A 144,179-nucleotide genomic window follows, 5' to 3' on the forward strand; every position below is an offset into this window, starting at 1 on the left:
TGTCTGCTTCCCAGCAGCCCTGGTCCTCTTCGACGCCCTCCAGCTCTGGGCCCACACTCAGGCGGCTTCTCCTGGAGGAGACAGCGAAGAGGAGACCATCGCCCCATCAGCAGCCGCGGCGATGCTGCCTTCATGGGAAGACCTCAGGGGGATCGAGGCTACCATTAGGCCCGACCCCAGCCACATCGCTGGGAAGTCGGATAGGGACGGATCCTGCCCCGTCTCTCCATTTGCTGGCCCCCTCCGTGGGGCTAGCGCCCACTTACTCTCAAAAGAGAGTTTCCTCTCTCTCTGGGTTATCACAGCCGCTCCCACCCTCTGCACGACGGTGAACGGCAAACTCGACGTTGCGTCATGGCGAAGCGCAATGTCGAGTATAAACACCAGCCCTCAGCACTCTCAGTCAGTTGAGCTGCGCAGTCGCCAGGCAGGAAAAACAGCAGAGCCGATCTCCTCCCCGGGGGACCTCCCCCGGCAAGGAATCCGTACTGCTAGCCATCGAACCACCCCCCGGGGGGACGATGAAAAAGATCGTACCTTCAGTCCCCGTCTCATTTCTAGGAGCCTGTCCGGCTTCCCAGGGTGTCAGGCTGGCTAGGGAAGACGATCCGTCTCGGCTACGCGATCCAGTCGCCTCACGCCCGCCAAGTTTCAGGGCATCCGATATACCTCAGTCAGAGGCTAGGATGTTCCCGTACTTCGGGCGGAGGTCGCCACCCTTCTGGTGAAGGGAGTGATCGAGCCCGTCTCACCAGCCGAGATGTTCAACGGAACAAGAGTTGTTGGTTGTGCTACTTGCATTGAGGAGGCTACTACCTCTCGTGCAGGGCAAGCACGTGCTGGTCCGGTCGGACAGCACAGCTGCTGTGACGTATATCATTGGCATTCGCTCACGGCAGCTAACATGACTCGCCCGGCGCCTCCTCCTTTGTAGTCAGCAGGTGATCAGTTCCCTGCGAGCCACACACATCCCAGGCATCCTGAACCAGACAGCCGATGCGCTCTCTCGTCAGTCGACGCCTTGCGAGGAGTGGCAACTCCATCCCCGCGCAGCCAGCTCATTTGGGAGAGGTTCGGCCAGGCACAGGTGGTCCTGTTGCCTCCTCGGACTCCACCCATTGTCCGCTTTGGTTGTCCCTGTCCGAGGCAACCCTTGGCACAGATGCCCTTGCGCACAGCTGGCCGCGGGACAAGCGGAAGTACGCTTCCCCCCAGTGAGCCTCAGTGCACAGGTCCTGTGCAAGGCCAGGGAAGAGGAGCATCAAGTGGTACTAGTTACGCCCCTTTTGGCCTAACCAGGACTTGGTTCTCGGAGATATGGCTCTGACAACATGTCCCCCGTGGCCGCTCCCCCTGGCGAACTGCTTCCCCAGGGGAAGGGGCACGTTACGGCATCCCATGCAAAACTTGGTCTCCATGTCTGGACGGGACGAGGAGATCCTGAGTGACCCACCCCCGGTCTGGTTGGGACGTCACTCAGGCTAGGGCTTCGGCCACTGGGCAGCTATACGCCCATAGGTGGCGCCTCTTCTCGTCCTGGTGCTCTTCTCGGCGAGAAGACCCGCGGAGTTGCTCGGTCGGGTACGAGCTGTCCCTTCCTCAAGAGAGACTGGGGAGTAACCTCTCCCCCTCCACACTGTGAATGTATTTAGCCGCTACGGCCGCTCATCATGACGCAAGTGCTGGGTAGCCTCTGGGACAGCACGACCTGGTCATTAGGTTCCTAAAGGGTGCGAGATGGTGACCACCTTATCCGCGCTCCGTACCCTCTTGCGACCTAGGTGGCGGGCCTCAAGAGGCCCCGCCCCCTTCGAGCCTCTCGGGGTTGCCGCTCTTTCTCAGTCTTGATAAAGACGGCTTTCTGCATGGCGTTCACTTCCAAGAGGGTAGGGGATCTGCAAGCACCCTCCGTGTCCACAGATTGCCTAGAACTCGGGGCCGGGATTCTCACGTTATCTTGAGACCCCGCCCCGGCTACGTGCCCAAAGTTCCCTCCACTCTTTCGAGAGACCAGGTGGTGAACTTGCAGGCGCTCCCCACCAGGGAGGAAGACCCAACCTTTCCGTGTTGTGTCCAGTACGCGCACTGCGCCTCTACTTGGACCGCACGCAGAGCCCAGAAGCTCTGAGCAGCTCTTTGTCTGTTTCGGAGGTCAGCAGAAGGGAGGGCTGTCTCCAAACAGAGGCTGGCGCACTGGATCGTGGATGCCCTCGTTAGGGCATACCGATCTCATTTTGCCCTGCCCGTTGGGAGTGAGGCACACCCCTCATGGGCACTGGCTCAGGGCGCCTTTCTGGCAGACATCTGCAGAGCTGCGGGTTGGGCTATGCCCAACAACTCCGTGAGGATCTAATACCTACGCGCGGAACCGGTGTCAGCCCGCATCCTGGCAAGGTGTGGGACCGGCAGCTGGTAGGGCGTACGCCTGCGAAAGCCCTTCCCCCTTCCTTAGGGGGATCAGCGGCTATTACGCCTCCCCTCTTTCCCCCACTTGGTAAAGAACAGGCATTCCATCCATCACTAAGCACCTTTCCAGGGGACAGGCTAGGCAGAGCAGCCCTGCCCCCTTAGGCCGGGGAACAGTTGAGTTATCTCCCAGATGGCTCTAACCGGACCTAGTGCTCCAGACGTAGTAACCCCCCCCCTCCATGGGCTGTTCCGTCTGATGCATCCTCATGAATGGGTCCCACCTTGGCAACCCATGACCTCCCCAGGTGGACTCCCACCTTGCGGTTAACTCCTGCAATCCACACATTCTTCCCATGAGTTCTCCCCTGATGGTGAGACCATGTGGTGTCTCCACTAATTCCTCCCTACGGTAGATAGTGGCCTCTGCAGCGTTTTTCCCCCAGGGGGAATAATGCTTACCCAGTGGCCCGTACGGTGCTGGGCAGCTTCTCGCCATTTAGAGAACTAGGCCTCCGCCCGTGACGGCCGGTGACAGGGGCTTCCCAACTTTGTGTAAAGCTCTGGGTCCCCCTTCCTCTCCACTGGAGGGTCATAATTTCGCGTTAGCGTGTTCGTCTGACTCGCCCAGACCAGTCAACGTCGCTCCGCAGAGATTGTGACGCGGCTCAGTGCTGTGGCGTTTTCCATAGGAACCCCATTCTGTCGGTTCGACACAACGCAGAGAGACCGACAGAAAGGGAACGTCTTGGTTACGGATGTAACCTCGGTTCCCTGATGGAGGGAACGAGACATTGTGTCCCTCATGCCACAACTCTGGCCGCCCACCCCAGCGGTCGGGGGAGGATGCTTTAGGCTCCTCAGACCAAAGGTGAATGAATGAGCACGCCGGCTTCCCTCTTATACCCGGACATCCGGGGAGGAGCCCGGCATGCAAATTTCATTCGCCAATTTTCATTGGCCTTTTCTAGAGAAGTCGGAAGCGATTGGTTCTCAAGGACGAACCCCATCTGTCGGTTCGACACAACGCAGAGAGACCGACAGAAAGGGAACGTCTTGGTTACGGATGTAACCTCGGTTCCCTGATGGAGGGAACGAGACATTGTGTCCCTCATGCCACAACTCTGGCCGCCCACCCCAGCGGTCGGGGGAGGATGCTTTAGGCTCCTCAGACCAAAGGTGAATGAATGAGCACGCCGGCTTCCCTCTTATACCCGGACATCCGGGGAGGAGCCCGGCATGCAAATTTCATTCGCCAATTTTCATTGGCCTTTTCTAAATATACTGTGGCTAGTGGTTTTCCAAAAACTTTAGAATTTTAAAGTTTTAATTAATATTGCATATAGGAATTTATAGTCTGTTATATTTGACCTGTGCTTCTCTCTCCTTTATCTAAAATGTGTGCTCTCACTGTGCGTGAGTGCGCGTCCATGTGTGTGTGTGTCTATGTCTATGTGTGTTAGTACGTGTGCATATTGTGTGTGTGGAGTGTTTTGTATGTGGGTATGTCTGTCTTCTGTGTTTTCACCTTTTTCTTATTTTTACAGGTACAACTACAATTGTTTTGCTTATAGTCAATATGTCTCATGTACAGCTGCTTTGTAACAATGAAAATTGTAAAAAGTGCTATATAAATAAAGTTGAGTTGAGTTGAGACTGAAACTGGTCTCGAAGCAGCGCCTGTCCGGAATGGGAGACGAGCGCTTTTACAAGGAAGCTAAGCGTCTGTCACTACAGCAACTCTTGTACAGCAAGTCAGGGAGTCTGGTTTACTTGCACAGCTCTGTCTCGCTGGTCTCTGTTACACTAGCCACCCAGCATTTTCACTGTCAACTATTTTGTTTTTTGGGAAATGAGCTGATTACATCATTAGCTAGCGATGTTGCGTCTGTCGCCTGATTGATAAATGTTAAGCTCCTTTACATGATCAAAACGGCTAAAATCTACCAAAGAGGACGAAGGTGCAGCTCAGTACTGATATAGGGTCTTCCTATAGAATAGTGCAACTGATTAATTGATGCCTAACTTGTCATTTGGAGGTTGCAAGCAAAACTGACTGGTCAAAAATCTGAGGGGGCATTTTTGCATTCTCTTTGAATGGGCATGACGCCCATAAAATAAAAAGAGAAATTTTATTATTAAATGAATTTGCTGATACATCCCTAGTGATCTTCTGCAAGAAAAATGGACCTGACATGTCTAAGATTAAATTCCATAATTAGACCAAGCTAGATCTAATAATAATTTTTGTCCTGGGGGAATATGAAGTAATGCAGACATTGAGGGGTATACAGAGAGGTGGCATAAATGCAATGCAATGCAAACCCTTTGTTGCAATATGAAAACACTGTGATTATTAATGCTATATTGGATTTAAGTTGAACTTGATTGAACAGGTAGTCATAATAACATGTATTGTAATGGAGTTCAACTAGTTGTTGTTTAGATTCTTCAAGATTTTTAATGAATTAGTTTTGCTGACGACTTAAGACTAACTTTATATCCATTGGATACTTGCATTCTCTCAAATTATCTTAAAAGACCCATTGTATGAACGTCAAATCTTTTCTTTGTTGTCATGACAGAACCACGGGAGACCCAAGTGCGGGCGGAAAAAACAGAGTCTTTATTTACACTGACGAAGACAGGGAGAAATGTAACAACAAAACAGGTTGCAAGCGTTTCCCTCCGGAGGAGCCAAAAGTCAGCGAGGAGAGTCGAGGATAGGCTGCCGGTGCTGAGAGTTGGGCGGTAGCGCCTGGTGACCTCACTCGACTCGGAGTCCGCGTAGACCGAGAGGGGAAAAGTTGCGCCTGAAGGAGTAGCTGGAGAGTCCACCCACGGGAAGACCTCTCGTTGAGATGACCACTGACCGGAGCGCCGATGCAAGCTGCTGAAGGGAACAGAGCAGAAGACAGAGCGAGGAGAGCAAGGAAGGTAAGTGCTTTTAAACTGAGACAAGACAAGACTTGGCTAAGGTAGGTAAACTTGACAAGAGGTTTTTAGTTTAAGGCTTCTACAGGCAAGCCGCAGCTATACCTGGGGCAGTCTGAGCTGAAATACATACAACGAACAGACACCGGACAAGAAACACTGAGGGAGTTATAAAGAGAACGTAACGAGGAGATCATAACCAGGTGTGGGGTAATTAAGGAAACGATAATGTCAGCCGAAAGCTCGATGACAGCCACGTGCTCGACGTAATTAAGGAAACGATAATGTCTAATGAGTGAAGCGCCAACAGGCGTGTGAACACAGAGTGGAAAAACACCAGTGCAGGAGAAGTCATACAGACAACACGAGGGTGGGGCGAATGACGCAGACACAAGCACGAGGTCAGCCGAAAGCTCGGTGACAGCCACGTGCTTGACAAAATCAAAACAATCCCTGTGCCAGATGATGTCCCGACCAGACCGTAACAGTACCCTCCCCCCACCAGCGTCCCTAGGCACTTAAGGGGGGGCTCACCTCATCTCCGGTGGAAGTCCACGATCAGCGACCGGTCCAGCACATCCCGCGAGGGAATCCACGACCTTTCTTCTGCGCCATAGCCCTCCCAGTCCACCAAATACTGAACGCCCCGGCCGCGACGGCGGATGTCCAGGAGTCTTCTTACCGTATAGACCTGGACACCGTCCACCAGCCGCGGGGGGGGGAGGGGTGGCCCGAGAACTGGCTGGGTTGAGAGGGGAGGTGACTGCCGGCTTGACCCTGGATACATGGATTACAGGGTGGACTCGACCAAGGTTGGGGGGAAGCTTGAGACGTACGGCCACTGGGTTAACCACCTTGGTGATCCGGAATGGCCCAATGAACCTGGGTGCCAGCTTACGAGAAGGCACCCGGAGAGGCAGGTCCTTGGTGGAGAGCCATACCCGTTGACCACACACTTAGGTGGGAGGAGAGATCCGGTGGCGGTCTGCCGCTGCCTTGGTTCTCAGCGTGGTTCTGGCCAAAACCTCTCTGGCCTTCGTCCAGATCCGGTGGCATCGTCGGACAAAGGCCAGAGCTGAGGGAACCACAGCGTCGAGTTCCTTGGAAGGAAACAGAGGAGGTTGGTATCCGAGAGAACACTCAAACGGGGACATACCTGTGGCTGAGACGGGGAGGGAGTTGTGAGCGTATTCCACCCAAGAGAGCTGTTGGCTCCAGGAACCGGGATTACTAGATGTCAGACAGCGGAGCCTTCGTCCCAGCTCCTGGTTGGCTCGCTCGCATTGCCCATTGGTCTGAGGGTGATAACCTGACGACAGACTCGCTGAGGCCCAGATCTGACGACAGAATTCTTTCCAAAACCGAGAGATGAACTGAGGACCCCTATCGGACACGACGTCAACCGGAAGGCCATGTAGGCGGAAGCCATGGTCCACCATCAGTTGAGACATCTCTCGGGTGGACGGAAGCTTGGGAAGAGGGATGAAATGGGCCGCATTGGAGAGCGGTCCACCACTGTGAGAATTACAGTGTGTCCGCTCGACAGGGGAAGACCAGTCACAAAATCCAGGGCGATGTGAGACCAAGGCCGGGAGGGGGTGGGAAGGGGATGGAGCAGACCTGCGGGAGGGTGGCGGGCGGTCTTGTTTTGCGCACAGACAGGGCAAGCCAACACAAACTGTCTGACATCGTTGGAGACCAATGGCCACCAAAACCGCTGATTCACGGAAGCCAGGGTTCCCTTGATTCATGAATGGCCGACCAACCTGGACGAATGACACCACTGGAGGACCTCCGGACGCAGCAAAACGGGAACAAAAAGATGACCCGCCAGACACTTTCCTGGCATTTGCACCCTGCGACCGGTCACCTCTACCCGCCTCTTGATCTCCCAGACCAGGGATCCGATGACCCTCCCCTCGGGGAGGATAGGATCGAAAGATCTCACCCGGTCCGAGTCCTCGAACAGGTGGGAGAGGGCGTCTGGCTTAATATTAGACCCAGGCCGGTATGACAGGGTGAAATTTAACCGGCCAAAGAACAGTGCCCAGCGGGCCTGCCGTGCGTTCAACCGCTTGGCTGAACGGACATACTCGAGGTTCTTGTGGTCCGTCCAGACCAAGAAGGGCTGCGTCGTTCCTTCCAGCCAATGGCGCCATTCCCCCAATGCCAGACGTACCACCAGCAGCTCTCTGTTACCGATATCATAGTTCCGTTCAGCAGGGCTGTGGCGATGGGAGAAGAAGGCGCAGGGATGCACCTTCCCATCATGCTCGGCACGCTGGGACAAGACTGCTCCTACTCCGACATCGGACGCCTCGACCTCGACAATAAACTGCCGATTGGGATCTGGAAGACAGAGCACAGGTGCAGAGACAAATCGGGACTTAAGTTTATCAAAGGCTACCTGTGCAAGGGAGTTCCAGGAGAACGGGCTCTTGGTGGCGGTCAACGCAGTGAGCGGTGCGGCCACTTGGCCAAAGCCCCGGATGAATCGCCTGTAAAAGTTGGCGAATCCCAGGAACCGCTGCAGTGCTTTACGAGAGTCGGGAGGGTCCCACATGGTGACAGCCTTGATCTTAGCATTGTCCGGTTCAATGCCTCGGGGCGAGATCACGTGACCCAGGAACGAAACCGTATCGGAGTGGAATTCGCACTTCTCCGCCTTGACGAACAGTTGATTCTCTAATAACCGTTGGAGAACTCCTCTGACGTGTTGGGTGTGTTCCTGGAGAGACTGGGAAAAAATCAGAATGTCATCCAGGTACACGAAGACAAAGCGATTGATCATGTCGCCTAGCATGTCGTTAACGAGGCCCTGGAAGACGGCGGGAGTGTTGGTCAGCCCAAAGGGAAGAACCAAGTACTCGTAATGTCCCGATGGTGTGTTGAATGCCGTCTTCCACTCATCCCATTCGCAAATGCGCACTAGGTAGTAGGCTTTGCGGAGGTCTAGCTTAGTAAAGACCCGAGCTCCCTGTAACAATTCAAAAGCAGATGACATTAAAGGTAAGGGGTACTTATTCTTTACCGTAATTTCGTTCAAACCTCGATAGTCGATACAGGGACGCAGGGAGCCGTCCTTCTTCTGTACGAAGAAGAAACACGCACCGGCCGGCGAGGAGGAAGGGCGGATGAGTCCGGAGTTCAATGACTCACGAATGTACATTTCCATGGCCTCTCTTTCAGGACCTGAAAGGGAAAATAACCGACCCCTAGGCGGAGAAGTGCCCTGGAGGAGATCAATGGCGCAGTCGTAGGGTCGATGCGGAGGTAGAGACGTGGCGCGGGACCTGCTGAACACGGCATGCAGATCGTGGTATTCCTCGGGGACTCCGGTCAGGTCGGCGACATCCACCTGAAACACAGGAGACAAAGACACAGGCGAAGGAGCGGGACCTAGACAAGACACATGACAAGCAGGGCTCCAGAACAAAATAGATGTGCTAACCCAATCAATGTGAGGATTATGTTGTGACAACCACGGATGCCCTAAAACCAGAGGGGAGGTGGGGGAATCGAGGATGTACAACTTAATCTTCTCACAGTGATTACCCGAAAGAAATAGGCTTACGTGAGGAGTGGTGTGGGTGACAGTAGAAAGCAGCAGCCCCGTCAGCGTCACAGCGGAGAGGTGTGAAGGCAAGGGGATGATAGGAATTCCCCACGCTCGGGCTGTGGATCTGTCCAGAAAGTTCCCCTCTGCCCCGGAATCGATGAGGGCTTTTCCGGCATGGTTACGTCCCTCGAAAGTGAGGCAAAACGGCAGTGAGGTACGTAGAGTCGAAGAGGTTCTTGTGATGGCGCCCACCCGGACTCTCTGTTCTACGGGTGAGCGCTGGCTTTTACCGGACACAGAGCCACCAGATGACCTGCCTTCCCACAATAAAAACAGAGTCCTTCGGAGAGACGTTGCTGCTTCTGAGCGGAAGTCAGATGTGAGCGTCCGATCTGCATTGGCTAGGGTTCCGGCGGTGATTGGAGTGCAGCAGTTGCGCTCCGGTCAGACTCAAGCCCACTCTCCCGATTGAGCTCCCGACGACGCCAGGCAGGCGGGGAGGTGTTGCGCCGACGACGGGCATTGATACGACTCTCAATCCGCAAGCACAGGTTAATGAGTTCCTCCAGATCCCGGGGCGGATCGAGTGCAGCGATCTAGTCTGCAATAGCCGGACTGAGACCGTCAAGGAACTGTGCCTGCAGCGCCCCTGCGTTCCAGTCACACGCGGCGGCCAGGGTCTTGAACCGGATGGCGAAGTCAGTGATGGAGCCCCGTCCTTGAGTAATCCGAGAGAGCTGAGCGGCTGCCTCGTCGCCCCGTGCCGACCTGTCGAAGAGGCTGGTCATCTCCATGCGAAACTGCCGAAAAGATCAGCAACAAGGGCCTTGAGCCTCCCAGACAGCGATACCCCACTGATGGGCCCGTCCTGTGAGAAGGGTTAAGATGTAGGCAATCCGAGTCTCTTCGGTGGCATACCTGTGTGGTTGGAGAGCGAAAACCAAGGAACACTGTGACAGAAACGCCCGACAGGAGTTGGGATCCCCATTATACAGTGGGGGGCTGTTGGCGTGTGGTTCAGGCTCGTGAATGACTCCGTGAGGTGGGGATTGATGGGGGTTCCCCGCCTGGCCAGCGCCTCGAACGAATTCAGTGAGCTGATGCTGCAAAGCGGCCACCTGTGCCTGCAAGACGTCAACTCCCTGGGTGGTGGCGGACAGACGGGTTGCTTGCTGTCCCAGCAGGACGCCCTGTTGTTGCAGCGCGACCCGCATAGGATCCTGTCCCGCTGGGTCGTGTGAGTGGTCTGTTCGTTCTGTCATGACACAACCACGGGAGACCCAAGTGCGGGGGGTGTCTTTATTTACACTGACGAAGACAGGGAGAAATGTAACAACAAAACAGGTTGCAAGCGTTTCCCTCCGGAGGAGCCAAAAGTCAGTGCGGAGAGTCGAGGATAGGCTGCCGGTGCTGAGAGTTGGGCGGTAGCGCCTGGTGACCTCACTCAACTCGGAGTCCGCGTAGACCGAGAGGGGAAAAGCTGCGCCTGGAGGAGTAGCTGGAGAGTCCACCCACGAGAAGACCTCTCGTTGAGATGACCACTGACCGGAGCGCCGATGCAAGCTGCTGAAGGGAACAGAGCAGAAGACAGAGCGAGGAGAGCAAGGAAGGTAAGTGCTTTTAAACTGAGACAAGACAAAACTTGGCTAAGGTAGGCAAAATTGACAAGAGGTTTTTAGTTTAAGGCTTCTACAGGCAAGCCGCAGCTATGCCTGGGGCAGTCTGAGCTGAAATACATACAACGAACAGACACCGGACAAGAAACACTGAGGGAGTTATAAAGAGAACGTAACGAGGAGATCATAACCAGGTGTGGGGTAATTAAGGAAACGATAATGTCAGCCGAAAGCTCGATGACAGCCACGTGCTCGACAAAAACAAAACAATCCCTGTGCCAGATGATGTCCCGACCAGACCGTAACATGTGTATGATACGTGATCCGTACGGATCGTGCTCTCCGGTGCGGGAATGCATGTGACCCGCGGATTAACTGAAAGTTTATTCATCATTGAGTAAAAGAGTAAAACGCTCTCTCGCTCGCTCTCCAGATTCAGCTCCAGTGCGCTCTCGCTCTCTCTCTCCAGTATCTGGACGAGTACAATATTAAAGCGGTTCCAGATAAACAATGACGCTCAAAACTTCTCCGTCACACAGCTAAAATTACACAACAACATATCTTGGTTTGTTAGTATGTTACTCACGTACTGATCCGAATCAACGCATCCTCGGGGGTGATTTTTAGATGATCTTTCTCTCCAACGTCTCTCTGCTGGAAAGTATCTCCATAGATATCTGTGAGTACATATCTGCTAAAAGCCTCAGTACCACGGGTCTTAACGCATCTCTGCTGGAAAGTCTTTATAATATTAAAACAGGTCCTAGATTCTGCCTGACTTTTATCCTTCTTTTTAAACTTAAAATCCACAAACCTTTTATTTTATGTAATACATAAGTCATAGGTCTTTCTACAGTCTTTCTAATGCCCGCAAAATCTCTTCCCTGCGTCAACATGAGAACGACATCTTTTTGTACTGTGGTGGCCACCGTCGTGTTTGGACTCAGCAATTCGTGGCAAATCTATAATACAACGCTAGTGGCCGCTGTTAATTAAGAACTGCACCTTTAATGAGACAAAACTGCCAATGTAAGTAACATTTATCAACAGTCTGAATTGACGTACATGTACAGTATATATAGGAGGATAACGTTAGCATACGATAGCGAAGGGAGCTAAATCAGTCACAGGCTAAATTGAACATTCAAAGCCAGTGTTAAACTTACTCTAAATTTATGTTATTTGGCAAATGGGCACTTGGAGTCTAGATGTATGTATTTTAATACATTATGTGCGTTAATATGTTCAGCTGCGGCAAGCTGTTTGTTTTGCTAATGAACAGGGGCGAACACTGCGGTTAGTTTCATTTTAAACGTCTCAAATCATTCTTCCTTAGGCTGAAAAATCTGTCAAAGCATACTAGTTCCCTTTCTGTCGGTCTCTCGACGTTGTGTCGAACCGACAGAATGGGGTTTGTCTTGAGAACCTATCATCTTCTGAGTATTTAGAAAAGGCCAATGAAAATTGGCGAATGAAATTTGCATGCCGGGCTCCTCCCCGGATGTCCGGGTATAAGAGGGAAGCCGGCGTGCTCATTCATTCACCTTTNGAGCCATAGCGTGGAGAGAGGAAGCAGCTTGGTCCGCTGCAATGTAAGCTCTCGACACCAGAGATGCCGAGACCCCACATGCTTTAGACCGGAGTCTAGGTCGAGCCCCCCCCAGGTGTCCACCTGGGGGACATCAAGGTATCCTCTAGCTGTCTCAACCTCGAGGGAAGAGAGGGTGACGGAACTTTGTTTGACGTTTAATGTGCCGGAAAGGGGCGTTCCAGGTCTTACTAAGTTCCTCATGCACTTCCGGTAAACACGGCACTGGGGCGGGCGCGGCTTGGAGCCACGCTCAAACCCGAGGCGCCATGTAGCCAGCCCGCGAGCGCCGGGAGAGGCAGTGCGGGCACTGCAACCCAACACTCACGGCGGCCCGGGAAAGCATGGCTAACATTTCGACGTCTGCTTCTTCCTGGGCTCGACCCCCCGAGGGAGGGAGCCCGAGGAATCGTCGGAGTCGGATGGCAGTACGACATATCATCACGCATCATGTCCGAATACGTGATTGAGGAATAAGATGGCGGACCGTTTCCTGGGGAACGGTCAGACGAGCGAGACGAGGTGTGAACGGTCCGTGAGCCCGTGGCTGGCGGATTATCGCTCACAGTAATCCTCATATCACCCTCGCTGCTTGCCGTAGCGGACGGCAGGGCCGTAGTCCTGCCGCCATGGAGCAAACGAGGTGGTGGCTGAGTCCCGTGGGAACACAGCCACCTGTGAAGCAACGTCTGAATCGTCACCGCCCGCAGTGCGGGCAGGATGTATCCACAACGTCTGCCCCAGCGTACTGGAAGCAGGCATTGTGTCTGTCCCCCTCCTCGATGAGTGTGTTGCACCCATGAGAACAGCGGGACAAGCCACGCTGGAGAAATTTGCTCTTTTAGAAAAGGAAATTTGCTCGAACACCTCCGGAACTGCCGAGACACCCAGGGGAGAGTCACTGCAGGAAGGGACCGTCCGCTGTCCACGTCGTAGATTCCAGCAGAAAGAATGATCACCAAGATTGTAGAGAAGCTCATCAGATGCGTAGGCTCTGAAGAACAACGAGCTTAACCTGCTCTGCCCCGTCATAGCACTGAAGGTTTACATCGAGCGTTCCGCCCCCTTCAGGCGCTCGGAACAGCTCTTTGTTTGCTTCGGTGACCGCACCAAAGGGTCTCCGGTCACGAAGCAGAGACTTTCTAAATGGATAGTTGAGGCTATCGCGCTAGCATATTCTTCCTTGGGCCTTCAAAGCCCCACGTGAGTTGAGCCCACTCTGCTAGAGGTGTCGCCTCTACTTGGGCTTGGTCTAGCGGTGTGTCTATAGCGGAGATTTGTGCGGCGGCCTGCTTCCCTTGAGGGGGGGCATCTAGGGGCTACGTCGACGTGCCCCAGTTGGAGCATGCAGTCGCGGTGTTTTATGCCCGTAGACGGCGGCCACCTGGGGAGGTCGACTCTGCCTCCCCCCCAAGGCAGGTTAGCTTTCGGCATCTCTGGTGTCGAGGGCTTACACTGCCGCTGGCCAAGCTGCCTCTGCTCTGCACGCCATGGCCATCCTGCAGGCCGAGGTGTTGAAGAGCTCCTCGAGGGTAAAACCGACCCGAGGGCTTGTGCAGGAACTTCGCGCCGCCACCGACCTCACCCTACGGGCGATCAAGGTGGATCAGACGATGTCCACACTAGTGGTCCAGGAGAGACACCTCTGGCTGAAGAGGACGCAACCTCTCGTGCAGGACAAGCACGTGCTGGTCCGGTCGGACAGCATAACTACCGTGGCGTATATTAACCATCGGGGTGGCATTCGCTCACGACAGTTACCACAACTCGCCTGACACCTCCTCCGGTGGAGTCAACAGGTGACGAAGTCCCTGCCAGCCACACCTGAACCAGACAGCCTACGCGCTCTCTCGTCAGTCGACGCCTCGCGGAGAGCGGCGACTCCACCACCCGCGCAGTCCAGCTCATTGGGTGCAGTTCGGGCAGGCACAGGTATACCTGTTCACCTCCCTGGACATCACCCATTGCCCGCTATCGTACTCCCTGCCCGAGGCCCCCCTCGGCATGGATGCCCTAGCACACAGCTGGCCACGGGGCAAGCAGAAGAACGCCTTCCCCCCCAGTGAGCCTCATTGCACAGCTCCTGGTCAAGGTCAGGTTAGAGGAGCATCAAGTGCTACGAGTTGCGCCTTACTGGCCCAACCGTACTTGGTTCTCGGAGCTAATGCTCCTGATGACAGCTCCCCCTGGCCGATTTCCCTGAAGAACGACCTTCTTTTGCAGGGGAAGGGCACGTTGTGGCATCCGAGCCAGACCTCTGGTCCATGTCTGGCTCCTGGATGGAACGAGGAGAACCTGAGTGGCCTACCGGGGGGGTGGTGGTTGAGATCATCACTCAGGCTAGCCACTAGGTGGCTATACGTCTTTAAGTTGCACCTCTTCTCGTCCTGGTGCTCTTCTCGACGCCAAGACCCGCGGAGTTGCTCGATCGGGAATGGGTTGTCCTTCCTACAAGAGAGACTCGAGAGTAATCTCTCCCCTTCCACACTGAAGTGTATGTAGTCGCCAATGCCGCTCATCATGAACCAGTTGCTGGGAAGTCTTTGGGGCTCCGTACCCTCTTGGGACCTCGAATGGTCCTGGCGGCCTCCAGAGGCCCCCCTTCGAGCCCCTGGGAGATGCCGCTCTTTCTCTTATGATGAAGACGGCTCCCCTGGTGCCGCTTGCCTCCGTCAAGAGGGCAGGGGATCTACAAGCATTCTCCATGTCCACTGATTGCCTAGAGTTTGGGCCTGGAGACTCTCACGTTACCCTGAGATCCCAGCCTGGCTACGTGCCCAAAGTGCCCACCACTCCCTTTCAGGACCAGGTGGTGAACTTGCAGGCGCTCCCCACTGGGGAGGAAGACTGAACCCCATCCGTGTTGTGTCCAGCAAGCGTGCTGCACCTCTACTTGGACTGCACGCAGAGCTTTAGGAGCTCTGGGCAGTTCTTTGTCTGTTTTGGAGATCAGCAATAGGTGAGAGCTGTCTCCAAACAGAGATTGGCGCACTGGATCGCTTCGCTACGGCATACCGATCCCAGGCCGCCCGTGCCCGCTGGCAGTGAGGGCATACTCCACCCGCTGTGGGCACTGGCGCAGGGCAACCTCTCTATACATATGCATACACATGCAGAGCTGCGGGTTGGGCTACGCCCAATACCTTCGCGAGGTTCTACAGCCTCCGCGTGGAACCGGTGTCAGCCTGAGTCTTGCCAACAGTTGAGGCTGGTAGGGCGTACACCTGCGAAAGCGCCTTCCCCCTCCTAGGTGGGTCAATGTGCTATTTCCGCCTCCCTTCTTCCCCCACCGGGCGAAGAATAGGCATTCCATCCATCACCGGACCTAGTGTCCCACACGAAGTAACCTCCCCAGCAGGGCGGTTCCGTCTGATGTATCCTCATGATCTGGTTCCCAAATCACTCACTTATAAACACTCTCAAGTGCCATTTCATCGTTCATTTCCAGCTCCAGCTCATCAGTCACCATGATCTCGAGTGATTTGGATGTGAGAAACCTCTCCGACCAAAAAGTCTAGTTTTAAAAGAACCACTCCTTGCTGCAGTCCATTTCAAAGATTTCTCATGGGATTTGAAATTTCATAAGTGCCACGGACAAGTTTGTGTCAGGTGCTGCTCATCACAGTCACCGGTCCATTTTTAAAACACACTCCTCGCTGCATGCAGTCAGTTTCAAATACCTCTCTTCTCTTAAAATAGTTTTTTTCTGTTTTCCGCATTCGAGTCATTACAAAGTTTTCCACATATATTCCAATCATGAGAGCCGCAAACACCGATTGTACTCAAATTCAGTCCAGTTTTAAAACAGCATGCTCCTCACTACAGTCAGATTCAAATATCTCTCTTCTCCTCTTAAATTTGTGTTTATCTATTTTCCACGTATATCCCAGTCATGGGAACCACAAACTCATACTCAAACTCATGTGAAACATCAGCGCCATTTTGCTTCTTCAAAAACAAAGTGAACAATGCATTGCGTAAAACAGTAAAAACTGTAATGCATAAATACTGCAGATTACTGTTGAAAATGGCTTGTAAAATAACAGCAGTTGCTAACACAAAATATTGCCCAGAATGCATTGCTTTCTGCAGTACATTACCGTTTTAACAGAAAACATTACGTTTTTTAACAGCAATTTTTTACATTATATAGTGGGAAAAATTACAATGGTAGTCAAAAGTGCCCCAGAACTGTTTTTTCTACATTCTTCAAAATATCTTATTTTGTGTTCAACTGAACAAAGAAATTTATAAAGCCTTTTTCCTACTATGGTAGTCAATGGTGGCAAGGGTTTGTTACAAGCATTCTTCCAAAAATCTATCTCTGTGTTCATCTCAACAAAAAATATATACAGATTTGGAACAACTTGAGTGTGAGTAAATGAAGACATAATTTTCATTTTTGGGTGAACTGTTCCTTTAACCAGCTAGCGTCAGGGTGAATTTTAGTGAATGTATGATTTCAGTTCCTGTCAGGTTAACACAGGTACCCTCGCAAAGTAACCAAAGTATATAGTTTATGTAGTCAAATTACTTGTGAATATCTACTAACAAAAGTATTTTCTGTCTTGCTTTTTATTCACAATAAATGGCACTTTGTTTTATATGTTTTTATCAAAAAAAATTTTAAAGCCACATGTATATAGTTTCAGTGTGTCTTGAATGTTCAAATACTTTTGAAGCCACTTTACTGTAAATACTGACATTATAATGTCCACCTTGCTTGTAAGTTTTTGGTATTACCACTGCACTGACTGACATTGCAGAATGTATAAAGAGGACAAAGACACAACCAGCTTTCTGCAATTCATTTTAAAAATCCATATAATGTTCACCCATATCAGGGCATCTCTTAAGGAATATATCAATAAGCTCATTTTCATGGCATCTCAACAGTATAGTATTTAGCATCATTGTTTCTTTTTTATATAATATCTGATTATCTCTACTGTTGTATATAAAAACTAATGTGGTTTTATCACTGTGATCAACCATGTTTACCCTTCTCTCTCTTTTCGTTTTCACAGTCTCTTATTTTTGATGAAGTGGATCTGTCAGATGCCAGTGTTGCAGAATCAAGCACAAAGAATGTCAACAACAGTTTCACGGTAAGCAACCACAATTGTGACTGCTAATTTTTAAAACTAATGTCTTGTTTAGAAATGTCCACAAAGTACTAAATAATATATTTAATAGAATGAAGAATGAAATGACAAGCTATATGGGGGCGTCCATGAAAATAGAGTGTTGGTGTGGTGAGGTCTGTGTTTGCTACAGAGTCACTGAGCTTGATTACATGATTGAGATATAAATATCCAAGCCTGTTTATTATTTTTAGAGATCGTTACCAATGAAAATGTATTAAATTGCATAAAATTGCATTTGCGTTATACTTGAATATTATGCATATAGTTATGCATGTAATTTATAACTTTTATATAACATATGTTACCACACGTTATGTTGCACACTGTTGTCCATCAAAACATTTTTGACATTACAACATTAATATTTGTTACAACAAAGATGCCACCCTGGAACAAAACTGCTCTAAATGTGTAAACCATTATAAAGTTTTTAATAATAATAGTTCTGTCATGTTTAAATATGAAAGAAAGCATCTGCGTTTGTGAGAGCATGTAAACAAGCAGGGGACGTCAGCCGAGATCAAACCTGCTGAAGAGTAGTGACTGCGGTCACATCTAAAAACAGCCGACTGGCTCCCTGGGCACAGCTATAAATAGAAACAGCAGTGGAGAAAGCTCTGATGAGAACAAGGAGTTATTCTTAGCAGAGGAGACCTTGCATACTCCGCTGAGTGAGGTTTGCAAGATTTGATCGCTGACACGTTGTTTAGCATCGAGTTAGTTGAGCAAACCCATTTTTTATGCACATGCTTAACATCATGTCTTGTTTTTTCCTCTAAAAGAAATCACCCGCTGCCTGGGAAAACAGCAGATGCTCATTATTCTTATAAATTATTGAAAGGGTTGTGTTAAGGCTTTCTTTTAAGAAATGGTGTTCTTTTTCTGCAGTTTGTTTTAATTGGATGGCCACAAATCAAAAGCTGAAGAGTTACATGCTGTGGCTCTGGTGCTATCACAGTGTTATTTCCTTGGGGTTGCTTTTTGGTCAGGAATGTTCTTGAGATGTCAGCTCTGTTTCCTTTGAGTATACTATGAATGCGTTCTTGTAAAACAAAAATTGAACACAAAGCTGAGACATTGTTGTGATCTTTTCTCCATGTCACTTTAAAGAAATAATCAAGATTAAATTAGATTTACGAGATCTCCGATGAAATTGTTATTTCTTGTGGGAAAAGCCCCTTGTTTTACGGTAATGCAAAGCTACTTAGGGCTCCATTTTTACCGCATTTTCTCAGTGTAGAAACCAGCCGCTTTGCAGTCAGGCTGCGTTTTTTCCCCCTCTGCTTCTAAAAATAGCACGCAGCGCTGTGTGTATCTGAGGGAGAGAAGTGATCTATCTGCGGAACAAAAGGAAATCCTCGGAGTGATGTCACTCAGCAAATGCCTCCCGGTGAAGGGCGGATGGGAGGGTCAGGGCTTGGTTGGATAGTGAGAGATACAGGAGAAGTGAGGCGGATTGAGTGATGGGTTGATGGGTAGAGGTTAGCTCCAGCTTCTGCTTGACTTGCTCTATTGTCCGGGAAGATTTGTAATGGGCACCCAGCTCAGGGATAAACAAACATCTGGGCAAAAACACAGAGCTTCTTTAAGATTTGGTATGCAGAAATTATTCTTATTTGCATATAACGATGTTTGCTTGTGTGATTTGTGCATGCGTTTTGCCATGTGGAAATGCTCAATGTGGCATTGCATGTGACACTGCATCTGGTGGGCTGTTCCTTGAGCAGTGGAGGGTTCTGTACCAGTTGGGGAGGGTTAAGAAGGACCCAGAGAAATCAGGCTCGACACACACATACACACACAGGCATGCAGGAGACATTAGCTCGTGTTCACAGAGGCAATGGTGCAGTTGAGAGAGGATAGCTGGTAAGTACACTACACACACACACGCACACGCACGCGCACACACACGCACGCACGCACGCACGCACGCACGCACACACACACACACACACACAGATTACAGGAAAGCCAGAGCATGAATTTAACATCTGGTGAACGTGTGTACATGTTTATGTCCGACTGTGTCGCTTTATATCCCGGTTCTGCATGCGATAGAAATGGAAACTTGCCTTTAGATTATGGGTGACTTCTTTGTTAGACTTATTTCCTTAGTGCTCACAAATTCTGCCGGGGTTTTTGTTGAAGAGGAAAGGCAGAGTGCTGCACCTTATAGTACATGTGAGGGAGGCAAATCATAATTCCTGCACCTGGTGTTTTCTGTAGCCAGTGTTCAAGAGCAAGATTCCATTATACTTGTCTGGCATCAGCTAGAGCTTTTAGGGGTCTGGAAAGAAAAAGATTTGTCAGTTTGTTTATATGCCAGTTTTGATGGCGAAGGCTGATGCATCTGCTACGGTATTGCAAAAGGAATTTAGAAGTCCGTCAATGAAATATTAAATTCTGAGACTATGTATGAAAATTTATTTTGGGCTAAATTTTAAATCTGTTTGTTTCTGATAATAAATTACCAATTATAAATTGTATTAACAACATGACAGTTATTACCTTTTCTTTTAGTTTCTTAGTATGTGGCATGTAATGGCTGGGATAGAAACCACAAGTTGGTGCAAAACCTGATGATCTGTTGTATCACAGCAGGACTTGAGAATATTCCAAAGAACATCTTGTGATTCAATTGAAGTAAATCTGAAAGTTATCTGAAGTTAACATGGTCAATGTTACAAAATAAGCTTTGATTAGGAACTTAGAAATAGTTCAGAATCTTTAACATCATAATGTTTCTTAGCCTCAGAATGTTCTTTTTTATTGTGCATGGTTTATTGTTGCATGTTAAAGAAATTCACTTTTCAAACCAACCAGGCTCTGTTTTGATATATCACACCCAGTTCCCTTTCTGTCGGTCTCTCGACGTTGTGTCGAACCGACAGAATGGGGTTTGTCTTGAGAACCTATCATCGTCTGAGTATTTAGAAAAGGCCAATGAAAATTGGCGAATGAAATTTGCATGCCGGGCTCCTCCCCGGATGTCCGGGTATAAGAGGGAAGCCGGCGTGCTCATTCATTCACCTTTTGTTCTTCAGAGCCTACGCATCTGATGAGCTTCTCTACAATCTTGGTGATCATTCTTTCTGCTGGAATCTATGACGTGGACAGCGGATGGTCCCTTCCTGCAGTGACTCTCCCCTGGGTGTCTCGGCAGTTCCGGAGGTGTTCGAGCAAATTTCCTTTTCTAAAAGAGCAAATTTCTCCAGCGTGGCTTGTCCCGCTGTTCTCATGGGTGCAACACACTCATCGAGGAGGGGGACAGACACAATGCCTGCTTCCAGTACGCTGGGGCAGACGTTGTGGATACGTCCTGCCCGCACTGCGGGCGGTGACGATTCAGACGTTGCTTCACAGGTGGCTGTGTTCCCACGGGACTCAGCCACCACCTCGTTTGCTCCATGGCGGCAGGACTACGGCCCTGCCGTCCGCTACGGCAAGCAGCGAGGGTGATATGAGGATTACTGTGAGCGATAATCCGCCAGCCACGGGCTCACGGACCGTTCACACCTCGTCTCGCTCGTCTGACCGTTCCCCAGGAAACGGTCCGCCATCTTATTCCTCAATCACGTATTCGGACATGATGCGTGATGATATGTCGTACTGCCATCCGACTCCGACGATTCCTCGGGCTCCCTCCCTCGGGGGGTCGAGCCCAGGAAGAAGCAGACGTCGAAATGTTAGCCATGCTTTCCCGGGCCGCCGTGAGTGTTGGGTTGCAGTGCCCGCACTGCCTCTCCCGGCGCTCGCGGGCTGGCTACATGGCGCCTCGGGTTTGAGCGTGGCTCCAAGCCGCGCCCGCCCCAGTGCCGTGTTTACCGGAAGTGCATGAGGAACTTAGTAAGACCTGGAACGCCCCTTTCCGGCACATTAAACGTCAAACAAAGTTCCGTCACCCTCTCTTCCCTCGAGGTTGAGACAGCTAGAGGATACCTTGATGTCCCCCAGGTGGACACCTGGGGGGGGCTCGACCTAGACTCCGGTCTAAAGCATGTGGGGTCTCGGCATCTCTGGTGTCGAGAGCTTACATTGCAGCGGACCAAGCTGCTTCCTCTCTCCACGCTATGGCTCCTGCCAGGCCAGGGCATTGAGAATGCTCCACGAGGGTAAGACCGACCCAGCGCTTATGCAGGAACGCTCTACAGGCGACAAAGGTGACCACACGGGCGCAGATGAGTAACGCAGAGAAGGTCCGCTTTCTCGATGCACCCGTCTCGCAAAGTGGGGCTGGTTGGTGTTACTGTCGAGCCACTACTGCCCCGCTCACCCCCTGCCCGTCGGGGGGGCGCGAGACCCGCGCGCGGCCTCCCCCGGAGGGTTCTCGACAGTAAAGAAGCAGTCCTCCGTGCCGCGACTCGGCCAACGAGTCCCGTGCACTGTCTGCTTCCCAGCAGCCCTGGTCCTCTTCCACGCCCTCCAGCTCTGGCGCCCCCCACTCAGGCGGCCCCCCCTGGAGGAGACAGCGAAGAGGAGACCATCGCCCCATCAGCAGCCGCGGAGAAGCGGCCCTCATGGGAAGACCTCAGGGGGATCGATGCTACCATTGGGCCCGACCCCAGCCACATCGCTGGGAAGTCGGATAGGGACGGATCCTGCCCCGTCTCTCTATCTGCTGGCCCCCTCCGGGCAAAGCGCAATGTCAAGTATAAACACCAACCCTCAGCACTCTCAGTCAGACAGTGCGTTGAGCTGCGCAGTCGCCAGGCAGGAAAAACAGCAGAGCCGATCTCCTCCCCGGGGGACGTCCCCCGGCAAGGAATCCGTACTGCTAGCCATCGAACCACCCCCCAGGGGGACGATGAAAAAGATCGTACCTTTAGTCCCCGTCTCATTTCTGGGAGCCTGTCCGGCTTCCCAGGCTGTCAGGCTGGCTAGGGAAGACGATCCGTCTCGGCTACGCGATCCAGTTGCCTCCCGCCCACCAAGTTCAGCATCCGATATACCTCAGTCAGAGGCTAGGATGTCCCCGTACTTCGGGCCGAGGCCACCACCCTTCTGGTGAAAGGAGTGATCGAGCCCATCTCACCAGCCGAGATGTTCAGCGGGTTTTACAGCCTGTACTTCATTGTCCCCAAGAAAGGCGGGGGGTTGCGCCCTATCTTGGGTCTGTGTGTTCTGAACAGGCACCTACACAGTAGGTCAGGACTGGTTTATGGCAATCGACCTGAAGGACGCGTACTTCATGTCTCGATCCTCCCTCGACATCGGCCGTTCCGACGGTTCGTGTTCGAGGGACGGGCATATCAGTACAGGGTCCTCCCCTTCGGTCTGTCCCTGTCTCCACGAGTCTTTATGAAGGTCGTGGAAGCCGCCCTCCTTCCCCTTAGGGAAGGAGGTGTGCGGGTACTAAACTATCTCGACGACTGGCTCAGTTTGGCGCACTCTTGAGATCGGTTGTGTACACACAGGGACCTGGTGCTCCGGCACCTAGATCGGTGGGGCTGCAGGTCAACTGAGAAGAGCAAGCTCTCCCCGGTGCAGAGCGTCCTCTTTCTCGGTAGGGAACTCGACTCTGTCCTCATGAGCGGCCCTGCTCACCCCCCGCGGGGGGCGGGAGACCCACGATGAGGAAGCCCGCACCCACGCGGCCTCCCAGAGGCAGTGCGACTGACTACAGAGCGCACTCGATCAGTGTTGAACTGCCTGAAGCTTTCAGACAGTCAGCGGTCCCCCTGAAACAATTTCAGAGGCTCCTGGGATACATGGCATCCTCGGCGGGGGTGGTCCCCCTCGGGTCGATGCACATACGACCGCTCCAACACTGGCTACAGAGTCAAGTTCCTTGGAGAGCGTGGCACACCGGCAGCAGGCGTATGGTCACACGCTTTCTGCCGACACACCCTAACCCCCTGGTCTCCATGACCTTCTTGGGGTTGGGGTGCCGTGTGCAAACGCGCAAGCAGTGTTGGGGCGGTGGACGGGCCCCCGCCTGCGTTGGCATTTCAACTGCCTAGAGTTGTTGGTTGTGCTACCTGCATTGAGGAGGCTACTACCTCTCGTGCAGGGCAGGCACGTGCTGGTCCGGTCGGACAGCACAGCTGCTGTGGCGTATATCATTGGATTCGCTCATGACAGCTAAACATGACTCGCCCGGCGCCTCCTCCTCTGGAGTCAGCAGGTGATCAGTTCCCTGCGAGCCACACACTTCCCAGGCGTCCTGAACCAGACAACCGATGCGCTCTCTCGTCAGTCGACGCCTCGCGGGGAGTGGCAACTCCATCCCCGCGCAGCCAGCTCATTTGGGAGAGGTTCGGCCAGGCACAGGTGGTCCTGTTGCCTCCCCTGACTCCACCCATTGTCCGCTTTGGTACTCCCTGTCCGAGGCAACCCTTGGCACGGACGCCCTTGCGCACAGCTGGCCACGGAAGTACGATTCCCCCCAGTGAGCCTCATTGCACAATGTCCTGTGCAAGGCCAGGGAAGAGGAGCATCAAGTGGTACTAGTTACGCCCCTTGGCCTAACTAGGACTTGGTTCTCGGAGCTAAGGCTCTGACAACGACTCCCCCCTGGCCGCCCCTGGCGAACTGCTTCCCCAGGGGAAGGGGCACGTTATGGCATTCCAGGCAGAACCTGGTCTCCATGTCTGGACGGGACGAGGAGATCCTGAGTGACCCACCCCCGGTCTGGTTGGGACGTTACTCAGGCTAGGGCTTCGGCCACTGGGTGGCTATACGCGCATAGGTGGCGCCTCTTCTTGTCCTGGTGCTCTTCTCGGCGAGAAGACCTGTGGAGTTGCTCGGTCGGGTATGAGCTGTCCCGTCCTCAAGAGAGCGGGGGAGTAACCTCTCCCCCTCCACACTGGGAATGTATGTAGCCGCTACGGCCGCTCATCATGACCCAAGTGCTGGGTAGCCTCTGGGACAGCACGGCCTGGTCATTAGGTTCCTAAGGGGCGCGAGAGGGTGACCACCTTCCGCGCTCCGTACCCTCTTGCGACCTAGGTGGCGGGCCTAAAGAGGCCCCGCCCCCTTCGAGCCTCTCGGGGTTGCCGCTCTTTCTCAGTCCTGAAAAAGACGGCTTTCTGCATGGTGCTCACCTCCAAGAGGGTAGGGGATCTGCAAGCACCCTCCGTGTCCACAGATTGCCTAGAACTCGGGGCCGGGATTCTCACGTTATCTTGAGACCCCGCCCCAGCTACGTGCCCAAGGTTCCCACCACTCTCCCGAGAGACCAGGTGGTGAACCTGCAGGCGCTCCCCACCGGGGAGGAAGACCCAACCTATCCGTGTTGTGTCCAGTACGTGCACGGCGCCTCTACTTGGACCGCACGCAGAGCCCAGAAGCTCTGAGCAGCTCTTTGTCTGTTTCGGAGGTCAGCAGAAGGGAGTGCTGTCTCCAGACAGAGGCTGGCGCACTGAATCGTGGATGCCCTCATTAGGGCATACCGATCTCTATTCGCCCCTGCCCGTTGGGAGTGAGGCACACCCCTCATGGGCACTGGCTCAGGGCGCCTCTCTGGCAGACATCTGCAGAGCTGCGGGTTGGGCTATGCCCAACAACTCCGTGACATTCTAATACCTACGCGCGGAACCGGTGTCAGCCCGCATCCTGGCAAGGTGTGGGACCGGCAGCCGGTAGGGCGTATGCCTGCGGAAGCCCTTCCCCCTCCGGGGGGAGCAGTGGCGATCCCACCTCTCTTCTTTCCCCTCGGGTAAAGAACAGGCATTCCATCCATCACTAAGCACCCTTCCAGGGGACAGGCTGGGCAGAGCAGCCCTGCCCCCTTAGGCCGGGGAACAGTTGAGTTATCTCCCACATAGCTCTAACCGGACCTAGTGCCCCCCCCTCCGTGGGCTGTTCCGTCTGATGTATCCTCATGAATGGTTCCCACCTTGGCAACCCATGACCTCCCCAGGTGGACTCCCACCTTGCGGTTAACTCCTGCACTCCGCACATTCCTCCCATGAGTTCTCCCCTGATGGTGAGACCATGTGGTGTCTCCACTATTCCTCCCTACGGTAGGTAGTGGCCTCTGCAGCGTTTTTCCCCCAAGGGGGAATAATGCTTACCCAGTGTACCGTACGGTGCCTGGCGGCTTCTCGCCATTTAGAGAACTAGGCCTCCGCCCGTGACGGCCGGTGACAGGGGCTTCCCAACTTTGTGTAAAGCTCTGGGTCCCCCTTCCACTCCACTGGAGGGTCATAATTTCGCGTTAGCGTGTTCGTCTGACTCACCCAGGCCAGTCAACGTCGCTCCGCAGAGATTGTGATGCGGCTCAGTGCTGTGGCGTTTTCCATAGGAACCCCATTCTGTCGGTTCGACACAACGTCAAGAGACAGACAGAAAGGGAACGTCTTGGTTACGGATGTAACCTCGGTTCCCTGATGGAGGGAACGAGACGTTGTGTCCCTCATGCCACAACACTGGCCGCCCACCCCAGCGGTCGGGGGAGGATGCTTTAGGCTCCTCAGACCAAAGGTGAATGAATGAGCACGCCGGCTTCCCTCTTATACCCGGACATCCGTCTGCCCCAGCGTACTGGAAGCAGGTATTGTGTCTGTCCCCCTCCTCGATGAGTGTGTTGCACCCATGAGAACAGCGGGACAAGCCACGCTGGAGAAATTTGCTCTTTTAGAAAAGGAAATTTGCTCGAACACCTCCGGAACTGCCGAGACACCCAAGGGAGAGTCACTGCAGGAAGGGACCGTCCGCTGTCCACGTCATAGATTCCAGCAGAAAGAATGATCACCAAGATTGTAGAGAAGCTCATCAGATGCGTAGGCTCTGAAGAACAAAAGGTGAATGAATGAGCACGCGGCTTCCCTCTTATACCCAGACATCCGGGGAGGAGCCCAGCATGCAAATTTCATTCGCCAATTTTCATTGGCCTTTTCTAAATACTCAGAAGATGATAGGTTCTCAAGACAAACCCCATTCTGTCGGTTCGAAACAACGTCTCGTTCCCTCCATCAGGGAACCGAGGTTACATACGTAACCAAGACGTTATTCTCTCACGTTGTGTGTGTAACGTTATAACTAAAATCCACATAATTCCGCTGGTCTCCGGACAAATGATTTGAGACGTTTAAAACTAAACTAACCGCAGAGGAGATCAGGAAACATAATTTAGCTAAACCGTTGCCATGGCAGTATGGACGGAAGGGGGGTGGGGTGCGCTGTAACTCATTATCATTTAAAGAGACATGCACCAAAACGTGTTGCTGTAAGCATAGCTGTTTTTGACTATGCATAAAGGGTTTTGTTTACACAGCCATTGAGTGTTTTTAAGCAAAATATGTTCCAGACATTTCATGAAGACCCTAATAAATCATACCTACTTGTTGAAAGTGCTCATTTTATGAGTCCTTTAAACGCACTCTGTAGAGCAGTTTGTCAGTTTAGGTCTACTTTAGAAACAACCATGCAAATTCCATGCAAGGGGACCCACAGTGCTTGTAGATAGAAATAGCTCATGCTAATGTTATAAAAACATGGCGCTTCATTATGTAAGGTCTTTAAACACCTCTGGACCTTTAATGTATTTATATGAAACAGCCATATTCAACAATATTTTGACTTTACAGAAACAAAAACATTATAAAAGTTGATTTAAATTACCACATGAAGCCCAACAAAATTTATATTGTCTAATTCCTTCATTTAGGATTTTTGGGTTTCTGGTTTTTTTAGTACTTAGAATATTGCTAATAATAAAAAAAATGATGTGATATTTTGGCCTGAGAAGCATTTCCTATTGTTTCTATCAAAGCTTTCTCTAAGACTTCAATCAAGGTTTAATCTATTGATGTAGACACTAGAACGTTCTGTATCTTATTGGTTGCATTGATTAGGTCACACTCAGTCCTGAGTTAAATAAAAGCACCATTTGTTTCACATGGATGATCTCTTAGAACTCGCTCTGTCACTGCTGTGATGGCTGCCCTTTCATGAGTATTGAACTGGAATGGTACAGACAACAATCATGCCCCTCAACCAAAGTTGGTTGAATAAAACTTATGAATAAAACCTCTCTGCTGCATTTTAACCCCCCCGCCAGCTTCTGGGATAGGGATTGGACATAATAATAGTTGAGTAATTGCCTAATTTCCTGAAAGGTTTTCTTAGCCATTGTAATGTAATCATGAACCACAGTGACAATGAACAAGAGACATCACTCAGTGAAGTTTCCCTGTCTTGTGGAAAAAGCTTTTAAAATAAGTGGTGGTCAAGGATGCGCTGGGAGTAGCCCATGTTTCATTGTGTAAGTGAGGAAGATGAACGCTAATGCGATAACTGCATCATGGCCGGGCATGGAAATTGATAGTTATGTTTTTTGGCAGAAAAAATCAACCAGATAGCTTCAGAAGTACTGAAATAATATGCCTGGAAACCTCTTACATCACCTTCCACAGTTTATGCGTTTGACAGCACAGCCTGGACAATGTGACTGTGATATTTGTTTTTGTGGAGACTACAGTCTAACTCAGTATCTTACACCTGTGGTTTAGATCTGCGGTATCTATGGTGAATATAAATAAACATGAAGCTGTGCATTAGTACGCTGACTGAACTGCCCTTCGTAGCACTGGGCTGAACGAATGAACATGCCTTGCTGCACCACTTGTCATTTACTGTACATGGCAGTAAAGGACAACTGGTGCCTTACATAGCAGCTGCTCTGTATACTGGCACTGGATGGTACTTACGAATGACGCTTGCAAGATTCCATCATGATGTTTTAGAAGAGGCCCAATATGAGGTGCCTATGACTGGACAGCTGCCAGAGACTCTTCATGGGTAAAGTGACCTTCTCTGGTTAAACACAAGAGTCACCTTAAAGGAGTTTATTTCATGGAGACCTAACAGTTAATAGAAATAAAAAAAAACATTAAACTCGAAATTTTGACATCTTGTTTTTACTTGTATTTGAGCAATTATGTCATTTGTGTCACAGCCAACTTTTGGTAAATCTTCTCAAATCTTTTTTAATTAAAAGAGATGTTCTGGATTTAATATAACTTTATTGACAGCATTTGTTGAAGCTGATGCCGATAATTGTCAACAATTTATATGTCAATAATATTGCCCAGTATTTCGCCCCTTAATTTTTTAATCCTACAAACATTGTTTACGATGATGCCCAGTTCACACCACCAGCGACTGGCAGGGCAGAGCAACATGATCATTTCAATAGTAGACGTGGGCTTGTCTAGCAATGCGATAAAGTTGAGAATTGCTCAACTTTATGCAAATGTTGAGCGACTTTCGGGAGTGACTACCAATAGGAGTACAGCAGCAGAGCTCATGTCATTTGTCTCTCGTCAGTTACTGCAAGGTTTATTTATAACCGTTACTAGAGCAACCAAAGCTAGGAAGGCCTTCTAACAACCTTGTAGCAAGAGACTAGCGACACACAACGACGGTCGCTGACGACCGTCTTAATTTATCAAGATTAATTCTTAATGCTTAATTTATTATCGTTTATTTTGGATAAAATTGTTTTGCTTACTTTTTCCATGGAATACAAAAGGAAAATTATGAAGAATAACAACAATGCACTATATTTGAAAACATAAATGTAGTTCACGTTTTAACAGAATAATAAAAGCAAAGTCCTAATTATTATATGCGGTCATCAATATATTATGACAGAAACATTGTTGTTAGATCTTAAGTCGTATTGAACATCCCTGTAAGTAATACAGTGCTAAGATTCAATGTTTATTTCTACAATGCTTTTCACAAATAGGGATGGGCATTTAAAAAAAAAATCATACTTGAATATTTGAGCTCATAAAAACGAATATTTTCTAATTTAAATTAGGTTAATAAATTTTGTTCATCATCAAAAATAATTTTGACGTTTTTATTTAATTACAATTTTGTATCAAGTTTAATTAAATAAAATTAGCGAATTTTAAAGAAATAAAATAAGTATATGAATCCGCTTCGTGCGATCCAGTGTCTCGCGCAGCTTTGCCACGCAGATTTAACCCTGGAGAGCTAGAAAGATGCGGATGCGAACTACATTAATATTTGTGATATAAAGATTTATATGAAATGCGTAAGGTTGCACAGAAGAAAGTCCAGTCTAGGACCTGCCCTGTACGGTTTGTGGACGGTTGTTTAATGAGAGCAATGAAGCATACTTTAAGAATCCCCACTGTACAGCAGCGGAGGACTATTTATTCGGACCGAGGGACAACCGAAGAAGTCGCTTGCTGATCTTTGGTTGTCCAATCAATGGAAGGGGGCGTTTCATACCGCCCACGTGTGGAAATCGATTTTTCAAGCTGTGTATTTGTTTTTTACCCCTTAAGTTAAAAACGAAAAACCAAGCCAAATTCTCGTTATTCCGTTTTCTGGATGAACTAAAAACGAAGATGGTGCCTGTAGCGAGGAAGGCGGGGCCGGTGGCGTGAGTGATAATGAGTATCAGCTGTACGCGCACTGGTCCCGCATGCCTCACGGGGAGCTAGGGAGCATAAGAGGACGAGCGACGGGACTGCCGACGAGAGAGGACGGGGCCCGGAAATGTGTTCGCCGGTTCCCCCCTCCTTCCTTCCCTACATTGAACTTTGTTACATTGGTGCCGAAACCCGGGAGGAAGGAGGGACATGCTGTCGAAGAGCCCTCGCCACGGAGCGGCCTCTCAGTGCTGAGGAGTTCGGGCAGCGCGGACGAGGGACGTCCGCCAGCGGCTGCCCGAGGCAGTGGTGCTGGAGCGAGAGGAATCAGTGGGAACAGAGAGCTCGCGGCCGTGCTCCTGGGACGAGGTGGGATGGCGGCCATAGAGGGAGCGGAGGAGTTGCCGCCGTTGGCCGTGAGCCGGAATCCTGTTACCAACAGCCATGATGGTGAGGAACAGGAAACGGGGAACTTTTTTGCCGGCTGCCCTCAGCCAGAAGCCATCGCCAGCCGCCAGGAGGCGGAGGAGGATCGGGCCGCCCACCGAATGTCCAGCACCACAGCATAGCACCGCGAGGAAGAGCCTCTCGGCTGGCTGAGGACCGAGCGACGGCGTGTCGGGGAACCAGACTATTTTTTTTCCTCTCTCCCCTCTCTTGTCCCTGTCACTCGGGTGCTCCCGGCTCCGTTCTCTCGTCTCGTCGGTGTGTACCCCCAGGCGCTGGGGCTCTCAAGGGGAGGCCCCCCAGGGGGGGGGGGAGTAAGCACAGGCGCGGTGGTACCCCTGGCCTGTGAGGGGCGATGGGGGTATGTAGCGAGGAAGGCGGGACGAGAGCCGTGGGGCAGGAAGGCGGGGCCGGTGGCATGAGTGATAATGAGTATCAGCTGTATGCGCACCGGTCCCGCATGCCTCACGGGGAGCTAGGGAGCATAAGAGGACGAGCGACTGGACTGCCGACGAGAGAGGACCGGGCCCGGAAATGTTAAGTTTTAAATGTTCGCCGGTTCCCGCCTCCTTCCTTCCCTACATTGAACTTTGTTTTTTGCGCCGTTTTCTCACTCCCGTTTGTTCAAGTTCAAACTAAAAAACAAATGGCCAAAAGATACACGGACCGTGTATGCAGTCCGAGTGATGAGGGAAGTGCCCTCTAGTGAATTTGAGAGGGCACTGCTGCTGGTGACTGTGACAAATATGATCTGTTTTTTGTACATTGGGGGTGGCGGTCTGTACAGATCACAGATCAACTACAGTTGGATCATTTACACAACTAATAATTGTTACAAAACATTTGTCGCATAATAATTGGCTCATTTCAAAAGTGCGGCAGAATCGATATGGAGGCAGTTGTATCGATACGTGCATTGTCAGGAGCTTATGACGATGTAACACCGTATCGATATTTGAACACAGCCCTAGTTTCTACAGTATCTCTAAATGGACAAGCTGCTCTACAGAGCGTGTTTCGTAAATACGTTATCTCCTTCAGCAAAAAGCGAAAACGTGTCAACATCTTACTGCTGTGTCAGCCACCGTAGTGCTTCGAAAGGGAGGGGCGAGCGGTGGAGTGAGCTGTTGGTTGGAATTTGAAACCTCACCACTAGATGCCGCTAAATTTCATACACTCGACCTTTAAGAGACACATTTGAGGCAATTAGGTTGATACTTAATGAAACCTAACTGAGAACTCAGTTATGGTGAAAGAGTAAACTTTTGAACAGTAAAGTTTCACGGCCACAAAATTTTTATATTCTACACTAATTTTATGAAAACCATTCATAAAATTGAGTGCTGTAAATCTACCAAATATACTTAAACTGACACATCATTAAACCGCAGGTTAAAGTCAACAATAACAGGTTTGTGTGGCAAACAGTTGGAATTTTCTCAGCAGTGTTGTTTGGATACAGGTAGTGAGCTATATTTCCCTGAGGACTGCATTACCTGCTTCACTGCCCGTGCTGCGATGTAAACAGTTGTCCGGTTGCTGCGCATCCACGGCAGCTCTAGCAGCGTGTGGAGATGTTATGGATGCAGCTGTACATATACTGTATAAATCTAAAGGAGTATTAAATGCAGAGGGGTAGACTTGAGGTAGAGCTGAGACTGCCCCTGTTACGAATTTTCCATAGCACTCTGTCTGTCAGCTTAGATAGCATTCACACTTCCCAAACAAGATGAGCGGAGAAGACTCGAGGGGTGGAGGTCGTGGTTGAGAAGGAGAACAGGAGGAGGGGGTGATTGTCCTGAGCTTCGTCTTAAAGAGCAGGAGGCGAGGGGGGAAAAGTCAGTTACATTCAGTCAGGCAGGAGGGTGAAACACTTCGTTCTCATCAGCTCGGATCGCTGTCTCCCTGTAGGTAATTACACCGTTCCGAAGGCTCATCCTGTGCGCCGAGAACAGGAAAGAAATGGAGGATTGGATCAGCTCACTGAAATCGGTTCAGTCCAGAGAGCATTACGAGGTAAGAGCACAGTTTTGATTGTCGCCCGTTGAGTTGAGTTGCAAGTCTAATGCTGCTTTAAGGGATAGTTCACCCAAAAATTAAAATTCAGGGTTATCAGGGTGAGTAAATGATGACAACATTTTCAGTTTTGGGTGAACTATCACTTTAAATCAATGTGCTTTGTTTGTTCTGCATGTTCGTTCCACTTTTTCTTCTGACTTCTTAGTATATAAATCTGCATGACACATTAACTGTTTTTAACTGTCAGGTCTTGTACAGTTTTTTACCTTCTAAAATTATATTTTATGAATATGTGAACTGTTGTTAGTTTCATGTGATTTATTTTAACTAAAATTAATATAAATTCCATTAAAAAGGGAATTTTACTGTTTGCCTTTGTGCAATGTAATTATATGTTAATTATATGTTATTTATACACAAATGTGCTTGCATGTGGCAGCTTTTAACACCTGAAACAGTGTATATTTAAACGGTAGTAAGTGAAACTGCAGTGCTGCTTGACTGTGTCTTGACTGTATGCTTACTTTGATATGAGAGGAAGATAGTTATATAAGACTCTCAGCCCCCGCGTTCTGCAATACCCCACCCAGAACTCCAGCGCTTCAGCAGCACCCCTAAGCGAAGGGCTTAAACCTTCCTATTCAGTCTCTTTGACATTCAAACTACATCTGTCCCACATTTAGCTTCTTAAAACACATCCTGTTTAGTCAAGGTCCTGCAGGTAGATGCCCATCCCAGTGGGGGCATGATCACTGGCAGTGCCGCTGTTTTAGACAGAAACTGATTTCTGGAAAGCAGTGTTCAAGGCAAGCATGGTGTTGTCTTGCGTGCAGAGGGTTTGTGTATTCCACATAAAATATGGGGGCCAGTCCATGGGTTGCATGTGGTGGCTGGCAAAGTGTTGGGGCTGGGAATCGAGATTCATATACACTTCTTATACAGACAAAATAAAAGAGTGAAACCAAGTGATCTCTATGCTGTTCGGTTTCATTTACGGTTCTAAAGTTGGTCTTCTACCACCATTTTGCTGTTATTATTATTTTATTATTATTTGTTTAATTGGTGTAACAAAGTACTTGCTCAAAGAATTAGTCCTTGAAGGGGTCACGAAACTTTCACTTTAAACCATTTCTAATACTTGTTTTTTTGGAGGAGTATGCCCACAATTTAGAGATGCAGGGTTGTGTGCGTGCAGGGACAGAACAACACCAGAAGATTTTTTAGCATCTTTCTCGCACGTCACGGCTGCATAACTCTTGACATTTATGACCCTCGTTATTTAGAGCAGATATCCTAATTTACATATAAACATGTTAAGGGACATATAGAGGACAATTATGACATCATGAATGAGGCCATTTCAAATAGAAGGGAGGAAAACAAATTCATTTTTAAGGACATTTTATATTATAAAAACAGTATTACATTGATATTATTTCTGATTTGTTGTTAACGGTCCAATGTGTAATTTTTTGGAGGCTCTATTGACAGAAATGCAATATAATATACATAACTATGTATATTATGTTTGCAACCTCTCTGCTAGATTCCGCTTAATATTATACACTGGACCTTTTTGTGACAGTATGTACAGTATTTAAACATGCATCTGGGCTATAGGTTAGTTGTAAAAAAGACATTCAATTAAAATATGATGGAGGAACATTCCATTAAAATGTGTTGGAGGATTGTTAATGATCAATCATTAAAGACAAAAATAAGAATCGGGACCAAAATAGCTATATTTTTTTCGATTCCCTTCCCTACCAATGTCCGTGTGTGTTCGCTGAAAGCCATTACCTAGCACCTCTATTGAAGTGGCTCTTTTTAGGGGCTCCGAAAAAGTCTTATCCTGGTGCTGCCAATCTGTCTTAACTTCTCCTTTGCTAGACGGCACAGTTTAATGTGGAACATTTCTCAGGGATGCACAACTGGTATGCCTGCTCCCATGCTCGTCCTACCTTCTGTAACGTCTGTCGGGACAGCCTTTCAGGGGTCACATCTCATGGACTCTCCTGTGAAGGTAGGTGCCCTTCTTTCATTTTTTTGTCTTTTTCTCTCTCTGTGTTGTGTTATATCAGATGATCCCTCTTTTAATTATGAAACTGCTGCACTCGGCCCCCAAATGTGTGATATTGTTTTATCAGAGATGATCATGGGTGGCCAGGGTCTACATTAGAGTTGGTCAGAGTGTCAGAGCTACTTCACAACTATGCAAAAACATAGTTATTTGAGAAATCTATATGGGAAAACATTGCAAATTTGTTTTGGGTGAATAATTAATCAATATACTGAAGCCAAGTGTCTGCTTTTTAATTGTTGTCATTTTATATTAGAAAGGAATCCATATATACAGATATTAGGTATAAAGATCTGATGGGTGCCTTATTTCAAGTCGTTGGTTTTTATAGGGTCCAAATTGCACTTGTAGCTACACCTTCAATAGCAGATAAATTGAGACAAATTATCAACCATATTTGTTTTTCCCAAATGCTTGGGATGAACATCACTGTGTTACAGCATCACAGATGAGCCATACTTAGTCTTTAACTGAAACTGCACCTGCCACAAAAACATTTCATGACAGCCATTTCACAAAGACTTCACTGTATTCTTTGTTTTTTATTTGGTTGACTTTATTCAGTAAATATTACTGTATAAAGTCAGTTACTTAAATGAACTTAGGGACACTAGACTCTAGACTTGATGTTAAATGGCAAAGGTATAATAGAATAAGAATATATGTGTAATATGCTACTGACAGTGCAATTTTAAAAGTCTATTTTACCAACATTTTTACATCAGCCGAAAAGTAATTTTTCATTACAAATGATAATTTATTAGGATTATATGCACCGTTGAACCAGGCACAAAGAGAAATAAATTATATTATAATAATTACATTTATTTGGAACTTTTTAAAATAAATAATCATTTTGATCACACATTCAAAAAGAAAATATGAACGTGATTAAACATGCTAGAAAACAATCTATATTCTTTAATAATATTTATATTTATATACAATTATAAAAAATAGCATTCAAGAGTTTTTTCTTCGTTATTGTTTTTTTTCTTTATTTTTTTGCTGTCACACCACAGTACACATGTATGGTGTATTTGTTAACTACCCATATACACTTTACTTTATGCATTGATATACAGTATATGTTAACCTAAAATCTCGTTATGACGTTATGAAAAACGTATAAAAAACGTTATGTTGTTTGCTCAACCACCCACTGAAAAAAAGCTTCTCAAAGAATCTTTTGACAGGTTAAAACACTCTGAATAAAAATAGCATCTCCAGGATTATGCATTATGCATGCTAATGGTGTGACTTCATGTGAAAGAAAGTGCTAATTACTTTCAGATATATACAGATGGTGCTCATTAAACTCTGCTGACTGTCATGAGCTCTCAGTTAGCAGGAAGGAAAAATAGTAAGCCTCTCGTTCATGCCTCGGTTTTAAAGTGCAGTGCTCATTAATTGATATAAAACTCCATTGTGAATAAAAACATCATCATCCTATTTTTTAATGTTTCCACCAAGACATGTCAACACGCCATTAAGAATGAGAGTCTTATGGCGTAATGTTGCATTAGTAGAAAGCGGATTTGTGTGGTGGTGTGTGTGGTCGCAGTGGTCTTGAGAACAATAATTATGGGGCACTTTCCAAGTGCTGTTGTTACAGCTCCTTCATTTCCAGCAACCCAACTCACTCCCGAGTATTAATTACTGTATGTGTTACTGTGGAAAGATGATCTAATTTCTTTCAACAAACCACTCATTAGCTTCTTCAAGACTGAAAGCCAATTGTGTTCACATGGAAATTGTTTGTTCTTCAGAGCGAGTTCTTTTGTACTGCGTTTTGGCTGTCAACAGTCAATGCCATTAAAGTGGAGTATTCATTGCGGGACAAAATTAGATTATGAACTGGAAAGTTTCAGTCTGCCTTTTATACAACACTAAAAACTTTAAAAAGTGTAAATGTCAATTTGTAGATACTTTTCCTTTTTTTGCCAGAACATTTGTTTGCAATACAAATATTGCTATAATAACCCTAACATAACCTTAACCCTAAAGTGACATACTGTACAGTAGTGGCCAACAGTGATAATTCATGTCTTCGCCCTTTATTCAAACACATTATTAAAGATGTATTAAAAAATGTGTTTGCATGTTCAATGTGAGTTGAGTGTTTTCTCCATTTTGTAACATAAAGTACACCTCATATTTTAAAGGTTTAATCAAACCTGAGGAGTCATTTAAAGTCTTCCAAACATCACTTTTGACACCTACCACATATAGTGTTTCTTCTCAAGTCTAGTTGTTCTCATATGATGATTTTTTAGATCTCTACAGAACTGTCTAGTTCTTGGTTTTAAATAAAATGGACTGGGTATAGCACTGGCCGTTACCTGTGAATCAGGTTTACAAAGTCCATAGGGCAAAGAAGTTGATAGACTTAAAGTTTAAAACAATCATCGCTGCTTATATTTCACTTCGATTTGCTGCACCAGCCAATCAATAAGGATTGATGTAAGACATGGGCCCCAACAAAAGAGGAAAATTCGATATTTCTCACTCTCTAATTTGACAGAGACATCCTGTCCATTAGCAGTGCATCATAAACAGTCTTGCGTTCTCTCGGCATTACTGAATTGTCTGTAAATTGTTTGCTAACAGCCCTGAAAATGACATTAGAGTGATTGATTGGAGATTTGTTTCCAGAGTCATGTAAAATGGTCTGAGAGCAGAGCAGCTCTCATTACAAGGTGAGTGCAGAGCCAAAGAAATCAGAAGCAACCTCGGTTTAGTTCTTTGAATCTCTCAGGAGAATGTGGACACTTATATGGCATCTTATTGAGCAAGTACATAAAATCACTGTTTGAAATGTTATCCTTACCTTACCCCGTTCACAGTTTTTAGTTTATGGTTCATAATTTGAGATTTTATGAAAACTCTTTTGACTTGAAACTCATAAAAGTACAGCAAGTAACCAGCAATTAGATGCCGATATAGAGGCAAAAATAGCAGATTGGAGTTTTAGTTGGTGTCTCTCCACATATGTTATCAAATAAAAGACCTGGAAATTCACAGCGTCCAACAACCCAGGAGTTTTCAGCTTCCTTTCTTGTAGCCATCAGGGGAAAATTAATTGCTCAGGGGTTGCTCTTTCATGTCTTAGGAGATTTGATTAAGTTCTCAGTTGTGCATTATTTAACTATCAACTCAGACTGAAATATTACTTCTAAAATAAAAATAGAAACGTTTTGAAAAGTGTACATTAGAAGCATAGGGTTGGTATGGTTGGGTAAAATTGGCATGGACCGTACAGGTAAAATAAATTATTTCATACTGAAATCTTTAAAAAAAAATTGTTTGGCAAATTTGAGCTCAGTTCGAGTCTGTTTCTCAGGAGAAATATCTGAGACACAGGAGACTGAAGCCTGGCTCAGATTACAGGATTCTTGGCCAGATTTTACCCCGATTTCCCCTCCCGAGAATCTTTGAAAAAATCGGGTCCAGAACCTCGATTGGGTCCGAGGTTCGGCCCAGATTATCACTTAATGTGAGGCGTTCACAGATCGAATCTTACACCTCCCGATCTGCTCCGAGAGAAATCGGGCCGCCCCGATCATATCAAACATGTTTGATATTTAGGATTTTAAATCGGGGTGATGACGTTGGTACTTTCGCAACAGCCAATGAGAGGCACATCTGCAAGGTGACGGAGGTGACTGACAGACCTTTAAAAATGTCGACCGCGAAAGCTCCTGCAAGGGAATGTTGGACAGCGGAGATGGAGGAACAACTTGTGGCAACAACATGATTGTCTATATAATGTATCCTACAAAACATACCACAACCGCACAGATAAGGAAAAGAGCTGGGGAGAAGTCGCGTCGGTTTTAAAAGTACCGGGTAAATTAACTGCTAACACGAAGCTTGTAGTTTCGTTCAACAGATTGTTATTTGGCTATAGGCATACATATAACATGCGTTTATGTGTTTGTTTTTATGCTGTGTCTTATAATCACATTGGCATTCATCTTTATTCTCGGCAGCGAGAAAGCAATTTTTTTTCTTCCGTTATTTATTAACATTAAACTTAAGCGGCTTGCCCAAAGCACAGTCATAACTTCAGCCCTATAGCAAAAAGCATTATAGCACCCCCTGCTCAAAATACGTTCCCGCGGCTTTGGACAGACAGACAGAGAATCATTCAGAGAGCGACAAAGACGTTACACAACCGTTGCCAGGTGAGATCACGTGAAATTAACTTTGCGATGTCCCTTTGTTTACTTCTGTTTCCCGGTGAGATGACGTAAGAGGCGTCCTCTGGTATGATAATCTTAATATTATCCTGTAGTTTGGGTGTTTTAGAATGTCTTTTGATGTGCAATTATGAAATAAAAAAACTTCCAATCAAACTTTCTAAATTTTTATTTTTGCACTTGCTACCTTTAGTCTTATTTATAAACACAACTTTACCCCCCAACGTTTTCTTATCTGGACATTTCACATTCATAAATGCAAGTTTACAAAAGACAAACCTATTTTTATAGTGCTTGAAAAAGAGATTCAAATGTAGATGTGATGTCAACATCTAAAATTAGTAAACCCATTAAAACGGTTACTATTAGCTCCTTTTACAAAACTGCATATCCTATGGATATGTAAAATATGTGTAATTTAGTTGTACACTGATGAGTGTGAGCTTGTTTAAGAATTTAAATAAAATAATCTGTCAAGATTCTTTTTATGTGTGTGCTGCAACCAGATTTTTAATCTTTCCGGATTTTAAAATTCCTGTAGTCTGAGCCAGGTTTAAGATTTTAAATAAGAGAATCTGTAAAGATTCTCCTTATGTGTGTGCTGCAACCAGAATTTAAAATCTGTCAGGATTTTAAAACTCCTGTAGTCTGAGCCAGGCTTTAAGTTTTCATTTGTTCTCGGTTTAATATAATTGATTGTATGAAATCTCATCTGGGATTTTTCTTTTTTATGGGCAGTTTGGGGTGACCTTATAAGGTGACCTTATTCACTATTTGGGCGTAATTTGTAAACAAACATTTTTTACACATTTTGGAGACATACAAATGTAAACAAAACCTCTGACAAATTTTTGGAAATGACTGTGATGTTTGTGAGCCAAGATCAATACGAATATTCCACGACTGGACTAAGCGTATTCTGTGTATTATACGTGTTTATCACATGTTTTACATTGTAACTGTGAGCTATAGTTCACTTTCTAATCTGCATAACTGTAATAGAATTTTTTTTTAAAGCTAGGGCAGAGCAGAACATTATTGAGTGTATTGGGTGGAAATGGAGTGTTTTGATGAATGAGGAAACATTCAATCTGGTGACTCTGTGGCGTCCCGACTGTCTGGGGGCTGGACTGAATGTGTTTCAGTGCTAGCATGATTGGCCGTGTCACCACAAATCTGTTTAATCCTGCAGAACATTAGACGCCCGGCAGTCTCCGCTAGACTGAAGGAATAATTTGTTGAGACAGGGATATGGGCTGATTTAACCAGATTTGAGGCTTCTGAGGTTCTGAAGCTTAGAATAAGGGCGCCAGTCAGCCCCATTCACCCGCACTCGACAACCCAACCCAGAATGTACAAGAGGTTCTGTGGTTCTGTTCGTTTTGCAGAGACATCTGCATTGATTGCGGGGTCTGTGCTGGGAAATGGCTGAGGTTCGTAGGAATGGAGGTGGCCATGATAATGTGCTGAGATGTACATTATAGAGGAGGAAGCTAGCCAGCCAAACAATCAGCCACTTAATTCTCCTTCTGGAAACGACCAGATGAACATTGCTAATCTCATTAAACTTGCAATGCAATTTAATAGAGGAAATCGGCAAAGAACTGTCAGCCATTATCTTATCGGTCTTCACCTACACTGCTGGTGTGGACAGTGGAGCATCTGTGTGGATCCAGGAGAACATGTTTTACTGAAATTAGTTTCAGGTGCTTGGATCTTTCTTTTGTCACAAACAAGTTAGAGTGATGACATTATTCAGAACATGATCAGTAGAGTTCTGATCTGACTTCCAGATGACATGATTTGGGTTGTTTTTTCCTACATAGTCCCTGCAGTCTGTAATTTTATCACTTAAAGCTAATCTTAAGCATCAAAATAGCATCACTGCTGAAACCTTGTACCTTCATATTTTGTGATTTTTATTTTTTTATAAATACTTTTTATTAGTCACCCTTTATCTTTGTCACTGGGATTTGGAAATATCTAACCCATAAAAAGTCAACTTTGACAACACAGCATTTAATAAAAAAAGTACAGTGTTTTTTCCTGAAAAACAGCAAATTTGGACTTCCGATGTTTTAGAAGGACAGTGACAATATGTAATTTTCTGTAATAATATTTTATTCGTACACATCAGACTACACTCTGATTTTGAAGCACAAAGGTGCTTCAAAAGGTTCTTGGTTCATAAAGAACCTTTAACATCTGAAGAACCCTTATGTTTCACAAAATGTTCTTTGTGGCGAAAAAATGTTCTTCAGATTATTAAAAAGTAAGAAAGAGACAGTTTGGAAAAATGCATATTGTGAAAAGTGCTATATAAATAAATTTAATTGTAAAGTTCTTTAAAGAACCTTTGACTGAATGGTTCTTTGTGGAACCAAAAATGGTTCTTCAATGGCATCGGTGTGAAGAACCTTTTAAGGTTTATTTTTAAGAGTGTACTGACTACCACACCGTCAAATATATTGATGCAGTTGGTTACAGGTTTACGATAGAAAACCGATTTCAAATTATGTTTTTTAGTCTTTAAAAAAAAGCAGTTTTATGCGGAAAAATACAGCAATGGTTTTGAATGATGAATTTTCACATAGTTTGTCTTAAAGCCTATTAAGACACCATCTTTGCACCTCATCCTCGCTAGCAACATTAACAACTTAAAAGCAACTTTTGATGCTTTAAAACCCAATTAAAGTCTATTTTATCACTATGCTCATAAATTAATAGTTCATCCAAAATAAAAAAATCTGTTATCATTTATTCACCCTCATTTATTAATTCTCAAAACATATGACTGTGGAACACAAAAGAAGATATTTTAAGAAATTTATTTTTGCGTTAGTACGAAGTTAATGGGGGTCAGGGTTCTTTTGTTTAGCAGAAAAAAGAAACGGGTATGGAATGACACGAGGATGAGCAACTGATGATTTTTTATTTTGGGTAAACTATCCTTTTAAATGTCAATGTGAATGACAAATGAACAACAAAACCAGTCTTATGGGTCAATTTTTCAAAATTGAGATTTTTACATCACCTGAAAGCTGAATAATTAAGCTTTTTATTGATGTATGGGTTGTTAGGATAGGACAATATCAGGTGAAGATACGACAGTTTAAAACTCTGGAATCTGAGGGTGCAAAAAAATCAAAATATTGAGAAAATCGCCTTCTAAGTTGTTAATCGGAGGCACTGTAGCAGGCCATCCACTCACAAAAATAAATTTTTGATATATTTATGATAGGAAATTTTGCTAAATATCTTCATGGAACATGATCTTTACTTAAAATCCTAATGATTTTTGGCATAAAAGAAAAATAGATAATTTTGACCCAAACAATGTATTTTTGGCTTTTACTAAAAATGTTTCACTGCTACTTAAGACTGGTTTTGTGATCCAGGGTCACAAATGATAAACACGTGGCTTTGAGATTAAAGGCAGTTGTTACTGTATTTAAATTGTATTTTTTTATGAGTTTCATATTTCTTCTAATGAAAAAAAATCGTTCTCCTCAAAAGCTCAAAGTTACTGTTACTGGCCAGACTTGTGACCGGTTTGCCCTTTTTATCTTTGCAGTGTGTAAATTCAAGGCCCACAAAAGGTGTGCAGTCCGGGCCACCAACAACTGCAAATGGACCACATTGGCATCTATTGGGAAAGACATCATTGAAGATGAGGATGGGGTGAGTGTCTTACAGACTATGGTTTTGAGGTGCTTCATTAATATGTAAGCGGCTGTAAAGTGCTAAACCTTTTTTTTTATTATATTTTGTACCTGTAGATTGCAATGCCACACCAGTGGTTGGAAGGCAACCTGCCTGTCAGTGCCAAATGTGCCGTTTGCGACAAAACGTGTGGCAGCGTGCTGCGCTTGCAAGACTGGCGCTGTCTGTGGTGTAAGGCAATGGTAGGGACTACATATCCCAGAATCCTTTATGACTATTTCATCCGGAGAGCTTGTGAATTCTAAGAGTAATTTGTGCTTGGACAGGTGCACACAGCGTGCATGGATATCTACCCGCGCAAATGTCCCCTGGGCCAATGCAAAGTGTCAATCATCCCCCCCACCGCTCTCAACAGCATTGACTCTGATGGTAAGACTGCTTGATTACTTTTGTATAGCAGTGCTGATGTGATTTGTGATTTGGTTTTACTGGTTTTGGATGAAGATTTTACTACAAAAATGATTCCTATGAACATTTCCATGCAGATTTTAAGGTTTTTGCACCAAAAATCAGCTTTTCATTACCATTTTTGCTGTGCTTTTAAGACTTCAAGGCTTACCTTAGAAAGTACATACGTACAGTAAGTACATAATGCAGTTTATTTGGTTTGACGATTCCGAAAGTTTTTTACATTGGGCAGGCATGCTTTTGTAGTCCAAACGTAACTTCCGCTACACATTCGCAAAGAATAGAGTCCCTGTAGATTATTTCTGATAACAAGCAAAAGAAATAACAAGTACTGTAAATGACATCAGCTAGCATGTTAAAAGTATGTCTAGCCAGTATTATTGTGGGTTACCAGTAGAAGAACCGTTACTTGGCTCAACTTAAATGCGACAAAGTTACATGACCCATTCAACTGTAACAGTACGCTATCCATAGCCCACAGATGAGGAGGAACGATAATCACGCGTAAGGTATTTATTATAATAAAAACATAAAGCACAATGGCAAGATATATACACAGTTTTTATGGCTGTGGAGGACACGGACAGACAGAAAAGGACGGGAAAGCCTCCAGGGCGGTGCTCCCGGCACCGGGGATCGGGGGGCCATAGAGGTGCCGGGAGCACAGGAGTCCAGGGGGTGCCGGCAGTTCAGGGGGGCAGGGAGGTACCAGCCGCCATGGCCGTGATGGTGGAGACAGGAGAGCTGGTGCTGATGGCCGCCATGGCCGTGATGGTGGAGACATGAGAGCTGGGGCTGACGGTCGCCATGGTCGCGACAGTGGAGACCAGAGAGCCAGGGATGACGGCCGCTGTGGCCAGGACGGTGAAGACAAGAGACCTCTTCAAAATATGTGCGAGTCAGAGGGTGCTAAGGTGGTGACCAAGTTCCGGTTACAGGTCCTCCGCCGATCTAGCTCTCTCGTTCAGACTCAACAGCGACTTGGTCAGTGTGGGCATATTCATTCAGTGGAAGATCTAACCAATTACATGTCCCTTCACAGCCGGAACTAGAATGCTATTTGCTGACGTGACGCGAGTGAGAGCTAACCAATACTTTTTTTGTTTTACAGTTTTTAGAGAAGTGCATGACATGAATTAAACGTAATGAAGTCATTTTTATTTGAAAGAACAATAAATGATACAAAATGCACACAAAACACCTGTGCTTGCAGTACAATAACTGAGTAAACAGGGCTTGACATTTTCCATGCAATAAAAATGACCATGTTAATTACTCTTTGTTACATTTAACCATCAGCTTGCATTATTTTATTATTTTCGTAAGGATCTTTGCATTGTGTCCATTTCTGTACTTGTTGAACAAGAGACCTCATCTTTCGCTCATAAGTGAGAAGTAACAGCTCGTTCATGTCGTTCACTAACGGTCAGCGGGTCCTTTATGGCGTTATTTTAATGACAAATGTCACGAGCACATTATTACAAGGCGAGAGTGCATTCTTGTAATACGAGCGCGCGAATCTCTCCGCTCGCACGCCGATTTCCTTTGCTCATGCACAAAACTGGACGCGGCTCTCTTATGAATTTTCTCTCCTCTCGCTCAGTGAGCGTGTGCGCACTCAAAATGCGTGCCGTGCGTCCACGAATCCTTTGGTACGTGCTAATTTGCTTCATATCTCTACTCTCTGAGCGGTTGTATACAGTTTTATATTAAAACAATACACCCAAATGCCCAATAAATAGGTTCTTAATGACTTATTTGTCTGTTTCTGTTGGCAGACAACAAAAACTATGTAATAGTGAGTGAACTCGACCACTTAAAAGTACACACCAGCAGTCACTTTCGTTGAAAAGCTAAAATCCATTTGTGTTCATGTTTATGCATCCATACAGTCATCGCTTTTTAAATCAAAAATGCTCAAACAAGGTCAATAAGTGATTAGTTCTTGGAAACACTTTTTGTACATGCGTATCTCATTCACACATCAGTGCGGTCTGAACTGAATGTGCTGCTTCTCCCTGCCGCTCACTAAACAGAGTAGACACAGAGAGAGGCGGTGCTGCGCTGGGAAGGCAAAAACTCGCTCTCGCGGGGCAATAGAAGTAAAGCAGAATGTTTCGCTAAGTCGCCAAAGTTCATTCAGAAAGTAGCTAGATTTGTCGCTAGTCGCTTTTTGAAAAATACGTCGCTAAAGGGGTCTGAAAAGTCGCTAAATCTAGCGACAAAGTCGCCAGGTTGGCAACACTGAAATGCCGTAACTCTCTAGCTAATTGTGCGCCCGCCATAGTTAAACGTTATACACGAAGCAAATGATCAGTGAGTGGCATGACGTTAGTCCAAAACAAGTCAAGAGTAATCGATCAAACGCTTCAATCTACGCTGAACCAATAGTAGGCAAGACCAACCATCTAATTATCACACAAGACACAGAAAAGTAAGAATAAATTCAAGAATAAATAAAAGTGGAAATAAATATATGCGTTAATAAATAAATATAAAAATAAATAAATGCATAAGTAAATGTAAAAATAAAAGGAAATGATAAATAAAATAATCTAAAAATAAAAATAATAAAAAATAAATAAAAAATGGACACAAAAAATAATAAATCAATTTAAAAAATGAAAAAAAAGTTAAAGCTAAGATCAATAATAGCTAAAAAGAATTATTTTGTTTTATCAAACCATTCATTCCTTTATTTATTTTCATATTATTACATTTATTCGTTTATATATTTATTTATTTATACATTTATTTATTTATAATTTTTGCAGGTTTAGTCCTCCATACAGATTCAACAAATTGTTTATTTAAAACAATTATTATACATTAAATATTTATATTCATTAATATGAATATAAATAAAATAAAATATAAACAGTTATATTATTACTTATTAGCCACTACCCTGACCGATCACCAAACACTTAGGGCCAGGCGCATACATCCGATAAAGCCGTCTATAGACACTCTGTATTTATTTTCCTATATTTTATCTCTGAAGCTCTCTAGTGTAGTGTGGAAAGTCACTTTCCCCCAGAGCGTCTTGTCCCGATGCATGTAAACATAACAGCCTCTGGTGGACCATGTACTCGGAAAATTCAAGACGAGAGCAAACAATAACACTGCCTCATCCCTGGCTCTCGCTTTCTCGATTCCTGCCTGCATTATTAACCTGCTGCCGAAGAATCATACTATCCTTGTTTGCACAGTCAGCCCAGCTCAGAGCATATGCCACAAGGGAAATATTTTCAGGATATTGCACATTGTCTTTTATTGACAGCTATATGGATGCTATTTACACATTTCTAGCTCAACATTAGTGTAAAGATGTGTAAAAATAGCCCACTGGCTATAAAAGTACAAAAGCTAAAATTTCTGCCATCAGTAGCATGGGATTCGGTGGTTTGTGGAAAGAACAAAAATGGTGTTTGATTGAGTGTGTGAAACTAATTTATAAATGTTGCTCTTGTACAGTTATGATTCTGTTTTTGAAGAGAAGCAAGCAGTGCAGTTTATTCATTAAAAATTATTTTAGTTATGGTTCTTTTGTCAGAGCAAACCACCATCAGTAATAATCCATCCTGTCCCACGATGCTATGAGGCCAGTTGATACATTCATACAAGCAAAGATTACATATGCCAACAAGATGATGCAGTTCTGTCAATGAGGAAGAGTGCAATACATCCGCTCTAGCGATGGAAGTTCTGCCTTCCAGTAAAAGAGCCAATCAACAAAGTTAAAGACTGAAACTACTCTTTGTGATGTGCTCTGTACTGAGCATTGTGACCTTTTGTGCATTCGCAATAGGTGGAGCGACTTGGAAAAGGTGTTTTTTAGTGCCATTAGAGCTTAAAGGGATACTCCACACAAAATGAAAATTCATGAATTACTCCCCCTAAACTGTTCCAAACCTGTATAAATGTCTTTGTTCTGATGGACACAGAGAAAGATATTTGGAAAAATGTTATACTGAAGGTCTGGAACTTATTGCCGCTTTCTTTGGAAAGGCCCGCCCAAGAGGCCATATGACTGACAAGTAAAGCAACCAATCACGTTTCGTTTTGTGCCGTGTCATATTTAGAGGCGTGGAAATGTCCCTGCAGTAACAGACCGATGTACATTCACGAATGTGTCAAAAGTTAACAGAAACAACAATGATTATAAGTTTATGCCATGAACTTCGCATACTTTTAAGAATTGAGTGTTTAGTCGATCGTGATGAATTCTTATAGCAACCGTTGTAAACACGACAGCTTACTTCTTATATCAGAAGACTTTGTTGTTTCCAGACGGACCGTTAAAGAACGCGACACGCATGTCTCCCGGAAATACTGTGAAATTCAACCAATCAAATGACGCCTTCAAACGTGCTGAAGTGTTTCCAGAAAAGTGTGCCATATGCATCAGACGTTCAGCCAATGGATCGTGGGCGTGACGTCTGAAGCTGAGACTAGCAACTGACATTTTTGGGACATCATTGACTACCATAGTAGAAAAAGATTAAAATATGCCCTAGAACTTTTTGCTTTCCTAAATTCTTCAAAATATCTTTTGTGTTCAACAGAACAAAAAAAGACACACATTTTTTCTACTATGGTAGTCAATGGTGCCCCAGAAATGTCAGTTGCTAACATTTTTCCAAATATCTTTCTTTGTTCAATAGAACAAAGAAATGTATACAGGTTTGTGACAACTTGAGGGTGAGTAAATGATGACAGAATTTCCCTTTAAGAAACATAGTTTGTTACAGTAGGTGTCAGGTTTAATATTTGGTCAGAAATGTTATTATAGTGGGACCTTAGCAAGACTTAAAATGACTTCAATTGCATTGACACAAAACTACTGAAACATTAAAAAAAAACTTTTTGTGTGTGTGTTCCACAGAAGAAGAGTCCTATACAGGCTTTGAATGAAATAAGGGTGAATAAATCATGACAGAACTTTTATTTTTGGGTGAACTTTCCCTTTAAAGGGACTTTAATACAAGTTTAAGTCGTTGCCTGACTGGCCAGCAAGGCAGATGTTTTTGCGGACATAGCCATTGATTCTCTGATAATGGTGTCTTCACCTGGCTTTAGGACATCTGTTGATCAGAACCCCAAAGCATCTCTACTTTTAATTGAGGAGCATTTATTGGATGTAGTTGCTACCAGACACCAGTGTAATAATCAATGGTTGTAAGGTTTACCCTGATACTGATATTTTTTCGATTGGTCCCATTAATTGGTTGGTTAAAATAGAACAAAGGAATATTGGTAGCATGAATTCACTGGATTCTTTTAAGCTGCTATAGCAGAGAGGACTGGTGCTAGATAGAAAGCGAAAATGCATTCAGGGGGAGAGTCCATCACGTGTAAGGAATCCCTCGCCTCAGTGCAAGGTGGCGCAGAGAACTGCATCTTAATTTGCTGAGGGCTGCCTTTGGCACGTGCCGGAGCTTCGTGACTCAATTTGTCTCAGCCTGCCTCAACAAGAGAGTGAGAACAAGGGGAGGAGGGGCTTCTTCTAAACCCAGAGGGGTCCACTGACAGATATCCACCCACGCATGTCCACTCGCAGCCACACGGAGAACACACAAACCTGCACTTGAGGGTGACTGTCAACTGCATTTACATGCAGACTCACAGCTGTGTACATAAACCTAAAGCAATACACACAAATAAATCCAGGTACCGAAACGAATTATATATGCAGATGCGAAAACATTTAATGTAGAGCACATGTTTAGACAAAAATGTTAAAATTTAATTGGGGCATATGGTGGGTCTCATAAACACAGCAGGTTTCGCTTGCAGCTACTGGCCGGTTCTGCAACTGTTTACTGAACATGCTGCATGCATGCACGTGACCGCACGACTGCAAGCATGTGCAATGACAGCTTCTCCCTCAGCTTAGCTCTAATGAAGACATCATAGCATTGAATTATTTATATACATTAGGTAAGGCTGATGATTAGATATTTCATACAGTAGGCTATATGCTTGTGCATAAAACATTTCCACTCCTTTCTCTGATTCATCTTTGTCTAGGCATAAGGAAAACCGTTTCTAAGCAACACAGAGTCAACAAAAAATCTCAGCGTTTTTTTTTTTTGAGTGCAAGTGCTGGCAAAGTTTAGTTCTTCTGACTTATGATCCAGGGAACATACAAACTGTTTAGAATTGTGTCAATTCATTGTTAGACATTTTTAATTTGGTTATAATTCTTTACAACAACATTTCATGTATTACAACACATTATGAACAATTATAATGCATTATACATAAAGGCTTTAAGTAAAGTGTTACCATTTTTTTAAAACATACAGTCTGTCTTTCTGTATACTGTCTAAAGGCAGCTGCATGCTAGAAAAAAACATAGTAATGAATTTCACAGTTCCTTTTCATTATCTCTCTGCTGTCTGTACTAATACTGTAAAGCTGCTTTGCAACAATAAAAAATTGTGAAAAGCAGTATAGAAATGAATTTGAATTTAACTTAATTTTTATCACCGTCTTGAATGGATTTCTATTTATTTCTATTAGCTCATTGCAATGTATTCTGGGATTATATCTGCAAAAGATGTAGGGCTTGCCCAAAGGATGCAATCGGATGTACTGTACCTTTGGAACTGTACACTACACTGTAAAAATTGAACAGTTGGATCAACTTAAAAAAAATGAGTACAAATGGTAAAACCTAAAAATGTTAAGTTGGACCAATTTAAATTTCCCAGGTAAAAAAAACTGTAAAAAATTATGAGTTGGATCAACTTAAAAAAAATTATTCCAAATGGTAAAACCTAAAAATGTAAAGTTGGTTCAATTTAAATTTCACAGCTGACAAAAGTGTAAAAAATGATCAGTTTGGATCAACTTAAAAAATTACTTCAATTGGTAACACTTAGAAAAATTAAGTTGGTCCAACTTAAATTTCCTTATCTGCGAAAAGTCACCATCATGGTGATCAGTGTTTCCTTGAGTTGAGCTCTTGACCCTGACTTTCATATTTACATTTGTTTGCCACTGTGTGTTTAAAGCTCATTTGTTACTTTAAAATCTGTGTGTTTTTAAAGTATATTGTTATGGCAATGCAAATGAGAATTTTATTGACTGGTGTTGGTTGTTAAAATATCCATCATCCTGTAGTTTGATTAACTGATCTCATCTAGATTGCATGCTGTGTTGCTAAAAGAACATTATAGTGGAAGGGAATTATGCATTTTGATGTTTAAAATGATTTGTGAAAACTGGATGCAAATTTAATCGAAAATAAATTTTAGAGGAGTTAAGATGCACACAGACATCAGGAATCGGTGTATGAATCTTAATAATGGTGACAATCAACAGACTAATTCAGATAAACAGATCAACTGAAATGCATGCTGGGAATCATGAATGAGTTTTGTACTATGATGTTACCCAGCATGCATTGCAGCATGAAGCTTTCATTTATTGATTGTCACCGTGGTTGAGATTCATACACTGATTCTTGATGTCTGTGTGAATCTAAACTCTTCAGAAATGTAAGATTAAATTTGCATCCAGTTTTCACGAATCATTTTATACGTCAAAATGCAAGCAAATCCATTTCCACTGTAGTGTTCTTTCGGCAGACCAGCATGCGATCTAGATGAGATCAGTGAATCAAACTACTGAATGATGTACATCTTAACAACCAACATTAGTCAATAAAACGTCTTGGTTACGGATGTAACCTCGGTTCCCTGATGGAGGGAACGAGACGTTGTGTCGAACCGACAGAATGGGGTTTGTCTTGAGAACCTATCATCTTCTGAGTATTTAGAAAAGGCCAATGAAAATTGGCGAATGAAATTTGCATGCCGGGCTCCTCCCCGGATGTCCGGGTATAAGAGGGAAGCCGGCGTGCTCATTCATTCACCTTTGGTCTGAGGAGCCTAGGCATCCTCCCCCGACCGCTGGGGTGGGCGGCCAGTGTTGTGGCATGAGGGACACAACGTCTCGTTCCCTCCATCAGGGAACCGAGGTTACATCCGTAACCAAGACGTTCCCTTTCTGTCGGTCTCTCGACGTTGTGTCGAACCGACAGAATGGGGTTCCTATGGAAGACGCCACAGCACTGAGCCGCGTCACAATCTCTGCGGAGCGACGTTGACTGGCCTGGGCGAGTCAGACGAACACGCTAGCGCAAAATTATGACCTTCCAGTGGAGAGGAAGGGGGACCCAGAGCTTTCCACAAAAAGTTGGGAAGCCCCCTAACGCCGGCCGTCACGGGCGGAGGCCTGATTCTCTAAATGGCGAGAAGCCGCCCGGCACCGTACGGGCCACTGGGTAAGCATTATTCCCCCCGGGGGGGGAACGCTGCAGAGGCCACTACCTACCGTAGGGAGGAATTAGTGGAAACACCACAAGGTCTCACCATCAGGGGAGAACTCATGGGAGGAATGTGCGGACTGCAGGAGTTAACCGCAAGGTGGGAGTCCACCTGGGGAGGTCATGGGTTGCCAAGTTGGGAACCATTCATGAGGATACATCAGACGGAACAGCCCACAGAGGGGGGGTTACCACGTCTGGAGCACTAGGTCCGGTTAGAGCCATATGGGAGATAACTCAGCTGTTCCCCGGCCTAAGGGGGCAGGGCTGCTCTGCCCAGCCTGTCCCCTGGAAGGGTGCTTAGTGATGGATGAATGCCTATTCTTTACCCGAGGGGAAAGAAGTGAGGCTGGATCGCCACTGCTCCCCCCGAAGGGGGAAGGGCTTCCGCAGGCGTACGCCCAACGGCTGCCGGTCCTACCTGTTGCCCTGCAGGACGCGGGCTGACACCGCTTCAACGCGGAGGTTGTAGAACCTCGCGAAGGTATTGGGCGTAGCCCAACCTGCAGCTCTGCAGATGTCTGCCAGAGAGGCGCCCTGAGCCAGTGCCCACGAGGAGGCGACACCCCGAGTGGAGTGCGCCTTAACTCCTAAGGGGCAGGGGCGATCTTGCGACCGGTATGCCAAGGATATGGCATCCACGATCCAGTGCGCCAGTCTCTGTTTGGAGACAGCTCTCCCCTTCTGCTGACCTCCAAAACAGACAAAGAGCTGCTCAGAGCTTCTGAAGCCCTGCGTGTGGTCCAAGTAGAGGCGCAGTGCGCGTACTGGACACAACACGGAAGGGGTTGGGTCTTCCTCCCCGGTGGGGAGCGCCTGCAAGTTCACCACCTGGTCCCGGAAGGGAGTGGTGGGAACCTTGGGCACGTAGCCGGGCCGTGGTCTCAGGATAACGTGAGAGTCTCCAGGCCCGAATTCTAGGCAACCCGAGGACACAGAGAATGCTTGTAGGTCCCCTACCCTCTTGAAGGAGGCGAGCGCTACCAGGAGGGCCGTCTTTATCGACAGGCGAGAAAGATCGGCCTCCCTAGGGGCTCGAAGAGGGGCCTCTGGAGGCCCTCCAGGACCACTTCGAGGTCCCAAGAGGGTACGGGGCGCGGGCGAGACGGATTCAACCGTCTCGCGCCCCTCAGGAACCTGGTGAACAGGTAGTGCTGCCCTAGAGACTTACCAGCAACTGGGTCGTGATGTGCGGCTATAGCGGCAACATACACTTTCAGTGTGGAAGGGGAGAGGTTCTTCTCAAGTCTCTCCTGGAGAAAGGACAGTACGTACCTGATCGAGCATCTCTGCGGGTCTTCTCCGTGAGAAGAGCACCAAGACGAGAAGATGCGCCACTTGAAGGCATACAGTCTCCTAGTGGCCGGAGCCCTAGCCTGTATGAGGGTCTCTACCACCGCCCGCCGGGGGTAGGTCGCTCAGGATCTCCTCGTCCCGTCCAGGGGCCAGACATGGAGGCTCCAGAGGTCTGGCCTGGGATGCCAAAACGTGCCCTTCCCCTGAGAAAGGAGGTCCTTCCTCAAGGGAATCGGCCAGGGGGGAGTTGTTGTCAGGCTCACCCAGCTCTGAGAACCAAGTCCAGTTGGGCCAATAGGGCGCAACTAGTAGCACTTGATGCTCCTCTTCCCTGACCTTGCACAGGGTCTGTGCAATGAGGCTCACTGGGGGGAAGGCGTACTTCCTCTTGTCCCGCGGCCAGCTGTGCGCAAGGGCATCCGTACCGAGGGGACCGTCGGATAGGGAGTACCAAAGCGGACAATGGGTGGAGTCCGGGGAGGCAAACAGGTCCACCTGCGCCCGACCGAACTGCTCCCATATGAGCTGAACCGCGTGAGGGTGGAGTCGCCACTCTCCGCGAGGTGACCACTGACGAGAGAGCCTGTCTGCTGTCTGGTTCAGGTCGCCCGGGATGTGTATGGCTCGCAGGGAGCTGATCACCTGCTGACTCCACAGGAGGAGGCGTCGGGCGAGTCGTGTTAGCTGCCGTGATCGAATGCCACCCTGGTGGTTGATATACGCCACGGCAGCTGTGCTGTCCGACCGGACCAGCACGTGTCTGCCCTGCACGAAGGGTTGGAACCTCTTCAGCGCAAGTAGCACAGCCCACAACTCTAGGCAGTTGATGTGCCATCGCAGGCGGGGGCCCGTCCACCGCCCCGCTACTGCGTGCCCGTTGCACACAGCACCCCAGCCCTGAAGGGAGGCATCCGTCGTTACCACGACGTGTCTTGATACCTGCCCTAGGGGGACCCCCTCCCGTAGGAAGGCCATCGACGACCAAGGGGTCAGGGTGCGCCGACAGAAGGACGTGATGACCATACGCCTGCTGCCGGTGTGCCACGCTCTCCAAGGAACCGACTCTGAGCCAGTGTTGGAGCGGTCGCATGTGCATCAACCCGAGGGGGACCACCCCCGCCGAGGATGCCATGTGCCCCAGGAGCCTCTGAAAATGTTTCAGGGAGACCGCCGGCTGCCTGAAAACCTTCAGGCAGCTAACACTGACCGGGCACGCTCTGTAGTCAGTCGTGCTGTCATGGAGACAGAGTCGAGTTCCATACCGAGAAAGGAGATGCTCTGCGCGGGGGAGAGCTTGCTCTTTTCCCAGTTGACCTGTAGCCCCAACCGATCTAGGTGCCGGAGCACCAGGTCCCTGTGTGTACACAACAGATCTCGCGAGTGAGCCAAGACGAGCCAGTCGTCGAGATAGTTGAGTACCCCACACCTTCTTCCTTGAGGGGAAGAAGGGCGGCCTCACGACCTTCGTAAAGACACGTGGAGACAGGGACAGACCGAAGGGGAGGACCCTGTACTGATATGCCTGTCCCTCGAACGCGAACCGCAGGAACGGCCGGTGTCGAGGGAGGATCGAGACATGAAAGTACGCATCCTTCAGGTCGATTGCCATGAACCAGTCCTGACGCCTGACTGACGCCAGGATGCGCTTCTGCGTGACCATCTGAAAGGCAGCTTGTGTAGGTGCCTGTTCAGAACACGCAAATCCAAGATAGGGCGCAACCCCCCGCCTTTCTTGGGGACAATGAAGTACGGGCTGTAGAACCCGCTGAACATCTCGGCCAGTGGGACGGGCTCGATCGCTCCCTTCACCAGAAGGGAGGCGACCTCCGCCCGAAGCACGGGGGCATCCCTGCCTCTGACTGAGGTAAAGAGGACGCCCCGGAACTTGGGCGGACGTTTCGCAAACTGAATCGCGTAGCCGAGACGGATCGTCTTCCTCAGCCAACCTGACAGTCTGGGAAGCTGAGACCAGGCACCCAGAAACTGTGACAGGGGGACTAGAGGTTTGATCTGCTTCATCGTCCCCCCGGAGGGTGGTTCGATGGCTAGCAGTACGGATTCCTTGCCGAGGGAGGACCCCCGGGGAGGAGATCGGCTCTGCTGTTTTTCCTGCCTGGCGATTGTCTGGCTCGACGCACTGTACGCACGAACAAAACACTTCCCTCGGTGGGGAAAAACAAACTAAACAGAACACGACACAATGTCTTAAATAAGGCAAAATATATAAACTAACAGAACAGGAACACACTCACAAACTTGAACGGACACGACGGTAAATCCAAGGACAAAACACTGGTGTACACAGACAAGGCACAACCACCACATGGAACGAAGTACAGTACAGATACAATGACAGAGCACAGGACAATGAAACATGAGGACTATATAAAGGGGAGGAAATCAAGAGGGAACAGGTGTGAGACATGAACTAATCAACAAGCAATAACGAGGGATACAAAAGGGCGGGAACACAGACAAAGACCGGAGAGAGTATCGAAGACCGAAAGGGTCAAAAAGACTCTCTCCACACATAACAAGGGATCCTGCCGTGATTCTGTCCCATAACCAAGATAGACATGACATGATGAGGTAGAATCACGACAGAAGGCTTACACTGCTGCGGGCCAGGCCGCCTCCTCCCTCCACGCCATGGCCATCCTGCAGGTCCACCAGGCCAAGGCGTTGAAGGAGCTCCACGAGGGTAAGACCGACACAACGGTAATGCAGGAACTCCGTACCACCACCGATCTCGCTCTACGGGCGACTAAGGTGACGGCACGGGCCCTGGGTCGGGCGATGTCCACCATGGTGGTCCAGGAGAGGCACCTCTGGCTTAACCTTGCGCACATGCGGGACGCTGAGAAGGTTCGCTTTCTTGACGCCCCCATCTCGCAGGGCGGGTTGTTTGGTGACACCGTTGAGGATTTCTCTCAGCAGTTCTCGACGGTGAAGAAGCAGACGGAGGCCATCAAGCATATCCTGCCCCGCCGCGACTGTGCCGCCTCCAGGCCTTCGAGATCCCGAGTGGCGTCTGCTTCCCAGCAGCCCTGGCCCTCTTCGACTCCGGCTCCGGTGCCCCCTTCCTAGGCTGCCTCCCGGAAAAGGACATTGAAGAGGAAACCGCCTCCCCGTCAGCAGCTGTCGCGGAAGCAGAAGCGGCCCTGACGGAGAGACCCCAGGGAGATCGAGGCTACTATCGGGCCCGAACCCAGCCACTTCATCGCTGGGTCGGATAGGGACGGTTCCTGCCCCGTCCTACCATCTGCTGGTCCCCTCCGGGGCTGAGGAAGACGATCCATCTCGGCTACGCGATTCAGTTCGCTACACGTCCGCCCAAGTTTCGGGGCATCCTTTTCACCTCAGTCAGAGGCAAGGATGCTCCCATACTTCGGGCGGAGGTCGCCTCCTTGAGCCCGTCCCACCAGCCGAGATGTCCAGCGGGTTCTACAACCCGTACTTTATTGTCCCCAAGAAAGGGGGGGGGGGGGGGGGGGTTGCACCCTATCTTGAATCTGCGTGTTCTGAACAGGCACCTACACAAGCTGCCTTTCAGTATGGTCACGCAGAAGCGCATCCTGACGACCGTCACGGCAATCGACCTGAAGGACGCGTACTTTCATGTCTCGATCCTCCCTCGACATCGGCCGTTCCTACGGTTCGCGTTCGAGGGACGGGCATATCAGTACAAGGTCCTCACCTTCGGTCTGTCCCTGTCTCCACGGGTCTTTACGAAGATCGTGGAAGCCGCCCTCCTTCCCCTCAGGGAAGGAGGTGTGCGGGTACTAAACTATCTCGACGACTGGCTTATATCAGCTCACTCGCAAGATCTGTTGTGTACACACAGGGACCTGGTGCTCCGGCACCTAGATCGGTTGGGGCTACAGGTCAACTGGGAAAAGAGCAAGCTTTCCCCCGCACAGAGCATCTCCTTTCTCGGTTTGGAACTCGACTCTGTCTCCATGACAGCGCGACTGACTACAGAGCGCGCCCAGTCAGTGTTACACTGCCTGAAGCACTTCAGGCAGCCAGCGGTCCCCCTGAAACAATTTCAGAGGCTCCTGGGGCACATTGCATCCTCGGCGGGGGTGGTCCCCCTCGGGTTGATGCACATGCGACTGCTCCAACACTGGCTACAGAGTCGGGTTCCCTGGAGAGCATGGCACACCGACAGCAGGCGTATGGTCATCACGCCTCTCTGCCGGCACACCCTGACCCCCTGGTCATCTATGGCCTTCCTACGGGTGGGGGTCCCCCTAGGGCAGGTGTCAAGGCACGTCGTAGTGACGACAGATGCCTCCCTACAGGGCTGGGGTGCCGTGTGCAACGGGCACGCAGTGTTGGGGCTGTGGACGGGCCCCCTCCTGCGTTGGCATATCAACTGCCTAGAGTTGTGGGCTGTGCTACTTGCACTGAAGTGATTCCAACCTCTCGTGCAGGGCAAGCACGTGCTGGTCAGGTCGTGGTATCAACCACCAGGGTGGCATTCGCTCACGGCAGCTAACACGACTCGCCCGACGCCTCCTCCTCTGGAGTCAGCAGGTGATCAGCTCCCTGCGAGCCATACACATCCCGGGCGACCTGAACCAGACAGCAGACTTGCTTTCTTGTCAGTTGACGCCTCGCGGAGAGTGGCGACTCCACCCCCACGCGGTTCAGCTCATATGGGAGCAGTTCGGCCAGGCGCAGGTGGACCTGTTTGCCTCCCCGGACTCCACCCATTGTCCGCTTTGGTACTCCCTGACCGACGGTCCCCTCGGCACAATAGCCGCACATCACGATCCAGTTGCTGGCAAGTCTCTAGGACAGCACGACCTGGTCACCAGGTTCCTGAGGGGCGCGAGACGGTTGAATCCGCCTCGCCCGCGCCCCTTACCCTCTTGGGACCTCGAAGTGGAGAAAGATTGGCCTCTCCTAGGGACCCTCCTTTATCGACAGGCGAGAAAGATTGGCCCCCTTCGAGCCCCTAGGAGAGGCCAATCTTTCTCGCCTGTCGATAAAGACGGCCCTCCTGGTGGCGCTCGCCTCCATCAAGAGGGTAGGGGACCTACAAGCATTCTCTGTGTCCACGGATTGCCTAGAATTCGGACCTGGAGACTCTCACGTTATCCTGAGACCACGGCCCGGCTACGTGCCCAAGGTTCCCACCACTCCCTTCCGGGACCAGGTGGTGAACTTGCAGGCGCTCCACACTGGGGAGGAAGACCCAACCCCATCCGTGTTGTGTCCAGTACGCGCACTGCGCCTCTACTTGCTTTAGAAGCTCTGAGCAGCTCTTTGTCTGTTTTGGAGGTCAGCAGAAGGGGAGGGCTGTCTCCAAACAGAGAGTGGCGCACTGGAACTTGGATGCCATCGCCACGGCATACCGGTCGCAAGATCGCCCCTGCCCCTTAGGAGTTAGGGCACATTCCACTCGGGGTGTCGCCTACTCGTGGGCACTGGCTCAGGGCGCCTCTCTGGCAGACATTTGCAGAGCTGCGGTTTGGGCTACGCCCAATACCTTCGCGAGGTTCTACAACCTCCGCGTAGAACCGGTGTCAGCCCGTGTCCTGCAGGACAACAGGTAGGACCGGCAACCGCTAGGGCATACGCCTGCGAAAGCCCTTCCCCCTCCGGGGGGAGCAGCGGCTATTCCGCCTCACTTCTTTCCCCTCGGGTAAAGAATGGGCATTCCATCCATCACTAAGCACCCTTCCAGGGGGCAGGCTGGACAGAGCAGCCCTGCCCCCTTAGGCCGGGGAACAGTTGAGTTCAATTTGTAGTTTGAATAGTTATACCTTAAATGAAATCGGAGTATCTACCAAAAACATTTATAATTCTTTTAATTCTTCGTCTTTGACAGGTTTCTGGAAAGCCACCTGTCCCCCATCCTGCGCTAGTCCACTTCTTGTGTTCGTCAACTCTAAAAGTGGAGACAACCAAGGGGTAAAATTCCTACGTCGCTTCAAACAGCTGCTCAATCCCGCTCAGGTCTTTGACCTAGTCAATGGTGGACCTCATTTAGGGTAAGACCAGGATGTCAAAGATATAAAGAATGATTTCTTTCCCCTGCTTTAACAAAATTAGAAATAAAAATCCTAATAATGTGATTCTTTTCCCAAGTCTTCGGTTGTTTCAGAAATTTGATAACTTCCGAATCCTGGTATGTGGTGGAGATGGAAGTGTCGGTTGGGTCCTGTCCGAAATCGATAAACTAAATCTTCACAAACAGGTGAGTGAAAATCTCATTGTTCTTACTCCCGTAAGTACAATGCTAAACATTTCCAACAAAAGATTTTTCAGTCGACACTACACTAAAAGTGAAAACACTGCTTGTACACTGTCAATCAGAAGATATTTAATATTCATTTTGCATGTATTACGAACAGTGGTTTGGAACAATGAGATTTCACAATAGTCAGACTGTGGAAATGAAAACCAAGCAAACAAAATGGCCTGATTTACAGAGAAAAGAAAGAGACACTGACTTAATGAACGGTTGTAATCAGCAATTTTTTGAGCATGCACATGATATGAATCAAACTATGTGTGGTTGACAGTGCCAGCTTGGCGTGCTGCCGCTGGGCACTGGGAATGACCTGGCACGGGTGCTCGGCTGGGGGCCATCATGTGATGATGACACTCAACTCCCTCAGATTCTGGAGAAGCTAGAGCGAGCTAGCACAAAGATGCTGGACAGGTACAAAGCACAAACCAGCACACAATCCTAAGCACATCATACCCATAGCATTTGTGCCTACAATTACAGCTGCCTTCTGTTGTATACAGGTGGAGTATAATGACATATGAAATTAAAATACCTCCCAAACAGAGCTGCCCAGCCACACCAGAGGAGGCAGAAGATGGCCAGGTAGTTGTTATATATTAATATTAAGCTATCATATTTGGTCCCATCTTATATTAGGTGTCTTTCACTGTAAGGACTAACTAAAGTAAAAATGTATACAATGTATCTATTGTGTAGATATGTGTTGTTACTTTTCGAGTATCTACATATAATTAGACTATCCACAGCTCTAAACCCACCCATAACCCTCAACCTATCCACAACACAAATTGTATGCACACAATAGTTATGCTGCATACATTTTTCTTATGCAAAGAGTGACCGATGTTACTCTAGCCCTACTCTTACCATATTTCATATAAGTAACGTAATGTCTGTGGCTTTAGTTTCAGATATCTGCATATGAGGATTCAGTAGCTGCTCATCTCACAAAGATCCTGAACTCAGATCAGCACTCAGTGGTCATTTCTTCATCCAAGTGAGTCTCACACCAGACAGTTGGAAATCTTCCCTACTAAGAAAGGCATAAACTACTGTTTTTTTTCTGTCCTCCAGGGTTCTGTGTGAGACGGTGAAAGAATTTGTTGCCAAAGTGGGAAAGTGTTATGAAAGAAGCAGTGAGGGCACAGAAGAGGCTGATGCATTGGCTCTTAAAGTGAGTCTGTGCTGTTGAACTTCTGCTCGTTCCCCCAAAGCCTTTTCACAGTGACTGTGAGGAATTCTCTAAGACTATTGTCCACTATATATTATTTTATGTTGAATGAATTATTGCTCTACATTCACATATTACTATATTGCTTGAATAGCAATAGCAAATGAATAGCAATAATTCTTATCAATTAGATAATAATGCCCAATATGTAGTTCATCTTAAATCTTTTCCATTTGTCAGCCTGGATGTTTTCTCTGTGGATAAGTTTGCCTCGTAATAATCTTAAAGAGACAATGCAATATTGATTGAGGTAGGGGTGGGCAGTCTAATTGAATTTCTATATTATATTATGATTAATTTGAACTATATATACTGTATATTAAAATAACATATACAATATTTTTGTGTAATATTTTGTTTTTATGATCTTATTTTTTAACAATCCAGTAAATTAAATACTTTATAAATGAATGGTACATAAAAATTTAATTTTCTCTTTTTTTAAATTACCTTAGGCATTTAGCAGATGCTTTTGTCGGAAGCGACTTACAAAGATATTAGAAAACTATAAAGCGATTTGTCATAAAGAGGCTATAAAACAATAAGTGCTTATACCAAGTTACAACAACACCTGTTAAAATAGAGAGATTGTTTACCTATCAACTATTCACGGATATGTTTTAAGATGTTATTAATGTAAAAAAAATGTTTTATGTAAAATGTTTTTAATCTAATGGACGCAAATCAGAAATGTTGCCTTAGCCAAAAACTAAAATTAGTTTAAGTTAGTTTAAGGCACTAAAATTATTAAATGGAAATAAATGAAAACTAAATGAATAAATAAAACTAAAACTGAAATAAAAATCAGGGCCCGTATTTATCAAGCTTCTCAAAGTGCCATTTTTGTCTTAAGTGCTGAGAATTCATGAAATGTACTCCTACTTCCATACTTAAGTATAAAAGCAAGTTATCACATCTCTTAAAGCTAAGAATCACTCTTACTTTCCCAATTATTTAAGACAGCTCGAGAGGTCTCTCAAGTGCTTAGGAGTTGCCACTAGGGGCTTGTGATGGTGCTGAGGAGACAGAGACGTGGTGGTCAGAGGGATTGGCCAATGGAACCGTAGATTCCACATTATACACTCATAAATTCGGTACTCCCCTGCATGGGCGTAATACGCCCTTTTCACATGATGTCACGCATCTTCCGTTCTGCAGCGAAGCAGTGTATCATTACTTCCGCTAGCACTCTAGTTCATAAGGTGGCGGTAATGCACCTATAAGCTGATTTGCCAACCACCAGTAAAACTCAAGAAGAAGAAGAAGTTACTTCCGCTAGCGCCTCAGAATGGAGTTTACCAAGTGGCTTGCACATCTGCCACAAATACGTCTAGATGATGTACAACGTCTTGCAGACAAATTTTCGCTAACGACAAGATCAAAGCTAGAGAAAGGATACAAATTCTTCGTTGAATAGTACCTGTTTGATTATGAAGGTAAGTGTTTTGTTTTCTTTTTGTGTTAGCGAAGGTGCTAGGATAAGTACTTGAATACGTGTTCTGTCAGTTTTTTTCTCACTGTTGTTAAATTCCAGCGCGACGGCAAAACGGAAGTTCTTCTTCTTCTTCTTCTTGTTTGTTGCAAGACGGATGTTATGATCCACTGCTTTGCAAAAAGGTGGAACTTAAGTGACGTCGTTGTGAAAAGGGCGTATTACTGGAGGGACAGGAAGTTGATTGTGTCCCCACCACTTCTTTTATTAAAGTATGAATTCGTAAAAGACATTTATTAATGAAACCACATCTACGCACAATTTTTCTTAATCTAATTTACATTTAATAAACTTTTTGTGCGCAAGATAAAAGGCACGCAGTCCGTACATGTCATTAATGGATGGATGCAATGGATCGTCGTCTTGTTATTCTCTATTGCAGGGGTCTTCAACTACTTTTCTTTGAGGGCCAGATTCCAAAAGTATAAATAGGACGTGGGCCAGTTTTTTTTTTACCATATTCTCATTCTGTTATTTTGTTTTTCTGTTATTTATTGCGTTTTGTTCTTTTTATACTGTTTTTATTGCTTTTACTTATAGGCCATATATTAAAACATGCACACAAATATTGCATCCAGTATTTGTGCCTTTTCATGAAATTAAAAGGGATATTGTCTTTTTAACTGTATTTTATATTCCTTAATGCGTTACTTTACCCAAAAATTGCTACTAATTTACTCACCCACAGTTCTCCAGTACATCGAGATGTGGGTTGCATTGTTTTTTCAAGAAGATATTTATGAAGATATTTGGTTGAATTAATTAATGTTAAATCAATAAAAGTAAAAAACGCAAATACATTCAACACAAAAGTAATCCCTGCCCCTTGTGACGTTAAAGCTTATAAAGCGAGTCAATTGATCTGTGCAAGAAACTGAACGCTATTATCACATCTTCGGGTGAATTCCGATCGCATTCATGTGCCCCACATAGGGCAGATCCTTTGTATAGTTTTGTACTGTTTTTCGTAAATATAGCCGTTATTCATAATGAATGCAGTAATAAAAACAACACCATTTTCCCCTTATCTGAGACAACCGTTCACCCTTCCTATAGTTAGCCTACTTTCAAGGGCACAAAACGCATTTTAGAACACGACCAATCGCGTGCGCAAACCGAGCCTGTGGCTGTGCAATGCATTGCTGATTATAACGTTGTAAATAACATTAAGTTTCTTGGACTGACCGATCAAATCGCTTTATAAGATGTAAAACATTATTAGCCGTGGGAATTACTTTCGATTTGAATGTAGCAGCGTTTTGGACTTTTAAAGATGTGGCATCTCAGGAGGACGTGCATTTAAAGCACACCGTTCTTAAAGTCTCTCCACTTATTTGAAATGTTAAGGCGGGCCAGGTAAAGATGATTGACGGGCCGCCAGTTGACTAGCCCTGCTCTATTGCATTGGATTTGCATTATTTTTGCGCATTCTTGTTGTGCTGTATTGTTCTCAATGGTATGTGTGATTTCACATGCAAGAAAAGATTTTTACCGAAAAAAACATTGTATTTAAAGCAAAAGTACTCTACTAAAGCAAATAAAAACGAATTTCAGCACCGGTTTAAAATGGGTAATTAAGAAATGATGGAAACGTGTTTATCTTTATCAAAGGGTGCGTTTACACTTGGCATTAACATGCGATCTCGGTGATCCGAACAAGCAGATCGGATCTTCAGACAATGAGGACACAGCGCGTTTACACTTGTCAACAAGTGGCTTCCACATCTGATTAACTGATCGGATCTCTATAGTTTCCCGCCCATTATTTTAATAAGCCTGCAATTTAAAAATAGCCCCGGTGCGGGAGATTTCACACAACACGTATAACGGGGAGGATTATGGAGCCAGAAATATGACAAAACAATCTGAATTTGAATTTCGTAAATCTGTATTATTGACAAGTGTTTTTGTCATGAAATAAGCACAGAAACAGCCCAGATGTGGTGAAAACCAAACTTTATTGACTCACACGGGAATAGAACTATATAGACCCAACCGCGAGCATTTCAGCCCGCGGTGGTGAGAGGTGACAGTGTTCGTAGCAGCAGCAGTAGCAACCCGAGTGCAGATCCCCGGAGGGGGCAGAACCCGGCGTCGAGGACGGGGAATGGAGACCCAGAAGAGGAGCAGGGTAGAGAGCCGGGGAGCCTCACTCAGACCGAAAGCCGCGTCGGGTATCCGGAAGTGGATTCCAGCGAGGAAGAGGATTACCGCTCCTCCATTGAACCACTGGTAGCTGACGGCTGTGACTGATCTGGATGCCCACGGGAGCTGCCGGGAGACAGGGATGTACCGAGGTGACAGACAAGGTAAGCAGAAGTAGGAACGTGACAAGACTGTGGCTTAGACAAAACAAGAGCTTCATCAGACGTGCCGCGGCAGCATCTGGGGCAGTCTGAACTGGCCAACAAGAGCAACGGTCAGACAACGGATGAGAGACACAGAGGGAAATATATAGGGGAAACATGACGGCATGTAAGGATAATCAGGTGTGGGGTAATAACCGGGAACGAGTGCTTAATGAGTAATGAGGCAGTAGGGGTGTGGATGTGGAGTGGAAATTCACCAGTGCGGGGAAGTCTAAGGAGACACGGGGCGGGGAGAGAAACGCAGACACCGAGCACGAGACCAGCACAAGGCTACCCACGTGCTCGACCAACAACAACACAACCCATGTGCAGAAATACCCCGACCAGACCAAGACCGTGACAGTACCCCCCCCCACCAGCGCCCCTAGGCGCTTTAGGGAGGGGACTCACCTCGTCTCCGGTGGAAGTCCACGATCAACGACAGGTCTAACACATCCCGCGAGGGGATCCACGACCTCTCTTCTGCGCCATAACCTTCCCAGTCCACTAGATATTGAAAGCCCCTGCCTCGACGGCGGACATCCAGCAGTCTTCTGACGCTAAACGCCGGGATACCATCCACCAGAAGAGGGGAAGGAGGGGTGGATCGAGAACTGGCTGGGTTGAGGTGGGAGGTAACCACGGGTTTAACCCTGGACACATGAAACACAGGGTGGACTCGACCAAGGGATGGAGGGAGCTTGAGCCGTAAGGCCACTGGGTTAACCACCTTGGCGATCCGGAATGGCCCAATGAACCTGGGTGCCAGCTTACGGGAAGGCACCCGGAGAGGAAGGTCCTTGGTAGAGAGCCATACCCGTTGACCACACACATAGGCAGGAGGAGAGACCCGGTGGCGATCGGCCGCTGTCTTGGTCCTCAGGGAGGTCTGGGCCAAAACCTCTCTGGCCCTTGTCCACGTCCGGCGACACCGCCGGACGAACACCAGAGCTGAGGGAACCGCAGCGTCAAGTTCCTGGGAGGGAAACAGAGGTGGTTGATAACCAGACACACACTCAAACAGAGACATACCTGTGGCTGAGGCGGGCAGGGAGTTGTGAGCATATTCCACCCACGAGAGCTGTTGGCTCTACTGTAGGAACTGGGATTGTTGGATGTCAGACAGCGGAGTCTCCGTCCGAGTTTCTGGTTGGCTCGCTCACATTGCCCATTGGTCTGAGGGTGGAAACCTGATGACAGACTCGCTGAGGCCCCGATATGTCGACAGAATTCTTTCGAGAACCGAGAGGTGAACTGAGGACCCCTATCGGACACGACGTCGACCGGAAGGCCATGAAGGCGGAAGACGTGGTCCACCATCAGTTGGGACATCTCTCGGGCGGATGGAAGCTTGGGAAGAGGGATGAAATGGGCTGCCTTGGAAAATCGGTCCACCACCGTGAGAATAACAGTGTGCCCTCTAGACGGGGGAAGGCCAGTAACAAAATCCAGAGCAATGTGTGACCATGGCCGAGAGGGGATAGGAAGGGGGCGTAGCAGACCTGGGGGTGGGCGACGGGAGGTCTTGCTTTACGCACAGACCGGGCAAGCCAACACGAACTGACTGACATCGCTGGAGACCGATGGCCACCAAAACCGCTGGCGCACAGACGTCAGGGTCCCCTTAGTTCCTGGATGGCCAACCAGCCTGGAGGAATGACCCCACTGGAGGACCTCTGAACGCAGCGGAACGGGAATGAACAGCCGACCCACCGGACACCCTTCTGGCGCTTGCACCCCGCGACCGGCCTCCTCTACCCGCCGCTCGATTTCCCAGACAAATGCCCGACGACTCTCTCCTGGGGGAGGATGGAGTCGACGGGACTCTCTTTGTCAGGTCCCTCGAACAGACGGGAGAGTGCGTCTGGCTTGATGTTCTTGGAACCAGGCCGGTACGACAAGGTGAAGCGGAACCTGCCAAAGAACAGTGCCCAGCGGGCCTGGCGGGAGTTCAGTCTCTTGGCTGAACGGACGTACTCCAGGTTCTTATGGTCCGTCCAGACCAAGAACAGCTGCGTCGCTCCCTCCAACAAGTGGCACCACTACCCCAAGGCTAGCCGAACCACCAGCAGCTCTCGGTTACCGATATCATAATTCCGTTCGGCGGGGCTGAGGCGATGGGAAAAGAAGGTGCAGGGGTGCACCTTCTCGTCATGACCGGCACGCTGGGACAAGATAGCGCCTACTCCGACATCGGAAGCATCGACCTCGACAATAAATTGGCGATCCGGATCTGGAAAACAGAGCACAGGAGCAGAGACAAATCGGGACTTGAGTTTATCAAAGGCTACCTGCGCGGAAGAGTTCCAGGCGAACAGGATCTTGAAGGAGGTCAATGCGGTGAGCGGTGCGGCCACTTGGCCAAAACCCCGGATGAAACGCCTGTAAAAGTTGTCGAACCCCAGGAACCGCTGCAGAGCCTTATGAGAGTCGGGAACTGGCCACGTAGCGACAGCCTTGACTTTAGCACCGTCCGGTCCAATGCCTCGCGGTGAGACCACATGGCCGAGGAACAAAATAGTATCGGAGTGGAACTCGCACTTCTCCGCCTTGACAAATAGCTGGTTCTCGAGAAGATGCCGGAGAACCTCTTTGACGTGTTGGGTGTGTTCCTGGAGAGAGGGGGAAAAAATGAGAATGTCATCCAGGTACACAAAGACAAAACGGTTAATCATGTCACCCAGCACGTCATTAACGAGGCTCTGGAGGACGGCAGGGGCATTAGTCAGTCCAAACGGAAGGACTAAATACTCATAGTGTCCCGATGGTGTATTAAATGCCGTCTTCCACTCGTCCCCCTCGCGGATGCGAACTAGGTGGTAAGCGTTGCGGAGGTCTAGTTTAGTAAAGACCCGAGCTCCCTGTAAAAGTTCGAAGGCAGCCGACATAAGGGGTAAGGGGTATATATTCTTTACCGTAATCTCGTTCAAACCTCGATAATCAATACATGGGTGTAGAGAGCCGTCCTTCATCTGCACGAAGAAGAAACCCGCACCGGCTGGCGAGGAGGAGGGGTGAATGAGCCCGGCCTGCAACGAGCTGCGGATATAATTCTCCATGGCCTCTCTCTCCGGAGCCGAAAGGGAGAATAACCGACCCCTGGGGGAGAAGTGCCGGGGAATAAGTTTATGGCGCAGTCGTAGGGGCGGTGAGGAGGAAGAGACGTGGCACGGGACTTGCAAAACACGGTTCGCAGATCGTGGTATTCCTCTGGGACCCGGTCAGGTTGGTGGCATCAACCTGCAACATAGGAGACACAGAGACAGGAGAGGGAGCAGGACCAAGGCAAGACACATGACAAGCAGGGCTCCACGTAAGAATAGAAGTGTTTACCCAATCAATGTGAGGATTATGCTGTGACAACCACGGATGTCCTAATACCAGAGGTGTGGTGGGGGAATCGAGGATGTACAGCTTAATCCTTTCACAATGATTACCTGACAGAAAAAGACTTACATAAGGAGTAGCGTGGGTGATGGTGAAAAGTGCAGCTCCCGTAAGGGTCACGGCGGATGTAGGAGGATGCAGGGGAACAGCAGGGATTCCCCACTCCTGAGCAGTGGCTCTATCCAGGAAATTCCCTTCGGCTCCTGAGTCAATGAGCGCCCGCCCGGCGTGGGTCTGACAGCCGTAGGTGAGATGAAATGGGAAGGTGGTGCATGGCGAAGGAGAGGTTTCAGAGATGGCGCCCACCCGGACTCTCCGATCTATGGATGGGCGTCGGCTTTTACCGGACATTGTGCCACGAGATGACCCGTCTTGCCACAGTAAAAACATAAACCGTCCACGAGGCGCTGCTGCTTCTGAGCAGGGGTATGGCGTGAACGGCCGATCTGCATTGGTTCGGGTCCTGGTGAAGCCTGTTGGACCGCGTTCCCTCCCCGATCAGGCTCGCAATCGATCTCACGGTTGAACTCGCGACGGCGCCAATCCAGAGGAGAAGTGCGGCATCGGTGTCAAGCGGAGATCCGGCTCTCTACCCTGAGACATAGGTTGATGAGGTCTTCGAGGTCCCGTGGTGAGTCAAGAGCGGCGATCTCATCCGCGATGCTGTGGTTAAGACCATCAAGGAACCGAGCGCGTAGAGCCCCCAGGTTCCAGTCACATGCGGCCGCCAAAGTCTTAAACCGGATGGCATAGTCAGTGACGCTGCCCCCCCCCTGAGATGCCCGAGAGAGTTGGGCGGCTGCCTCGTCGCCACGGACCGAGCGGTCAAATAGGCTGGCCATCTCGGCGCGGAAATCCCGAAAAGACCGGCAACAGGGATCCTGGGCCTCCCAAACCGCAATACCCCACTCACGAGCTCTCCCCTTAAGAAGTGTCAGAACGAACGCTATGCGGGTTTCCTCTGTGGCATACCGTCGTGGCTGGAGGGCGAAGACTAGAGCACACTGCGATAGGAAGGCTCTGCAGGAGTTGGGATCTCCGTCGTAAAGAGGCGGGCTGTTGGCGTGTGGTTCGGGCTCACTTGAACTGCCACGAGGCGTTGGATGTTGCGATTCTCCGGCTTGAGCCGATCCTCGGAGGAGTTCCGTCATTTGGTGTTGCAGCGCGGCTACCTGTCCTTGCAAGTCTTCGACCTCCTGGGCAGCAACGGACAGACGGGACGCCTGTTGCCCTAGCAGAATGCCCTGTTGCTGGAGAGCCGCCCGTAGTGGATCCGGTCCCGCTGGGCCGTGAAGTTGTTCTGACCGTTCTGTCATGAAAGAAGCACAGAAACGGCCCAGATGCGGTGAAAACCAAACTTTATTGACTCACACGGGAATAGAACTATATAGACCCAACCGCGAGCGTTTCAGCCCGCGGTGGTGAGAGGTGACAGTGTTCGTAGCAGCAGCAGTAGCGACCCAGCCGCGAGCGTGCCAACCCGCGGTGGTGAGGAGTGCAGATCCCCGGAGGGGTCAGAACCCGGCGTCGAGGACGGGGAATGGAGACCCAGTGAAGAGGAGCAGGGTAGAGGGAGCCTCACTCAGACCGAAAGCCGTGTCGGGTATCCGGAAGTGGATTCTGGCGAGGAAGAGGATTACCGCTCCTCCGTTGAACCACTGGTAGCTGACGCTGTGACTGATCTGGATGCCCACGGGAGCTGCCGGGAGACAGGGATGTACCGAGGTGACAGACAAGGTAAGCAGAAGTAGGAACGTGACAAGACTGTGGCTTAGAAAAAAAAAACAAGAGCTTCATCAGGCGTGCCGCAGCAGCGTCTGGGGCAGTCTGAACTGGCCAACAAGAGCAATGGTCAGACAACGGACGAGAGACACAGAGGGAAATATATAGGGGAAACATAACGAGATGTAAGGATAATCAGGTGTGGGGTAATAACCGGGAACGAGTGCTTAATGAGTAATGAGGCAGTAGGGGTGTGGACGTGGAGTGGAAATTCACCAGTGCGGGGAAGTCTAAGGAGACACGGGGCGGGGAGAGAAATGCAGACACCGAGCACGAGACCAGCACAAGGCTACCCACGTGCTCGACAAAACAACAACACAACCCATGTGCAGAAATACCCCGACCAGACCAAGACCGTGACAGTTTTTTAACAAAACTGAATATTATATGGGAGTTAAAATAGTTTTGAATTAGATTTTAATTTCGAATTTGAATTTTTTTTACTTGAATATTGAAAATTTGAAATTTAACACAATTGCTTTTTTTTAAGGCAGAGTTTTATAGGCATGCATTTTCAAACAACATATTTTTTGCTCTGAATTCTTAGATTGCAAATATCCAGTTTTTTTTAAATACAGCCTCACGTTTTCAAGATGAAGAAGAATTCAATTTTCTAAAATTCAAAACGCAGAAATTCAGATCGTACAGAAAGTAGGTCAGAGGTCAACCACAGGGAAGAGTAGAAGATCTCGGAAAAGTCAAACGGAGCGCTTTGGCCACAATGGCCAGTTATTTGTTCTTATTATCCAATCAAACTCCAAACATGCTGTTTTGGAGAGTGGAACTTCTTACATTGCAATAAAAAGGATTTACATTTTTCAAATTGCGACCACGCCCACAAGGCTACACGGGTTGATCGTTTGTTGTTGCTGCAGCATAGCCAAGCTCATACCGCTGCAATCTTAGGCAGCTGCCCGGGATGTGTGCGCTCACTGCCTGCGTTTTTGCCTGCTATGCCTCCACTGTTTGCGCTCACTCCCAGCGTTTGCTGTTGGTGCTTTTACCCACAGTGTGCTTAGTGCACGCTCGCTGCTAGCTGCCCCACTATGCGCGCTGGCTTCGAGCGTTTGTGGGTGCAATAGGATGTGATTCAGCAGCTTAATTATTTAAATTAACTGTTAAAACTCAATTAAAAGTGTATGAAACCAAGCCAAGATGGACACATATTTGTAATATTTTTGTGCATAATGCAAAATAAATTTTTGAAACTGCAATTTTTAACTTTTGCATCTCTGTCGCCATCTCTGTTTGAAAAATGAAGTTGCAGGTTACTATATGTACAGTATTTATCTTCATATGGGTTGAAGTCAACCGATGTTAAATTTCCCACAAAATTGTACAGATCTGTCATGGTTCTGCCCCACCTTGTCTTGCTTCTCTTGACCTAGTGGCAGAACCATGATAGAACCTCTTGTTTTATGTGGAGAGTGACGTTTTGTCCCTGTTGGTCTTCCACTCTCCGGTGTGGCATCTCTGTTCCCGCCCTTTCGTCTCCTCGTTATTGTTTGTTAATTAGTTCATGTCCTGCACCTGTCCCCTCTTGATTTATCCCCTTTATAATGCCCTTGTGTCTTCTGTCTCGTGCTGGTTCATTGTTCTGTTGCGTTGTGTTTGTGTCATGTGGGTGAGTTACTGTTCTGTAGTTAGTTTAGTTTATTGTGGTTATGGCAAGTGTTGTTATTATTTCTAGTCTAGTTAGTCCCTGTCCTTGTTGCTATGTTTTGTTATGTTCCCCCACGTGGGTCTTTGTTTTGTATTTTTAGATATAATTAAAGTCTGTCTTGTTAACCTCTTACCCGTTGTCTGCACTTGGGTCCTCTGTCCATGTATCCTTGTCTCCGTGTCTCACCCTGAGAATCGTGACACAAGAACAAATGGATTAAACAAATGTGCCATTTACAAAATCTTGAAAATAATACATATAATACAAATACATAGCATCACCTGACATTTCTTAAATTTGAGGTGGCCAAACAAAAGACAAAAAAGGGGGAAGCAAAATTAATAACTGATCAGTTCAATGCTGCCTACCCCATTCTCCCCTAAAGTATCTCATAGAAGCTTCCAAAGAGTTTCATAATCATGTAAGGAAAAGTAATGGCTAGTAACGGCTTTCCTTGCACTTGCCATTTATATGTCGTAGAATGTTTGGAGAACATTGATAGATAGCGCGATGACATTCCACCAGATGCCGCTGATCGGACAGGACAGTCCGCAGTTATGCGCATGAGGCAGTTAATGAGGCAGGCGTGTGTTGCTCAGCACTTTACCGCTGTAAGATATTCCAGGTGAAACAGAAACCAAATCTAACCCTAACTTTGTGAATGTAAAGTCTAACCTGACATTAGCTAGCTAGCTGGCGTTAGCTAACAAGAAAAAAAAGCTCCAAACTAACTAACATCGTTAACTGTGTTGTTATCGCCTCTGTCCAGAGATTCTGCCTTTGGTGACATATCAAAAGTATTCCTGACTCTTGACTTACCTTCAGTGCTACTTCTTGCCCTCTTAAAGCCGAAGTCCCTCAGGTCAAGCNTGTGTGTGTGTGTGTGTTGACTTAGTTAAATTTATGGTTCCAACCCCCACTTATCCTGTCTCACTCCGTTTGCCACAGTAACTTTCCACTGAGTAAAATAGAAAGCACATGACAAAAGCACACAGCTTAATGATTTAATGAAAGAAAACACTTATTGATTATATTGATAATTAAATCATACTTTTATCTGAAAAATATTTCCACACCAACAAAACACAGACATCAGTTTCACTCACCTCATGTGGTTCATGTCCGGCATCTTTTAGCGCTGGGACGGCTCCATATATCAGTTTCAAACGATCTACAAATTCAGCATTATATCCACCGTTTATATTACATTCATCACCCAAATGCAGTGAACAAACAAACACCTGAACTTCGCGAACGTATGCTCTATCTCTCTCTCCTGCACACAAGTGAAAGTGACGTCTGCGCATACTAATTCAGAATTGTCCAATAAGGGACTCAGAAAAATTGTTACGAAACAGTTTTATATGTTGGAAAAAAACTTTCCCAAACCTGTACGATCGCTGGGGGAGTGTATCGAGCACAGAAATACTACATAATACACCCAACTCGTTTCTTGACAAGTTGACCATGTTAAGCATGAGAAGACAGCACGTTTAACATTGTAAAGAAGTCAGAATGCATGACACACCGTTGCAGCACCCCTTTAAGAATCAGTCTTAAACTTTACTAAAAGTTGCTTTTAGCTTCTTTATAAAAGTCGCCTACTATTAAAAAAGTCCTACTTCTTACTAGGAATTTAGGGTTAGGGTTAGGGTTAAGTGACACTTAAGTCAAAGTTTAAAGTCCCAGTGCAATTAAAAAAGACCTTTTTTTTTTTTCATGAAATATTGCAGTGTTTATAGTAAATAGCTTATCAATGTGGGTTATTTTCTTTTTAAAATTCATGTACCCTCATAATCTTTGGTTAAAATCTGTAAATGCACTTCAGCCCTGAAATGACTATCCATCTCAAATGACATAAATTAGATGGCTTGGCCGTAGCATCCGTTAACTCCTCCCCTTCATTTAAAAATCAAAGCATCAGCTGTTTTTACACATCCAATCAATTCGCAGTGAAAAACGCAAGCCACGCCCACCAATGTTCTCCTTTAAAATTCCTTTTCGCTTTAAGACTACTCTTAAGAGCATTTTTGAGAAGTTTTGTACATACGTGCCCAGTTTACCCAAAGTAGAATATTTAAAAAATGACAAAAGCGATGAAAATTAAACTAAATTTACCAAAACTATAAAATAACAGCTAATTAAATATATTTATAATATTAAACTAAAATAAAAGTGAAAAAAATCTCTCTTTTGAAGTCTTTGCTAGTACATATAAGCATAGCTATAATCTTACACACAGCTATGCTGTTTTCCCTAGTGTGCGATTTTAAACGAGAAGCTGGACTCCCTCCTGCAGACGTTGAATTTGGAGGCCCAGGCCATGACCCCCTCAGCCTTCACCACTCCTCCTATTGTAGAGGAGGAGGTAGAGGAGGAGGAGCTGGACGAAGAGGAAGATCTGAGTGAAGAGTCTTTAACAGAGTTGAAGGAAAATGAGACCGAGAAGGGCTCAGCCCATAAGCTTTACAGACCCCGTGATCAGCTTGTGCTGAGAGCCAACAGTCTGAAGAAAGCTCTGCGGCAGATCATCGAGCAGGCTGAGAGAAGTACGATTCAAATGAGACTATAGACTACTTTGTAAACAACGCTGGTTTAATGCTGTTCTGGAAGAACTTTCTGTTTCAGTTTTTAACATGACACAAACGTTTAAACAAAATCATATCTTCAAGATTTAATTATGCATATAAGATTTAAAATAAAATAAATAAAAATAAAACCCGAAGTACGTCTGGACCAGTGTTTACATCTTGCAAAGTGGTCAATAGATCCAACTTCTATTTCAAGAAACCACACTAATCAATACTTGACAGAATTTTCACAATTACTAATTATTTTTTTATAATATTGAAGATATTTCACATTTATTATATATTTGCTCTGAAATAGGTTAAGCAAGGGTACAAGGGACATTATATTAATGCTGTGTTTCCTGTAGTGGTGGATGAACAGAATGCTCACACGGAGGAGCAGGAGCTTCAGTCCCCTTCTGACTTCAGGAAGGACAGTGAGGAGGAAAACAAAGACAATGAGAAGGAAGAAGACACTAAAGAACTGGAAGCCCTGCCCTGTAAGTGCATACTTTTTAGAGTAAATAAAAAATGCAGCATGTCATTTCTGTTTTTCTGGGCTTGTCTAAATGGAATGTCTATTGAGCCCATTGGTCTATTGCGCAGAGTAGCCTATACACCATGGAATACGCTGTATCCATGCAGTCTCATGTCACCTTTCATTTCCAGCAGTCCATACATATATACTGTATTTAGTAGTCTGTAAGCTAGTATTCAGAATGTAGCATTTTCTTTTTAAGGGTACTGTAAATTTGGGTTGATTCTAATCCTGCATACAATATAGGACGGTCTGCATTCAAATATAGCTTGTCTATGACAAGTACAATCTGCTGGAACGCTTAGTGACGGTAAGGGTTAGTGCTGCCCTCTGGTGACTACATCATAATAACAATTTGAAAACAACATACAGTAGCTTCAAAAATGCTGTTTTCCTGGAACAGCATAAAAATTAATTACTTGATTCATGATTTACTCTTACTGTATACATTACTGATTTTATTAAGAAATGGGGTGACAAGAAGAAGAGAAAAGTTTTTATTTTACGAAATGGCACAATAAAACAATCTTTATTTGCACATTTAATATAAATCCGCACATTTTCCCATGAGTTCTCCCCTGATGGTGAGACCATGTTGGTGTCTTCACGATTTCCTCCCTACGGAGGTAGTGGTCTCTGTAGCGTTTTTCCCCCAGGGGGGAATAATGCTTACCCAGTGGCCCTTAGGGTGCCGGGCGGCTTCTTGCTGTAAGAGAATCAAGGTCTCCGCCCTTGACGGCCGGTGGCAGGGGCTTCCCACCTTTTTTTCATAAGCTCTGGGACTCCCTACCTCTGCACTGGACGGTTACAATTTCACGCTAGCGCTCGTCTGACTCGCCCAGGCCAGTCAGCGTCGCTCCGCTGGAGATTGTGACGTGGCACAGCGCTGTGGCGTTTTCCATAGGAACCCCATCTGTCGGCTCGACACAACATCGAGAGACCGACAGAAAGGGAACGTCTTAGTTACGGATGTAACCTCAGTTCCCTGATGGAGGGAACGAGACGTTGTGTCCTTCTTGCCACGCTCGCAATGCTGGCCGCCCACCGCAGCGGTCGAGGGATGCTCAGGCTCCTCAGACCAAAAGGTGACTGAATGCAGCACGCCGTCTCCCTTTTCTGGCCTTTTCTAAACTAGTCAGAAGTTGATAAGTTCTCAAGAGCGAACCCCATCTGTCAGCTCGACACAACGTCTCGTTCCCTCCATCAGGGAACTGAGGTTACATCCATAACTAAGACGTTTCCATTGGGGAGTGAAACGTTTTTTTTTTTTTCTCAAATTTGGTTTAGGACATCCGAGTGTCCTGATCTCACCTAAATCTGTTCTCCTTCTCACAGCTGTTAAACAGCTTTGATGTTTTATGGTAGTTTATGTAGAATACATTCAGCGGAATTTGTCATTCCCCATTAAAACCAGTGGAAAAAGTTTATTGTTGACAAACAGAATTAAATTTAGCAGCATATATTATTTGCACTCTTTGAAGTGCTGTAATAAGTCTGTTGCACATATGATCTCCTGTTTTGTCCTCTTTCTGTGTCTGCAGTGGCCAAGTCACCATGCTCACCGCCGGAAAGACGTATCAGTCGCAGCACGCAATCCTGTGGCTCGTTTTCCATCACACCCTTCACCACAAGCAAGGAGAACCTGCCTGTACTCAACACACGCATCATCTGTCCTGGTATGACCAAATGACATGAGAAACCATGTGACCGCAGAAAGAACAATTTACTCAACTGGGGTCTGGAAAACTTAAGCCACAACACGTCAACATGAAAATTCTGAGAAAACATTTAAATCACAAATGAAATGAAAATGTTTTCATTTAAGGATGATTTTCATTTTTTTAAATATGATTTTCTTGATTTGTTGTGTTCTAAGTATGCTGAAACCTAACATTCATTGTTTGGTTGGTCTGTAGGACTGCGGGCAGGTCTTGCTGCCTCTATAGCTGGAAGCTCAATAATCAGTAAAATGTTGCTTGCCAACATAGACCCATTTGGTGCAACACCCTTCATAGATCCTGACCTGGATTCATTGTAAGAGCTTCATTTTTATATTTCAGTTAACCTTTAACCGTGTTTGCAGATCTTACATTAGTCATTTCTTTAACAGAGAGGGCTACTTGGAGAAGTGTGTGATGAATAATTACTTTGGGATTGGGTTAGATGCAAAGATCTCACTGGAGTTCAACAACAAGCGTGAGGAGCACCCAGAGAAATGCAGGTATATTGTTACTTTAACATTAGTTTGCTCAATATGGTGCCATTGACAGAGCCTCAGTTGTTGGCTGCTATTTGTTGACCTTTCAGAAGTCGCACAAAGAACATGATGTGGTATGGCGTTCTGGGAACGAAAGAGCTTCTACAACGAACCTATAAGAATTTAGAGCAGAAAGTTCAGTTGGAGGTGAGTCATCACTTTGGATACTGTAAGTAATAAAATCCAAATCGCAACAGCATATGATATATAGGATTAGAAACTGAATCTTCAAAAAAATCTTTAAAAAAATGTTGTTCATGCATTTCCAAAGGTTAAACTAAGTAATATATAAACAGAATTATTTATTGTCAATGGGGTTTGTGATTTATTTGAAATTGATGTAAATTAACAATCGTACATGAGAATGTTAATTCAAAAGTCAATTCAAAGACGCGCATAGACGCGAACTTGCGGTAGCAGGCTGTGCAAATGACGCGAATCAGGCGGCGCGATTGCCGCGAATCAGGCGGCGTGATTGCCGCGAATCAGACGGCGCGATTGCCGCGACTCAGGCGGCGTGTTTGAGGCGTTCTTCCGTGCAAGTTGAAAATTTTCAACTCGAGCTATTAATTCACGATTAGAGTTTTCGCGTCACTCACGCGAAAATAACGAACTTTTCCCGCGAGTAATAAAGAGCGTGGAACGCGATTGCTCGCGTTTGGTGTGAACACAGTATAAGAGGGCTGAAGGGTTAGATTTCTGTGGTGAGATAGTTTAAAATAACATTATTTTAAATTAACATTTTATAAAAAACAACATGTTTGTATCCTGATTATTGAAAGTGCCAAGCAATATCATGCTTGTTGATTGGTGACCGCTTGCCCAATTTCTCTTCATGGTCATGTGATTGATTCTGCAGTGTGATGGCCAGTACATCCCACTCCCCAGTCTTCAGGGAATTGCCGTGCTGAACATCCCAAGTTATGCCGGCGGAACCAACTTCTGGGGTGGGACCAAAGAAGATGATGTAAGTCACTCTGATGTTGACTAAGGTCATGACTCATGACATTTTGTCTTCAAACAACATTTTCCATTCTGACTTTTAGAGTACATTTTATAATTAAAGAGGAAATTATTTATAGTATAATTGTTTATAGTATAATATAGAATACTCATATAGCATATATAGTATAGTGTAAATACAATATACAGAAAATAAAAGTATTGTGATGTGTACAGCACAGTGTTGTCTAATGTGCAGCTGGTTCTCGACTAAACCTTTTGACCTGGTATTACACAAGTCATTGTTTGGAACAAGTGACCTTTTGGCAGCTGGATTCTTTTATGGTCTTGTTCACCTGGTTGCATCTTCAGAAAGAGGCCAGCTTCGGACGCTACAGTATTTATGTAATAAAGTCTTGTTACATAAAGATTGTTCTGCAGTTTGCTTAGATGTCTGAGATTTTGGACAGGACATTCGGAAGACCCAGTTTAGGATATCAGTCTGAAGTATGCGTAAAAAGCAGGAAGAAAAGTTTATATAGTGCAACAAGTGTTATAACAAACTAAAAAAAACTAGTTAATTATTTTATTAAACAGATACATTATAGGAAGTCATAGTAGTGGAAACACGCAATAGATTTTGTTTATTATTATGTTGTTATTATTATTATTATTACTATATTATTATTCTGTACTACACTATACTATACCATACCATAATTCAGTTTTATCTGAGTGTGTGTTTATAGAAAGCCCCTAACCAGCGCCATAGGTTGAGTCAAGTCTGTATCTATCTCCAGTGAATTGTTGGGGGATTATGAAAAAACAAATCGATTCTAGATATTCAAATGAGATCTATATAATAATCTGTACTAAAAGCAAATAATCTGTACTAAAACTAAAACTTTCACAATTGCAGATATTTTGTGCCCCTTCATTTGATGATAAAATCTTGGAAGTGGTTGCTGTGTTTGGAAGTATGCAAATGGCCGTCTCACGAGTTATCAAACTGCAGCATCATCGTATTGCGCAGGTATTGCACACACCTCACACTTACTCCACAATTAAGATTGTGGTGACTGATTACAGAATCTAAAGCTTTATTTTACCTCAAACCTCTCAGTGTCGTACAGTGAAGATCACTATCCTGGGAGATGAAGGAGTGCCTGTCCAGGTGGATGGAGAGGCCTGGATTCAACCTCCTGGAGTCATCAAGATACAACACAAGAACCGGGCCCAGATGTTAACAAGAGACAGGGTAAGTGAATCCAAGAACTGCTTAGTTAGACAGAAAATTTCTTTAAAACATTGAATCACATTTCCTACATTTTTGGTTGTTGTTTAGTAACATGCATCAGATGCTCAGTGAACGGACTTGTTTTTTAAAGGCATTTGAAAACACATTAAAGTCTTGGGAGGATAAACTGAAATACGACAAGCCTCCACTGAGGCCGCATCTGTACCCTCAGCATTCTGTGGATCTGGCTACAGAAGAAGAGGCCACACTAATCCAGATGTGCGCTCGAGCCGCTGAAGATCTCATAACTAGGATCTGTGAGGCTGCCAGAAACTACCAACTCCTCGAACAGGAGCTCGCCCATGCCGTCAATGCCTCCTCTCACGCCATCAACAAAACACACCCCAAGTTCCCTGAGGTGAGAGTGCAATTACCAGGGATTAAAATTGAGTCATGTCTGAAGTTTTTTACACTAACAAATTGACATTTGAATAGTTTTATGTAGTTTGACGCTGAATTTTCAGCATTATCTGAAAACTAGATTAACCAGTATAACTAGTATAAAACTCAGTAGGTGAAACTGGTTGACCAGTATGAACTCTGGAGAATATGCCAAGATGGTTCACCAAAGAAAATTTAAGACTGATATTGGTGATACTGGTGATATTGTTCACCTAAAAATAAAAGTTTGGTCATACATTATTTACCCTTGTGATGTTGCAAACCCTTATGATTTTCTTTCCCTTCTTGACCAGAAAAGTTCATGTTAGTTCATGGTGCTCTTCTCAAGTGAAAGTTAATGGTGACCACGGGTTGTCAAGTGTTAAAAACCCCATAAATAACAGTATTCATTTGTCCATTCATCTTGCAAAGCTGTTATCACTTCAGAAGACATGTACTACTTTTATGTTTATATTTGTAATTTATGAAGCTTGACAGCCCTTGGTCACTGTTCATTTTTATTGAAAAAAAAAAGAATGTTTAAAGTCTCACAACATAAGCATAGGGTTTTTAATTTAACTAACCCTTTTAAGTGATAACTAACCCTGTTAAGTCTCATATTCTGAGCACAGGCTGAAAGCTCTGGTAGGTCATGGGTAAATTCTCATGCCCATCACATTGACCGGTGATGGGCCTTTGTTGTTCCCTTTCTGTCGGTCTCTCGACGTTGTGTCGAGCCGACAGATGGGGTTCGCTCTTGAGAACCTATCAACTTCTGACTAGTTTAGAAAAGGCCAATGAAATTGGGGAATGAAATTTGCATGCCGGACTCCGGACTTTATACTGCGGGTATAAAAGGGAGACGGCGTGCTGCATTCATTCAACTTTTGTTCTTCGGAGCCTTCACTCTGATTGACTTCGAGACTTCATCTCTACGCCGAATTACTGCTGGAACCATATGACGTGATGCAGCGGACTGTCCCTTCCTGCAGCGACTTCCCCTGGGCGTCTCGGCAGTGCCAGAAGAGTTCGAGTTTTTTTCTCTAAAAGAGCAAATTTCTCCAGCGTGGCATGTCCCGCTGTTCTCATGGGTGCAACACACTCATCAAGGAGGGAGACGGACACGATGTCTGCTTCCAGTACGCTGGGGCAGACGTTGTGGATACGTCCCGCCCGCATTGCGGGCGGTTGACGATTCAGACGTTGCGTCACAGTACGGCCCTGCCATCCGCTACGGCAAGCAGCGAGGGTGATATGAGGATCACTGTGAGCGTTAATCTGCCAGCCACTGGCTCACGGACCGTTCGCACCTCGTCTCGCTCGTCTGACTGTTCCCCAGGAGATGGTCCCACCATCTTGTTCCTCAACCACGTATTCGGAAACGGTGCATGATAATGATGAGATGTCCCTTGCAGCATCGGGGGGTGACGTACTGCCATCCGACTCCGGCGATTCCTTGGAGCTCCCTCCCTCGGAGGTCGAGCCCAGGAAGAAGCGGACGTCGAAATGTCAGCCATGCTTTCCCGGGCCAGTGCACTCGTGCCCGCAGGCGGCGGCCAGCTGGGGGACTCGACCTAGACTCCCGTCCAAAGCATGTAGGGTCTCGGCATCTTTCATGTCGAGAGCTTGCATTGCTGCAGGCCAAGCGGCCTCCTCTCCACGCTATGGCTCCTGCCAGGCCTCCTGCCTGCCATGAGAAACTCCTCTGGCCGAACCTTGCACAGATGAGTAACGCCGAGAAGGTCCGCTTTCTCAACGCACCCATCTTGCAAGGGGGGGGGCTGTTTGGTGATTCTGTCGACCCGCAGTTCTCGACAGTAAAGAAGCAGACAGAGGATATCAGGCATATCCTCCCGCGACACGGCCGCCTCGGCCGTCGAGTCCCGTGCACCGTCTGCTTCCCAGCAGCCCTGGTCCTCCGGCTCTGGCGCCCCCCACTCAGGCGGCCTCCCGGAAGAGACATCGAGGAGGAGACCATCGCCCCGTCAAGCGGCGGCAAAAGCAGCGGCCCTCATGGGAAGACACCGGGGAGATCGAGAATACCATCAGGCCAGACCCCAGCCATTCCACGCTGGGTGGTTGATCCGGGACGGTTCCTGCCCTGCCCCCAACAGCCCACTCTCTTAAGAGTTCTCTCTCTCGGGGTGTATATCACAGCCGCTCTCACCCTCTACATGACGGTGTTCGGCAACTCGACGTTGCGTCACGGCGAGACCCAATGTCGAGAATAATCAGTAGCCCTCAGCACTCTCAGTCGACAGTGCGTTGTGCTACATCATCACCAGGCAGGTAAGTCAGCAGAGCCGATCTCCTCCCCGTGGGCTTCCCCATGGCAAGGAATCCGCACTGCCAGCCATCGAACCACCCCCTGGGAGGTCGATGAAGCAGATCGTACCCCTAGCCCCGGTCTCGGTCCCTGGGAGCCTGACTAGAGCCCCCAAACCGTCACGTGGCTACGGGATACGATCCGTCTCGGCTACACGATACAACTTACCAGACGCCCGCTCAAGTTCGGGACATCCTCTTACCTCAGTCAGAGGCAAGGATGCTCCCGTGCTTCGGGCCAGGGTCACCACCCCTCTGGCAGGCGATCGTGCTCGTCCCTCTGGCCGAGATGTTCAACGGATTCTGCAGCCCGTACTTCATCGTCCCCAAAAAAGGGGGTTGCTAGATCTGCGTACCCTGAACAGGCACCTACTCAAGCTGCCGTTCAGGATGCTCACGCAGAAGCGCATCCTGGCATCTACCAGATGTTAAGATTGGTTCATGGCAATCGACCTGAAGGACGCTTACTTTCATGTCTCGGGCGGGCATATCAGTACAGAGTCCTCCCTTTCGGTCTGTCCCTTTCCCCACGAGTCTTCACGAAGATCGTGGAAGCCGCCCTCACTCCCCTCGGGGAGAGAGGAGTGCGGGTACTAACTATCTCGACGACTGGCTCATCTGGGCACACTCGCGAGATCTATTGTGTACACACAGGGACCTAGTGCTCTGGCACCTAGATCGGTTTGGACCACTGGTCAACCGAGAAAAGAGCAAGCTCTCCCCTGTGCAGAGCATCCTTTTTCTCGGTATGGAACTCGACTCTGTCTCCATGACAGCGTGACTGACTCAGAGCACGCTCAATCAGTGTTGAACTGCCTGAAACACTTCAGGCAGTCAGCGGTCCACCTGAAACTTTCAGAGGCTCCTGGGCACATGGCATCCTTGGTGGGGGTGGTCCCCCTCGGGTCGATGCACATGCAACTGCTCCAACACTGGCTACAGAGACGTGTTCCCTGGAGAGCGTGGCACACCGGCAGCAGGCGTATGGTCATCATGCCTTTCTGCCGACGCACCCTGACCCCCTGGTCTTCAATGACCTTCTTGCGGACAGGGTCCCCCTAGGGCAGGGGCAAGGCACGTCGTGGTGACGACGGGTGCCTCCCTGCAGGGTTGGGGTGCCGTGTGCAACGGGCATGCAGTGTCGGGGCGGTGGACGGGCCCCCGCCTGCGTTGGCATATCAACTGCCTAGAGTTGTTGGCTGTGCTACTTGCACAGAAGAGGTGGCAACCTCTCGTGCACGGCAAGCACGTGCTGGTCCTGTCGGACAGCACAGCTGCCTTGGCGTATATCAATCATCAGGGTGGCATTCGCTCACGGCAGCTAACACGACTCGCCCGACGCCTCCTCCTCTGGAGTCAGCAGGTGATCAGCTCCCTGCAAGCCACACACATCCCAGGCGACCTGAACCAGACAGCCGACACGCTCTCTCGTCAGTCGACGCCTCGCGCAGAGTGGCGACTCCATCCCCGCGCAGTCCGGCTCATAAGGGAGCAGTTCGGCCAGGCGCAGGTGGACCTGTTGCCTCCCTGGACTCCTCCCATTTCCGCTTTGGTACTCCTTCCCCCCAGTGAGCCTCATTTCACAGGTCTTGTGCAAGGCCAGGGAAGGGGAGCATCAAGTGGGGCCTAACCGGACTTGGTTCTCGGAGCTAAGGCTCTTGACAACAACTCCCCCCTGTCCGGGGGGAACAGCACGACCTGGTCATTAGGTTCCTAAGGGGCGCGAGAAGGCTACCGCCTCATCCGCGCTCTGTACCCTCTTGTGACCTAGGTGGCGGACCTCAAGAGGCCCCCCCTTCGAGCCCCTCGGAGCTGCCGCTCTTTCTCACCTCATGATAAAGACGCCTCTCCTGATGGCGCTCACCTCCAAGAGGGTAGGGGACCTACAAGCACCCTCCGTGTCCACAGATTGCCTAGAACTCGGGCCCGGTGATTCTCACGTTATCCTGAGACCCCTGCCTGGCTACGTGCCCAAAGTTCCCACCACTCCCCCTAGAGACCAGGTGGTGAACCTGCAGGCACTCCCCACTGGGGAGGAAGACCCAACCCATCCGTGTTGTGTCTAGTACGCGCACTGCGCCTCTACTTGGACCGCACGCAGTGCTTCAGATGCACTGAGCAGCTCTTTGTGTGTTTTGGAGGTCAGCAGAAGGGGAGGGCTGTCTCCAAACAGAGACTGGCGCACTGGATCGTGGATGCCGTCGCTACAGCATACCGATCTCAAGATCGCCCCTGCCCGTTAGGAGTGAGGCACACTCCTCATGGGCACTGGCTCAGGGCGCCTCTCTGGCAGACATCTGCAGAGCTGCGGGTTGAGCTATGCCCAACACCTTCGCGAGGTTCTAATTCCTACGCGTGGAACCGGTGTCAGCCCGCGTCCTGCAGGGCAACATGTAGGACCGGCAGCCGGTAGGGCGTACGCCTGCGAAAGCCCTTCCCCCTTCCTCTAGGGGGATTCCCCACTGGGTAAAGAACAGGCATTCCATCCATCACTAGCACCTTCCCGGGGGCAGGCTGGGCAGAGCAGCCCTGCCCCCTTAGGCCGGGGAACACTTGAGTTATCTACCACTTAGCTCTAACCAGACCTAATGCTCCAGACGTGGTAACCCCCCCTTGGGCGGTTTCGTCTGATGTATCCTCATGAATGGTTCCCACCTCGGCAACTCATGACCTCCCTAGGTTGACCTCCACCTTGCGGTTAACTCCTTCACTCCGCACGTTTTCCCATGAGTTCTCCCCTGATGGTGAGAATATGTGGTGTCTGCACTAATTCCTCCCTGTGGTAGGATAGTGCTCTCTGTAGCGTTTTCCCCCCGGGGGGGATTAATGCTTACCCTGTGGCCCTTACAGTGCCGGGTAGCTTCTCGCTGTTAGAGAATCAAGGCCTCCGCCCGTAACGGCCGGTGGCAGGGGCTTCCCACCTTTTTCCAAAAAGCTCTGGGACCCCCTACCTCTTCACTGGATGGTTACAATTTCGCGCTAGCGCTCATGCCTGACTCGCCCAGGCCAGTCAGCGTCACTCCGCTGGAGATTGTGACGCGGCACAGCGCTGTGGCGTTTTCCATAGGAACCCCATCTGTCGGCTCGACACAACGTCGAGAGACCTACAGAAAGGGAACGTCTTGGTTACGGATGTAACCTCAGTTCCCTGATGGAGGGAACGAGACGTTGTGTCCTTCTTGCCACAACGGTGGCCACCCGCCGCAGTGGACGAGGGATGCTCAGGCTCCTCAGACCAAAAGGTGAATGAATGCAGCACGCCGTCTCCCTTTTATACCCGGATATCCGGGGGCGGAGTCCGGCATGCAATTTTCATTCGCCAATTTCATTGGCCTTTTCTAAACTAATCAGAAGTTGATAGGTCCTCGAACCCCATCTGTAGGCTCGACACAACGTCTCATTCCCTCCATCAGGGAACTGAGGTTATATCCGTAACCAAGACGTTTTACTGTAGGATCTTATGTTTGAGAATATACAATTAAAGACTGATTTCCCTTGTCTTCTGTACTCTTAGAGCCTGACCAGAAACACTGCCATCGAGGTGGCCAGCAATGTGAAAGCCCTTCACAATGAGACTGAGTCTCTGCTAGTAGGACGAGTGCCACTGGTGAGTTGTTATTGTGATATGATCTTGATTGAATGTTTTACCCTTTCTAACGGGTAAATACTTGGTGTTATCTTTGTTGATAAGACCAGCAAAGTTGTGAAACATCTGATAGAGCACTATAAACCATTGTCTCAGGCTGTGAGTTTATCTTTGTAGCAATTGGACCCTCCACACGAAGAGCTACTGTCCAATGCTCTTCAGAGTGTAGAAGTTGAACTAGGCAAGCTAGCTGAGATCCCCTGGCTCTACCACATCCTACAGCCCAATGACGAAGAGGTAAGCACATCCAACATGTCATGTTAACAAGCAGTAGAGGAATAGAAAGGAAATCCCTTTAGATTTGCCTGCATTGCTTACATTTTTGTATATTTAAATATGTATATTAGCTCAATATAACTCACAAATCAACCATGCATGTAATATAATAATGAACTACATAATAACGTATGAACTGTCTATGAGACTGACTGGTCATTTTGTGTGAAACAGGACCACTCACTGGAATATGGAAAGAGAAACAGTCGGACTGGTATGTTCCGCATAGTGCCAAAGTTCAAGAAAGAGAAAGCCTCCAAGAAGTCTAGTCCACAGTCAGGTAAGAGTCTATTTGTGTGTGTGTGTGTGTGTTTGTGTGGACATGTTTTTATATCCTAGTGGGGACCTAAACCCGAATGCACACGAACACATGGGGACCCGTGTCACTGTGGGGACAAAAATTGAGGTCCCCACGGGCACAAAAGCTTATAAATTGTACAGAACGATGATTTTTGAAGGTCTAAAAATGCAAAAGTTTGCTATGATCTTTAGGTTTAGGGGTTCGGTTAGGGGATAAAATCGTCTTGGTTACGGATGTAACCTCGGTTCCCTGATGGAGGGAACGAGACGTTGTGTCGAACCGACAGAATGGGGTTTGTCTTGAGAACCTATCATCTTCTGAGTATTTAGAAAAGGCCAATCAAAATTGGCGAATGAAATTTGCATGCCAGGCTCCTCCCCGGATGTCCGGGTATAAGAGGGAAGCCGGCGTGCTCATTCATTCACCTTTGGTCTGAGGAGCCTAAAGCATCCTCCCCTGACCGCTGGGGTGGGCGGCCAGTGTTGTGGCATGAGGGACACAACGTCTCGTTCCCTCCATCAGGGAACCGAGGTTACATCCGTAACCAAGACGTTCCCTTTCTGTCGGTCTCTCGACGTTGTGTCGAACCGACAGAATGGGGTTCCTNTGCTACTTGCGCTGAAGAGGTTCCAACCCTTCGTGCAGGGCAGACACGTGCTGGTCCGGTCGGACAGCACAGCTGCCGTGGCGTATATCAACCACCAGGGTGGCATTCGATCACGGCAGCTAACACGACTCGCCCGACGCCTCCTCCTGTGGAGTCAGCAGGTGATCAGCTCCCTGCGAGCCATACACATCCCGGGCGACCTGAACCAGACAGCAGACAGGCTCTCTCGTCAGTGGTCACCTCGCGGAGAGTGGCGACTCCACCCTCACGCGGTTCAGCTCATATGGGAGCAGTTCGGTCGGGCGCAGGTGGACCTGTTTGCCTCCCCGGACTCCACCCATTGTCCGCTTTGGTACTCCCTATCCGACGGTCCCCTCGGTACGGATGCCCTTGCGCACAGCTGGCCGCGGGACAAGAGGAAGTACGCCTTCCCCCCAGTGAGCCTCATTGCACAGACCCTGTGCAAGGTCAGGGAAGAGGAGCATCAAGTGCTACTAGTTGCGCCCTATTGGCCCAACCGGACTTGGTTCTCAGAGCTGGTGAGCCTGACAACAACTCCCCCCTGGCCGATTCCCTTGAGGAAGGACCTCCTTTCTCAGGGGAAGGGCACGTTTTGGCATCCCAGGCCAGACCTCTGGAGCCTCCATGTCTGGCCCCTGGACGGGACGAGGAGATCCTGAGCGACCTACCCCCGGCGGTGGTAGAGACCCTCATACAGGCTAGGGCTCCGGCCACTAGGAGACTGTATGCCTTCAAGTGGCGCATCTTCTCGTCTTGGTGCTCTTCTCACGGAGAAGACCCGCAGAGATGCTCGATCAGGTACGTACTGTCCTTTCTCCAGGAGAGACTTGAGAAGAACCTCTCCCCTTCCACACTGAAAGTGTATGTTGCCGCTATAGCCGCACATCACGACCCAGTTGCTGGTAAGTCTCTAGGGCAGCACGACCTGGTCACCAGGTTCCTGAGGGGCGCGAGACGGTTGAATCCGCCTCGCCCGCGCCCCGTACCCTCTTGGGACCTCGAAGTGGTCCTGGAGGGCCTCCAGAGGCCCCCCTTCGAGCCCCTAGGAGAGGCCGATCTTTCTCGCCTGTCGATAAAGACGGCCCTCCTGGTAGCGCTCGCCTCCTTCAAGAGGGTAGGGGACCTACAAGCATTCTCTGTGTCCTCGGGTTGCCTAGAATTCGGGCCTGGAGACTCTCACGTTATCCTGAGACCACGGCCCGGCTACGTGCCCAAGGTTCCCACCACTCCCTTCCGGGACCAGGTGGTGAACTTGCAGGCGCTCCCCACTGGGGAGGAAGACCCAACCCCATCCGTGTTGTGTCCAGTACGCGCACTGCGCCTCTACTTGGACCGCACGCAGAGCTTCAGAAGCTCTGAGCAGCTCTTTGTCTGTTTTGGAGGTCAGCAGAAGGGGAGAGCTGTCTCCAAACAGAGACTGGCGCACTGGATCGTGGATGCCATATCCTTGGCATACCGGTCGCAAGATCGCCCCTGCCCCTTAGGAGTTAAGGCGCACTCCACTCGGGGTGTCGCCTCCTCGTGGGCACTGGCTCAGGGCGCCTCTCTGGCAGACATCTGCAGAGCTGCGGGTTGGGCTACGCCCAATACCTTCGCGAGGTTCTACAACCTCCGCGTTGAACCGGTGTCAGCCCGCGTCCTGCAGGGCAACAGGTAGGACCGGCAGCCGTTGGGCGTACGCCTGCGGAAGCCCTTCCCCCTTCGGGGGGAGCAGTGGCGATCCAGCCTCACTTCTTTCCCCTCGGGTAAAGAATAGGCATTCCATCCATCACTAAGCACCCTTCCAGGGGACAGGCTGGGCAGAGCAGCCCTGCCCCCTTAGGCCGGGGAACAGTTGAGTTATTCCACATAGCTCTAACCGGACCTAGTGCTCCAGACGTGGTAACCCCCCCTCCGTGGGCTGTTCCGTCTGATGTATCCTCATGAATGGTTCCCACCTTGGCAACCCATGACCTCCCCAGGTGGACTCCCACCTTGCGGTTAACTCCTGCAGTCCGCACATTCCTCCCATGAGTTCTCCCCTGATGGTGAGACCATGTGGTGTCTCCACTAATTCCTCCCTACGGTAGGTAGTGGCCTCTGCAGCGTTTTTCCCCCCCAGGGGGGAATAATGCTTACCCAGTGGCCCGTACGGTGCCGGGCGGCTTCTCGCCATTTAGAGAATTAGGCCTCCGCCCGTGACGGCCGGTGTTAGGGGGCTTCCCAACTTTTTGTGGAAAGCTCTGGGTCCCCCTTCCTCTCCACTGGAAGGTCATAATTTCGCGCTAGCGTGTTCGTCTGACTCGCCCAGGCCAGTCAACGTCGCTCCGCAGAGATTGTGACGCGGCTCAGTGCTGTGGCGTTTTCCATGCTAGCAGTACGGATTCCTTGCCGAGGGAGGACCCCCGGGGAGGAGATCGGCTCTGCTGTTTTTCCTGCCTGGCGATTGTCTGGCTCGACGCACTGTCTATCTGAGAGTGCTGAAGGCCAGTGTTTATACTCGACATTGCGCTTTGCCATGACGCAACGTCGAGTTGCCGTCCACCGTCGACCAGAGGGTGGGAACGGCTGTGACAACCCAGAGAGAGAGGAAACTCTTTTCGTGAGGAAGTGGGCGCTGGCCCCCCGGGGGGGACCAGCTGATGGTAGGACGGGGCAGGAACCGTCCCTATCCGATCCAGCGATGTGGTGGCTGGAATCGGGCCCGATGGTAATCTCAATCTCCCTGGGGTCTCTCCATCAGGGCCGCTTCTGCTTCCGCGACGGCTGCTGACGGGGAGGCGGTTTCCTCTTCGACGTCCTTCTCCGGGAGGCAGCCTGAGAAGGGGGCACTGGAGCCGGATCCGGAGTCGAAGAGGTCCGGGGCTGCCGGGAAGCAGACGCCGCTCGGGATCTCGGAGGCCTGACGATGGCCGAGTCACGGCGGGGCAAGATGTGCTTGATAGCCTCCGTCTGCTTCTTCACCGTTGAGAACTGCTGAGAGAAATCCTCAACGGTGTCACCAAACAGCCCTCCCTGCGAGATGGAGGCGTCGAGAAAGCGAACCTTCTCAGCGTCCCGCATCTGCGCAAGGTTGAGCCAGTGGTGCCTCTCTTGGACCACCATGGTGGACATCGCCCGACCCAAGGCCCGTGCCGTCACCTTAGTCGCCCGTAGAGCGAGATCGGTGGCGGTACGGAGTTCCTGCATAACTGTTGGGTCGGTCTTACCCTTGTGGAGCTCCTTCAACGCCTTGGCCTGGTGGACCTGCAGGATGGCCATGGCGTGGAGGGAGGAGGCGGCCTGACCCGCAGCCATGTAAGCCCTCGACATTAGCGATGCCGAAAACGTACACGCCTTGGATGGGAGTCTAGGCCGAGCCCTCCAGGTGGCCGCTGTCTGCGGGCATAGGTGCACCGCGACAGCACGCTCCACCTGGGGGATCTCGACATAGCCCCTGGCCGCCCCACCATCGAGGGAAGTAAGGGCGACTGAGCCTTTCTGACTGGAACGAGCCGTGAGGGGAGCGTTCCAAGTCTTACTCAGCTCCTCATGTACCTCCGGGAAATACAGGACCAGCGCTGGGCGCGGCTTGGAGCCGAGCTCAGACCCCAGGTACCACGTATCCAACCGCGAGCGCTGGGGTAAAGGCGGTGCTGTGCACTGCAGCCCAATGCTCGCGGCGGCCCGGAAGAGCATGGTTGACATCTCAACGTCCGCATCTTCCTGGGCTCGTCCCCCCGGGGGAGGGAGCTCCGAGGAATCGTCGGGGTCGGATGCCAAGAGGTCGCCCTCCGATGCTGTGATCGACATCTCATCTTCATCACGCACTCCCGAGTACGTGGCGGAGGAACAAGACGGGGTAGGACCGTCTCTTAAGGAATGGTCAGACAAGCGAGACGGGGCGTGAACGGTCCGTGAGCCTGTGGCTGGCGGTCTAACGTTCACGGTGATCCCCATATCACCCCCGGTGTTAACTGAAACGGGCGGCAGGGCCGTAGTCACTGCCGTCACGGATCGGGTAACAGACGAGGTGGTGGCTTTACCCATAAAGAATACAGCCACCCGTGACCGCAACGTCTGGATAGGCATCTTCCCGCAGTGCGGGCAAGATGTATCCACAAAGGCTGCCTCAGCGTGCCGGAGACCCAAACACGTGAGACAGACATCGTGTCCATCCCCTTCCTCAATGAGCGCGTCGCACCCAAGAGAACAGCGGGACATGCCACGCTGGAGAAATTTACTCTTTTAGAAAAAAAGTGCTCAGACACTTCTGGAACTGCCGAGACGCCCAGGGGAAAGTCGCTGCAGGAAGGGACCGTCCGCTGCACCACGTCGTAGATTCCAGCAGGATACCAGCGAAGAACTGGAAGATCAGCGAAGATCTGGAAGATCAGCGAAGACCTGGAGCTGCTCATCAGATGCGTAGGCTCTGAAGAACAAAAGGTGAATGAATGAGCACGCCAGCTTCCCTCTTATACCCGGACATCCGGGGAGGAGCCCGGCATGCAAATTTCATTCACCAATTTTCATTGGCCTTTTCTAAATACTCAGAAGATGATAGGTTCTCAAGACAAACCCCATTCTGTCGGTTCGACACAACGTCGAGAGAACGACAGAAAGGGAAATACAGTTTGTACAGTAACTCATTACGCCTATGGACTGTCCCCATGGAGATAATAAAACATACATGTGTGTGTGTGTGTGTGTGTGTGTGTGTGTGTGTGTGTGTGTGTGTGTGTGTGTGCGTGTGCGTGTGCGTGTGTGTGTGTGTGCGTGCCTGCCTGTGTCCAAAAATTGAATTTGTTCCTTGAATATATTTACATGAGGTGTACAATACAATCATGGACGCCTCACAGTTTGTTGTATTCATGATCATGTTAAGTGTGTTTTAATGATATGGGAACAGAAATGCACAAATGTTGGAAATGCACAGTGAGCTGTTCCTTTTATCTGTAAAACACGTCTGTTCATGCTTGTCGACTTGAGATTAAACCGTTTAAGGAAGTGATGTCTGATCTCGGAGGCTCAACAAGGCAGTGGAACGCAGCCTGTTTGTTTACATTGAGCTCCATATAGCATCTACATTCTCTTCTAAAACTATTCTCTGTTCTGTGATGTCCAACCCAGCCATCCATGAGCACCCCTGCACTCCTTTGGTCATGATGTTGTCCTGTGAGTCAGAAACAGTCTGTGTCTACATATGAATAACAGGCACAAACCAAGGTGTACGGCACAGGGCAACAACAGTCCCACGACTGCAGTGAAATTGCTCATTTTAACAAAGACATTTTTATACTGCAAATGTGCACCTTTTTGTCATGGTGGTGGCAGGAAAGAACCCAAGTGCAGGCAATGGCAGGTAAGGGGTTAACAGGGGTATTTTATTCAACAAAAAAAAAAACACAAAACAAAAACCCATGCGGGGGTGTAAACAAGACAGGATAAATAATATGAGTAAAAAGGGACGTAAACTAACTAAACACTAAACTAGACAACACTTGACATAGACTAAACTAAACACTTACTAAGACAGGGGAAACAGGAACACAGCAAACAGGGAGCACACGGACCGTAAGGCTGCCATGAAACACGGGTAAGCACGACAAACGTACATACACAGTACAACATAATACACGAGCACAGGACAAAGAAACACGAGGGTATATATAGGAAAGACAAACGAGGGATAACGAGCTAGGGCAGGTGGGAAACATTAGACATGGAAGGAAAGCAATACATGAAACGAGAGGGGCGGGGCCAATGACAAGACACTGGAGAGAGCGCATATTATTGTCAACAGGACAACAATATGTTTCTCTCCACAAATAACCAAAGGCTTTGTCATGGCTCTGCCACAGGACCAAGAAAAACATGACTAATAGAGGCAGAGCCATGACAGAAGCCCCCCCTTTAATGAGCACCACCAGGTGCTCACCAAGGGGTAGACTGACGAGACAAGGTAGACTGAGACAGAGACAAGAACAGACAAAACATGGAGAACAAAATCAGGGGCAGACAAGACAAAACAACAATGGGACTAGGGTGGGACAATAAAAATAACAAACATGGGAGGGGGGGTGGGACTAAACAAGGGCTCACAGGGGGCAGTCCATGGGGGTAGGGAGAAGGAGGAACAGTCTTAGTCCCCGGCTGCGCTCGAGGGCGCGGAGTCCTGGGGAACTTAGGGGAGGAAGTCGTGGGGGGGACCGCCGACTTGGAAGTTGGCAGGGCAAGGTTGGGCGCCGGCTGCACCGGACTGGACGCCGGCTGGATCACCGGACTGGACACCGGCTGGATCACCGGACTGGACGCCGGCTGGATCACCGGACTGGATGCCGGCTGGATCACGGGACTGGACGCCAGCTGGATCACGGGCCTGGACGCCAGCTGGATCACGGGACTGGACACGGGACTGGACGCCGGCTGCACCAGCTGGAACGTCGGCTGCTGCACCGGCTGGATTGGAGTCCACGCTGCCCGCCACTGCCTCTTCTTCTTCCGCCGAGCCACCCGCCTGGGTGTCGGCTGAAGGAAGGATGTATAAGGCACGGCTGGCACTGGCTGGGACTCCTCCGAGGTGGACCCCCTGGACTCACGTCTCCCGCGCTTGCCACCAAGGTTGACTGGTGGAGAAGTTGCAGGGGGTGAGGAGAGCGGTGTGGCGATGCCCATAACCCCGATCTGCAGGGTCTGACCCTCTTGTATGGCAGCCAGCGGAGATGGATGGCTGTGTTGCGTTGAGACCCTGGACTCCGGTCGGTTCATGACATACCGCCACACGACATCGAAGTCGAGCGGTCTCAACGACCGCATCTCCGCCCGCGACAGGGGGTCCCTGAGACCGGCGTTAAACAGCACTGCCACCTCCCCGAAGACATCCTCCTCTGCGGCATCCAGGAACCTATCCAGGTAGTCCTCGATGTCCATGTTCCCGTGACGAATGCCGCAGAGGAGGCAGGCCTGGTGGGACCGTCTAGTGCCCATGCTGCCTGCTGAGTTCGTTGGTGGCTCTTGCATTCTGTCAAGGCTGGCATGGAAAGAACCCAATTGCAGGCAGGCGTGAAGGGGTTAACACAATAGATTTTAATTAATAACAAATAAAACACCCACGATGGGGAAAAACTAAACAAAGGCAAAATACAACAAAACAAAGACTTCCCACGGGGGGAAAAAAACAAACTAAACAGAACACGACACAACGTCTTAAACAGGACAAGGTATATAAACTAAGGGACCAGGAAACAGGAACACAACATGAGGTACAAACAACACTGGCATGAATTACCGTGTGACACGATACGCATACACACAAAACGCAAGAGAACAGGACAACAGGACAATGAGGGATAATGACACAGGGCAGGTGAGGGTAATGGAACACGGCCGGGAAGTAATACGGGAAACGAGAGGGGCGGGGCCAATGACAAGACACTGGAGAGAACGCATATTATTGTCAAAAGGACAATAATATGTTTCTCTCCACACATAACCAAAGACCTTGTCATGGCTCTGCCTCAGGACCAGGAAATCCAAGACTAAAAAGAGCAGAACCATGACACCTTTTTATCAGTTTGCCTAAAGGTGATGTGTGTGATTTATGTGTTGATAGTTAGAAACTCCATGATTGGTTAGGCAGAAAACACAGAAATGTTTGTACTCTCTAAAAAATGTTGAATCTATGCTTGTTTCTAATATGGACATACACAACCATTTGGTTAAAATAACCCTAGAATAATGCAGGGTAATTTCACCCATCGGATGGGTTTGTCCATATGTCTGACCCAACCATGGGTTGAAACAACCCAGTATTTGTCAGAGTGTAGCATTTCTAATCTTATATCTAATTTGTGTCAACTCAAAATTAATAACTAAATAAACTTCACATACATCAGTAACAAGTCATAAATCAATATGAAAACTTGTATATCTTTGATCGACAATATTATCTGTGGACTGGGGGATCTAAACTTTCAGACACAAGCAGAATCTCTGTGTAATGGATTCAGCTTAATGTGACAGTTGTAGCAGTTTTAGCTAACGTTATTATATTGATGAGCAAAGCTCACCAAATATGGTTCTCCACCAGATCTTTCAAGATCATATCCGTGAAATGAGTTATTTAAAACATAAATTTCAGTCAAGGAATTAGTTTAGCTCAAAGAAAAATATGTATAATAATCGTGATCGAATATACATATTTTACGGTCTCTGATTAGTAATACAAAGCATAACAATAATTCTATGCATTCGTCCAGCAAATGCCTCAATGATATTATATACTTTACATTATCTCATGGCCATAAGTAACGTGACTTTACCAAACAGGATTTAGAGCAAAGGTAGCGTAAATCGACACACATTAAAAGTGACCAAGTTTGTGAGCGTGAATACAGAAAACCCATCACAAATGAATATACAGGTGCTGGTCATATAATTATCGATTATGATATATAATTGTCATCAAAAAGTTGATTTATTTCACTAATTCCATTCAAAAAGTGAAACTTGTATATTATATTCATTCATTACACACAGACTGATATATGTCAAATGTTTATTTCTTTTAATTTGATGATTATAACTGACAACTATTGAAAATCCCAAATTCAGTATCTCAGAAAATTAGAATATTACTTAAGACCAATACAAAGAAAGGATTTTTAGAAATCTTGGCCAACTGAAAAGTATGAACATGAAAAGTATGAGCATGTACAGCACTCAATACTTAGTTGGGGCTACTTTTGCCTGAATTACTGCAGCAATGCGGCGTGGCATGGAGTCGATCAGTCTGTGGCACTGCTCAGGTGTTATGAGAGACCAGGTTGCTCTGATAGTGGCCTTCAGCTCTTCTGCATTGTTGGGTCTGGCATATCGCATCTTCCTCTTCACAATACCCCATAGATTTTCTATGGGGTTAAGGTCAGGCGAGTTTGCTGGCCAATTAAGAACAGGGATACCATGGTCCTTAAACCAGGTACTGGTAGCTTTGGCACTGTGTGCAGGTGCCAAGTCCTGTTGGAAAATGAAATCTGCATCTCCATAAAGTTGGTCAGCAGCAGGAAGCATCAGAAGCGTCTCACCTGGGCTAAAGACAAAAAGGACTGGACTGCTGCTGAGTGGTCCAAAGTTATGTTCTCTGATGAAAGTAATTTTGCATTTCCTTTGGAAATCAGGGTCCCAGAGTCTGGAGGAAGAGAGGAGAGGCACAGAATCCACATTGCTTGAGGTCCAGTGTAAAGTTTCCACAATCAGTGATGGTTTGGGGTGCCATGTCATCTGCTGGTGTTGGTCCACTGTGTTTTCTGAGGTCCAAGGTCAACGCAGCCATATACCAGCCATATACCAGGAAGTTTTAGAGCACTTCATGCTTCCTGCTGCTGACCAACTTTATAGAGATGCAGATTTCATTTTCCAACAGGACTTGGCACCTGCACACAGTGCCAAAGCTACCAGTACCTGGTTTAAGGACCATTTTAAGGACCAGGGTGAGAGGGCAGTCTCCGAAGAGACGCCACAAAACAAGTTTTAGAGCAGAAGAGAAGAGAGGAAGAGACAAGAGAGGGTTTTCAGAGCAGGCTCGATATTTAACCTCATGAGAGGGCATGCCCACCTGAGTTTGAATCGACCAATCAGAGTTGAGCAGGGAAGAGGTTCTTTGTCCACTCAACAGCTAATTTGCATCTTTATGAGATATCATTCCAATTATAACATAATGAAAAGAAAGTGTTCTATGGTCACACAATGTATATAAACAAGGAGGAATTGTAAAGACAAACATTTATCAAATATGCTAAGGTTTGAAGTGCATCAAGACATGATTCATTCGGCGGTACGAATACAAACAAAGCCTGAATTAACTTGCCTATTTAACAATTACAGATTATTGATTATTTATGTATTTTTATACATAAAAATGGCAAAAGCGACAACATATAACCTAGATATTTAAATATATTTATAGAAAAGGACAATTGAATCACAAGTTCCTATTTGTCAGAGAAGTTTCTCTGGTTAGCGAAGTTTCAGATTAGACCGAGAGACTTCTCCCCTCTGCTTTGAAGCTTAGGAGTCGTAAAATATGCAACAGAGAAACAAAAGGTTATCAACACTCTCAGTGAGAGGTTTTGACTCTGGTCTTTTGATGATCGTATCAAGAAACCAGGAGAAAGGGGAGTGAAAGGGGGTTGATGGCTCTTCTTTCAATGACTCCGACCATTTGGCTTATGCTAAATTCTCTACACAGTTTACACAAAAATCGATTTGGGCAATTCTAACGTTATGGATCTGACATTTTCAGTCAAAACTTTCAATAAATAAATTCAATAAATTCTCAGACAATGTATTTATTACCAATGTATTGAATTATCTGTTTATATTTGACTAAACCCATGTTGATAGAGTCCAGACATCAGAAAAATATCATTCTGCACAGGTTTTACATTTAAAAAATGATGCGTTATGGATGCAACAAAAAGGATTCACGTTTTTGAGAGACTACACATTAAATTAAAATGTACAAACCAGAACCAATAATACCCAACAAACGGACAAGAAATGACTCTTCATAGACCATAAAATTAGTTTTTACTTTAATCTTCATGTGCCCATTTATAAGGGTTATGTATCATTTTGGTTATGAATGTGACAATTCTGTTATGGATGTGACAATTCGCTTTAAAAACAAAAAAAGATTTCACATGGGTATTTAAACTAGCAGATATTGACATCTGACCTATCAGTATGGTGAAAACCAGTATGTTTTACATTTAGTATTTGAGTATTACAGAAATCACGCACATCACCATTAATTATATTGAAATAAACATGATATCAAAGGATCCTTTATGTAGGCAAACACATACAGTATTCTCCTAACATGATGGAAGATCACAAGATCTCCATGTTACTCTCTACGCTGTTTTCAGAGATAGTTCTTGCAATACAAATTGTAATCCATTGTATTATTAGAAATCAGTAGCCCAGGGCACCTGTCCTTAAATATGTGCATGTTTACACTCTTTGTTATGGGGTTAATACAACTCAGCTCTGAGGCGTGACATTAGCTGTTTGGCGCTCCCTCTGGGAATTAGCCAGCGTAGAATTTCAGCTCAGGATGTTAGAACAATTAGGTTGCACAGGCTTCAATCTCCCGTTCCCTCTCTCTTTCTGTTTCTCTCGCTGCCTCTCTCTCTCATTCTCTCTCTCTCCTTCTGTGATGATAGTGGGCATCCCATTGTAATAACCTGCATGTCAGAAATGCCTCTGGGTGTGCCAGCGACCAGAGACCTGTTCCAAACCAAACCTGTTTAACCCCTCTCTTTGCTAGCTGCTGTCGCCACTTCTCTCTCTGTGTCATTTTGTTTTGGTTCCTTTTCCCTGTGTGGTTCTTTATTATTTGTTCCTCCTTCCGGCCTGACCCTGTTTGCTTGTGTCCTGCGAGTGTACGGGGGTTAGACACTGAAGGGGGCTTCTCGCTCTTGATTGTGTAGTTCAGAGGTGGGGTACTGAGGAGGTGGCCGCCTGGCTGGAGCAGCTCAGCTTGGGGGAGTACAAAGACACCTTCATCCGCCACGACATCCGCGGCTCCGAGCTTCTGCACCTGGAGCGGAGAGACCTGAAGGTATACACACAAACCCCTACCTGTGCCTCACAATGTCCCTCAAAACAACCGACAACTTTCTTTCTTTGTTTATCTTGCTCTTTGACTCGTGTCTCCTGTCACCCTGTTTGCTATTTGGTGCTGCACTGCTCTGCTTGGCTTCTTCTGTGCAATTGTCATTGCGATCACAAACTACTTATACGACTAACCGTCCCTCAAAGCACATACTGTAGAACAGAGTTGTATCAGCCTGAAAAGGACTAGGATTCCTAAGGACAGTGTAGGCAGGTGAATGCACGACAGCTGCTGTTGTGTGACAGCCAGATCCACACTGATATGCCTTTGTTTGTGTTGCTCATCATGAGTACAGTAAAATATGTTTTTATGTGTGCACCTTGTTTATGTGTGTGTGTGTGTGTGTGTGTGTGTGTGTGTGCGTGTGTGTGTGTGTGTGTGCGTGCGTGCGTGCGTGCGTGTGTATGTGTGTGTGTGTGTGTGTGTTCACTGCACAAAAATAATTTTCTAAACAGTATTATTGTGTTGTTTAACAGTAGATACATTTACCTGGGAAGCAAAATTGTGTAAAGCTGGGTTCACATTACATTTACATTTACATTTAGTCATTTAGCAGACGCTTTTTTCCAAAGCGACTTACAAAGAGTATAAGAAGCAATAAGCGATATGTCATACAGGAGCAACAATGCAATAGGTGCCAATACAAAGTTACTAGTTTTAACAAAAGCTAGACCACTACCTGTTGAGAGAAAGCGAGAGGGTTAGTGTTTTTTTTTTAAATTAATTAATTTATTTTTTTCTTCATTTGTCTGTCAAGTATTCACATAAGAGGTGACACTGTATGTATGAGGGTTAGTGTTTTTTATTTTTATTTTTTTCTTCATTTGTCTGTCAAGTATTCACAGAAGAGGTTCACACTGTATGATTTTAGGCTGTCCCAGACAAAAGATAATTGTTGTGAAATAATTGTGGCCATTCCCGTGGTCGTGGGTTCTAGATGCTACGTCATACAGTGACAGAGATTCAAAGACAGACATTTAGTGTGATCCTACTGTACGACCTACATCTACTGAGTAGCCAATGACAATACAACATGAAATGACGTATTGATCAACATGACGTTGCGGCAAAAGTTAAATTGAGGCGAAAATTATTCAAACGATTTTAAATTATATTGCTGTCTTCTACCTCCACCGCTTCTTATTTCCAGCGCATATGAAAAGCACAACTACGTACATGTCATACCCAAGTTTATTAGATCCATGTCGCACAGGAGGCTTGAAGGGATAGTTCAGCCAAACATTTAAATTCTGTCATCATTTACTCACCCTCAATGTGTTCCAATCCTGTGTACATTTTGTTGTTCTGATGAACACCAAGAAAATATATTTGGAAGAATGTTTGCAACCAAACAGATCTGGGGCACTATAAATGTCCAAAGTAGGAAAAAAACTATGATGGTAGTTAATGGTGCCCCAGAACTGTTTAGTTTCCCACATTCTTTGAAATATCTTCTTTTGTGTTCAACAGAAAAAAAAAGATTTTAATACAGTTTTGGAACAACTTGAGGGTGAGTAAATGATGACAGAATTTAATTTTTTGGGTGAACTATCCTTTTAAGATCATACGTTTTACCTTTTATTTCTTGAATAAATTTTGTTGGTTTATTCTTAAAACAAAATCTACATGCCAATGGGTTAAGAAAATCTTTATTCAAGATAATCTACTTGATATTACCAAATACAATTTTGCTTCTCAAGAAATGGTCTGGTTTTAAGGATGTTTAGATATTTTGACTGAAAAACAAAAATACTGAATCAAGATTTTTTTGCAGTTTGTGATTTTGGTAAAAGCGAATCAACCTTGTTTACACATGTTACTAACATCCATCTCGGGTGATGCAGTCATATGGGATGCAGTACTGTTTCTATATCTGTAAACCTACTGTGACCACTTGAGATTTCAAGTAAAGGCTCTCTTCATGACTACAATACATCAGTGTATTACTGCAAGTTGTAAAAGCAGAAAAAGGCAAAAATTTAAACATCTATGGTTGATTGACAGGCAACTAGGCAGTCTTTTACAGTTTTTCGGAATAATTCAGGATGGATTAGTGTTGACACTTTCTGCATGGAATCTTAGGGATCTGATCACAAAACATTTAGTACTCCTTTTACGGATTTATCTTTCTAGTGTTGTCCATTGTGATTATACACAACAGGGTCTTATTTACAGTGTAAGATTAAAGAAATAGTTCCTCCAAAAATTAAAACTGTCATCAATAACTTACCATCATGTTTATGCATATTGTTTCTTCTTATCACAAAGAGAGATTTTAGAAAGAATATTATTGACTGACAGCCTATTCATATTTTGTATGTAATTGTGGAACAACATGAGATGGAAGAATTCTTATTTTTGGTAAACTATCCCTTTCATTTAATCGACACATATGTCGAACACAGAAATTCAGGAAATAAGCTAAAGCAGGTGTATCGCTGAACGTTTGCGCCAGTACTAAAAAGTGGAAGGTGCTCTCAACACACTACAATCATAAGTAAACCTTGGACTGTGCCGTATATACGCCTCTGTTATGTCCTCCACCATTTCAAATGTCCCCACCATTATCTTCTTTAATCTCATTCTGTTTATAGCGATGTCCTCAAAGATATAATGTAGGAATGATTTCACAAATAAACAGGACCATGAAACATGTTTAAGTCAAGTCAAGTGTCAAATGGTCTGTGTTTAGATTTAGTGCTACTGTGATATAATGGAGCATTTGCATCAATTGCAGTTTACAGATTAAAGGGGTCATATGGCGCGAACACATGTTTTTCTGTGTCTTTGTGTGTTATAAGTTGCCCATGCATGTATTAGACACGTAAAATTGCAAAAATGAAAGTGTCGGAATAAAAGATGCATTCTATCTAAAAGCGAATGCTCACCCAGACCTGCCTGAAACCGCCTTGTGTAACCACACCCCGACAAATCTACGCCAGTTCGTGGTATGATTTGACTAAGACCACCCAAATGTATACGCAAGTAAGGTGGGTGTACCTGTCAGTACAATCGCTTTGGAACCTGATGTTCCAAAAATGGTAAGAGGCGATACATTTCCGTCACACGCTTGCAGTATTTGACCAATCACTACGCACTGGTTAACTGGCCAATCATAGCACACCTCGCTTTTCAGAGCGATGAGCTTTGTTAAAAATCTGCGCGTTTCAGAGGCGGGGCAAAGAGGAGATACAAACATGCACGGTATGTGGAAATACAGAGTTTTTTAACCTTAAATCGTGTATACACATTGCATTACATCTAAAACAAACTATAATATTTGTTTTAGCCGTGTCATATGACCCCTTTAAGGTTACCCTGGGTTTTTTGTTTGATATTTATGAGTTGACCATGTTACACTGGTCAGACATTTCACACCATAAAACCAGTAATCTAACTGCCACTAGATGTCCCCTTTTCTGTAGTTTATCTCAAACCTGCTGCTTAGATGGATTCGTTATAGTCTGGGAGACATAAAAGTAACTCTTTTATAATCCAACTTTATTCAATCTTTTACTTTTTTATGAGTTGAAGTTCTTAAATACAAAATAAATAAAAAATATGCCTACTACTAGAAATTAGATTTGTCCTATTTTTGTATTTTAATGGATTTATTTGTAGGTTTTTTTGTTCAAAATAAAGATGATACAGATGATACGTGTTTTCAGTAAAATCCTTTTTATGACTTTGAACATGAACCAAATTATAACATAGCCAAATTCATTCACTTTAAACATGACTGAACCTGTGAAATAGTTCAATATAAAATGTATGCTTTTTGCATTACAAGAGTGTTATTCAGTAAAACTGTGACTTTGATCTTAAATCCACAGATTAAAAACACCAAAACATATAAATTGTTTTAGTAGTTTTAAATCATTTGACAGTGCATAAACATGTCATAACACTTTTGTTGTGATAACTGAATGTTGTCAGATAGAGACTTGAACTCTCTGTTGCATAATTCTAAGTTTATTTTTATTTGCGTTTCACAACAGGATCTGGGGATCTCGAAGGTGGGTCATATGAAGAGAATTCTCCAGGGAACTAAGGATCTGGCCAAGAATTCGATGGTGGACCTGTGAGATGTGGAGATACATTCTGTTCGTGAGCAAAAAGGAGTTCAATTCAAGTTCCGTGTACGAAAGTGTGTTGTGGATAGAGGGCTTTCTGCCCTTTAGGATAGCTTGTAGAGAAGTTTTAGAGCTGGTGTACTGGTGCCAATACGACAAGGATTGTGTCTGAGACGTTAGGTTGTATACATAGAAAAGCCATTACTCACTTTTCACATCAATGTCACAATCAGGTATGCAAATCTCATTGTACAGAAACCTCTGGCCACTTTCAAAGATATAAAATCAAGTAGCAGAACAGGACTTCTATTAAATGTTCTCTCTGAGAATAGCAAGGCCTCTAAATAGCTACCTGGCTCTTTGCCTTGCGGTAGATGGCAACAATAGGAGGGCGATGTGATGAGTCAGCAATATTCTGCTTTCAACAGCACTGTTTACATTTTAAGGAGACTGCTTAGTATTGCAATGAAATGGCAATCATTGTAGAATAGTTGTGCAGTCCAGGAAAGGTCAAAAGGGGTTTTCTTCGACCGTGATATACTGATGCATGGTGTTCTTGCTATATTTGGATAGCTATTTTACTGCATGATCAGCGTCTTGTTTTTTATTGTACAAACTAACACTTGAACAAGTTTTTTATCAATTTATTATGACGGTATTTGTTACTACTGAAGAGTCCCTTTGGTCAAAGTAGACTTCTGATTCATTTCTATTTATGTCTGCATGGAAACCTTCTGTCCAAAAACAATGTCATGTGCCATATTTATTGTAAAATGAGCTTTATTGGTAAGAAATGTTTTCAAACTCACAATAGGACATTAGGTAAGTCAAAATCTTGGTGAAATATGTATCAGCGTAAATGTCCCCCGTTGTTATAGTAAAATGCTTTACTAGCCCAACAAACGAAAGAAATGATATAGAGATTATATGATTTCTAGAATCTAACTGGAAGTCTTGCCATATCCCATCCTCATAAGTGCTACAGGAAAAACTTTTAGAAGATTTTCAGGACACATTTCCGGTAACTTCCTGGAATAGGAATAATACTGATTTAGATAGGAACATTTATTTAAATGAGAAATTCTGCAGTTGACCTGCAAAATTGCATAGTTGATATTTTGGACAGCTGAGTTCAGGAAACCAGTGTAAATTTGATTGGATACTTACAAATACATTTGGTCGGTGGCATTACAGGGTATGAGACGTTTTGTTTGCTAATATATGCACTGTACAGTACAGTATAAACAAACTGTTAATGCCAGTTATGATTAAAGCTTTTGTATAATATAATGCGTACATGATGTTATCAGATTACACATTTATTTGTGTATAGAGCTTTGTGAATTATTATTGTTATTAAGTATCGCCTTTACACGTTAAGTGCTGTTGTACTCTGTGGAAGGTGCAATATTGTATTTATTTTGATACATTTCTTCTCTATGAAGTTTTATTATGTGAGGTTTTTCCATTGAAAACTAAAAAGATTAACTTCACATAGTCCTCTTTTGTTTTGGTTTCGGTTTTGGAATAAGATGGACCTATGAACAGAAAAACCTTGCTATGTTCTCTCCAAAATTCATAAATCTTCCATTAAAGGGATAGTGCACCCAATAAAGAAAATTCTTTCATCATTTACTCACCCTCAGGTTGTTGCAAACCTGTATACATTTCTTTGTTCTGCTGAACGCAAAGGAAGATATTTGCAAGGATGTCAGTAACCAAACAGATCTCATCCCCCATTTACTGCCATAGTGGGGAAAATAAATACTATGGGAGTCAATGGGGGATGAGATCTGCTTGGTTTCAGACATTCTTGCAAATATCTTCCTTTGCGTTCAGCAGAACAAAGAAATGTATACAGGTTTGAAATGACAAGAGGGTGAGTAAATGATAACAAAATGTTCTTTTTTGGGTGAACGATCCCTTTAACATATTGCCAATCCTGTTTAAATGTGCTTCCAGGATAGTGTTCTAGACAGCTGGATGTTTCTTCATACCAACTACAAAACAGTTGTGCCTCATCTTTTTTGTAAAATGGGGAAATACACCTGTTTATACATTTGCTGCCCTAATCAACTCAACAACTGTAGCAGGCTTTAGTTAGGTGTTATTCTATCATTTTCCTCTAGAGGGTGTTAGATAACATTATTAGTTGATTAAAAGAGAAACAGGGCTCAAACAATCTTCGGAAAATATCTGTTATTCCCAAGTACCAAGAAATGTAATTCCTCCCATAATTTACCTGAAGAATTCAAACAAATAAGGATTATGAGACAAACCTAAAGGACTGGCTTTGGTTCATCGGGTGGATACATTTAAGATGTTTTAAAAAGGAAAATACACATTTGAAGAGTTCATTGGGAGTTAAGTTCATTACTCACAAACATTAGGACTAGAAATGAGCCTCCGTTTTAACAGAAATTAATATTCAATTATTGAAACGAAGTATATTAATGGTTCTCAGTTGGTTTTGATTTAAAACCCAGATCCAACCCCTAAATAGTTTATTGTACATAACTAAAATCAAAATGTGCCTAAAAGCAAAGATTATTCATTTTACAGTAAACTGCATATGCCTGACAATGTGCTAAATTATTAAATGTTAAATAGGAACATTTAATAGGCAATTGTAAATGCATAATCCAGTTTAATTAAGTGTTTGGTTTCTTGGTAAAATGTTTATAGTCTTACTATATACTACTAGGAGTTCTTAATTTCTATTATAAAACACATTGTGACAGGTGCAAACCACATTTAATTTAATTAGAAATTATCCTATATTTAACGGAGTGTGGGCAATTTGCCAGCTTTACTAAGAGACAGACAAGTGTGCTCCTAAATACTGCAGAGTCTACACAAGCAAAAGATATGGAAAGCTCCCCTCTTAGCTAAACATATTCACAATTATTTAGCATGATATAGAATTGTTTGCATTTAATGGCTTGTCTTGCTTTGCATAATGCACAGTTAAGGAATCTGTAAATCATGTAGTCTGTGCTATCAATGAATTGAGTATCCATTGTGGTTTGATGCCAGATGACTGTCTTTGCCTCCGTACCAAGTTCTTTTAGAATGTTTGACTAGGCATTTTAGATTGGCTGTTTAATGTATTAACAGGCCCACTCAGAATGTGTGTCACAACATTTAACTGAAAAGACCATGTTCAAATTGATTGTTAAAAATTTTCCCCATAAAGTCAGCACAGAAAATGCCATGTAGGCCTATCTACATTTGAAAACATTTGCATTTTCTGCAATTAGATTGCATATTTAATATTTACCAACAATATTGTGGTTATATAATATAGTCTTGAAACTTCTGTTCTCCATGCATTAAAGTGAAAGTGAATGTAATGAAATGTTTTAACAGATATGCATTCCAAGTGGCTGGATGGTCCTGATGCAAAAAGTAATTTCCCCAACTAGCTAGAGGCATTACCAAAGACACAAGTTCATTTAAGAACACTTTTGTAATAGTGACAAAATGATGAACCCTAGGAAACATTATGAAGATGCCAGAAGCCCTGCAAAATTTGCCTTACTTTGTCTCTAACAAAACTGTAGCAGATCGATCTTGTATATGGTGCCTCTGTAAAGTTGATTTGTTTTCATATAACTCAAATCACACAAGTGCAGTCTTCCTCTCATGCCACAAAATTAGTACATCTGCACACATTCCATAAGTATCATGATCATCTAAGAATGAGTTGTCAAGGGACCATGTGATGAATGCATTTGATGAGCTGTTAACTGCCTGATTTTTTTAAAAACCAATTCATTGGAGGAATTTATAGAGCAAGGTGACATATCTCTGGCATAATTTATATCCATTTAAGAGAAGTGATGTGAGTTTCATTTGTTTACATTGTGTTTACAATGGCACATTTTCATTTTAAGACTACATGTATAGGTATATTTACAGTGTTTGCATATTTATTATAGATAAACAACTGATGTGTATGTGTTTCACTATTGGAATATAATGTTGCAGTAGTCCGTTGTATTGATATCTGGATGATTTTTGGTAAGTAGTAAGTAATTTTTATGACTACTAACTGACTCTTTTCTGTGCCTTTTTATGGTAGATGCATGGTTAACTATTTATTACAATATGGAGGTCACTGAGATGTGTATTTTTGTATCCTGATTAAATAAATGTTTCAATTTTGAGGTGGTAAAACGCTGCCTGTTGATATCTTCCTTATTCAATAAAACTGAATGCATACACAGTGTAACAGTTTGTTGTCTTTTATTTGTAGCCAATTGAGTTAATTAAACACAATATGAATACACATTAATACACAATGAAATACAACATCGACAAATAAAACAATTCTCATTTAGAGTAAGGTAGGTAGGTAGGTAGGTTGGTTGGTTGGTTGGTTGATTGGCATAAGCCTAATATCCACATTTAAGATATACATTTAGCCTACACAAATTTCCAGATTAGTAAAGATAAATAAAATTAGAAACAGTAAGAATTGCACATATAATATAAGCTTAAGTGATGGAAGTGTACACAAAATAGAATGTATTTAGTTGTGCTGGTCCTTGATTTTATTGTAGTGCTATGGGATGGGTGGAGATCCTAGGGTGTAGGGTTAATAATACTCCTAAACAATGTGGAACAATTGTAATTCAATGAGTAGGCATGAATAACCTACTTTTTCTTTGTTACTATGACAGCCTGGTAAAAAAATAAAGATGGTCTGAATTCAGCCCTGGAGAACACATTATTATTATTAATATGCTCCTAAGTAACTAGGACATATAACATTACTACAAAGCAGAGGACTTTAACTTTATAGTAAGTGTATGCATTTTCTTGAACAGGTAATTTTCTTAAACATGGCTCAACTGAAATAAATATAGGGATATGAGTGCTTTTAATTCATTCTATATAGAAAGAGAACATGCAGGACATGCAGACCAGAAGTTCTCAAAGTGGGGTCCACAGTGTATAGCTACGGGTCTGCAAAATAATTTGTGACCCGTGCTGTGGCATAATTTTGCTACAGGTAAAAGTAGTGAAAAATGTTGATTTTGGTCGAATTTGAAGTTATCATTAAAATAAGTGCATTAAGCCCTCGTCTAGCAACCCCAATTCTCCAAATAAACAGCTAAAATGTCAATGTCAATGTCAATTTATTTCTATAGCACTATTACACACAACAGTAGTTGACCAATGTGCTTTACAACAGAAATCACAGGCAGTTTATAGAAACAAAAGAAAAAAGAAGAAAAGAACAACTGAATAATAATAATATAACTATAACTATATCCATTTAAAATACACATACATGTGCATAGAAATACACATTTCACCCACAGCTGCTACATATTAGTGGCAATAACAGTACTCAATTCCCAAAAGCCAATTCAAAGAGGTAGGTTTTTAGCTTTGACTTAAAAACAGATATAGAAGAGGCGAATCTAATAGCAGTGGGTAGTGCATTCCATAATCTGGGAGCATTTACTGAGAAAGCACGGTCACCCCTTGTTTTTAATTTTGATTTTGGAACACGTAGCAGTCTCTGATTGGAGGAACGGAGAGAGGCAACTGGGCAGTATTCTGATAGTAAATTCGAAACGTAAGGAGGTGCCAAACCATTTAACGACTTAAACACAATGAGAAGAATTTTAAAATCAACACGATATCTTACCGGCAACCAGTGCAAAGAGCGTAATATTGGAGTAATATGGTCCCATTTTCTGGTACCTGTCAGAAGTCTTGCTGCTGCATTCTGTACTATCTGTAACCGGGATAAAGCTGATTGGCTAACCCCGTAATACAGTGAATTGCAGTAGTCTAACCTTGATTTAAAAAAGGCATGAATTATTCTTTCAAAGTTATTAAAAGATAAAATATGTTTTACTTTAGCCAGAAGACGTAACTGAAAAAAACAGGATTTCGCTACCGTATTTATCTGCTTGTCAAATTTTAAACCATCATCAAACACAAATCCCAGGTTATTTAACCAAGGTTTTGCAGAGAGTGATGTATTTCCTAGCATTATTTGAATAGAACAATCAGATGGTCCAAAAATTATGAATTCCATTTTGTTCTCATTTAGATTGAGGAAATTTAGAGATAACCAATCTTTCACATCCGATAGACAAGCCCGGAGCGTTTCTAACCCATCAGTATTAGGATTTAGGGGTAAATAGACTTGAGTGTCATCCGCATAACAATGGAACGGCAACCCATATTTCCTAAAGATAGACCCTAATGGGAGCATATATAGTGAAAAAAGAATGGGAGCTAAAATGGATCCCTGAGGAACACCACAAGATAGCACTGCAGCCTCCGACGAATATTCCCCAATGTGAACACTAAACTTCCTTTCTGAGAGGTATGATTTAAACCACTCAAGGGCAGAACCTTTGATACCAACCCAGTTCTCCAACTGAGTCAGAAGGATAGCATGATCTACTGTATCAAACGCCACACTCAGATCTAGTAGCACAAGTGCGGTATTATACCCAGAATCGGCAGCTATTAAAACATCGTTTAAAACCTTCAGGAGTGCAGTCTCTGTTGAATGATACTTTTTAAAACCTGATTGAAAAATCTCTAATACCTTATTATTATTCAGGAAACTCAGTAATTGTTGCAACAATGTTTTCTCTAGAATCTTTGACACAAAAGGTAAGTTAGAGACAGGTCTAAAATTTGATAAAACATTTATGTCTAGATTAGGTTTCTTTAACATTGGTCGAACTATAGCATGTTTTAATGTTTCTGGTACCACGTGTGTTTCCAGACAACGATTAATTATGTTTAAAAGATATGGACCCACTGCATCAAAACCTTCTTTCAGGAGAGAAGGAGGCATGGTATCCATAACGGAGCCAGATGGCTTTAACTGCCCCACTATTTCTTGTAGATGGAGGAGAGAGATAGGTTCAAACTTTATAAACTCCACTGTACCTGCCAAAGAGATAGAAGGATCAGATGGGGGACAGGATATCCCCAATCTAATGTCACCAATCTTTTTTATAAAGAATGTAAGAAACTCCTCACACAGCGTCCTAGATACAACAGGATATTCATAGACAGGTGGATTAATAACAGAGTTAAAAACAGTAAAAAGTGTTCTTGGTCTATGGAAATTTGTGGTAAAAAGATTAGTAAAAAAAACTTGATTTTGCTGCTCTCAAGGCCTTTTGGTATTTTTGCAATGAGTCTCTTAGCATTTCTAGGGAGATCTGAAGCTTATCCTTCTTCCATCTACGCTCTGCTCTTCTGCAGAGCTGCCTCTGGGAGTGTATGTTGTCATCAATCCAAGGGTCAATTTTTGGTTTAGGTTTAAGGATCTTAACAGGAGCCACTGCGTCTAAAACATTTGTACATATAGCATTAAAATCAGTCAAAAGTTCCTCTGCACTTAAAGCATGCTGATTTGTATCCATAGCTTGCATAGTATAGAACACTGATGAGAAGATATTTCCAGTAGCAGCATTTATCAATCGTGATTTTCTGATTTGCTTTTTTGTTTTAAAAAAGTTTGATAGAGTAGGAATAGAGAACATAACACATTTATGGTCAGAGAATCCATTTTCAGCTATCTCTAGATCATGAATAGAAATACCATATGTTAACACAAGATCAAGAGTGTGTCCATGCTGATGGATGAAAATGATCTTCATTGAGATGTGCACCTTCCTTAATCTTTCCTAATACAATAGATGCAAAGCACTTTTGCGTTTGCCTTTGCGTTCGGTTTTAAAACATGCATAATGAATGAAAAAATAAAGTGCGGGACTTGCTTGATGTCAAATGATTTATTAAGAGAGATAAAGTGTTGGACCTGATTGATGTGATCCCGATATACACATATACACGGAAATACAGTATTTAAAAACACTTGTTTCTACAAGAATCACACAGACAAAAGCTGTTATTATATTAAGTGAATGTTTGGTTAAAGGGATACTCCACCCAACAGTTTACATTCTGTCATGAATTACCCCCCCCCACCTCAAAGTTATTCCAAATTTCGTTGTTCTGTTGAACACAAAGAAAGATATTAGATTTTTTTTAGCAACGGACATTTCTAGGTTATCATTGACTACCATAGAAGGAAAAACTTGAGTAAATGATGACAGAATTTTCATTTTTGGGTTGTGTATCCCTGATGTTCTGATATTGTCATAATATTACATCCATGCATTACAGTAGATCTTAAAGATGTCGGTCTTAATGTGAAAGGTCAAAGCTTGCTATACATTAGGCTATAAAATTGTGCTGTTTTATAAGAACACTCAAATCACATAAAGAAAACTTTTTGAAATAAAAAGTTTTGAAAGCATACGTGGAATTAAAATGATTCAAGATTAATAGTTTTATCCATCACCATAAAACGATTCTTCAATAAGAGTGCAACATGTGGTAAACATATGCTTAATAACTGTTAGAATTTTGAGAGGGTCCTAGTGCTGCAAACCACTGTGCCACCCAGACATTTAAACCATACCACAAACCCATAGATTTCATTATAGATTTCTGTATTCTGTAAACTTAAGTTACAAATAACCCAAATAAAAACATAACACAAAACAATTTACGCTGTAAAAACAATGTCAGATGAAATGATGTGGTGTATTTTAGTTACATCAATGATTCTGGGCTCAGCAGCTCGGCTCCGCCGCTCGGTGTTTGATTATTTTCTCCTGCTCGTCTTGTTTTCATGAAATGACGGGACGCGAGAACAGCTAGCCCATTGCACGGCTCTGTCACTACAAGGTGAGACGCGCTTCAGACGCTTTTCATTTTAATGCCATTAAAATGCCATTCACCAGCACATATTACATGTCACAGATCAGTTATAAGCCAAGGGATGTTCTTTAAGGATCACGTTTAATTTAATGTCCTACACAGGCCTGATGCTAATATACACGAACCAGCTGCGTCTGTCATGACATCATCGGGCTTTAGCTGTAACTGCACGAATAAACACATTCTGTGACTGATCGTCTGTCGTGGCGTCTTATTTTATTCGAGATTTTATTTGGTTTTCAGACATTTAACGTTACCATGCACTGGGTGAATTCACTCAGCTGTATGTGACGGTGCCTAAAATGAAAGAACGAATCACCAAAAACAGCCATATAATTACGATAGTCATAATTTATAAAACGGATGATCTGTGAAGCAATGGCATCGCACAAATATTTAAAATCTCAAAATGGCGGGGTTAGCATGTAAATCTGAGTCTGTAATAGCTGAAAGATTTTGTGTAAGTCACTGGGTGGTGTTTGAAGCTGTCATCCACACGACAAGCAGTATTATCAAGGTGTTTTGCCTATTATGCCAGCAGAAATCACGTTATGTATCTGTGTATGTACTGCCACTCTCCTTTGTCAGGAATAGGCAGTGATTCCATAAACATCTCTTGATTTCAGGAAATCATTTGACCGTCTCCCTATTCGGATGGTAATTGTTTCATGTAAGGACGTCTGTAAAAATAAATCTGCATGGCTCCTTTGTGATAAAAACTCATGCATTCGGACAAACATAAATTGACGGTGTAGGAGTGAGTTTGTAATCCTGCGAACTCGGAAAATACACTTCTCACGTTCTCAGTCACATGACAAATAGCTCGTATTTAATAATTAAAATGGGAAAAAATCGACATATGACAATATCGAATGTTTTCATGTGTTTTTTCTTTTTGACATCTATCTGTTCGTATCTCCCTCTCTGTGTAGTGAAGCAGCGATCCTGATCTATCAGTCAAGTTAGCTAGAATTTATGTGAACTTGTGTTGTATATGTTGTGTGTGCTCGCGTGATGCATCTACGCGATCACGTTAACAGCGGAAATTTATTAAACTCTGAATCATCTCATCTGGTCATCGTACAGACACATCATTCGAAGCTGTAAAGGGTTTTTACATTTATCTGAGTAGATCCCCGATAACCAAAAAACATTGTGCTTTTGTCAAATAAAGAAAGCCAAAAGGATGAACTTTCTGCCGTCTGTGAACTGTTTCTCTCCGTTCGCAGCAGCGCTTCGGGTGTGGGGGTGTGACGTTATGTGAGTTATGTTGTGCTTTTTATGCTTTTACGGAATTTTCAACGCATCAGACACTATTATCCCTGAATCTTCTAAAGAGCAACTCTACGGTGCTTTGAAGTGGTCAGAACGGACTTATAAAACGTATTTTGGATTTAACACCTGTTATAAACTCAGAGATGTGGATTCAGACGGGAATTAAATTAACACACGACCTTGGTGATTGTCAAAAAACAGTAGGTAATTTTGCCCGGGATTTTTCCTCGGGTGGTGGGAGAAAAACACAGACATTCTGGATTCGGACAGCAATAAAATCACCATGTACACCCCGTAAATGTCTTACGTCCCTATGAGAAACAATTAGCCTTCCGTCCGAATACACTAAATTAATCTAATAATTTATACGTTTGCAGTGGTTTTGTTGTATGCAAATATAACTCATTTAGCAGCTCCCCAGCTAACAAAATTATGTTTTGAGAACGTTTTCCAATGTTCTGTTTTGGTTGTGGGAACATTATTTAAAATGTTCCAAAAACGTAAAAATGTCCAGTTTGCTTAACGTTGCTGGAACGTTCTTTTATGGTTAGCAAAATGTTCCTATAACGTTTTTGCAACCAAAAATGTATTGAAAATCCAACGTTCTAAGAACGTTTATTTGTAACATTAGAAGAACGTTAAAAAGTCCAGTTTGCTTAACGTTGCTGGAACATTAATGTATGATTAGCATAATGTTCCTATAACGTCCTTGCCACCAAAAATGTATTGACAATCCAACGTTCTGAGAACGTTTATTTGGAAAAAAAATAGTTTAGATTAGGTTATTAAAATGTTATTTTAAGATGAGCAGTGCTGCAACCTTCTCTTTCAACATCATGTTTATTAACATCATTCCAGGAACAAAAAAGTATACAACAGTTACATGTGCAATCAACAGGTATTTTAATTATAAAAGCTTTTTAAAAACTCATTAACATTGAGTTTTAAAACTCATTTATTTTTCAAAATCTTTTTTTATTATGTTATCATGTTTTTGTGTTAGTTAGCTGTACTTTTTTAGTTATCATAGCTTAAATCAAAACAAACCAGCTGCACTTTGATTTATATTAATTGGAATGCTCAATAAAAAAACATGATTTTTAAAAAAAAATTAAAACTTAGTTATCTCATTTTGGAACCAACTCTTCATTTAGATTTGTGACAATGAATTATAACTTGACCACCAAAACGTAACAAACTTTCATATGAACATTTAATCAGTGAGAAATCTTATCTGAATGTGTGTGTGTGGGTGGGTGCGTGCGTAAAAACTAGGGCTGTGGTCCATGGCCTGTCTCTTCATGCTCTATCTGTAAAGTAAATAGATAGATTGTAAATAGATGTTACTAACTTATTTAACACAGGTAAGAAAGTCATAGCATGTGTTTCTAGGTAAGGATGCTAACATTGGCCCATTAACTGACAGTAAGAATGTTCAGATTAACAGTTAAATTGTTAAAAATAATTTGTCAAGTCAAACTATTTTACATTAATTGAGTAAGTATTGTTGAGCAATGCTAATCCATCAATCACATGTGCTTTAAAGTTGATGTTTTTACACTATCAACAACATCCAAATAGACTGATGACGAGGGCTAAGAATCTTGCCCATTTCCCTAAATTAATAAAATATTAAACAAAATAAATAAATGTTGTTTTGAAATGTTAACTGTCATACTTGTAACAATGTATGCACACATTCCATAAACTCTACTTTACAAATAATAATGCAGCCAGGAAAGGGTGAGATGCAGTGAGTTCTTTCCACATTTTTAACATGCATGAAAATAAGTTTTTTCCATCACTTTGTTTATCACTCTTGAAATGACCTCTACACTAAATAATCTAACCAGGGCTCTAGACTAACTTTTTGCACTGGTTGCACTGGTGCGCCTAACTTTTTTCTTAGGTGCACCAGCACAAAAGTTAGGTGCACCCAAATTTCGACCGCATCGCATTTAACACCACAGTTTTACCAGTTCACTTTTTTTTTAAATCGCTGTCCATATAGGCAAAATTGACTTGTAAATGATTAACTAACAATCTGGTCAACATAAAGTTCTTTATTTGAAGCACAATTCTACAAGAAAGGTAACATACTGAAAAAGTGTTGGTGCTTAAATTGCTTCACTGAACTGAAATTTAAACTTAAAACATCTCAAGATAAATGGACCAGGGCTTGACATAACCTGGGAGGTTGATGGCTCCGTGTCAGAGCATTGCTTATGATTTTCGGACGGATCAGTCCTTAACTTACATTATTCACGAAAAAGTTGTCAATCGTTCTTTTCATCTTCTCTCATCATCCGCGGCTACATCCACTCTGTTTAACTGACGGGCCTATAGGCTCCTCACCTCTCTGTCTGACTGCAGCACACGCATTTTCACACATACACACCAGAGGTTGCGCTAGACTTTTTTATTGTCTGTCATTTTGACTGACAGGCTCGTAAAAAATCTGTCATAATCTATTATTACCCGTCACTATGGTGCAAGGTGGCTTTAGGTGGTAATTAGTATGTTCGTGACGTCATCACGTTGTATTTGCGTCTCGGAACTTGTTGTATTTTAATACAACTGAATGCCCAGTAAAGCCGTTGTTGTTTATATTCATCTATATATTTAATGTTTATGTTCATATGTGATTCGATCTGGGAAAACCTAACACATGGTCCAAATTTATATATTACAGTTTTTGATACCATATTGAAGCCCTTTCCAAATCAATTTTTATTTTGCTCATACCTTGTGTATGTAACAAAAGTTATGGCTGAGGTCGGCTGAAGCGCTATGATTTTCAGGAACGGAATTTGGAGGAAAACGGGTTTAAACTTAAGTGATGAAAATAAAAGCACAACAGTCCAGTATCACAAGTAAAAGTCACTTTACAGTGGTAAAAGACTTACTCGTAATAACAATTTAATAAAAAAAGATTTCGTAGTGTTGAAGTCTATAAAAATACTGTACAAAACCGTTTGAATAAAACGAAGGTAAGGAAAATGGTGCAGGGCACACTTAAAGAACGAGAGCTCTGCCATTATCACTACACAACGAAACTAGAAAACATTACGGATAACAACTAATAAGCAGTGAAGCAAGCTTTACGTTGTTTATCATGTGCATAGTGTCTGGACTTTTGATCATCCCTTGTATGTTTTGCGATCGGATAACTCCCGGTGCTGCAGACGGGAAGCTCTGTCATCTCACGAAAACATTGTATAAAAAAACTTTGCATGGCGTAGTTTACACAGAACTGGCGGGAAATGTGCATTGCTACTCCTTCATTCTTCATGTTATGTGGTTTACTTTGATAGGTGAACTGTCTTTCCCGCATCCCAGCGCGACATCCGACGGGTTTTCCCAGATCGCATCACATATGTCTAGTCGGTAACAATGACAGGTGAAAACACGCACGTCCCTCCGCGAGCATATCACGCTCTAATGAAGGGAAAAGGGGAGTTACAAATTGCCCTCATTGTAATCCGTCAAAATGACGAACGGACGGACGGACGGCCTTCAGGTTTTTCCGTCACTGGTAAAAAAAAATCTGTCAATGACAGAATTTTCGTTTAACGTGACCTCTGGTACACACATGTACAGGAATATCTGGACCACGGCCAATCAGACGGGGGTCCGCCCTTCAATATCTCTGATTGGTTTAGACCACGATATGGGCCTAATGTGTGTCTGTTGTTGAATCACAGGGAGACTTTCAGAGTCGCGGAGACTTTTTTTCTCCCTCGAACGGCTGGTCGCACCGGTGCGACCTCAGATTTTTTTAGTCACACCATTGAGAAATAACGTCGCACTCTAGAGCCCTGCTAACCCTCTTACGTACATAACAACAGCAGTCTATTTATTTTGAGGTCCATACAGGTTGATCAGTACACTGCGTTCCAAATTATTATGCAAATTGGATTTAAGTGTCATAAACATTTAATTTTATATTGTTCAATTAAACTTATGGATGGTATTGTGTCTCAGTGCTCTTTGGATCACTGAAATCAATCTCAGACACCTGTGATAAGTAGTTTGCCAGGTGAGCCCAATTAAAGGAAAACTACTTAAGAAGGACGTTCCACATTATTAAGCAGGCCACAGGTTTCAAGCAATATGGGAAAGAAAAAGGATCTGTCTGCTGCCGAAAAGCGTCAAATAGTGCAATGTCTTGGACAAGGTATGAAAACATTAGATATTTCACGAAAACTTAAGCGAGATCATCGTACTGTGAAGAGATTTGTGGCTGATTCAGAGCACAGAAGGGTTCGTGCAGATAAAGGCAGAATGAGGAAGGTTTCTTCCAGACAAATTCATCGGATTAAGAGAGCAGCTGCAAAAATGCCATTGCAAAGCAGCAAACAGGTATTTGAAGCTGCTGGTGCCTCGGGAGTCCCGAAAACCTCAAGGTGTAGGATCCTCCAGATGCTTGCAGTTGTGCATAAACCTACTATTCGGCCACCCCTAACCAATGCTCACAAGCAGAAACGGTTGCAGTGGGCCCACACATACATGAAGACTAATTTTCAAACAGTCTTGTTTACTGATGAGTGCCGTGCAACCCTGGATGGTCCAGATGGATGGAGTAGTGGATGGTTGGTGGATGGCCACCATGTCCCAACAAGGCTGCGACGTCAGCAAGGAGGTGGCGGAGTCATGTTTTGGGCTGGAATCATGGGGAGACAGCTGGTGGGCCCCTTTAGGGTCCCTGAAGGTGTGAAAATGAACTCTGCAAGGTATGTAGAGTTTCTGACTGAGCACTTTCTTCCATGGTACAAAAAGAAGAACCATGCCTTCCGTAGCAAAATCATCTTCATGCATGACAATGCACCATCTCATGCTGCAAAGAATACCTCTGTGTCATTGGCTGCTATGGGCATAAAAGGAGAGAAACTCATGGTGTGGCCACCATCCTCCCCTGACCTCAACCCTATTGAGAACCTTTGGAGCATCCTCAAGCGAAAGATCTATGATGGTGGGAGGCAGTTAGCATCAAAACAGCAGCTCTGGGAGGCTATTCTGACATCCTGCAAAGAAATTCAATCAGAAACTATCCAAAAACTCACAAGTTCAATGGATGCAAGAATTGTGAAGGTGATATCAAAGAAGGGGTCCTATGTTAACATGTAACTTGCCCTGTTAGGATGTTTTTGATTGAAATAGCTTTTGATTTTAGTAAATATGACCTCCTAATGCTGCAAATTCAACAAATGACCTTTTTCAGTTTTTTACAACCTATGAAATGTTTTCAAACTCTGTTGTGCATAATAATTTGGAACAGTGCATTTTGAGTTTTTCATTTTTTAAATAAATACTGTTGTCAGTGGGAGGTTTGTTCAATAAAATTCCAAATGTACCCTAACTGTTGATTACTTGAAAATTATACTGACTGTCATTTGCATCGACAAATTAGGAAAACCAGAGAAAGATATCATTTGCATAATAATTTGGAACGCAGTGTATGTATATAAATGACAATATGAAACAAGTATAATGTAATTTAGTTGCGGCAGGAGCTGGATGCCAGTATACAGTATGTACAGTCAAACAAAACAATGTGCGCAGTTATCGAAGATGCGAGTGTGCATACATTAAAACTTTGTGTTCGGCGAGACGCGTCTGTGCAGTGCGCATACAGTCAACAATGTGTTTGGCAAAGACGCGGCGCAATGTACTGTATCTGTGGGGTGCATGCACAGTCATTGATGTCATTGTTCATTGTTAGTTAAAGAAGCAGCGCAGTGTTTCTCTTTGGTTTGTGACATACTTTATGCAAAACGGTGGCAGGTCAACATCTGTCCAGGCCTCTTGATCTCTTCATCTGGATTTCACAGAAAAAGAGACCAGCAATAACAACCATAGAATTTAAACCCGTTACAAATCCATGCAGTCACAAGACTATTCACATAACTGTAACTACGCAACAGAACAAAAATCTATTGTGTGTACAGATTGGAACCAAACTGAACTAATAGCTGTTGTTGATGACACCGCCGTACCGACATGGAACAATAATGTAGGGGATTCATTCCTGCATTTTAAAGGAAATAGTTCATCCAAAAATGAACATTTTGTCATCATTTGCTCATCCACCAGCCTTACAAACCTGTATGCATTTATTTGTCGTGTTGAACACAAATAAAGATATTTTAATGAAAGTCTGTAACTAAGCCGGTTTGGGTCACCACTGACTTTAATAGTAGTCTTTTGTCCTACTATGGGAATGGCCCAATTTGACCCAAAATGACTTTGAAACAAACTTATTAAAATATCTTAATTTGTGTTCAGAATAACAAAGAAATTTATACAGTTTTGTAATAACTGGAGGGTAAGCAAATGATGACCAAATTTTAATGTTTGGGTATCTCTCTTTCACTCGCCGCGAAAACTACTTACCAGGGTTCAAGCTCTGACTGGGTCCCTGCTCTTGTGTGTTGGACGTGTGCCAGTACACTCTGATAAAGCAGTTGTTCAGAATGGCTTCAGTGGCGGAGATGGCCCTCCGTGCCTCATCATTGGCAGTGTACTGGTTCACTGGCTCCAGTTTTCCCCTGAACAGAGTCTGAGGAAATAATAACAATCACAGGCTTTTATGTCAAATCACAGTCAGAAATCATAAAAAACATTCTGTGAGATGCAAATGTATTAAGAACAACAGTGACCACTATTCAATGTTTTATTTCACTTGTTTACTGAATCAATGCTTAATTAAAGACAATGTTTACATAATTTGTACCTGTTCTATTTGCAATTTGTTCTTATTTCATTACTGACTGTTTACTGATCTTTAATAATTACTTGATAACTTTTTACTTACATAACTGAGCTGAAGTGGTGCCTTGAGTTTCAGGTACAAACAAAAACCTGGCAACATAGAGACAATGTTGAATAAGTAAAATAATTACAATCTGTGTGCTCATTTAGTTTACGTGCTTCATGTTCTAGCTGTCATAGTTACGACCTAAGTGATCGCTTTCATCCTAAATTTTAGAAAATTATAAAGTTTTACACGTGGTCGATGCTGCATGTGGCAGTTTCAAACAACTAAAACGGCATTAACATTTACCTCAGCGTTTACTACCGGCTCACCAGGCCGTGTGCTAACACGACGATAAATTACAAGATTATGATGCAAGAACGTTTCAAACCTACACAATATAACACATTAAAACTACGATAACAAAATATTAATAAAATATATTATATTTCAGTATAAAAAACTATGTAAAATCAAAACATTTGCTTACCTCAGATGTACTCTGGCGAAAGTTGGCCGCGCAAAGTTGTGTGCACGCACGAGCGTGTTGACGTCACGAGCGAGCAGAACTCCGACTCCTCCCACCAAGTTTCCAAATTAGGTTATGATTCCGACCTGATGCGTCGTGTTGATAACCCCATTTCGATGTTGAATCTATATTTTATTCTTGACGAAAACCTACTGATGTACCTACCAAATTGTGAACGTTGATTCGACATGGAAATCTGATTGACGCCCGATAATGACATTTATAACCAGAAATCGACATTGATCAATGTCAGTTTGCTATCTGGGAGGGGAATGCACCTGAATTAACTGAAATGCCCACAAAAAAAGAATAAAAAGAACGATTTCTCTCATCATTATGCGAACATTCATCAAGTATGAATAATGTCAAAAGGACGTCCCGAGAACATTGTTCTAAGAACGTTTTCTCTCATTGTTATGAGAACACTCATCAAATATAAATAATAACGTCATAAGGACGTTCCGAGAACATTGTTCTAAGAACGTTTTCTCTCATCGTTTTGAGAACATTCATCAAGTATAAATAACGTCATAAGGACGTTCCGAGAACATTGTTCTAAGAACGTTTTCTCTCATCGTTTTGAGAACATTCATCAAGTATAAATAACGTCATAAGGACGTTCCGAGAACATTGTTCTAAGAACGTTTTCTCTCATCGTTTTGAGAACATTCATCAAGTATAAATAACGTCATAAGGACGTTCCGAGAACATTGTTCTAAGAACGTTTTCTCTCATCGTTTTGAGAACGTGTATTACCTAAATATAACGTTATGAAAACGTTCCATAAACGTTATTTGAAGAACATTTTGTTCTAACTTTTAGACAACTTTTAAAGAACGTTAGCGAAAGTTGTGCGAACATTTCCTGTTAGCTGGGTCTTTGCAGAGATTGCGTCCTATGGAGGTCGCATTTACGTGCCATATTGCTGTCTCGTTTAAATAACCGTAATAAAATTGTATATTACTCCTCATAAGTTTTAAAATAATATAGTAATTCTCTCTAAGTTTGCAACGTAACAATACAAAAGGGTGGAATCTGGTCTGACCCAGATCGTTTGTTTGCTGCAACATGCTGTGATTGTCACCAACTGGCAACCGAGCTGTTGAAAGTGGGTAAATCGTCAGTGGGCGGGGCACACGGACCAAAACAAAAACAGAAATTCCGGCATGGAACGCATATTTCAGAGTGAACAACTGGCTATAGCTTTGTTTTTTGGACAAACCAATATTTGAACTTTGCATGTTCCCTAAATGTCTACGAACATATTAAGGTATTGTTTTGATTTAATACAGTAAAGTTATTACATACCGCTCCTTTAAACAGATCACATGGACCAAGGCAGCAACTTCACTTGGTCATTTTAATCCTTTCTTCCTCTTAAAAGATATTCTGCACTATTTTGTGTATGGCATTTCTAGAAATAATGTTTACCTTTGTAGGTCTCAACCACACGCAGTTGTGCTGAAATGCTTGAATGTGCCTATTACAGCACTTAGGGTTGTCACGGCACCATAAACATATCTTACGATCACGATACTAATTAGTATTGCGATGCTGTGATGTTCGTAATTAAAATCTACAAAATGGACCAAAATTCCTTCATACACAGATCTAAATGAAACATGTTGTATTAAGTGAACTGTATTATACTGCACACTACAATATTTGTTTAATTAACTGTAGTAATTGGATACGTTTTACCAAATACTATAGTATAGTATAATATTTACTTTGGTAAGATTTAAAAACACTAGTGTCTAGTAATTTTAGCAACGTTTACTGTAGTAACTACTAAAGCACACTTTTTTAACATTGGAACTAATTCAATCAATGTGCGACAAATTGCATTTATAGCAATGCTTATAAAGGAAAATGTTAGGCTTACTTTAAATGTGACTAAAACGGCCAGTAGGTGGTGGCAATATTTTTGTGTCAGTGGCTGTGTCTCATTTCGTAAGGCTGCGTCCTCCAGAGGTCTCATTCAAAGGCTGCTACTTCATTGAGGCTGTCTCGTTTCATAAAATCAGGTAGGACTCTCCGGAGGCAGCTTTCAAATGCGACCTTTGACAGGAATTTGGAGGATACATGAGCTGTATCCTTCGTTGCTAGAGATAACCCACAATTCTTTGCGTCGACCAACGTCTGTTATTTGAATATAGTCTGTTATTTGAACAGCTGCACATTGAATCAAATATGTGGTGTTTAAATGTTAACAGTTTACAATTTGTGTCACGTTTAATCTTAGGCATATGTAGTAAATAGGTTTACAAGTGTTTAGTGATTTTTAAACGTTTTGAAACAGTAAGGCATAACAATTATTTTGTTTAACTCTTTTGGCATTGTTTAGGGTAGAAAGTAACCAACTTTTACCTCTTAAATCATGTAGAAATCATTTTGAAAAATTTGACAGGTGTGCGAGTGCAACGTCTTGTCATAGCAAGGTGGTACTTCCTGTTTCCTTTTCTGCCAGTATGTCCTATGAAGGATGTCTCGTTTAATTCTATGTTGAGAATCCTCCGTATACCGCATCCTTTAGAGGAGGACACAAGGACGCAGCCTTACGAAACGAGACAGCTAGTGAATCATTCAACCAACTCGTTCAAAACAGCTGATTCATTCAAGAACGAAGCAAGTGTGTCTTGATGAATGACTGAAGTCAAGTCACGGATTCTTAGAGAAACACGCAAAAATATGGTTTTGACTAGAATGTATACAGCTACCTCCACTGGGCATGAACACTTCATAATTTTTGTCACGCTGAAAACAGATGATTCATTTTTTTATTATTGTAAGGTTAGGTTAGGTTTAGGGTAGGGGTAGGCGTTAGCTAATGTAATTTATTGTGATTATATGGCGAGATTTTGCACCACTTCCGGCCGTAGCTGTATCCCTTCTAGCAACAACCCAAAAAGAATGAACTTTAATGCTCATGTGCAACATTAGTTATGGCACTACGATACTACCATTTAAAAAACAGAGCGGCATCGCAGGAATTTTGAAGCTTTAGCATCGCGATGCTACCGTAGCACCGGTACACCGTGCAACCCTACTTTAGACATTATAGCAGCACCGCTGAGCAAAATCTAATTCTTTTAGAAATGTTTTGGGCAAGGTGAAATAAGCCTATTCTGTTTTGCATGAACATGTATCCTGATTTAAATAAAATGTCATTGTATTCGTTAGGGCTGTGTATTGGCAAGTGCCTCCCGATACGATACATATCACGATAGATGAGTCACGATACAATATATTGCTATGTATTTCGATACGATACACATTTGCGATATATTGCAATACTTTAAATAGAAAATGTAAAAAGTAGAGCTAGAAATACAACATGCTGTGCACCACCGGGGGTTTTCTGTAAGGATAAGTGTAAAAACATCTCTTACCTCTGCGGAGTGGCCATGATGTGCGATGCATGGACCTTTTGATCAGAGGCTTGGGTTCTCAAATAGGTGGAATAAGGTGGGTCACGCAAGTCACTTGGCTGTTGTGGTGCATTACAGTTAAAACAATGAACATGGGCAGTATAAAACCCCTGCTTCATCTGTGCTGTAAATGCGCTGGTGTCACATCCGTGAAAGCACAATAAATGTCATTGTTACTTTTCTTAATAAACTTTTTGTCTAATGCACTGCAGTAGCCAAGTGACTTGTGTCATGACTTGCGAAGCTTACAAACAGCATTATTTTATATAACTCATTACTCCATTACTTATTTGAAAACCAAAGCACTCCCACACATCTGCTCTGAGAGCTCGAAGCATTCTTATATTTTTCGCCATGCTCGCTTCCACCCACTTTTGGCTGTATGTATATGACATGATTTAAAAAATATATGTTGATAGTAGAGGTATCACTATCGATACACTATTGAAAAAAAAATATTGCGATAGTTACATGTATCGATATTTATGCACAGCCCTAGTATTCGTGTAATTATTGCTAGGTTTACTGTATTGGTTAGGTTTACTGTATGAGAATAAAAAAAGAAAAACATTTCTGTAATGAGAATTTGTCTTTTAGCTTCTGCTTGGCTCACTAAAGCCTACTTTGCCATGTTATATAAAATAATAGTCTTTTCTGTGATCACCCCTGAATGAAAAGTTTAATTAATTCACTGCCAGCCATGTTTATGTTTATACCATCAACATCACAGTCCTTTACCAAACTTGTTTGTCTGGCCATAAACAAATTACATATTGAAATTTGTCAATGCAAGCATACAGGAAGAGATTATTTTATGAGGCTTTTTACTTCCCAGCGTTAATTTTTAAACCATAGTAACAGATTGATACACTCAATTCAATTGGTAAGCAGGTTGCTTGCATGTGACTCTTGTTCCATGCTTCATCATATTATGTTTCTTAGAGCTCAGGCCTTTTTCTCTTTATTCACGTTTGCATTTGCAGTGTCCTGATAAGATCTCATGTCAGGTATTGCTGCAGCACAGTGTGTCGGTTCAGGCTATGTGAGAATATGATAACAGGCTCATATTTGGCAAACATACAGTCCTAGGCCTACATTCTTCCATCATATATACGCCCACCCCACAAGCATAGATGGCCCGAGATAATCTGCCTGGCTGTGTGATGTATAAAAGTTTACAGACAGTTGAACTTTAACAGTATCTCATGCACTGTAAATTCACACCTGTGTTTTAAGTTTATGGTTTACTGGAGCATTTGGAATGCCTGTGTTTTAACCATAAGAGTCAGATCAATATAAAAATAAGATTTACATGAGAAATTGGACCACCTTGGTCACAACATATTTAATTTTCCCCATCTTTTTCACTTTAAAGGAGAGGATAGCCTTCAACATCATGGACGCATGTGCACGTATTAAAGGGGCCCCTTTAAAGAACCGTGCCACCATGAGGAAGGAGGTACAGAATTATGTTGGCAACTATGATTAGTACCATAATACATTTTAGATGTGTGCATTCTTTTTGGAAGCTCTTGTTTTCTCCCACAAATGTTGTTTATTTGATCAGACAATTCGTGAGGGCTCGCACCCGTGCCTAAAGAGCCTGTTGAAATACAAGAAGGAGCTCTGCAATGTGGTAGTGGATCTACATAATAAGGACACGCATTGTCTTTCTGAAGTAAGCATATTCTTGCAATTCAGAATTCTGTGAAATGTTTATGGAAGTTTATACGAGCATTTGAACAGCTAAAGCAATAATTAACCATACAAATGTGTCAGCTTAAATCTTCTATGACCTCTTTTTGAGCTGAGTGATTTTGAAAGCCTCCACGACAGCAGAGACTGTATTGGTGATAAGATAATGGTTAGACTCAACTGGGACAGTTTAGCGGTGAGATTGTTTTATCTTACCTTATTACACACAAAACTGCATGTTGCCTAGGCTTGGGTGATTGTTACGAAAGAGATAACAGTTTGCAGATGCAACTGTGGCTTGTCGTTTTTGTGTTGAGGTGGCAATATTCAATATAACTTTGCAACGTTTTCATACATGAGTTGAATATAGAAGCACAGAACAGTTCTTATTAACATTACATTTATGCATTTGACAGATGTTTTTTTTACTATGCAGAGCTCTACCAATTGAGCTACATGTACACTTATGTTATTACAGAAAGTATACAGAATGTATAATTTTACTAAAAGGCATGATTGTGCCTTTTGTCTTTTATAGGTACATTATGTATGCTTACCTAGTCTTGCTGAGGGGGAGAATTTCACTCTACAGGCAAGTGACACTATTTTTCTATACAAGTACTGTGAGAAATTTGTCTTAGCATGCGTGAATAAATCATGCATGCGTGTGCTGTCTGTCACATTATCTGCACTTACAGTATGTATCATGTGAAAATTTTGGGTGGCTATCCTAACCCTATTTTGATTGTCAGGCTAATTTTATGTGTAGCACATGATTGAATTAAATTGCTTGGTAATTTTTATACAATTTCTATGTTAAAGAAAAAGTGCACAGTGAACACTGCAGTGGTCACTACTTGAGGGTTTCTGGTAACTAAAATCAGAGAAAACATTGGTAAAATCTGTTGTCACATCTTAGTCGTAGTCCATCTTTATGTCCACATTTTAATACCCAAAGGCCCTGACATCCCTCTCCACTGAGATGATGGAGCTACTACGATCACTACATGTAAATACACTTAAAGATGAAGAGATCCTGCTCCTCAAAGACCCCAAAAGGCCCTTTGAGAGAAAAGACAATATTTCTCAGGTATTTAGTGCATTTTTATTGTATTACACTGGAATAGGATTTATTTTGTTCGGCAGCTTGTTTGATGTTTTCATTGTTGTAATATCTGGTGACATGTATAGTTTTGACTAGGTCAAGCAGGACTAGCTTTGTGTTCAGATATGATACTCTGAATAAACTATGTGAAACCACAGGGGTTTTTAGTCACAACAAGAGATTGCATGTTTTCTTTCACACATATACCTGGAAATAGAAGAGTGCAGTCTAAAATCACTTTAAAGGGCCATTTCGGAGGCAAAACAAAATTTCCCCATGTTTTACTCACCCTCAAGGCATCCTGACTGAATATGACTTTTTTGTAGATTAATGCAGTCGGAGTTATAATACCACGTATAATTTTTAGAATGAGAGTGAATGGGGGAATTTTTTTGAAGCTCCAAAAAGTGCATCCATCGATCAAAGAACGGGTCATATTCAGTCAGGATGCGAGTAAAACAAGGGGAAATTTTGTTTTACCTCTGAAATATCCCTTTAAGTCAGATTTTGGCTGGCAGTTTGCAGAGCTCTTGTGAATTATGTTTACTCTCCACAATAACATTAAGTATTATATTATACCAATAAAATTATAACAGCCATGATGTAAAATCTTTATCATCCCAGCAGTTGATTGAATAATGTATCACAATATTTTTTTTTCTTTTAGCATCAGGCAGGCTGGTCAAGAGCCTTGTGTATTTTGCGGCATAGCTCCAGTCCACAGATAAGTGTTTGCACTATGCTGGGGTTGTTGGCTCGATACACAGCTGGCATAAGGTATGCCCTGGAGTTACAGGTTCTGCAGAGAGGTACATCAGAAGCTTGTCAGGCTGAGGATGATGACACAAATCAGTCTGTCTCTTCTATTGAAGAGGACTTTGTTACTGCTTTTGAGCATCTTGAAGAGGAAGATACAGGTAATTAATGAAGATTACTTGACTAACCATTGGACAGATTTTATGTTTTACCATGGGTTTTAATGAAAGGGTTATTTTGAGCCTTTTGAGTTGATCATACAAAGTTGCACACTAGGAACTTGTTTTAACTCCCTCTTGTTTTATCAGCAGTTAAGTTCTCATGAACTGTTCTCTGATTTTGCAGGTGCCCATAGTCAGCGAAACAATAGAGATGTGGCTTCCCAAACACTCCCGTCTCACTCGAAAGAATTGTCAGGATCATGCATCATAATAAGTTCTATATCCAAAAAAACAGTGTGGAAGGAAAAAGCCTCTGCACAAATTTCAGAATCTGTCCAGAAGTCAACAGCGTGGGCTGAAGATTCAGAGACCGTGTACACACCTAGTGGTCCCCCAAAGGGACGTTCTACCTCCACATCTCTTACAGAGTCAGATGAGTCAGACTGCTCAAGTCCCAGCCCTATTATATTTCTGGATGAAGTTGGATATCAGAAAAGTCTTAAAGCAAAACTTGACATTCCCAAGATCCCTGTTTTAAAAGAGGGAGTGGAAGATTCTGACTCAGAAGTTAGTGAATTTTTCGACAGCTTTGATCAGTTTGATGAACTAGACCAGTCTTTTGATTACAATATTAAGGGTCTGAAAGAACAGCCCCTCCCAGGTCAAGAAGGAAAGAAGCATGTTGCCACCTCTGGATGTAAACTTGTGTCAAGGGGATGTTCAACCACAGCAATGAACCCTCACAAGTTTGATCACAGGATTCTCCCTGCCAATGTCAAGAAACCAACTCCACTCAAACCAGGATCACCATACAGTATTCACTCTGATGCACCCGATTCCCCACGGCCACCCAAGACTCCGTGTGATGAAAACGGGCTCTTCAGTCCTGTTCGCTCATCCGCATTCAGCCCGCTGGCTGATGGAGGGTCTTTAGAGTATTTTTGGAAAGCAGATGGTGATAGCTCAGAATTACGTAAACCGCATGACCTTTGCTCGCTGTACAAAACTTACTCTGACTTTGCCAACAACCTGTCAAAAGAAATCCTTGGATCTGTTTGTGGGTACTCCTCCCCTGTTGATTTTAACATAAACAAGAACTTGAGCTGTGTCTGTCACAAGGAGTTCCAAAACACTAATGGGCACCTAATGAAGCTGTCAGACATTCAAGAGACGGTCACCATCACCAAGACACAGTCACAGTCTCTTAAGGATGGGATTCAGAAGTTTGCTGCAGACTTGGTCGAAATGAGCATTGGAAGTGCCTTAAGGGACTTGCAGAAAGGAGTGTCCTCTTGTACCACTACAGTTTGCCACTTGGCTGCAAAGCTGACCTCTTCAGTTTTTCAAATGGCCTTTCATGAGATAGGAATGCGCCATGCATATGTGTTAAAAGAGCGTGCCATAAATGGATTGGCTAGTTTCGTTGTAGGTGAAGCCATTTCTGGAGCCCTCAAAGAGTTTCTGTTTGTGAAAAAGCAGATTTTTAACAACACTGTCGCACGATTTGCAGCAGATCTTGCTGAGGAATTAGTGTTTGAAGGAATTATGGAGGTTTGCCAATTTTCACATCCCTCCACACCTCTCACGCCTAGTGACTGGTCTTTTGAACAAGAGGAGGAAGTGGTTTCTTCCTATGCCTCTGACCTGTCAGAGTCAGTACTTCAAGAAGCTTTTATAGAGCTGTCACAAGCTGATGTTACTTTTACCACGCAGGCAGCTATCAGTGTATCAGTGGATAACATATGTTATGTGAGTGCTGAGGTTGCATCTCTGGTCACAAATACTTGCAGTGCCCAGACCAGCTATCTTGGATCTCAGGCTGTAGCAGAGGCTGGAAACCAAGAGCATGATGGTTGCACAGTTAAGAAAGCCTTGTATTGTGTGTCAGGTATGGTCAGTTGTGTTCCAGTACCTGTGGCTGGTAAGGTCATATCCCATGTACGCAACTCAGAAGAACCTACTCAGTGTAAATCCAGTATCGGGCAGATATGCGAGACCAGCCCCAAAAGAACCATTTGTTGCCAAGGCAAAGTCACAACCTTCACCTCAGATACCTCTGCCGCAACTCAAACTAAATCATTGCCAGGTCTTTCAAGAAACCGGGATACTAATGAAGAACAGGAAATTATTGGCAGTTCCTCCACTGAAAGCAATTCCGGTAAACCATCAATTGGAAAAACCTTTCAGAACTTCTCTGGCAATGTCGTAGACAGTATAGTAGGTGAGGCTTTTGATCTCATGCATTCTTCAACAAAGGTAAAGAAGAAAGTAGAGGATTGTGCAGACTTTTTGAGCAAAACCATAGCAGCACATATATCCACTCCAACCCATGGAAACGTTAAATCACAGGATGCTGTTTCTCAGAGCTCGCAAGCTCAAAAAGGTCTCTTTCACTTGGTATCAAAGGGCTCTTGTGACACAGCCTCTAGAAGTATACGGCCAGTCTCTAAGCCAACGTCAGAGGTTCGTTCTGTCATTAAAATGGACACATTAGAAGTGCCCAGTTTTGATGTTTCCCCCTGCAGTGGTAGAAAAGTAGGAGAGGACATTTTTAACGCCAACTGCGTAGCAAAATTGATTGAAACCCCTAGCACTCCACCCTCCAGTCCTCAGCAGCCATTGGATGAGAACAGCGAGAAACAGGTCAAACAGTTCTCTAAAAAACTAAAGGGTAAGCTTGCAAAAGAATTTTCTCCTGCAACTCCTCCACCCACTCCTTATTACCCACCTGCCACAGATTTTAAAGAAACAGGATCAGTTTCAGACAAGGCAGATTTCATGTTAAAGCTCATTAGGTCTCTCTCAGAAGAGGCTGGCACCAATGAAGATGAGGAGGAGGACCAGGAAGATGTAACTCACTCTAGAAAATGCCAGTCAGAACTGAGCCCTAACGTCAGGAACAGAATGGTTGAGAGAGGAGCCCTTCATTATGCAGAACGTTTAGCATGCCACATTGTTTCCATGGCAACTGAGATGGATACGCTAAGCTTTGGAGATGTTAAAAAGCCAGTGGGTGAGGACAGCAAAGGCAGTGTTGCCTCACACAGTGCACAGTTCTCAGAACAGACTTTGAATTCATTGTGGACATATGCTGGAGAAGTGGCCGGAGAAGTCATCAATGACGTAAAGAGGATGGTGAGCTCAACCCATTGCCGTCACAAAACGACAAAAAGAGGATCTGCAAACTCTGCAGACAAGCGTCAGAGTGAAGATTACAAGGATGGCCTGCTGGGAGGTTTGGCCTATCAATGGTCTGGTGACGTCCAGGCATCTGTCCAAAACTCTCAGAGTGGCGGTTCAAGCGGGATGTCTTCTGACTATCCAAGCTGTGAGAGTGTCACTGACGAATATGCAGGATACCTCATTAAAGTTCTCAAGAAAGAGGGAGGCAGCAGAGAACTTATATTGGATCAGTATGCCACTCGTTTGGCCTATCGATCTATTAAATCAGGCCTTGCTCACGCCGCACAAAAAATAAAGCAGAGATCCCCTTTGAGGCTTCATTCTTATAAGCGTTTACACAGTGATCACAGCCATGGTATTTCTCAAATCCCCATATCCAAGTCATCCCATTGTGTTCTTTCTCATGGAACAGATGGATCCTCTTGTGAATCTCTGCCATGTGCTTATCAAGATGGCCAAGAAATTAGTAGTAGTGAATATGTAGAACTTGTGAACTTCGCAGAGTCGTTGGCCTACAACATCACGTGTGATGTTACAAGAAAGCTTCGAATGTCGTCCGTTAGACTGCCGAAATCTCTTACTGATTCTTGCCTCTATAGGAAATCTAATGTAGAGGACATGCCAGAACATCAAATCAAAACTATGTTTTCAGGCCCACTTTTACCCTACACAGAGACTAACAGACTCTATCATAGCACTGGCAGCCTGAATGATGGCAAATGCAACAACGGCATCATGCAAGTGATTGAACATTATGCCAGGAAGATTGTCGATGACACTTTGGAGATGACACTGGGGCCAGCATGTTTTCAAGCAGCAGGGGACAGGAGAGCCTTAGAACCCAATTCTTTCACAGAAAAGCTGGCCAAAGCATATGAATCCTGTCGCTACTGCCAAGGTCGAGATTGCTTGTTTTGCAGCAGAGACGGTCGACGGTTGAGTTTTCAGGGACTGAAAAGGAGACGAAAACAAGAGTCTGATGCCATGACTGGACTGGAAATTCCTCGAATTCACATCGATTTGGATAAGAGAACTGCGTTTGCTGAAGGAATGGTCTCCGGTGCAGTTGAGAAAGCGAAAAAGGAACTGAGCTGTACTAGCCTGAATGCAGACAGCGGAATTGGTCATGATGGCGCAAGCTTTGCAGAAAGTCTCACCACAGAGATTATGACATCCGCATTGTCCAACGTCTGCCAAACCATTAACCTTGGGTAATATTACACAGATTTCACAGAGTACTACAAACAGATTTGTACAGTCTTACACGTAAAAGTGGAAATCCTAGATTTTGAAATGTTTTTGTCAGTGGCTCATAATGACTAACTATGTTCTGTGTTGCAGTTCTCCTAGGAGAGAAGGTGTCAATGTGACAGAGTCAACAGTGAGTCAGCAGCTCAGTTTGAGTGTTGGCGATGACAGTCTTGGTAGTTGGTCCAATTTGAGCTTTGAAGAAGACCACCCAGATGAGAGCAGCAGCTTTCACCATCTAAGTGACAGGTGAACACAAATACTAAGCTTCGGGTGCTCAATTCTGTCCCCGGAGATCTACCTTTTTTCAAAGTATAGATCTAACCCTAAAAAACAAACCTTAAGCAGCTAATCATCAGAGTACACCAGAACATTAGAGGCAGGTCTTTAGGAAGGTAGAATTTGTGCAGTTCCTTTTATTTTGGAAAAACACTATTTCACACTATTTTGGAAAACTGGTTGACTAATACACAACAGTTTAAAACACTGCTTTCCTTCTTGTGCACCATTCACAAGCATGTGACTAACCATTGGTAAATAAACAGAGAAATTAATATATTGTCAGTGCCTTTGTAAACTCTCAGAGCAATACGGAGGGGAGAGATCTGTGTTTAATAAAGAGGTCACAGTAAATCTGTGACGTAGTATTTGTTACTAAAGTGTTTTATTTCATTATCACATCTGCTGGTGTGTTTGGCTTACAGTTTTCACAATTTGTCTGAATCGTCATGTTTTGTCTAAGATTTATCAGTTTAGAGTTTGGGCTGAGAAAAACCTATTTTTGAAGAAAGTTGTTACAAGATATTTGCTGATTATCTCACAGTTTTTGAAAACTGCTGGGGAACACCTAGGGCAGTGTCCTGATAAGCATTTAGGGGTATGTTTTTCAAGTTCTGTAAAATGTTAACTTTCTTTGGCTTCAAAAGATCACAGCTGTGTGTAATCTTTCAAAGGCAGGCATTGCCTTTGCATTTTTTTTTTTTTGCATTGTTCTTGGCTGTAGAGTCTCAATAGAAGCCAGTTTGACCACCATGTCTATACCTCCCTAGACACTTAAAGTTTTAATGAATGAGTAAGTGTTGTTCATGACAACTAAAGATACCATGAAGGTATCATAATATTTTGGAAAAGTGTGGTCATCAGCTTGATGTAGCGTTTCTACAGTTACCAACTCCTTCAGATGTTGTGTTCTTGAAGGAAAACCAAATGACTCAATAGACAGTTTGATTGCTTTTGATCAACTAGGTTTTCACAAAACATTGACTTAACATTTGGGCTAGGTGGTACATTGAATATTCACAACGATTTTGCTGGGAATATCCATTTTAAATAGCTTAGTGATTTTAACTTTTTTATCTGTATTTAGGTTCCTATAGAATTTGTCAATACTGTCTGATGGTCGTAAATATTGTGCTGAATGTACAGTATGATATGCTGCCTTACAAATTGACCATGGTTTTACTACAATAACCATAGTTTAACCAAGGTATTTGTAGTAAATCTTTCAAAAACCTGTGGCTACTACACTTCTACTATAATAAACCCATGGTTAATGTTTCTTTAGGGATATTGATGTATTAAAGGGCCAGTGTGTCGTTTTTTGGAGGATCTATTGACAGAAATGCTATATCATATCCATAAATATGTGTTCGGAGGTGTATAAATACCTTACATAATGAAGTGTTATGTTTTTCTTACATCAGAATGAGCTATTCCTGTCTACAGTACATACAGCGTCGATCCCCTTGCATGGAATGTTGTTGACATGTTATTTCTACAGTAGCCTTAAACAGACGAACTTCTCTACAGAACGTGTTTCATAAATATGTTATCTAATTTGGGAAAAAAGTGAAAACGTTACGACATCTTAATCCTCTCTCAGCCTCTGTAGTACTTCGAAAGATTCGCCACCTCACAGCTAGATGCCATTAAAAAATTACACACTGCACCTTTAATGGATTTAAATGAGAATGATTACACATTATTCTACATTACTATAATTTAGTTGCAAAAAAGTGGAAAACAATGTTTTAATGACTTTTTACTAGATTTCAGCCTCATTTCAATTCTTGCATCAAATGTTTAGAATCAAATTTGGCAGTAGGCCACAGTAGGTTGCTGTATGATGTTATGGTTCTTCTTATTGAAATTAAAATCACCCTTCTAAGATATATCAGAGTAGACATAAATATTAAAGGGGTCATATGGCGCGAACATGTGTTTTTCTATGTCTTTGGTGTGTTATAAGTTGCCCATGCATGTATTAGACACGTAAAATTGCAAAAATTAAAGTGTCGGAACAAAAGATGCATTCTATCTAAAAGCGAATGCTCACCCAGACCTGCCTGAAACGCCTCGTGTAACCACACCCCCACAAATCCACGTCAGTTCGTGGTATGAGTTGACTAAGACCGCCCAAATGTATATGCAAGTAAGGTGGGCGTACCTGTCAGTACAATTGCTTTGGAACATGATGTACAGTTTTTTTATATATAGATACAGTAGAAAAGATATACTGTAGAAGTCAGAAATGATCAGTCAGGAGCTGACGGAAGTGATGTGTTTTCAGCCGATTCTTAAAGATGGCCACAGAATTTGCTGATCTTGTAGCAGCAGGCAGATCATTCCACAAATGTGGAACCGATCCAGAGAAAGTTTGTGAGAGCGATTTTTTTTACCTTTTTGGAATGGCACTACAAGACGTCGTTCATTTGCAGAGCGTAAGGATGTGGCGGGTACATAAGTCTGCATTAGTGAGTGAAGATGGGGGGTGCCAAACCAGTGGTGGTCTTGTAGGCCAGGAGCAGAGTCTTGAATTTGATGCGAGCGACTTTAGGGAGCAAATGTAACTTAATGAAGAGAGGGGTGACGTTTGCTCTCTTCGGTTCATTGAAGACCACTCTTGCTGCTGCATTCTGGATCATCTGTAGAGGTTTTGTTGTGCAAGCAGGAAGTCCAGCTAATAGCTCATTGCAATAGTCCAGTCTGGACCGAACAAGGGCCTGGACTAGCACTTGTATAGCATGCTCAGATAGAAAAGGTCTAATTTTCCTGATATTGTAGAGGATGAATCTACAGGACCGAGTGGTGCTGGCAACCTGATCTGTGAAGTTTAGCTGATCATCGACCACCACTCCCAGGTTTCTGGCCGTTCTGGAAGATGTGATGGTTGATAAGCCCGGTTGAATGGAGAAGTTGTGATGGATCCTAGGGTGGGACGGGATTACAAGCAGTTCTGTTTTTGCAAGGTACAGCTGCAAGTGATGGTCCTTCTTCCAGAGTGAAATGTCGCTCAGGCATGCTGAAATGCAGTCTGATCGTCAGGCTGAAATGACAGGTGGAGTTGTGTATCATCCGTATAGCAGTGATAGGAAAAGCCATGTTTCCGAATGACAGAGCCAAGGGATGTCATGTATACAGAAAAGAGCAACGGCCCAAGCACTGAGCCCTGAGGCACCCCTCTATTGAGGTGTTGGGACTCAGAGACCTCACCTCTCCAGGATACTCTAAATGACCTACCTGAGAGGTAACACCTGAACCATTGTAGCACCATTCCCGAGACGCCCATAGCCTTGAGGGTCGACAGGAATATGTGGTGGTTAACGGTGTCAAAGTCGGCAGATAGATCCAGTAGGATGAGTACAGATATGTTCGAGGCAGCTCTTGCCAGTCTCAGGGCTTCAATGACAGAGAGCAGCGCAGTCTCACTGGAATGACCGCTCTTGAAACCTGACTGGTTGCTGTCCAGGAGGTTGTTCTGTGTGAGAAAGGAGGAGAGCTGGTTACATACAACATGCTCATGAGTTTTGGCAATGAAGGGGAGGAGAGATACCGGTCTGTAGTTATCTAACAGTGCAGGATTAAGAGTGTGTTTCTTCAGTAGCTGGGTAATACGGGCTTCTTTGAAGACTGCGGGAAATGTGCCAGTGGTGAGAGACGAGTTGATAATGTGGGTCAGAGTGGGAACAACCAATGGAGAGATGGCCTGGAGGAGATGAGTGGGGATGGGATCTAGCGGGCAGGTCGTTGGGTGGTTGGAAGACATGACCTTGGAAACATCATCTTCAGATAGGAGGGAGAAAGAGGGGAGCGAGCATGTTCCGGGGGATTGGGCGTGATCAAGAGGTGGCGGCGCAGAGAACTGACTGCTGATGGTGGTAGTTTTCTTTACGAAGAGAGATGAAAAATCATCAGCTGTTAAGTCCGATGCAGGTGAGGGGCAAGGCGGGCAAAGAAGAGCAGAGAAGGTCTTAAAGAGAGTACGAGAGTTAAGCTAGTTGTTGATTTTAGCATGGTAGTACTGAGTTTTCACAAAGGAGACATCAGCAGAGGAAGAAGAGAGGAGAGACTGATAGAGACCGAGGTCAGCGGGTTCTTCAGATTTGTGCCACTTTCTCTCAGCAGACCTGAGCGTGGCGCGATGCTCACGGAGAACATCAGATAACCAGGGGGCAGAGGGGATGCACGAGATGGCCTGGATGTAAGGGGGCATAAGCTGTCTAAGCACGAGGTAAGTGTGGAGCAAAGAGTGTCGGTGGCACTGTTAGTATCCAAGAGAGAGAGCTGTTCAGAGGGAGGGAGTGTGGCGGAGACAGCAGAGGATAAGCGGGAGGGAGAAAGTGTACATAGGTTGCGTCGGAATGTGACCAGTGGGGAGGCATGTGTAGTGTTGAGATCAAGAGTGATGAGGAAATTATCGTGTGTAGATAAGATCTAGTTGATTACCAGACTTATGAGTTGCTGAAGTGGGAACTCGCTTGAGGTCAAACGATGCAGTCAAGTTGTTGAAGTCGGCAGCCTGCGGCTTTTCAAGGTGGATATTGAAGTCTCCAAGTACCACCAGAGGAGTACCATCCTCGGGGAAGGATGACAGAAGTGTATCCAACTCCTCAAAGAAATGCCCAAGCTGACCTGGGGGACGATAGATAACTACAACATGAGTTTTAACAGGGTGGATTACAGTAACAGCATGTGACTCGAATGAAATGTTGTCAAATGAGGGTGCCAGCTGTTTGAATTTCCAGTCGTTAGGGATAAGTAGACCTGTTCCTCCACCCCTCCCTGATATGCGTGGGCTGTGGGAGAAAGTGTAGTTATTGGAGAGGGCAGCCGGTGTGGCACTGTCCTCTGGCTTGATCCAGGTTTCAGTAAGTGCTAAAAGAGAAAGACCAGAATGTTTAGCAATAGCTGTGATGAAATCTGCTTTGTTTACAGCAGATTGCCAGTCCCATAAACCAATGGTAAATGTAATTGAGGTAGTTGTGGCTGCTGAAAGAGTGCACAGATTATTAGCATTGCATTGCTTTCTACGTGATACAGGAGATTTACGAGTTGTAGTGACAGTAGAAATTTGAAAATCCATGGTCAAAAGCGGGGAAACAAGGAATATACAAAACAAATGACAAGAAGAGAATAAATAAAGTGCAATAATCGAAGTGCAAAAACGTAATACGCAAGTGCCTTGTCGGTGTCCTTGCTCGGTGGAGTCGCACAGGTAGAGTCGATGGTCTTTACGCTCTTTGGTCTTCACGTGATTAGGATTAATCGCTCTTAAATACCCGTTTTAATCACGCAATTTAATTCAGCAGGACACGCCTTCAAAATCTCACAATAACAAGCGAAACCAGCACGAGAACAAACGCGACTTCGACACGTGACACAGCGGTAGTAAACAAAGCTGCTACATTGCGTTTAAACTCAATAAGACGATATTAATCAATTACACTTACGTGCTTCTGTTGACTTCTGCCGCAAAATGCTTCTCTATGTGGGTGTGTCTCTGCAGACACACCCACATACAAAACACTAAGTATTTATCAATCAATACAATATGTACTTCATCTGCATCACCCTTCCTTACCAATCTCATTTTCAGAGTATTGTCTTAAGGTACATTTAATAATTATTCAGTGAAATGATTTTTGTAGTATCTCCCTTTTCTTCTTTCCCTAGCAGTAATGGAAACAGCAGTAGCTGGAGCAGTCTGGGTTTAGAAGGGGAGGTTTATGAAGAACATTTGTCATTCTCTCCATCAGACAGGTTGGTCTATGGAAGGAGACAAAACATGGACTCGCTCTAATTATTGCATGATGTCATGCAGATTTTATCAGCAAGTACTGAAATGTGTCTGTGTTGACTATGTCAGTTATTAGCTTTTAGACACCACTATGGAACAAAGTCCCATTTGTTGTTCTCCATTTTATACTTAACGCTAGTGAAATTAGTCAGTCAAATATTTGTGTGCGTGTTGGTAGAACTAGAGGTGTAGGAAGTGTTTCATTAAGTTTTTGTTTTGTGATGATCTGTTCTTGCTGTATGCTGCCTGCTTGAGTGAATCAAGGATACCCCAGCCCCTAATTCTCATAAGACATAATTGATCATATATGAGTGCAACATGACTCACTCTTCACAATGGCAAAAGAGATAATTTATTACATCAGACACAGAAAAAATATATTTAAGGTTGTGCAGGAAAATACCGCTCCCCAGGCATTTACTAAATATGTTTTGTCATTCTTCTTGATCTCAACATGCAATGAGAGCATGTATACCAATATATGTAAATCGGTTTCAATGAATAGATTAAAAACTCACGTAATAAATTGTTTCAATATAACTATTTCCTGTATGGAATATTTTGAATGTGGTGGTTCTTATTTAAAAAAATATTTTGTGCACTATTTCATCGTAAAAACATAGAGATCACTGCATATTTAATGTTATCGTAACTATTAGTTACTACAAAGTAATTCAATTGGAAATGTCAAATACTGTAGCTGCAATAGAGTTGGTCTGTATAAGAATTAGAATGCTGGGAGCCCGTGCATCAACCAACCCCCCCAGCACCAACCCACCCCCGCCCCGCACCAGTGTACTCTTGCTTGGGACTTCTTCTGCATGTGGTTTGCAGGTCATTGAGTCTAACAGTAACATTCTCTTCAACCTGTGAAATTTTTTCTTTCAGTGACTACACTGAAGAGAAGGAGGCAGAGGCCAGGGAGGCTTCAGGTAGTAAATGAAATTTTAAAGTATCTGTTCTTTATACTGTATATTGCCTGAATCAACAGTGTGTGGTCTGTTGATAAAAACTCAACTGTTAGACTAATTTCAACCCTTATTGTTGTGCTGTCACTCATCACATTTCAAGTGGTCTTACTTGGCTGGGCACCTGTAATACGGCCTCGTCAAAGCCACATTGCTATTTATTGATGTCCCTGAGTGCCCTGACTCTCAGTCTGGCTCCATGTGGGTCAACAGATGAGTTCAGGCTCAGTTCTGTATCTGGCCCAATTACCAGAGCGAGCGTGGGAAACTGGTTTGCTGAAGTAGGCTGTTTGCTGTTATTGTGGTGTGAGTGTGTACTGTAAGAATTTAATCGTGTGTTTTCTTCACGCAGGATCTGTGCGAGTGGAGAGGGAAGCAGGGCAAGCAGAAAGAGCTCTGCTGGTGGCGAGTACAGATGTGTGGGGCCGGGGTCTGGATCCCCAGCTGACAGCGGTGCTCCAGTGGATAGCCGTCTCTATTGCTGAGCTACCTTTAATGCAGCTCAGCCATTGCTCAGCTCTGGAGCTCCAGCAGGTGAGGATTTTTTGCAGTCATAATTGATCACACTATTATTGCCATCTGAATTCACTTAAATTGGCATATATTACATATTATAGCCTTGTCATTTAACAAAAAGTTCAACTGTCAAGGCCAATTGAAAGTATGATTTATTTATTGCTTTAAACATTCTACCTTGTGATAGCAGTAACAGTGATTATTGATAATGTTTTGATACTTAACATTTAATAATAACGTTAAAAAAAATATGTGCTAGTATGTGGTGTCAACATACACACAAAATAAACAAAATGAAAGATGAATTGGACTGATAGCATTATTTATTTATAGAAAATATCAACAGTTATTGTGATAGTAGCTTTAATGCCGTTACGATCGTGTAGTGAAAATCTGATTCTAATTCCTACCAATATCTGTCAGGATGATTTTGGCCTGATTTTATGTTTGTTTTTCCCAGCTGCCAGCTGTAGCACAAAGACTGAGGGAGAGAAAGTTCAGGGTCGGGGATCTCCTGCAGGCTCTGCTGAGGTACTTTGAAGAACATCACGGTGAAGAAGATCACGTGGCTAGAGGCCATAAGAACCTTTTCGAGTGGCTTCTAGAACAGGCTTAAATCACGATCACACGTTGCTGACAACGATTAGCCATTAAAAGATGAAGTTTCCTGTCACTTTAGAGTGATCTGCAATGTATCTGCCAAATTAGAGGCATAACCAGTTGAATGTGTTTATGTGTTGGGTATTGCTTGTGCACCCGTGGCCACCCAGGGGGTGCCATAGAAACAACTGAAGTAATCTAAGAGCCATTTGTCCAAGTGTGTGTATTGCATGCTGTGACCATAAGTACTTTTTGCTTGCTTTGACCTCTCTTTTTGTTGTCGTATTTTCTTGAAGATTAGACTGCATATCACACGTTTTGAGCGGCATCACTGATACCTACATGTTCTGATTTTCCCCTTCCCAATGTATTATAACACAAATGAAATGTTATGAGTTGGTTTCATGTTAGGGAATCCCCATTGCTGCAGGGAAGCTTATGTCATCTTCATACCTCTCCTTTGTGGTGATGTTTCCACTTGTTAAAGGGACCAGCCAAGCAATCCAGCACAGTTCCAGGCCACTGGAGGGTATTGCATTATACATAAGAAAGACAATTACAGTCAGGGGTAATTATGATAATTATTTAATTGTCATCTTTACTTACATAGTGCAGCACATTTTGGCAACAGCACATGGATACCAGTCATAACGATGTAAAAATATAGTTCCATTGATTTACCTCACGGTAATTAAAGAGTCACTTAAAATAGTTGCTGTTAAGAACCCATCAACAGATATTATCATAATTTTTTTTCAAATCATAATTCATGATTAATAAAATAATATATATACTGTAGCCATAGGAATTCATATTGGTTTTCAGTTATTTGGTATCCATGTAAATATGATTTTACTGTACAGAACGTAAAGTGAACTGTTGACACTAAACACTAAAACAACAACAGATGTAGTTCACTAAAGACTGAATGGTTTTTGTTGCCAAGTTACAGAGAACCATAAATTTACTTAAAGCTGCTAAACACGTAAACTTGCATTCGCCAAATGAGGAAACTCATAGTAGATATTCAAAAGCATTGAACCTTGTCTAGAAGGTGACATTTAATTTTCTGACTGCCTCCTGGCATTATCCACACATTGAAGGTTACTGTGATGAACTGATGAGAAAACACATGCAGTATAATCAATAATATTATCGTCACCTAGCAGGGACACTACATGAGGGACTGATCAAAAGTCTCTTCCACACTGAATGTTGTACTTTACTCACTGCCTGTCATTTAGTTTGCACTATACTTTAATATTGCACTTAACTGAGGAACGGTTACACAGGCCATTCCCTAAATTTTTTACTAGAGCCCAACAGTGTCAGTGTGTATTAAAACAATTCCTAAACAATAAATCATCAAATACTAGTAGGTACTTACAGCCAGGCCCTAAAGGATAAATGCCCTTTCAGTATTTTCCCATATCAGTTTCGCACACAAAATTAAAGTTTACTGAACTGCATGCTTTTACTGATCCAAACCCGTATGCTGTTGTTTTTTTCTGACATTAAAATAATATTTACGTGACTCTTTTCACACAATGGCTATTCATACTGCTCATCATGCTCCAAAAACACCACTAAAGTGTCATTAAACAGTCTATACATCTCTTGTGCTTTACCCCATGTTTTCTGAAGTCATACAGTCTGTGCTCTTTGTATGGAACAGACTGAAATTTAAGTATTAACTGATTATGCCTCAACTGAGGCTTGTATCTGACCCACATCCACATCTGGAATTTTAAAAATGTACCTGTTCCACCGAAAAATAGCAACATACAGGTTTGGAACATGAGGGCGAGTTATTTTCAGGTGAACTTTTCCTTTTATTTTCATGAATCATCTTAGATTTGTTGTGCTCAAATACTGATCAGGTTATAAATTAGCTCGATAAGAAGATAAACCTTAAATGAAGGCATTCGTACCATGGAAAGATCGCTGTACCTTGTCCTTGCACTGCAATATGTATGATGCGCTTTCAGTCCATGATTGTGTATTTATCTTTGTGTGTGCATGGATGTTCTCTTCATGTTATTGTCAGTACTGATTTATTCTCTTATGCATAGTTTATATTCGGCCAACACCATATATGCTCCCACGGCCCATGAGTCGTCCATGAAACACATTTCTGTATCCATGTGGTTAAGTAACATCAACGCTGCCAAATATATTTGGATCAAGACTTACATGGTATTTGTTTACATTCTTTGAAACGTTTTTAAAACCTGCCATACACTGTTGGTCATTTTCCAATATGGTAGAAGTAAATATCGCCAAAACCGTAATGTGGAAGAAGTACTTAAAACCAAGAAAATGTGTTCTTGGAAGGTTAGTAGGATGAATAACGTGAGTTGGCGCTACAAATGTCGTAACCATCAACGCTGCCTCGATCTCGGTGGAATTGTATATGCATCTGTGCTCTTGCTATAGATGGTCCGCCCTTGTGTAACTATTCACTTTATTTTTGTGTACATTCCTATCCTTCACGAATGATCTATTGATATTTTGTGTTATCTGAGGCTGCATATACAATGCAGGGTTCATGCCATACTAAACAGATGAATATTTTGTTACTTATGCAGTATTCCTCCATTGTGTCTCATAGTGTACTGGGCAAATGATACACATTGACATCTCTATTTTTTGCCTGTTTATATACCCTTGCCAAATGATATATTTAATAATTTATGTAAGTATAAGTTGCAATGGTGAGTACACTACTTGTTCCCCCAGTGAAGTTGCTAAGTAGTTTACACATTTAAGCTTAATGCACTATACCTGTACACTGTAAAAAGCTGTGGGTAATAAAGCTTTTTCATTCCAAGTGTGGATTTCGCTTGTTTACTTCAGTTCAATTTTATTTATATAGCGCTTTTCACAATGTGCATTGTTCCAAAGCAGCTTTACAGGAGAAAATAAGAAAAACAGAAAACACAGACAGGGCATGGTGATTATAGAACAAGCAAGATAATTCTATTAAAACAACGTTAACGGAATTTACCGAACCTTTAAGCTAATCTAATATAGCAGTCTGCCAGTGTGCAAGCCAACATGGCCCTGTGGTGAGGAACCCAAACTCCAATGATAAATAAATGGAGAAAAAAACCTTGGGAGAAACCAGTCTCAGCCGGAAATGCTAGGTCCCCTCTGACGTGTCACAGCTGCACTCAGTGACGTTGATTAAAAGTTACTGAGTAAATGTTTACGAATAACAAGGAGATGATTTAGGAAATTTCATTTGTTGAAACTGATTAGGTCTCATTTTGTGACTGATATCAGACAACAGAGGAATGTTATAAGCAGGTTAGATAGTAATAGCATAATGCAGCTAACTTCAAACTGCTGTCATGTGATGTAAGTTTAGCATTAAATACTAAGTATTGTAAATACTGTTTAGCATTAATGTGACAACAAATAGTCCTTTGTTCTTGGGTACTCTTGGGTTTACTCCGTATGGTAAAGATTTTTTTTATTTATAAGCTATTTGTACTATGGAAATAAGGTAACTTTCAGAATATAGACCACTTTGGAAAGCATTAACAATGCTGGTGCAATGTTGGTCCAGTGAACTACCTGTTTCATTTTTTAAACTACACAAATGTTTGAACAGAATACAACCAACAGATCATTTACAACCAAATCAAAATGGTAAACTAATATCTTTAAGATTTAATTATAAATGTAAGATTTAGAAAAATGTAAGCAGAGGTGCCTCTGGACCAGTGTTAACATCTTGCAAAGTGATCTATAAACTCAGGAGTTTGACACTCAAACACGACCATCCACATTTAGACATTAACACCTATTTGATGATCAGAAACCTGGCCTATCCGGTGACTGTGTAGTGTTATGGAGGAAGTAGGATAATTCATATTCCTAAGAAAAACTTATTGATAAGAGTAAAATATAATTAAAAAATCCATGATCCTAAAAGTGTTATATTTCAGATCAGATATTTTTATCACAGCGTAATGCAGGCTTTGCAAAGAGGCTGTTAGGAAGAATGGAACAGTAACTACTGGATTTGATTGGACTGGACAGCTAATTTAAAGATCAGGTATCACATGCAGTTTCTGCCAATCTCATTTTAATCTTGAGTACCTATACAGTTGTATTGCATACATCGTATCTTCAAAGACTGTTTAGTTAGATCACATTTATAAAAGATAGATACAGCTGTACGATTATTTCCGGAAAAACACAAGCTGCTGGAGGCTGGCAGTGGGACGGAACTACAGCATGAGCACATAACAGCAAGAGATCACAATTATGCACGTACGCGCCGATTGCCAACAAAACACATACATATGACATAGTATCATTTACTGCGTTCAGTTCATGTCCGGCATCTTTTAGCACTGGGACCACGCTATCTATCAGTTTCAAATGATATCCAAATCCAGCATTATATCCACCGTTTATATAATATCCATCACTGAAATGCCATAAACAGACACACCAAAACTTCACTATCTCAAGAGTAACGAGCTGCAGCGAAGCCAAACTTGACGCAGCACAGACAATCAAGATGGCAAGTGGGTCTCGCTCGTCGGTTGGCGCGTGGGCGGGCTCTTTCTTTAACCTTTCTGAATTGCCCAATAAAATGAATAGGATCCCTGTTACGAAACAGGGATCCAGACTTTTAAAAAAACGTTTCGAAACAAGTTGGAGTGCTGGGGGAGTGTATCAAGCACAGAAATACTACGTCATACGTCCAACTCGTTTTTAAACAAGTTGACCATGTTAAGAACACGTTCAACAGTGTAAAGAAGTCAGAATGCATGACAGCATGTTACCTCCACTTTAACAATTAAATAGCTGCATCTGATTTCACTTAATGAAAAAAATATATTATGAACCCTTTGAGCAAAATCTGTTATGAGTATTGTTTTTCACCCTGCACTGCCACTCCTTAAAAAAACTTAAAAATGTGTTACCCCCAAGAGCTGAAAAGAACGGATATTGTAAGTCTTTGTTATAAAAAAAACCTTTCAGTGTAATTTCAAGCTTAGTAATGACACACAGAAAAAAGAATGTAAAATGGCATCAGGTCTTACAATAGAGCAGATTCAATGAAGATTATCGCTGTGTGCTGTAATCCACGCCCACCCTTTGCACCATTAGACAAGGTGGCTCTCAGCATCATCAGCCAACATAAGCAGAGACCCTTTGTCTTTATTAGGTTGGCTTTACTTCCCAACTGGTGTGGTCTGACATCAGACAGGCTTAGTCGTAGACTGGAATCCCCCTTTGGGTCTGCCATGATTCAGCTCAGCCTATGATATCACTTCCTTCCCAGCCCTAACAAAAAGCCAGTGTAGCTGGGTGAATCCATTGTAGAAAAGCAATTTATGACATGGTGAATAATCTCCACATACATCATTCGGACTGCTTTTTGTTTGTATCCTCACTTAATGAATATTTTGTTCAATGTAACACTTTGCTTAACCAAACACTTTTTAAAAAATGTCAGTTCCCAACATAAGCAAAACAAGATGCATGTTGTTTTAATAGATTTTGAGAAATTACATTTGTCTATAAGCTGCTTTATAATAATTGCCATCTAGAGCAATGGTCAAGCTGTCATGATTTGCAGCTGAAATTCTGATGAAAAGTGGGTGTAGAAAGTTTTTCAAAGTAATTTCCTCCTTTTATAAAACTGCATAAAGTGTTTAAACACTTGGTTGTTTCTCATGGCACACTACATTTAATTTAGACATAAATCAAATTCAAAATAAATTCCACAGAAAATAATTCTGCCAATTTAGCATGAAATTGTCTGTAATTTTTAATAGGTTAAGGTAACGTTTTCATTTACAATGTTTTTGTAAATGAAAATATTTTCTCCTGTCTAAGCTTGTTGCGCAAAGGTAACCGCAAGTAAGCTATTCATAGGCTGCTTTACCTCAAAAAACCTAACTCTCTTTTGCTATCAAATCTTTTTT

At 44.5% G+C, this 144,179-nt stretch overlaps 3 protein-coding genes across 12 annotated transcripts; 2 read left to right on the top strand and 1 right to left on the bottom strand.

Annotated features, from left to right (window-relative positions):
* Positions 1-4,935: 4,935 nt before the first annotated feature.
* LOC130555532 (uncharacterized) lies at positions 4,936-7,091 on the bottom strand. Its single transcript, XM_057335825.1, has 3 exons — positions 6,650-7,091; positions 5,875-6,295; positions 4,936-5,299 (listed from the first exon to the last, which is right to left on the bottom strand). The coding sequence occupies exons 1-3, from the start codon at positions 7,089-7,091 to the stop codon at positions 4,936-4,938; spliced, it is 1,227 nt and encodes a 408-aa protein (XP_057191808.1).
* A 10,033-nt stretch (positions 7,092-17,124) lies between these two features.
* Positions 17,125-102,861, top strand: dgkh (diacylglycerol kinase, eta). Of its 5 annotated transcripts, none has more exons than XM_057336975.1 (27): positions 17,125-17,211; positions 31,962-32,066; positions 33,960-34,092; positions 41,926-42,032; positions 42,131-42,256; positions 42,341-42,443; positions 57,956-58,118; positions 58,216-58,324; positions 58,653-58,792; positions 58,882-58,963; positions 59,287-59,378; positions 59,456-59,555; positions 72,545-72,833; positions 73,223-73,354; positions 74,934-75,068; positions 75,309-75,426; positions 75,503-75,613; positions 75,700-75,796; positions 76,509-76,616; positions 77,511-77,624; positions 77,715-77,849; positions 77,980-78,246; positions 84,109-84,201; positions 84,358-84,477; positions 84,691-84,796; positions 96,896-97,026; positions 101,079-102,860. In XM_057336975.1, exons 2-27 carry the CDS (start codon positions 32,013-32,015, stop codon positions 101,163-101,165), a joined length of 3,252 nt encoding a protein of 1,083 aa, XP_057192958.1. In that variant the 5' UTR covers positions 17,125-17,211; positions 31,962-32,012; the 3' UTR covers positions 101,166-102,860. The 5 variants fall into 5 exon arrangements, with proteins under 5 accessions (XP_057192958.1, XP_057192962.1, XP_057192957.1 ...); XM_057336974.1 differs by lacking the exon at positions 17,125-17,211 and adding an exon at positions 18,626-18,845 and having other exon boundaries at positions 33,991-34,092; XM_057336977.1 differs by lacking the exon at positions 17,125-17,211 and adding an exon at positions 18,629-18,845.
* A 6,923-nt stretch (positions 102,862-109,784) lies between these two features.
* akap11 (A kinase (PRKA) anchor protein 11) lies at positions 109,785-141,058 on the top strand. 6 transcript variants are annotated; one of them, XM_057335524.1, is made up of 13 exons: positions 109,785-109,898; positions 123,296-123,379; positions 123,488-123,598; positions 123,728-123,811; positions 124,154-124,207; positions 124,574-124,705; positions 125,388-125,637; positions 125,822-130,031; positions 130,162-130,317; positions 136,021-136,107; positions 137,033-137,076; positions 137,465-137,646; positions 138,089-141,058. In XM_057335524.1, the coding sequence occupies exons 2-13, from the start codon at positions 123,317-123,319 to the stop codon at positions 138,242-138,244; spliced, it is 5,529 nt and encodes a 1,842-aa protein (XP_057191507.1). In that variant the 5' UTR covers positions 109,785-109,898; positions 123,296-123,316; the 3' UTR covers positions 138,245-141,058. The 6 variants fall into 6 exon arrangements, with proteins under 6 accessions (XP_057191507.1, XP_057191508.1, XP_057191510.1 ...); XM_057335525.1 differs by having other exon boundaries at positions 136,024-136,107; XM_057335527.1 differs by lacking the exon at positions 136,021-136,107.
* Positions 141,059-144,179: the final 3,121 nt, after the last annotated feature.

This window comes from Triplophysa rosa, linkage group LG6 (assembly GCF_024868665.1).
Source record: "Triplophysa rosa linkage group LG6, Trosa_1v2, whole genome shotgun sequence".
NCBI lineage: Eukaryota > Metazoa > Chordata > Actinopteri > Cypriniformes > Nemacheilidae > Triplophysa > Triplophysa rosa.

Coding starts and splice junctions, on each gene's coding strand:
- dgkh (XM_057336974.1), top strand. CDS start 18,782: ATGGGCACCCAGCTCAGGGATAAACAAACATCTGGGCAAAAACACAGA. Junction 42,033..42,130: donor TCATTGAAGATGAGGATGGG/GTGAGTGTCTTA, acceptor TTGTACCTGTAG/ATTGCAATGCCACACCAGTG. Junction 75,069..75,308: donor CACACGCATCATCTGTCCTG/GTATGACCAAAT, acceptor GTTGGTCTGTAG/GACTGCGGGCAGGTCTTGCT.
- LOC130555532 (XM_057335825.1), bottom strand. CDS start 7,091: ATGAATCAAGGGAACCCTGGCTTCCGTGAATCAGCGGTTTTGGTGGCC. Junction 6,296..6,649: donor CTCAGCGAGTCTGTCGTCAG/GTTATCACCCTC, acceptor CTCCCACCTAAG/TGTGTGGTCAACGGGTATGG. Junction 5,300..5,874: donor GGACTTCCACCGGAGATGAG/GTGAGCCCCCCC, acceptor TGTTCCCTTCAG/CAGCTTGCATCGGCGCTCCG.
- akap11 (XM_057335524.1), top strand. CDS start 123,317: ATGGACGCATGTGCACGTATTAAAGGGGCCCCTTTAAAGAACCGTGCC. Junction 123,599..123,727: donor ACACGCATTGTCTTTCTGAA/GTAAGCATATTC, acceptor CCTCTTTTTGAG/CTGAGTGATTTTGAAAGCCT. Junction 130,318..136,020: donor TTTCACCATCTAAGTGACAG/GTGAACACAAAT, acceptor TTCTTTCCCTAG/CAGTAATGGAAACAGCAGTA.